Consider the following 134,304-nt stretch of genomic DNA (forward strand, 5'->3'; position numbering starts at 1 on the left):
TGGCGCATGCCTTTAATCCCAGCACTCGGGAGGCACAGGCAGGCGGATCGCTGTGAGTTCAAGGCCAGCCTGGTCTACAAAGTGAGTCCAGGACAGTCAAGGCTTCACAGAGAAACCCTGTCTCGAAAAACCAAAAACAAAAAACAAAAATAAAATAAAATAAAGGGTCACTTTAATAAGGTAATTCCACCAGAGGAAATAAGGCCCTGAGTGTAAACATGTGAGCTGTCCAACACCAAATATCAACCAATCCATTCAAAGTACTAAATATACAAGATCAGCATGGTCTTTTTAACACATTATTGTTTATAATAGTTCAAACACAATCCTTACCATGCACAACTTCAAATATAACAAATATTTTTATTGTGAAACACAGGGTATTTGCTTATGAATTACAAGATCTATATACAATGAATGACATACCTACACAATCAAGTATCTTAATATGCTTCTTAAATGCAGTGACCTTATTCAGACTTTTCTGAATTGACCACATCAGTTTTCAAAATATATTTGGAAACTATTATGATGTGGAAAGTCATTACGATATTGGATATGTTCACAAGATTTTCTTCCAGTGTGTGTTGCCTCATGACGATCATTGTGACATAAAAAGGCTTTACCACATTGCTAACATTCATAGGGTTCTCCTCCAGTGTGTGTTCCTTCATGAGTCTGAAATAACTGTACTGTGCAAAGGTTTTACCACATTGCTTACATTCACAAGGTTTCTCTGCAGGGTGTGTTCTTATGTAACTTCCAAGATAATAGTGCTGTGCAAAGGCTTTACTACATTGCTTACATTAATAGGGTTTCTCTCCAGTAGGTGTTCTTTCATGAATTTTAAAGATGAATGTGCTGTGCAAAGGCTTTACCACATTGCCTATATTAATATGATTTCTCTCCACTGTGTGTTCTTTTATGTATATGGAGGTTACTATGATATGCAAAGGCTTTACCACATTGCTTACATTCATAGGGTTTCTCTCCACTATGTGTTCTTTCGTGATTTTTAAAATAACTGTGTCGGGCAAAGGCTTTACTACATTGCTTACATTCATAGGGTTTCTCTCCAGTATGTATTCTTTCATGAATTTGAAGATAACTACGCTGTGCAAAGGCTTTATCACATTGCTTACATTCATAGAGTTTCTCTCCAGTGTGTGTTCTTTTATGTATTTGGAGATTACTGTGACATGTAAAGGCTTTACCACATTGCTTACATTCATAGGGTTTCTCTCCACTGTGTGTTCTTTTATGTATTTGGAGGTTAGGATGATATGCAAAGGCTTTACCACATTGCTTACATTCATAGGGTTTTGCTCCACTGTGTGTTCTTTTATGTATTTGGAGATTACTGTAATGTGCAAAGGCTTTACCACATTGCTTACATTCATAGGGTTTCTCTCCAGTATGTGTTCTTTCATGATTTTTAAGATGACTGTTTTGCACAAAGGCTTTACTACATTGCTTACATACATAGGGTTTCTCTCCAGTGTGTGTTCTTTCATGAGTTTGAAGATGACTGCGCTGTGCAAAGGCTTTATCACATTGCTTACATTCATAGAGTTTCTCTCCAGTATGTGTTCTTTCATGATTATTTAGATAACTGTACTGTGCAAAGGCTTTACCACACTGCTTACATTCATAGGGTTTCTCCCCACTGTGTGTTCTTTTATGTGTTTGGAGATTACTCTGCTGTGTAAAGGCTTTACCACATTGCTTACATTCATAGGGTTTCTCTCCAGTATGTGTTCTTTCGTGACTTTGAAGATGACTGTGCTGTGCAAAGGTTTTGCCACATTGCTTACATTCATAGGGTTTCTCTCCACTGTGTGTTTTTTTATGTGTTTGGAGACTACTGTGATATGCAAAGGCTTTACCACATTGCTTACATTCATAGGGTTTCTCTCCAGTGTGTGTTCTTTTATGCTTTTGGAGACTATCTTGACGTGTAAAGGATTTACCACGCTGGGTACATTCATAGAGTTTCTCTCCAGCATCAACTCTTTCAAGTCTTTCATGATTACGGTGATATGCAAAGGCTTTATCACATATAGGATATTCGATCGGTTTCCCTCTTGTTTGATTTCTCTCCTTCCTGCAAAGATAATTGGCACATGTGAAAATTTATCACTTTCAGTACACTTATGAATCATTTTATCTTTTTGAATTAATTTTACAATTTGGTCTAATGATAAAAAAGAATCAGATCTTCTCACTTTGTTTCCATTTATGGTGCTCCCCTTCTTTGGAAGTTGTTTTGAGACTCTGAAGACCTCTGTGATGTTCAGAGCATTTATTACATGGTTTGATTTGTAGCATCATTTTTCTATAGGTTTTCATGTACTTAAAGAAAACAAGAATTCAGAGCTTTACAACATTGATTCCATTCATAAAATTCCCTTTGATTACAACATTGATTCCATTCATAAAATTCCTTGGATGGTTCTAATGAAGTTGGAAAACCAGTGAACTGAAAACTTGTATCACATTCAGAAAGTCTACTCAAAAGTGGGGACTACAACATAGCTTCTGTTTGTTCTGGGACACAGAGGTATGGTGCTTCCTTTAATACCGCTTTGCTCACATGTCCTGTATCCATTGTGACATAAGATATAGCTATTAAAAGAAGAATAACAAGTGAAAGGGCTCCATATTGCAGTCACACACTTAGATGCTTGTTCCTCATAAACAGGCAGTGTAAGGATTAAAGTTTCTCCACAACAACCTTCTTGACTCTCACAAACTGTCCCCTCACTAAACTGTTTTACTATGGACTATGTGCTTATTAGAAAGTTTTGAACATATACTTATCACTTATCCCATAGGTGTACTTTCTGTGCACATTGAGATACATGCTACACATATAACATGGTATGACAGTAAGGGAGCCAGGTGTGGTGGCACACACCTTTAATCCCAGCACGTGGGAGGCAGAGGCAGGCAGAGTGCTGTGAGTTCCAGGCTAGCTTGGTCTACAAAGTGTGTCTAGGATAGTCAAGGTTACACAATGGAACCCTATCTTGAAACACCAAAAAAAAAAAAAAAAAAAAAGCCCTTCATGGACATAGTTTTGTGAGAATGTATTCATCCCCAATACACATAAAGCAGTGCTTTCTTTTAAAATATGCAAGACATGTTACATTTTCTTGGGATGCATATTCATATCAGCTTGCACATGAGAATTACCTTTCATATCTTCTTGATCTTTGACACTGTTCTTCAATAGTGTGGTCTTCCCAATTGTATCCTAAAACATAGTACCAGAAAATATATGATATATCTTTGGAAATTAGGTCAAACTTACGATACTCCCTTCAGTGAATCACACAACCATGCCTGACTTAATCACCTCATCCCTCCTCACTTTCAATTCAAATTACAAAACAGCATCAATACTAAGGAAACAGTTGCACTGTATTTTAAAAATTGAAAACAAAAAATTTTGTCACAGTCTTACCTATAGTGGTGAGATTCCAATAGGTGTCCAGCATCACATCTTTGTAGACGTTCCTCTGGGAAGGATCCAGCAAAGCCCACTCTTCCCGAGTGAAGTTCACATGCACATCATCCAAGTTCACTGCACTCTAAAATGTCCCAAACATGTGTACGACAGGAAGCATGATAGTGACAACACTGGAAGTGTATAATTCTCTGACATAGAATTCATATAATTCTGGGCTTCTTCCACTTATTTCCTGACACAGAAGTTCTAATGTACTCAGCAGGTCACGTTAGGTGACTTAGGTCACCTAGGAAAGTGAATAAGATTCTCCTCTATCATTTCTGAACTCTTTGAATAGGATATAGCCTTTCAAGAAAAATGAAAATTAACAGATAAGGAAACAGAGAGAGAGAAAAGAGAGAGAGAGAGAGAGAGAGAGAGAGAGAGAGAGAGAGAGAGAGAGAGAGAAAGGTGAGAAACATCAACAGTACTGAGCCCTCATCAGAGAAACTGTATGAACTGTTACTAAAGAATAAAAACAAAACAAAGGAAAAGAAAAAAGGACAAGCTGGTTGTACTGGCTCATCCCTTTAATAAGAGTGCTTATGAGGCAGAGCCAGGTGCACCTCATTGAGTTGGATGACAGACTGGTCTATGCCATGAGTTCAGGGACACACAGAGGTAGTTATTAAGACCTGACTCCTACAAAAATCAAGGAATGAAACAGAAAGACCCCAGAGGACTTTACTGAAGTTCCTACAAAGAATTACACACTCACTCTAGTTCTGTATTCATCTGACAGATTCCTGAAGTGCCCAGCTTAAACTGTAACACTGATAGGATTGTACTAACAGCAAATGCATGTTTCACATGAACAGATTTTTGGGAACCAGGCAAAGAAACTAATTATCAGTATTCTCATTTTTTTTTCAGACTCTACCCATAAGGTTGAGGGGCCTAGAGCATCTCCATGCTGCCCCCATTCTGTTGGAAACCCACTACTGTAAATTCCTCCTAGTTTCAAGAATAAATGTTTCTTGGCCCAAACACTTAAGATAAAAATTGCTGCGTTGTGAATACAGCCTTCAAGAGAAAGCTCACTTCCCTTCCCATGTGTTCCCTCCGTACTATACCTTCTGCCTACATCCTGACCAAGCCTGGTACTCAAGGCCAACTTCTCCATCTTGTTGGCAGGGCCAATCAGGTTCCCGTTCCCAGGTCCAGAAGCCACTCCTATCCTCATTGATGGAAACTTCTTGGCTCAACCCCTGAATCAAAATATGATTGGACAATGTTCTGGTTCCCCTTCCTCCACCTTTTTTTCCCCATCCTTTAAAAATATTGTACAGTCTCTGTTCAAGGATGCAGTTAAGATCCAAATGTGGCACCATCCCTGTGCTCAGGAAATAAAGGTTTCATTTTCAGTTGTTCTACCTATAGTGAGTTTTCTTTGCTTCCACCTCAAACACAACAAGATAAAATATTAGCAATATAAATGTTGATTTCCTTTTTGTTCCTTTTTGTTTCCCATTTTTTTTTCTGAGACAGGTATTTTCTTTGTAGCCTTCACTGTTCTGTTCTTCCTTCTTTAGACCAGGCTGGCCTCAAACACATAGCAATCCACCTGCCTCTGCATCCTTGAGGGATGGGATTAAAGGTGTGCTCCACCACACCTGGCTGCAAGGGTTGATATTAAATGAGTAACAGGGGCAGGAGAGATGTCTCTGCAGTTCAGAGATCTTGATGATCTTGCAAATAATTAGCTTCAATAGCCAGTACTTACATGGCTGCTCACAACTACCCATTATTCCAAGTTCACAAGTTCTGAGGCCACCTACTGACTACTGTGAAGTCCCGGCACATGGGGTGCACTGTAAACATGTTTTTGTTTTGATCCCAAGCGTGGAATGTGAAACTGTCTTGTGTGAGGGTGTTTGGTGTTTGTCTATTAGAAAAAGAACTGCCTCATGCGGGGAAATGTTCTTTGCCAGTTGAAGAACATCCTGCATGGACTATGGGAGAGTAAATATAGTCCAAATATGAAAGATCAATCCCTTTTCCATCACTTTATATTGTCTGGCTGCTCAGAGTTGCTCCTGCTTTGAGATGCTCTTAGAGAGACACAGTCCTGAGAACCCTTCCAGGTTTCTGCTGTTGCCATTGCACTCACGTTTGCTGAATTTTGGGTTTGCTGATGAAGGGATCAGCTGGAATCCTGATAGCTAAGAGTGGAACCTCCCTCCAAGGAACTGAGTGTAAGAAGGTGACCTCCATAGTCCCTATCAGCCCTTTTCTCTCCTAATGTGAGTTGCTGCGTTGAAAGGGTGATAAAAGCATTACTGAGCTTCAAATAAAGTAGGCTCTTTAAAAAATTATTTGTTTATTATGAATACAGTGTTCTGCCTGCATGTACACTTGCAGGACAGAGGAGGGCATTACCTCACATTACAGATGATTTTGAGCCACCATGTGGTTGCTGGAAATTGAACACGGGAAGTTTGGAAGAGCAGGTGGTGCTCTTAACCACTGAGCCATCCCTCCAGCTCTAAAGCAGGCTTTAAAAAGATCAAAGCCTGCATTGCATAATCATGCTCATAGGCAAAGACTCATATTCATCAAAAAAATTCAAGACAAACACAACATGTAGGAAGAATGCCACACACCTGCAATCTAACAACTCAGAAGGCTCAGGGTGTATTTATGTCATGAATACATGCCATCCTGAGAAAGAGAATATATAGTCTCTGCCAAATTTCAATATACAACATGTGGATGACGGTCAGCAAACAGCATCTGCTTGACAAGTACAAGAACCTACATTCCAGGCACATCAGACACTAACATAACATGAAAAGAAACCAAAAGCCAGCAAAGTTGGCCTACATCTAATCCCAGCACTCTGGAGAAGGTCAGGTGGACCTCTAAGCTGGAGGCCTGCCTGGTCTACGCGTATAGAGAAACTTTGTCTTCAAAAACAACAGCAAAACTAACATTCGAACAACTTTCCGCTAGCAAATTAGCTTAGCACTGAACAGCAATTGCATCTACTGTATTTTATGTCATTTAGGAATAGTCTACAATGCTGAGGGCTTGAGAAGGAAACTGATGAGTTTCAACTCCAACACAGTAGACAGGAAGACAGGAAGTGGGGTGAGTCCACAGACACTCAAGTCACATCCCCAATAAGGAATCTAGAGAGGGTCCGACTACAAAACCTTCCATAAGCTCCTCCCATAACCCACAAATCACAAACAAGTGTGCAAAGACATCATCCTTTCTGGGAGTGTTTGTGTTTTTATTCCATCTGACTCTTGTCACCTTGGGCTCATGGTCATCCCATGATGAAAATGCATTTAGTCAACTTCAATGATCCTAGTAGTCTGCAACAGCCTGGACACTGTTCAAATGTCCAAAGTCTCTTCTGACTCTCAAGACAATCTCTTGATGGCCACATCTTGTCAATTCAGAAAACAAGCTACAACTTTCTAATCTTCACTGGCATGGAATAGTCCTTCCCATTCCAAAGAGAGGAATGTGTGCTGAGTGAGGGAAGATAGGACCAAGGCGAGAAACCATGATAGAAGGCAAAGAACAAATTCTCTATCTCTGTCTCAGATACATGCGGCTTCAGTCTCAAGGGTTTAGATGTCCCTATCCCTGAAACTGGTCACAAATCTCTCAGATTGGTTACTTCCACTCCCTACATGCATCTCTCCATGGCTGACTTTTCATAGCTCAGTTAACTCAATATCTTGTGGTCTCCAAATACAACCCAAGTTTTTTTATCCTTCTGCCTTCAGGCAATGAACTCTCACAGTCTCCTCACTGGGGCTATGACTATGGATATAGGCTGCAGGAATAGTGCTAAACTGAAACCACAGAGGAAGAAGCTTCTTCCTTCCAGGAACAGTATAGCATGGGTGGGTGGTCCTGTCAATCTGGCTTCTATATTGGGATGGCTCATACCTTCCTAGGACCACAGTTAAAGCAGGTTTTGTAGGAAGTTCCTTCCTGGGACTAGAAATAACTTGGCCTACCCTTCCCTTAATTCAAGACTTAAGAGGATCAAGTGTCACCCTTAGGGCATCTTCTTAGGCTTCCAATCCAGAGCAAGGCCCTGCCCTGGAATGGTGACCACCTCCTTGAAAGTTCCTGCCTCGGTCTCAGCATTGGACTGCATCTGATACAACCTACTGCTGTTCTTTCCCCACAAAGCACAGACTCTGTGTTTATTTCTACACCATTTGTTACTTTTTTACAGTGTGGTCCTTAATGAGCCACTAGTAAAAATCATCCAAAGAGTCAATAGTCCATCTAGGAAATCAGCTCATTATTTAATTATCCTGCCTTACTCAATTTCTCAAGGCAGGAGAAGATTAAGAAACATTTTGGACCAAAATATCACACAAATGAGTACTAGCTGCAGAATTATGGAGTCTGTTTTCTACTGAAATCCTATGACCTGGACTTCCTTTGTCTGCATTACTCTCAAAACTCCTTATCCTCCACGTCCTACAAGAACAGCTGATTAAACTCTGTAAACACATTTCTGAGCCTTTTGCCATTTCAAGTCCTGACGTTTTCCATATTCCTCCAAAAGAGAGCATCATCAGGTCTGTCCAGCAGCAACATCACTATTTGCGTACCACTCTTTTTTTTTTTTTAATAACTTGCTACTCTGCTACTTTGACTCAATTCTCTAACCTAAAGCAACTCAGGTAACAAACAAGTTTTTGGATGGTTCTTTCGAATCACAGCCCATTTTTTCGGGAGCTTAGGATACAAACTCATGTAAAAAGAAATGTAGTAGGGCTGGAGAGATGGCTAGAGGTTAAGCACTGACTGATCTTCCTTCCAAAAGTCCAGAGTTCAATTCCCAGTTACCACATGGTGGCTCAGAGCCATTTATAAAGTAATCTGATGACCTCTTCTGGCCTGCAGGTGTACATGCAGGTAGAGCACTGCATGCATAATAAATAAATAAATAAATAAATAAATAAATAAAGTAAATACCTAAGGGCAAACATGGTGTCCTAGCTTTCTGTCTTGCCTGGCCACTGTCCCATGCTCAGCCAGCTCCCTTTTCCAGCCCACGCCCACTTGCTTAGGGACATTGCCATTCTCATCGGAAGAGCCTTGCCACATCAATTGTGTTGATGAATCAATACAATTGTTGACTGTCAGAGCAACCAGCCATTCTGGTAGGGGCACACCCTCAACTGATGACTACAGACACTGAAATGATCTGAAATGAACCTAATTAGGACACACAGCAATAATATATCAGAAAGTGTTTAAAGCCTTAAAAAATGTCCTAACCATAGCAATCAACATTGATTATTGCAAAAACTAGCAAACACAGATGTGCCACGAAAAGAGCAAATTTTGAGGCTCTAGGATCAAGAAGACAAAACTCTTTGTCTCACAGAAATTCTTCAAACCAACAAAAACTCAGGGAACTCATAACATAATATAGTAAATCTTCAGAAGACAAAGACAGGTGAAGGTGCAAAGGAACATTGATTCCCCAGATGCAATTGTGAGGCTTCCTCCCTCTGTTTGTTAACCTAGGCCAACTATGTTTCCTGAGTCTTACTGCTGAATAAGCTCACCTGAAGAGACCCCATTAAGAGCAGTCAGACTCCATTTTGTGACAAGCAGCTACACTTCCTTGTTAGCACACAGACCTTTACCCTGGTCCGGGAGAATTCTCTGTATCGGGTCAGGTTGACCACAAACTATGTTTATGTTCAGCATACTCTGAGGCCTTGTTAATCCACAGACATTCCCCAGTCCCTGCTCCCCAAGACCAACCCCAGGAACTGAATAGAGGAGAGAAGAGAGGTAGATCTGCAGCAGGGAGAACTGAGCAGGCAGTTTGCTTAAGGGAAACCAAGCGTTCTTTGAACAACTAGCTAGAGGAACTAGTTGTTGAGATGGTGAGGAATGGAGGAAAAGGAAATACTCGGGCATAAGCGGTAGAAGCTGAAGGTCTTGAAGCCGAGGAGAACTTTTCTTCTGCCTCTCTATCTGTCTCCATCTCCGTTTCCTTTGCTGTCTGTCTGACTTCTCTCACCTTCCTTGCTTACTGTCCTGCTAACTATCTCCTTTTTTGCTGTTACCCATCTACCTATCCCTCTTGCCATTCCCTATCTATCCCCCTCTCTTGCTGTTCCCCATCTCACTCTAGCTTACTCTCTCATGTCTCTTACTTGCTTGTCCTCTCCTTGGGCCAACCCCAGAATTTTATTGAAATGAAGTTCAATTATTTGTTGTTACTGATTACATCATGATTTTCCCCATCATTTACAGTCACTAGGGCAATCAAAAATCAACAGAGTAAAAGGAAATACAAAACTTCTGTAACCTACAACAAAAAAAACTTTTTTTTTTTTTGGTTTTTTGAGACAGGGTTTCTCTGTGTAGCCTTGGCCATTCTGGACTCACTTTTTGACCAGGCTGGCCTCGGACCCACAGCAAACACCTGCCTCTGCCTCCCCCAAGTGCTGGGATTAAAGGTGTGCACCACCACGCCCGGCTCAAAAAATCATTTTTAAACCAATGGGCAGCATCACCTGATCTTTATTTTTTAAACGATACATAGGAAAGTCTAATCATACATTTCCCCAGGCTACAGCCAATGTGTTTACAAGGTCATAGCATCATCATACCTTGAGCTAAATATTATTGAAAGAAACACTTGACCTACTTCCAGTCTCAGACCAACAGCTGGGCTATCCAAGCCTAGGCTAACTGCCAAGGGGTCCTCTGTCCGTAAAGTATCTGAAAACATGATGATCCAAGACCCTTCTAGGGCTCTCAAAACATTTTCTAAACAATGTTTCTACAGGAAACAGTGTCTAGCCAAGTGCTGTTATGTCAAGCAATTAAGTTTCTTTCAAGCCAGTTTCTGCTTGGGTTCTCACAGTCAGAGCAAAAAACTATCATTGTCTCAAGGTGTTGGCAAGATGCCCTTTCAACATTCTCTATGGAAAAAAGTTTTCCCTGTATGAAGTTGCTGAGGGCCGAAGAATAGAGTGAAAAAAAAAAAAAAACCAGATTTAGGAGAAATACCAGATTTCTAAAACAGCTTTACACTTGGACCATACCTGATATTTAGGGACAGTAGTGATCAGCCAGAGATCCATGGAACTTTGTCAATCAAAGCCTCCACAGTTTTTCTAGATGTCTAGAGATCATGTTGGATTGTTGGAGGCCTCTGGAATTTTGCCAAGAAAAACCTTTATGACCTGTCCTCCTGTCTGTGACACCCAGCTATATATGCAACTGTCCCTGGCCACAACCTGGCCAGGACCAATGAAAGGTCAATTAGAAGTGCTTTTCTCAAGTTAGTAAAAGCATCTGGAGTCAGAGCCTACCACCCTGTTCCCTGACAACCCCTGACTGAGCTGATTGTGGTAAATAATTGATTCCTGAGAACATGATGGCTCACTATGAAGACATTGTGCATGGGACTAGGTGGGATGCATCCAGACCTTCACCACTCTCTGGTACCTGAGACCCAGGACCCAGTCCCTTCTCAGCGTTGCCACTGGAGATGCATCTTCGCCCCCCTATCCATGCTTCCTGTCATCACCACAGACCATCCCCATCTGCCCTTCTCCTCCTACCTCATCTCTTTGCCTGAGCCACTAACTATGGGCGCACTAACCCTGCTCAACCACAAGCCCTGATGGACCACAGACCCAATTCTCACAAACTGTCCAGAATACCAGGGAAAGCTTCCTCCCCACATTCCATGTATCCTGTAGAGAATACAGACCATACCCAACTGCCACATCTCTGTGTCCAAGCCCCTATCTGGGCAGACACATTCCCGATCAACCACATTCCATGCCTGCCCAAAGCCCAGGTAGGCTGTCAACAGATCTACAACCTTATCTCCTCACCCAGACCTTGATGTTCACAATTGCCCCAAGCACTGGACTGGACTACAGAGGCAGCTTCTTTTCTATCCCATCCACACCTCCTGTGGATCCCTAAAGCCATTTCTCCCTAATGGCTTTTTTCCCAGCCTCTAAAAACAGCAAGCATTCTCCATGAACACAGCAGCACAGCAGGACAGTAAAAAGTTCAATACTCAGCCAAGACACTCTCAGAATATCCAGGGAGCAAACACAAACCCAGAAACAGTACTCCCACATCTACAAGACAAACCCAGAAATCAACACCCACACCAATAATCATGTCAATCCCACATACCTAGATACTAGCATAGGAGTGTAATCAATAACAGCCAGGAGCTGTGTCTCCAACAAGGACAAGCTATCCTATCACAGCAGGTCCTGAATATCCCAACATAGCTGAAGGCACAAGAAAAAACCTTCAGGCCGGGCGTGGTGGCGCAGGCCTTTAATCCCAGCACTCAGGAGTCAGAGGCAGATACATTATTACAAATAAGAGCGGATCCAACCTAAGTTTCCTGCCGCAAAACAACATGGGACTCTGCCATCTTATGAGGAGACCAAAACTATGACTAATTGCAAGAGAGGAAGGAAAAGAATACCACCTCAGAGGTCCAGAAACTATTTTAACAAATCCATAAAAAGAAAAATTTCCTGTGCCGGGCGTGGTGGTGCACGCCTTTAATCCCAGCACTCGGGAGGCAGAGGCAGGCGGATCGCTGTGCGTTCGAAGCCAGCCTGGTCTAAAAAGCGAGTCCAGGACATCGAAGGCTACACAGAGAGACCCTGTCTCAAAAAACCAAGAAAAAAAAAAAAGAAGATGACTCTCAAGGTACAAGAAGCATGCAAAATAACAAATGGATTGGTCCAGAATAGAAAGTCCCCTTGGCAAATAATAATAAAAACACTAGACATGAGAAAGAATATGAAAAGCTGCAACAGAAAGTAAAACACAACAACCAAGTAACACATACAGGCTGACGTATTATAATTGCACCTGTCTCTCAATGCAGACTCTAAAATCAGAAGGGCTTGGACACATGTGCTACAGCCTTTAAGAAATTACAGATGACAGCCCAGATTACTATACAAGAAAAGATTCAATGACCATAAATGGACAAAATAAGATATTCTCAGGCCACGTGGTGGTGGCGCACGCCTTTAATCCCAGCACTTGGTAGGCAGAGGCAGGCAGATCGCTGTGAGTTCGAGGCCAGCCTGGTCTACAAACTGAGTCTAGGATAGCCAAGGCTACACAGAGAGTTCCTGTCTTGAACAACCAAAATATATATATATATTCTCTGATAAAGTAAAAATTTAACAATATTTATCTACAAATATAGCTTCACATAGGGTGCTAGAAAGAAAAATCCAACTCAAGGAGATTAACTAAACCCATGAAGACACAGGACATAAATAAAATCACATTAGCAAAACCAAAAGTACGGAAGGTCTACATACATATAATACACTTGGGACATACACATACACACACACACACACCACAACCACCACCAATAACAACAACAAAACACCAGGGATTAATAATCACTGTTCATTGATATCTGTCAATATCTACGACCTCAACTTACCAAGAAAAAGACTCCACCTTCCAGAATGGAGGCTAAAACAGAATCCGTCCTTCTACTGCCTACAACAAATACAGTTCAACAGCAAGGACAGACATCGCCTCAAGGCAAAGGGTGGCAAAAAGAGATTCTGAGCAAATGGATCTAAGAGCCAAGCTGCTATGGCCAGGTTAATATCTAAAAAATACACTTCAAACAAAAAGTCATTGAGATGGGGAAGGACACTGCATATTCAACAAAGAAAAGTCTACCATGATATCTTTTACATTCTTAACATCTATGCCCCAACACCAGAGCACCCAACATTGTAAAAGAAAGTGCAGCTTAAATCACCATAGACCTTCATGCACTAATAGTGGGACACTTCACTATCTCACTCTTAACAAGAAACCAGTCCTTTAGGAAAAAACAAAACAAAACAGAGAACTACCTCAGGTAACCAAAGTTAAAAGCCAAAACAGTCCAATTGATATTTACAAAACATTCTACCGAAACACAAAAGAATATACCCCCTTCTCAGCAATTCAGACAACTTTCTCCAAAATTGATGATACCCAAACAAAGCGCAAGTCTCAACAGATACAAAGAAGTTGTAGTGACCTTGCAAAATATCAGATAACCACGGATTAAAGGGGCACACCATCACCAACAGACATAGGACAAAGCTTAGAAACTCATGGAAACTGAACAACTCTTCACAGAATGAAAAAAGGGTGAGGATAGCAGTGTGCAGGGTGTGGTGGTGCACGCCTGCAATTCCAGTACTCTGGGGGGCAGAGGCAGGAGGATCTCTGTGAGCTCCTGGCCAGCCTGGTCTACAAAGTGAGTCCAGGACAGCCAGCGCTAACCAGAGAAACTCTGTCTCAGAAACAGAAAAGAAAAAGAAAAAAGAAGAAATACAGTGTTAGTAACCAGGCAGCAATGGAGCCACCCCTAGAGGCACTGATGACCATGGGAAAACGGAAAATACAAAGCCGCCCAGGAAGCATGTCTTCTGAAACAAACCACCACCAGCAAGCAGGATGCAGGTCTATTAAAGCACGTGGGCACCTTGTGTGCATGCGTGTGCACTTTCTGCACACGAGCGAGATAGACTTGTAGAGGGAATTCCTCCCATCCCTTCCACCACACCTGTACTCCAGCACATGAGCTTGTACCTTCTGCGCTAAGAAGACTTGTAGAAGGAATTCCTCCCATTCTCCAAGCCATTTCCTTCTCTAGTCAGTCTCCAAAGACTGTCTCGGTATTCCCTTCCCATTAAAAAAAAAAAGAAAGAAAGAAAAACCAACCAATCAAACAAGCAAACAAAAAACTAGTATGGATCTGCCGCATGGCGGGATTTCTTTTTCAGCGTACAGCCCGGCTGCACACATGCTAATATAAAGACTATAGAAACCAATGACAATGACTCCTCAATCTATGCAAACTAATAGAACACAATGAGCAGTCCCCATTCAGAGGCCACAGTCTGGTCCAAAGAGTGACTAGGACCACCCCAGGGAGGACCCGCCACACCAGCTCCCGCTGCTCAGCTGCCTGCTCCTCCTGGTTGCGGGCAGTGACCCTGTGCTCACCATGTCTCAGCTTCGGAGCTAGCGGGAGCTCCCCTCACAGCACACAGCAGTTGCCTTCACCATATCACTCTAAACCATTAAAGCCTGCTCAGCTAGAGTGGAACCTGCAACACGGGACCAGGAATTACTCTCCTCCTCTTCCTGCTGACAATTCTGCTTCATGGCTCTGATTGGCTAGTGTGTCTTGAGTGACATGAGCAGAAGGGAACCAGCACAGTGCGCCCTGGCCCAGGCTTCCAGCCCAGGGCCAGTCCTTTTCCGGATCTGCAGAGCTTTTCATTTCCATAGCGCTTGTGCCTGTCCTCCTATACTCAACCCCTTTGTCTTCTCACCCTGCCCCAGGGAGGACCAGCCACTCCAGCTCCTGCTGCTCAGCTGCCTGCTCCTCCCTAGGTGTGCAGTGACCACGCCTTCAACGCCTTGGGACTTTGGAGCTTGTCTCAGCTCCCTTCAAGGCCCTCAGCAGGCACTTGCCTTCTTCCTCCTGGAAGCAAGGAAGATAACATGTATGGCCCATTACTCAGCTGCCATGGACTTAACCCTCTGTGTCCCGGCCCGCCGGGGTTCGACTCACGCTCAGGAGGAGAATTTTCCTGTATGAGGACAGAACACAAGACACGAAGAAGGAGGCAAGTCTGGATTCTGATCAACTACATTTATTGAAAAATTTCACAGAGGTTATATAGGCACAGAAGCATGGGTTTTTGCATAAGCAAGGGTTGGTATGGATACCTAACTCTGGAGTACTCCTGCAGGTATCTACCTTTACCGCTGCACTAATTGCAGGAGAGAAATTCCAGAGAGAGAAAGAAGTTGGGAAAATCCGGTTAATCAGGAAAAAGTTCCCGGAACTGTTGCTCGCAGGCAGCTGGCGTTTAATCTGATCTCACCAGAGTCTTACTGGAAAAGCTAGTTTATAGCCAGAAAGGAGTAGCTCGGGAATCTTAGAATGACCAGCCCCCACAATAAACCACGACAGGTCTAACTGCCAAACCACGACAGGGCCAGCTGGTTTCAGGTAAATGGCAGACTGCTGGAGAAATAGGAACCTAGACTCCGACAAGAAAGCTGAACATTGGCCATATAGCCCGTCCCCTAGACGTCAGCCCCACAACTGCCCAGAATGTTAACACTTAAAGAGAGAGTTTAGGAAACAAGACTTTTATTTTGTGGCTGCATGCAGGGTTCAGGTAAACTGTAGCTACTTTTCACCTGGTACACTTTGGACAATCCTGGGGGGATGTGGGAAGCAAGAAACAGATTCTGTGTGTGTATGTGTGTATGTGTGTGTGTAGATACTGTAAGGCTCTCTCTCAGCCAGCATGAGAACGTGACCCAGACAAGCTTGGAAAAATGACCCAGAGAGAATTAACGGCCAGCTTAGCTTGAGTTTCTGAGATCAAGGTGGCCAACCGAGATAAACAATTTCAACTAAGGTAAACAATTACCATCTGGAAATTCTCTGGAAACTCCTCAACACCCCTCTTTGCCAAGAACAGCTCCCGAGGCCAACGACCCCTGCAATAGCCAATAATAATTAGACAAGCACCCCTAGCGACCACCAGAGCCAATCCTAACATAGGGCACGCAGCCCCTTCTAACCTTTGCGGGTTTAGCCTTTAAAAGTAGTCTGTAACAATGACTCGGGGTGCCTGCCTCCCGAGTGAGTGCTGAGGCCCCCTGACATGCGTCAACAATAAACCTTGTGCTTTTACATCAACACTGTGGTCCTCGAGCGGTCTCTCGCAATGACCCCCTACTACCCAAGTAAACTCTAGGGTCCAACAATACGTGTATAGGTAGGCATATGTATCTCCAGCAAACACCAAAACAAAAACACAGCTGTATTATGAAGGTTCTCTGCATGAACAGAACTGATATAATGAATCTACATATGTAGAAAGTGGATTTAAGGGCTGGGCAGTGGTGGCACAAGCCTTTAATCTCAGCACTTGCAAGGCAGAAGCAGGAAGATCGATGTGAGTTCAAGGCCAGCCTGGGCAACAGAGTGAGTTCCAGGACAGCCAGAGCTGTTACACAGAGAAACTCTGTCTATAAAACAAAATAAAAAAACACACCAAAAAGTGGATTTAAGCTGTGAGAGACAGGGAGGTCCCCTGGTCAAGTTCTAGGAATCAGGGTGGGAGATGCGAGGCAGCTATAGACACAGGCTCTCATGTCACCACCCTCTCCCTCCTGCACTAATGCTCTGTTTCTCTGTCATTCATGAAGTAGGGGCTGCTAAACTGAGCTCCCCACCCCCACCCCATCTCTGTGCACTGTCTGGGTAAGATAAGAACTCTGAAACCCCCAGTCAGGAGGTGGATCAGGAGTCCAAGGGCAGCTTCACCTTTGAGACCAGGTTACAATGTGAGACTGTGTCTCAAATAAGCAAACAGACAAAAATCCAGAAAGACAGTGCTTTAAAGAAAATGATACTTTTATTTCCTGAGCCAGGTATCAAGGTTCAAATAGTGAACATTGTGGAATACTGAGTTTCCTTGTGGGAGAGACTACAGGAACTTTTAAAACAGAAGGAGGAGGGAGGAGAAGGAGGAGGAGGAGGAGGAAGAGGAGGAGGAGGAAACAACAACATCATAGTCAATCCATTTCTTAGTCCATTTGTGGCTCCAGGCTTCACACAATCATCTTATTTGCCTGGACTAAAGTGAAGGCAGAGGACAATGCCTCTTCCAGATAAAAACATTAAGACAAATACTACATCTCTGAAGAGCAGTGGAGGCCCAAGTCAATGTGTCCTGAGTGGGACTGGCCTGGCCTCCACAGTCCAGCAATTGCTGTGTCTCTTGCCTCTGTCTTTATCCCTCAGCTGGCTTTCTCTCCTCACTGGTGGCTCCTGCTTCTTCCTGCATGGGAGCTTCAGGCAGAAGCAGACCAGTGGCCAGCTCCCTCCATATTTTATAAAAGATTTATTTTCATCTTTCAATGGTTAACTGAGTACCAAAGAACACACAGGCAACCACGCAGAGACCTGATGCTCAAGGACTCTCGTTCCTGGAGTGCACAGGTTGGGAACCGGAGCTCATCTGTCCCTGGATCCCCTTACTGACACCAGCCTTTCAGCCTTGTGCTGGTGATAGGTGATGCTGATCTCAGGTTTGTAAGAATGTAACCTCAGAGCTCTAGGGCTCTGCTGGTTAAGGTTGAAATCTGGTTTTCAATGGATATCCAATTCTAAGCTGGGACTATGAGGAATGAACTCCCTTTCTCAGCTGAGGCCCCTCACTCCACCTGATCTGGTGACCTAAGAAGAATCCAGCTCTTCTCTGTAGTCCCTTAGTTTATTCCTGCCCCGGGATCCCATCCAGGATACAGGATACACTTAGTCCTCGCCCTGAGTTCCTCTCTCACAGAGCACTATTCAACAGTTGCTTCCAGGACCAGAGTTCATTAGCTGTGTAAAGCAGTTTTATACTCTGTGTACTGAGCCAGTTTGATGGTTAACACTCTATTTCTCACAACAGTACTCTGCAGGAGGTGTTATTGTCATCATTTGAATGGCAAGGGAAATGAGACAAGATCAGAGAAGGGACGTTACCCAAGGTTAAACTGCTGCACAGTGGCTGGGCTGGGAGTCTGACTCTAGCAGTCCAATTCCCGAGGCTGTGCTCTGAGGTACCAGACTCCACAAAACATACATAAACCTGGGTCGGTTTCCTTCCTGTAGACGGTCCTACCATACCTGAACATAGCTCCTGCTGAGGGCAGGATGGCAGAGACATCCAGAAGATGAATGGCCACAGAGACCATGAGAGGAATTAGTGTGTGTCAGCACACAGCACTCTCTGTACATTGCCTCATGGACAACCGAAACTCAAAGAAAATGCTGGCCTAAATATAGAATGGTGCATATTTATTTATGCAGTAGGCGTGTAAGGAGCAGAGATTGCTGTGTATAACTAAAACTCCCCAGGAACAATAAATGCAGTCTGGAAATCCATCCCATCCAGACATTTGCTCACACATTTGGAAACAGCCATGAGCACTTCAAAATCAAGTGCACCAGATGCTCAGGTAATCATGCAGTGACAAAAGGAAGGCATTTTCCCTCATCCTAGCAGATAGTATGGAAACTGTCTTTTGAAGAGACACAAAAACACAGATGTGCTCTCTCCTCCAGCCCAGCAAGATGCCCAAGGGAAAGAAAGCCAAGGGGAAGAAGGTGGCCCCGGCCCCCGCCGTGGTGAAGAAACAGGAGGCCAAGAAGGTGGTCAACCCTCTGTTTGAAAAGCGGCCCAAGAACTTCGGCATCGGGCAGGACATCCAGCCCAAAAGAGATCTCACTCGCTTCATCAAATGGCCCCGCTACATCAGACTGCAGCGGCAGAGGGCCATCCTCTACAAGCGGCTCAAGGTACCTCCCGCCATTAACCAGTTCACCCAGGCCCTGGACCGGCAGACAGCTACCCAGCTGCTTAAGCTCGCGCACAAGTACAGGCCAGACACAAAGCAGGAGAAGAACATAAGGCTGCTGGCGCGAGCGGAGAAGAAAACCGCTGGGAAAGAGGACGTCCCGACTAAGAGACCACCTGTCCTTCGAGCAGGGGTCAATACAGTCACTACCTTGGTGGAGAACAAGAAGGCTCAGCTGGTGGTGATTGCCCATGATGTAGACCCCATTGAGCTGGTGGTCTTCCTGCCTGCCCTATGTCGAAAGATGGGGGTCCCCTACTGCATCATCAAGGGAAAGGCCAGGCTGGGGCGGCTGGTCCACAGGAAGACTTGCACCACTGTTGCTTCACACAAGTTAACACGGAAGACAAGGGTGCTCTGGCTAAGCTGGTAGAAGCTATCAGGATCAATTATGACGACAGATATTTCAAGATTTCCTTGAGGTTGATAGGTGAATAATATTCCAGTGTGTAAATTTACCACAGTTTCTTTATCCATTCTTCAGTTGAGGGACATCTAGGTTGTTTCCAGATTCTGGATATTACAAATAAAACTGCTATCAACATAATTGAGCAAATGTCCTTGTTGTGTGGTTGGAGAATCATTTGGGCATATGCTCAGGAGTCGTATAGATGGGTCTTGAGGTAGCACTATTCCCAATTTTCTGAGAAAAGACAAGATTGATTATCAAAGTAGTTATACAAGTTTGTCATCCCACCAACATAGGAAGTGTGTTGCCCTTTCTTCACATCCTTGCCAGCATGTGATGTCACTTGAGTTTTTGATCTTAGCCATTGTAAGATGGAATCTCAAAGTTGCTTGATTTGCATTTCCATGATGACTAGGGACATTGAGCATTTCTTTAACTGTTTCTTGGCCATTCAATGTTCCTTTGTTGGGAACTCTCTGTTTAGTTCTGTACCCCAGTTTTAATTGTATTGTTTGACTTGGTAGTTTTTAATTTCTTAAATTCTTTATATATAATTTGGATATTAGGGGATATTAGACCTCTGTCAGAAAGAGGTCAGGTTAGTTTTTTAAAGTGATGCTGTTATAAAATGGGTCCATTCTCTATTTTTCAAATATTTTTAAAAATAATATTGGAATCTTCTTCACAGAAAAAATTTGTGCACTCAGCATTAAAAGTACAATATTTTGAAATTTTTATTTTGGTTATTGGGGCTATATGTAATTCTTGCCAAGACTGCTAAAACCCAGTGCTTGTAATAGAATTTATTAATGTGTCAGGAGAAAAAAAAACACAGCATGGAAAGTCTACGAAGAGTTTGTGCCTTCAAGAAATAGTGGATAAGCCTGCAGTGGTGGCACATGCCTTTAATCTTACCACTTGGGAGGCAGAGGCAGGTGTATCTGTGTGAGTTCAAGGCCAGCCTGGTCTACAGAGCTAGTTCCTGGACAGCCATAATTGTTACACAGAGAAATTCTGTCGAACCCCCCCAAAGGGTAGGATAAACAAAACCATTTACAGTAACAAGAAAGAGTTATAAATTGTGATATTGGAAAGTAACCACAAGCTATGAGACACATGGAGAAAGGAATACAGAGGTGAACAAATATTTTCTTCTAAATGTGGACAAAGTGTCTTGTGATATCCTCAGAAGACCAGATGACCATCTGATGGGGGTCTGAGAGGACAGCCTATCAGTCTCTTTCTGGTAAGTCACTCTTGCCTGGGTCATGGGAATCCATCACTATTACAACTGGGAAGGGTCATCTCTCAGTCAAAAGGCCTTTCTTTCTCTGTACTTTGGGAAAGAAAGATGAATAGAATCCAAACTGGCCATAATGTGGGGCCCTGGTATCATTTTCTGAATCCCAGCAAAATATCAATAGACTAACAAAATGGCAAAATATGATAGCAAAGAGCAAGCCTTTCTTTCTTTCTTTATTAAAATATTTATTTATTTATTTATTATGAACACAGTGTTCTGCCTGCATGTACTCCTGCAGGCCAGAAGAGGGCACCACATCTCATTATAGATGGTTGTGAGTCAGTATGTTGTTGCTGGGAACTGAACTCAGGACGCTTGGAAAAGCAGACACTGCTCCTTAACCTCTGAGCCATCTGCCCAACTCCACCTTCCTAGTTTTCGTACCTGGTTGTGAGAAGTCATGATATGGGGTCTTGATACTACTGCTCTATATAGCAAATACTAGGCCAGCCAGGGCCACATAGTAAGACCCTACCTCAACAACCAAAAGTTAAATAAAAATAATGGGCGCACTTGAACAAATCAAAATAAATTCAGTTTATCAGTCAGTAGTGTATGCTCAATTTTCTTAACCAATACATTTTATTAACAACTTAGTGACCAAGCATATGTCACTTATAACCCGACTAACCAAAACAATAGGAATTGAGGATTAATGGACACAATAACAAAACTGTAAGAATATCAGTTCCGAGGAACAATTCTCCTGGCACAATCTGGAAGATTTCTTCTGCTGAATCCTAGAGTAATCAGAACCTGGAACCTCAGCAGGAGCCGGAGCCCCAAAGCCTTCCCTCAAGCAGTTCTCTCTAGGAGCGTCTTGAACTGCAACGATGAACAGCCAAAACTATCCCAAGTCTCCAAAAAGCCCCGCCTCCAGTTCTGGGCTCATTTATATATCTTCTCCCAGAGTCTGGTCACAGGATCTTTTTTTTTTTTTTTTTTTTTTTTTTTGGTTTTCCGAGACAGGGGCTCTCTGTGTAGCCTGGGCTGTCCTGGACTCACTTTGTGGACCAGGCTGGCCTCGAACTCACAGCGATCCGCCCGCCTCTGCCTCCCGAGTGCTGGGATTAAAGGCGTGCGCCACCACGCCCGGCCACACAGGATCTTTTCAACTGGCAACAATTAAGCTCCCGCATGAGGTGGTTGGTCTTCTAGTGGATTAACCTCACCTATCTCTCACAAGACCCTTCCAATCCTGCACTTGGGATCCTAAAACACAGGTTTATCTCTCCTTCACAGTAGTATTTTCAAATGTCAAAACACAGCTCAAATTTCTAGGAAAAGTGGAAGTTCCCTGTGGTGCTTCCATGTCCTGCAACACTCCATATCAGAGAACATTTGGTATACCAATGAAATAATGGCTGCTGGTATTAATTAGTTATTGATATGATAAAATTAAATAAACACTGAAAGTCATAGGAATATATACTGATTATTCCCAGTGCTAGAGATGGAAACTACATTCCTGTCCCTTCTAGACAAACACTTTACCACTATCCTACAGCCTTTGCATTGTTTAAACTCATATTTTGAAATTTACAAATATATATGTGCATATATACATATGCCGCTGTGGTTATGAGTATCCATCGTTAAAATTAACAACCTTTGATAGACATTTACATTTCAAATATTACTAGCCACACCCTGCGCTCCTGGAGCACAGCGACAAGCCGACACACAAAAGGACCAAGCAGCTGCTCCCATCCTTACCTTCGACTTGGCTTTGCTTCTTGGCTACGATCTTCTCATTTTTGAATGTGCTCCGTGTGACCCTTCTCCAGCTGCTTCGAACTTGCTTTCAATGAACAATTTCTTTCTGCCAGTCCCCCTTGGAGAACTAAAGGAATCTCCTTTTGGCCTCTGCTCAGACTCCAGCCAATGCTGGGCTCCTTCCGTGCAGGCCACAGTTGCCTCCAGTCCTGCCTGCTAAATGGAAGGGATGCAGCCTTGGGCTGTCGTTCAAAGGGATGGATGGCAGTTACCTTTCGAATTCGCTCAGCAGTTTCCAAGGGCAGCGGGGGTGTTAATGCTCAGAAGCATCTGCTTCAGCACAGTGGAATTACTGTCTAAGGAGCCTACTCAGGATCCTCTGCTTCCCAGGTTTCCAGGCACCTGGGCTCTTTTGGCTCCTGCTGCCCCCTAGCGGCCACAATGATACATTCCCTAGAAACCATGCTCCTGCCCTCCAACCAGTCAGTGCTGTTTGTGCTGGGACTCTGGCAGGGAGAGAATGGCTCTTTCTGGCCTAGACTACCTAGGCCAGGTGTGGCCCCGTGGTGGGAGGAGACAGCACTCATGAGCCTAACCCTGGCCTCTGCTCTTGGGTCCTCCTGGAAAATGTCTGCCTTTTGTGGCCAAGCAGAACAGGTCCCTGTCATCCTGAGGTTGATGAAAGCATTTAACTGGGGGACTGTGTACACTGCCAGAAGATGAGGCCATGACCATCCTGAAGGTGAGCATGGAAACAGGCAGACATATGGCTGGAATAGCAGCTGGGAGCTTATATCATGAGACAAAAACAAAGAGACTGAAAGACACATTCACACACACACACACACACACACACACACACACAGACAGACAGAGACAGAGGGACAGACAGAGAAGCAGAGACAGAGGGACAGATAGAGAGGCAGAGACAGAGGGACAGAGAGGCAGAGAAAGAGAGAGATGTTAGTGACTGTTTTACAAATGTGTGTAATCGTGGGATGGCCAACGAAATGGACACCATTAATGTGAACCTGAGCCAGCTAGGCAGCAGCTGAGGAGAGGCCGGGGTCACAGGGCAGCCACAGTGGCACAGTGCATGTAACCGTGTGGGTGAACCGAGGCTGTGGGCCCTTGAAACCTGCCTGCCATCGCTCTTGGCGCTGTAGACCTTAGCAGAAACCAGCCTGCACCATACAGCAGACCTAAACAGCTCCCTGACAAGTGGCAGCAGGACCTGTTCCACAGAGGCTTCTGGGGTGGAGCCGGCATGGAGATGGGTGAGAAGCTGCTGGTGTCAAACGTCGGAGTGCCAGACGCTGATATTCAGGAACTCTTTGCTGGATTTGGAACGTTGAAGAGAGCAGCTGTGCACTAAGATCACTCTGGATGAAGTTTAGGGACAGCAGATGAACGGAAGCCCAACGCCCTGAAGGCTATGAGCAGTATAACGGTGTCCCTCTGGATGGCCATCCTATGACATCCAGCTTGTCACATCATAACGTGATACACAGAGAAGTCCGGCACGAACGCATTGACAGAGGTATCATGGCAGGAACCGTGGATTGGGGGTTTTGGTGGCGGTGGCACCAGGAGAGGAACCCGTGGAGGCAGCCAGGGAAGTCAAAGCAACATCTTTCTGCTGAGGAGCTGGATGTACAGCTGGATGCTTAGAAGGCAAGGATGGACAACAGCTAAACAGCTGAGCAAATCCGCATGCGTAACTGGACTCAGGAGCCTTGGCCATGATCTCTAGAGGGAAGGATGGCAACTGCACTATGTGGGCAATGGTGGGTTTGTTTCTCGGTTTTCCCCCCACTCTTTGAAAATAGAGTCTAAACACTCACATAAAGGCTTTCCCCTCCCCCTTTTAAAATTCTGAAACAGACCTGTTATGGACTGAGGTATTTCTGAGGTAAGTTTTACTGATTGCAGTTGGGGAGAAGGTGCCACTTTCACTTTTGCCATAATAAAATAGAAATGTGTGCAAAAAAATAAAAAATAATAAAAAATAAAATGTCGGTGTTTATTGTGCTTTCTCTATTCAACTGGCTAGCATGCAAATAATTGAGTCTGGCCTACTATATTTGTGTAGTAAGCTTGACTGCATAAGAACTGAGCAGTGTTAATCTTCTCCTGACACTCTATGCTAATCTGGCTTCTTCCCAGTGTGAATCCCCAGACACTTGCACTGTATGGATGTCTCTGCTCCAGCTGCTCATTTCTCATGGAGGCTGCTGGACCTCTGCTGTGGCTGAATCCTCTAAGTCCTCTCTCTTCCTTCTCCTTCCTGAGCTGCCAGGGAGTCCATTCCTATTCCCTGCTCGGCTTAGTGATTGGCTGTTAAGCTGTTTTAATGGTATTAGGAGAGGACAATTGGGGAACAAAGTTTAGACAGCCTGAAGACAGTACATTCTCAGTGCAAAGATTGCAACTAGCTTTGGGGGAGGGAAGCAGAGAAATAAACATTTGAATCTTTACACAGTACACATTGACATAATGTCTATGAGAGAAACAGAGGGTAGTGTCCAATTTTAAGTGAGGATATACCATGTGTGTCTCTATGGATGTGGGTTAACTCACTCAGTATGATCATTTCTAGTTCCATCAATTTGCCCACAAATTTCAGGATTTCCTTGTTTTTAATAGCTGAGTAGTATTCCATAGCGTAAATGTGCCAAGTTTCTTTATCCATTCTTCCACAGAGTGACATCCAGGTTGGCATTCCAAATAAGGCAGCTATGAACATGATTGAGCTATGGCATCCATCTTAAGGAAAAAAGACACCTAGTTAAAAGAAAACTGATTGTATCATAATGCTAATTTTTAGTTCTTATAAAAGTTATTATTTGCTCACTTTGTTTGCTCTCTATCAGATAGACGAAAATGCTGCCTTGAGTATACATGAGGTACTTAATGTTCCTTTTTTTTTTTTTTTTGGTTTTGGTTTTTCGAGACAGGGTCTTTCTGTATAGCCGTGGCTGTCCTGGACGTGCTTTATAGAGCATGCTGGCCTCGAACTCACAGTGAACCGCCTGCCTCTGCCTCCCGGGTGCTTGGATTAAAGGCGTGCGCCACCACGCCCGGCTCTACTTAATGTTTCTTATATTCTCTTCTTATAACCATTTTAATGTTAATATTGTTAAATGTGTTGACAAAACAGGACACATTGGGGGTACATCTCCTACTCCTGGTCTTGTAGTAAGGAGGATGACCCAGGAGAATCAAGAGGTCCAATGTAGCCTTGACTAATAACTGACATGCAAACCAGGCTGGATAACAAACAACATCTCAAGGGAATTGTGAAAATATGAAAACTAAAACCAGGACAACTACCCACCACCTTTTCACAGACACCACTACAGGAAAAGTATGATCACAACCTGACTTATACATAAATGAACAATGGACCACTTAGATGATGGGATCCCATTCTATACACTGCGGCAGGAGAACACCTGTCACCACGGGACAGTGCAGTGCAAACAGAAGATGAACAGAAGGCACAGGAAGCATGTAAGGATGTCCTAATAAAGTCTGTAAATGGATTTGCCACGTGATATCTAAAGTCATTCTCAAAGCATTCATACAAATAGGGTTTTCTCATATATGAGTTCTTTCCTACTGCCTGACATCAAAGTTGTTAAAATACTTCAGAGCTAGGGACATGGCTGAGCAAGTTCATTCCCAGGACCAAGGTGAGGTTTTTGATAACTTCTGTAACTCCTGCTACAAGAAGATTAAAAGGTTTAATCCTCTTGGAAACCAGCACACAGGTACACACATGCTCAGTCTCTCTCTCTCTCTCTCTCTCTCTCTCTCTCTCTCTCTCTCTCTCTCTCTCTCTCTCTCTCTCTGTCTCCTTCTCTGTCTCTCTCCCCCTCTCTCTAACACACACATACACTCACATGCACACTGACATAATTAAATTAAAACAAGTAGTAAAGCAAATATTTTTACCCATGAATATTTTTCTCATTCGTTCCTGTAACTCAGGTGTTGAGGCACCTAAAGGCTTGCTTACCTACAGAGTTTTCCTCTATCATGAATTGGTTCATGTAACAGAGAGCAAGCATGTAGGCTTGAAGCCAGAGAAATCAATCCTTCTCAGTTGGTGGTATCATTTGGGAAGACTTAGGAAATGCTGCCCTGCTGGAGGAAATACATCACTTGGCATACACAACTTTCTCAGTTTCCACTCTCTGCTTCATCCTACAGGTGGAAGGTGTGAGCTCTGAGCTTCCTGCTTGGACCCCCGATATACCACACTTGTTGTATTGCTGCTTTCATAATGATCCCATATCCCATGAACCATAAGCTGAATTAAACTTATAAATTAACCTTACAAGGCAACTTATAAGTTACCTTAGACATTATGTTTTGTCACAGCAACAGAAAAGGCACTAACACACAACATAAAGTTTTACACCTGCATGCATTATTTTAGGTAATTGAAGGGAACTGTGAAAGCTAAGTGAGTTATCTTATTGTTAAATTCACCGGGCGCTGTCCATAGGAGTTTGTAGTCCAAAGATGACAGAGAGGGGCATCATGCTGTTAGAATAGGTTGTTGATGCATGTCCCATTTTTTCTCCAAAATTAATATTCTATGTAATTCAATGGAAGTCTGTACGCTGAAGATCTTACCAAATACTTTCTAGTCATAGACTCCTGACAGTAGGAATCTTTTCAGGTCCTCCAAAAACACTGTGATATGCAAAGGCTTTAACACACTGATTACACACTAAAGGTTTTGTGTTTGTTTCTGCTTTTGGTTTTTCGACACAGGGTTTCTCTGTATAGCTTTGGCTATCGGAGACTCATTTTGTAGTCCAGAGTGGCCTCAAATTCACAATGATCTACCTGATTCTGCCTCCCAAGTGCTGGGATTAAAGGTGTGAGCACACTAAAGACTTTACTATTGTGTACAGAAACCATGATGTGCAAAATATTATCACACCGACTACAATTATGGGTTTTCTCTGCAGCACGGCCTCTTCTCAATATTGCCAAGACTACTGCTACATGCAAAGACTTTACCACATCGCTTATTCCTATGCACACATCTCCACTACATGTTCTTTCTGCATTAGTAGTAAGGGTGCTGTGAAAAGGCTTTACCATATTGATTACATTTGTAAGGTTTCTCTCCAATGTATGTTCCTTTATTTATTTGCAGACGACAGTGGTTTACAAATGTTGGCAACAAGGAGGGGAAAGCCTGTCTCAAGTATTGCTTTTTTAGCCGGGCGTGGTGGCCCACGTCTTTAATCCCAGCACTCGGGAGGCAGAGGCAGGCGGATTGCTGTGAGTTCAAGGCCAGCCTGGTCCACAAAGCGAGTCCAGGACAGCCAAGGCTACACAGAGAAACCCTGTCTCACAAAAACCAAAGAAAAAAGTATTGCTTTTTTGTTGTCAGCCTATGTCTTTCCTAGTGTTACTATTGCTGCAAAGAAACATGACCAAAAGGCAAGTTGTAAGAAAAGTTTATTCAAGTACACTTCCAGATTGTATTCTATCACTGGGCAAGCAGGCATGGAAGTCAAGCAGGGCTGGAAACTGGAGGCAGGAGCTGATGTAGAGGACATGGAGGAAAGCTGCTTAGTGTCTTGCTCTCCTTGGTTTGCTCAGTCAGCCTTCTTTGAGAAGCCAGGACCACCAGCCCAAAGGGGGCAACACCCACAATGGACCTTCCTCCATGGATCATTAACAGAGAAAATGTCTTACAGCTGGATCTCATGGAGGCATTTTCTCAGCTGAGGTTCTCCACGCCTGATGACTCTAGCTTGTGACAAGTTGAAACAGAAAACCAACCAACACAGCCTCCATTTAATCCTAGGTTGAAATGAAGCTCAAGTTCCCAGATCCTAGTAGAGCTGTGGACTTCACAATAGCTGACCAGATTCCATTAGTCATCTTTGTGCCTCAGTGCGGTACAAAGCGGCTCTGTTGAGGATAGGTCCTTGGGATTGGCAGGTCTTGAAGCATTGGTGAACAGAGATCGGCAAGTGACAAACAGAGCAACTCAAAATTGAGTGTATTATGCAGCTAAGTAGTCTTAGTTGTTAAACATACATCTCAAAAGCAGGGAGGCTTGTGGTTACCTTTTCCCACAGAGCAGATTCAAGGAAGTCAGTGAGCAATCAGGCACACACAGTTCAGGTGCAGAATGCAAAGTTGTTGTGTTGTCATCTTTTGAACTACATCTTTGAATGAAACAATACAAGGTACAGAACACACAGCAAAGACATCATCTCTTCTAAGTTACTGGCTTGGGATCAATATGTATGTGTTCCCTTTGTCCAGGGTCAACGTTCTACGCCTAACAAAACCTGCGCCTAGCACCTGTGTGCCAAGACAGTTTTTTTCTTTTCTTTAGTTCCATTATCTCACATCTGAGCATCATGATTTGGAATTTTTGAAATACACTTTCTTTGTAAGCCATAATATAACTTACTAACTAATGATTAATTTCTACTTACGCCTCTTTCAATAAGAGGAGGTGAAGCAGACCTACTCTGGACCTGGGCAGCACCTGGCTGCAATCCCGAGTCAGAGTCTGGTCGTCTCAAAGTAAAGCTCCTGATAAAATGTCCAGATTTGGGAGTGCAGTAGAGGTAATAAGAAAGAACAGATGCCAGCACAATGAGGGAAAAGAACTTCAGGTTTTCTCCTGGCAGAAACATAAGCGCCAGTCCAGGACTCTCTCACCTTTTGAGGGGTCGTGGCCTCAGGCCTGTGTAGTATTTGTAATACAGACTCCACTGGAGGGAGGAGTAATGACTCCTCCTAACCACAGCTTCTCTTACTCATCTTTTATTCCTCAAAACATAATGCCTCTTGTTAATCACACACACACACACACACACACACACACACACTAAATAAATAAAAATGAAAAAAAACCAAATGGGTATGATTGTTTAGAGTGTAAACCCTACATTTGGTTTCAGTTGACATAGATCACCTGCATAAGGAAAGGCCCTATCCCTAAATCCTGATGGGTGGCAAAATGTAGCTGTAACTTGCCTCAGATGATTATGGTTTTCAAGTTTAAAAGCTCTCTAACATTCTGGCTCTGGGGAAGAGGTCTGTGTGTTGTAGTTCAGCTCCCATGTATGTTCAGTGGCTCTGATCAATCAGTAGTGCCTTGATTACTATACACTCTTGTGTGTTTCATTGACTTGGGGGTGTGAGCTGTGTTGGATCTCAGTAGACCCCATAACACAAAGGCCTTACCTCATTCTTTCCATTCACAGAACTTCTCTCCAGTACAACTTCCTTCATGATGATGAGCACTATAGAAATGTACAGCGGCATCACCATGTAAATAGTCTCATTAGGTTGTTCTTCCTTATGAATTCTTTCATGATGGAATGTACAAAAGCTTCATCATATTCACTGCACTCATCATGTTTCTCTCCTGTATGAATTCCTTCATGGTTTTGAAGATGCCTGCGACATGCAAAGGCTTTACCACATTGCTTACATTCATAGGGTTTCTCTCCAGTGTGTGTTCTTTTATGTATTGAGAGACTACTGTGACATGCAAAGGGTTTACCGCATTGATAGGCGTTTTCTCCAGTATGTATTCTTTTCTGCCTTTGAAAATGACAGTGATATGCACACTTTCTACCACATTGGATATTTTCATTGGGTTTCTCTCTGGTATGAGTTATTTTATGTATTTGGAGACTATTTTTTTTTACTACACAGAACCTGAATTTGAAACTAAGTTAAACATATAAATGGACATTAAAGCTAATGGCAAAGCATTTTGGGAGCTTAAGGCAAGATTTCATCTAAATGAATTTAGAAAAGTGCTGAAAAGATGTAATTTCAAATATAGATTATGCAGAAATATAAAATGCATCAATAACTTAATGTAGTTTTCAAAGCCTACACTACTGGGGAAAAGAGGCTTATGATCTTAATGCCTGCATTAAGACTGGCAGAAGCCATGCAGAGTTAATGATGAACTCACTATTTACAGAAGGATGGCAAAAAACATTTACACCATGTGATCATGCTGATTGCCGGACTGAAAACTCTTGGCTAGAAGCAACAGAGAAAATGTACCAACATGTTACTTTAGAAAATAAAGGGTCATTTTAATAAAGTAATTCTGCCGGAGGAAATGAGGCCCTGAGTGTAAGCATGTGCGCTCTACAAACCCAAATCCCAACCAATCCATTCATAGTACTAAATATACAAGGTCAGCATGGTCGTTTTAACACATTAATCTTTTTTTTTTTTTTTTTGGTTTTTTGAGACAGGGTTTTTCTGTGTAGCCTTGGCTGTCCTGGACTCACTCTGTAGACCAGCACATTATTCTTTATAATAGTTCAAACACAATCCTTACCATGCACAACTTCAAATAAAACAAATATTTTTATTTTGAGACACAGGGTATTTGTTTATGAATTATAAGACCTATATACAATGAAAAACATACCTACACAATCAACTATCTTAATATGCTTCTTAAATGCAGTGACATTCTTCAGACTTTTTTGTATTGACCACATCAGTTTTCAAAATGTATTTGGAAACTGTTATGATGTCCAAAGTCTTTACGATATTGGATATGTTCAAAGGATTTCCCTCCAGTGTGTGTTCTCTCATGCCTTTGAAGATCACTGTGACATAAAAAGGCTTTAGCACATTGCTTACATACATAGGGTTTCTCTCCAGTGTGTGTTCTTCCATGACACTGAAGATCAAGGTGCTGTACAAAGGCTTTACCACATTGTTTACATCATAGGGTTTTCTTCCGGTGTGTGTTCTTTCATGATTTTGAAGATAACTGTACTGTGCAAAGGCTTTATAGCACATTGCCTACATTCATAAGGTTTCTCTTTAGGGTGTGTTCTTATGTAACTTCATTGATAACGGTGCTGTGCAAAGGCTTTACCACATTGCTTATATTAATACGGTTTCTCTCCACTGTGTGTTCTTTTATGTATTTGGAGGTTACCATGATGTGCAAAGGCTTTACCACATTGCTTACATTCATAGGGTTTCTCTCCACTGTGTGTTCTTTTATGTATTTGGAGATTACTGTAATGTGCAAAGGCTTTACCACATTGCTTACATTCATAGGGTTTCTCTCCAGTATGTGTTCTTTCATGATTTTTAAGATGACTGTTTTTCACAAAGGCTTTACTACATTGCTTACATTTATAGGGTTTCTCTCCAGTATGTGTTCTTTCATGACTTTGAAGATATCTGTCCTGTGCAAAGGCTTTACCACATTGCTTACATTCATAGGGTTTCTCTCCAGTATGTGTTCTTTCATGAATTTGAAGATGACTACGCTGTGCAAAGGCTTTACCACATTGCTTACATTCATAGAGTTTCTCTCCAGTATGTGTTCTTTCATGATTTTGAAGATAACTGTACTGTACAAAGGCTTTACCACATTGCTTACATTCATAGGGTTTCTCCCCACTGTGTGTTCTTTCATGTGTTTGGAGATTACTGTAATATGCAAAGGCTTTACCACATTGCTTACATTCATAGGGTTTCTCTCCAGTGTGTGTTCTTTCATGAGTTTGAAGACTACTGTGATGTGCAAAGGCTTTACCACATTGCTTACATTCATAGGGTTTCTCTCCAGTATGTATTCTTTTATGACTTTGAAGATATCTGTGCTGTGCAAAGGCTTTACCACACTTCTTACATTTATAGGGTTTCTCTCCAGTATGTGTTCTTTCGTGACTTTGAAGATGACTGTGCTGTGCAAAGGTTTTACCACATTGCTTACATTCATAGGGTTTCTCTCCACTGTGTGTTTTTTTATGTGTTTGAAGATTACTGTGCTGTGTAAAGGCTTTACCACATTGCTTACATTCATAGGGTTTCTCTCCAGTGTGTGTTCTTTTATGCCTTTGGAGATTATCTTGACGTGTAAAGGATTTACCACACTGGGTACATTCATAGAGTTTCTCTCCAGCATCAACTCTTTCAAGTCTTTCAGGATGACGGTGATATGCAAAGGCTTTATCACATATAGGATATTCGAAGGGTTTTTCTCTTGTTTGATTTATCTCCTTCCTGCAAAGATAATTGACACATGTGAAAATTTATCACTTTTAGTACACTTATGAATCATTTTATCTTTTTGAATTAATTTTACAATTTGGTCTAATGATAGAAAAGAATCAGATCTTCTCACTTTGTTTCCATTTATGGTGCTCCCGTTCTTTGGGGGTTGTTTTGAGACTTTGAAGACCGCTGTGATGTTCAGAGCATTTATTACATGGTTTACATTTGTAGCATCCTTTTTCTATAGGTTTTCATGTACTTAAAGAAAACAAGAACTCAGAGATTTACTACATTGATTCCATTCATAAAATTCCCTTTGATTTACAACATTGATTCCATTCATAAAATTCATTGGATGGTTCCAATGAAGTTGGAAAACCAGTGAACTGAAAACTTGTATCACATTCAGAAAGTCTACTCAAAAGTGGGGACTACAACATAGTTTCTGTTTGTTCTGGGACACAGAGGTATGGTGCTTCCTTTAATACCGCTTTGCTCACATGTCCTGTATCCATTGTGACATAAGATATAGCTATTAAAAGAAGAATAACAAGTGAAAAGGCTCCATATTGCAGTCACACACTTAGATGCTTGTTCCTCATAGACAGGTGGTGTAAGGATTAAGGTTTCTCCACAATCACGTTCTTGACTCTCACAAACTGTCCCCTCACTAAACTGCTTTACTATGGACTATGTGCTTATTAGAAAGTGTTGAACATATACTTATCACTTATCCCATAGGTATACCTTCTGTGCACATTGAGATACATGCTACACATATAACACGCTATGACACTAAGGGAGCCAGCTGTGGTGGCACACACCTTTAATCCCAGCACTTGGGAGGCAGAGGCAGGCAGAGTGCTGTGAATTCCAGGCTAGCTTGGTCTACAAAGTGAGTCTAGGATAGTCAAAGTTACACAAAGGAACCCTGTCTTGAAACACCAAAAAAAAAAAAAAAAAGACCTTCATGGACATGGTTTTGTGAGAATGTATTTGTCCCCAATACACATAAAGGAGTGCTTTCCTTTAAAATATGCAGGACATGCTACATTTTCTTGGGATGCATATTCATATCAGCTTACACATGAGAATTACCTTTCATATCTTCTTGATCTTTGACACTGTTCTTCAATAGTGTGGTCTCTCCAATTGTAACCTAAAACACAGTACCAGAAAATATATGATATATCTTTGGAAATTAGGTCAAACTTATGATACTCCCTTCAATGAATCTGACAGCCATGCCTGACTTAATCACCTCATCCCTCCTCATTTTCAATTCAAATTACAAAACAGCATCAATAGCAAAGAAACAGTTGCCCTGGATTTTAAAAATTGAAAACAAAAATTTTGTCACAGTCTTACCTACAGTGGTGAGATTCCAATAGGTCTCCAGCATCACATCTTTGTAGAGATTCTTTTGGGAAGGATCCAGCAAAGCCCACTCTTCCCGAGTGAAGTTCACATGCACATCATCCAAGTTCACTGCACCCTAAAATATCCAATACATGTGTACAACAGGAAGCATGATAGTGACCACACTGGAAGTGTATAATTCTCTGACAGAGAATTCATATAATTCGGGGCTTCTTCCACATATTTCCTGACACAGAAGTTCTAATGTACTCAGCAGGTCACGTTAGGTGACTTATGTCACCTAGGAAAGTGAGTAAGATTCTCCTCTATTATTTCTGAACTCTTTGAATAGGATATAGCCTTTCAAGAGAAATGAAAATTAACAGATAAGGAAACAGAGAGAGAGAAAAGAGAGAGAGAGAGAAAGAAAGAAAGGTAAGAAACATCAACAGTACTGAGCCCTCATCACAGAAACCGTATGAACTGTTCCTAAAGACTAAAAACAAAACAAAACAAAAGAAAAAAGGACAAGCTAGTTGTACTGGCTCATCCCTTTAATAAGAGTACTCAGGAGGCAGAGGCAGGTTCATCTCATTGAGTTGGATGACAGACTGGTCTATGCCATGAGTTCAGGGACACACAGAGGTAGTTATTAAGACCTGACTCCTACAAAAATCAAGGAATGAAACAGAAAGACCACAGAGGACTTTACTGAAGTTCCTACAAAGAATTACACACTCACTCTAGTTCTGTATTCATCTTAAAGATTCCTGAAGTGCCCAGCTTAAACTGTAGCACTGATAGGATCGTACTAACAGCAAATGCATGTTACACATGAACAGATTTTTGGGAACCAGGCAAAGAAACTAATTCTCAGTACTCTCATTTTGTTTTCAGACTCTTACCATAAGGTTGAGGGGCCTAGAGCATCTCCATGCTGCCCCCATTCTGTTGGAAACCCCCTACTATAAATTCTTCCTAGTTTCAAGAATAAATGTTTCTTGGCCCAAACACTTAAGATAAAAATTGCTGCGTTGTGAATACAGCCTTCAAGAGAAATCTCACCTCCCTTCCCATGTGTTCCCTCCCTACTATAGCTTCTGCCTACATCCTGACCAAGCCTGGTACTCAAGGCCAACTTCTCCATCTTGTTGGCAGGGCCAATCAGGTTCATGTTCCCAGGTCCAGTAGCCACTCCTATCCTCATTGATGTAAACTTCCTGGCTCAACCCCTGAATCAAAATATGATTGGACAATGTTCTGGTTCCCCTTCCTCCACATTTTCCCCCCTTCCTTTAAACATATTGTACAGTCTGTGTTCAAGGATGCAGTTCAGATCCCATTGTGGCCGCATCCCTGTGCTCAGAAAATAAAGGTTTCATTTTCAGTTGTTCTACCTATAGTGAGTTTTCTTTGCCTCCACCTCAAACCAACATGATAAAATATTAGCAATATAAATGTTGGTTTCCTTTTTGTTTCCCTTTTTTGTTCCGAGACAGGTATTTCCTGTGTAGCCTTCACTGTTCTGTTCTTCCTTCTTTAGACCAGGCTGGCCTCAAACACACAGCAATCCACCTGCCTCTGCATCCTTGAGAGTGGGATTAAAGGTGTGTTCCACCACACCTGGGTGCAAGGGTTGGTATTAAATGAGTAACAGGGGCAGGAGAGATGTCTCAGCAGTTCAGAGATCTTGATGATCTTGCAAATAATCAGATTCAATGGCCAGTACTTACATGGCTGCTCACAACTCCCCATTATTCCAAGTTCACGAGTTCTGAGGCCATCTACCGACTACTGTGAAGTCCCGGCACACATGGGGTGCACTGTAAACATGTTTTTGTTTTGATCCCAAGCGTGGAATGTGAAACTGTCTTGTGTGAGGGTGTTTGGTGTTTGTCTATTAGAAAAAGAACTGCCTCATGTGGGGAAATGTTCTTTGCCAGTTGAAGAACATCCTCCATGGACTATGGGAGAGTAAATATAGTCCAAATATGAAAGATCAATCCCTTTTGCATACCTTTATATTGCCTGGCTGCTCAGAGTTGCTCCTGCTTTGAGATGCTCGTAGACAGATACAGTCCTTAGAACCCTTCCAGGCTTCCGCTGTTGCCATTGCACTCACGTTTGCTGAATGTTGGGTTTGCTGATGAAGGGATCAGCTTGAATCCTGATAGCTAAGAGTGGAACCTCCCTCCAAGGAACTGAGTGAAAGAAGGTGACCTCCATAGTCCCTATCAGCACTTTTCTCCCTAATGTGAGTTGCTGCGTTGAAAGGGTGATAGAAGCATTAATGAGCCCCAAATAATGTAGGCTTTTAAAAAATTTTTTGTTTATTATTATGAATACAGTGTTCTGCCTTCATGTACACTTGCAGGACAGAAGAGGGCATTACCTCACATTACAGATGATTTTGAGCCACCATGTGGTTGCTGGAAATTGAACACGGGAAGTTTGGAAGAGCAGGTGGTGCTCTTAACCACTGAGCCATCCCTCCAGCCCTAAAGCAGGCTTTAAAAAGATCAAAGCCTGCATTGCATAATCATGCTCATAGGCAAAGACTCATATTCATCAAAAAATTTCAAGACAAACACAACATGTAGGAAGAATGCCACACCCCTGCAATCTAACAACTCAGAAGGCTCAGGGAGTATTAATGTCATGAACACATGCCATCCTGAGAAAGAGAATATATAGTCTCTGCCAAATTTCAATATACAACATGTGGATGAAGGTCAGCACAACAGCATATGCTTGACAATTACAAGAACCTATATTCCAGGCACATCAGCCACTAATATGACATGAAAAGAAACCAAAAGCCAGCAAAGTTAGCCTACATCTAATCCCAGCACCCTGGAGAGAGTCAGGTGGACCTCTAAGCTGGAGGCCTGCCTGGTCTACGTATATAGAAACTTTGACTTCAAAAACAACAACAACAAAACTAACATTAGAACAACTTTGGCTAGCAAATTAGCTTAGCACTGAACAGCAATTGTATCTACTGTATTTTATGTCATTTAGGAACAGTCTACAATGGTGAGGGCTTGAGAAGGAAACTGATGAGTTTCAACCACAACACAGTAGACAGGAAGACAGGAAGTGGGTTGAGTCCACAGACACTGAAGTCACATCCCCAATAAGGAACCTAGAGAGGGTCCGACTACAAAAACTTCCATAAGCTCCTCCCATAACCCACAAATCACAAACAAGTGTGCAAAGACATCATGCTTTCTGGGACTGTTTGTGATTTTATTCCATCTGACTCTTGTCACCTTGGGCTCATGGTCATCCCATGATGAAAATGCATTTAGTCAACTTCAATGATCCAAATAGTCTGCAACAGCCTGCATACTGTTCAAATGTCCAAATTCTCTTCTGACTCTCTAGACAATCTCTTGATGGCCACATCTTGTCAATTCAGAAAACAAGCTACAACTTTCTAATCTTCACTGGCATAGGATAGCCCTTCCCATTCCAAAGAGAGGAATGTGTGCTGAGTGAGGGAAGATAGGACCAAGGCGAGAAACCATGATAGAAGGCAAAGAACAAATCCTCTAGCTCTGTCTCTGATACATGTATCTTCAGTCTAAAAGGGTTTAGATGTCCCTATCCCTGAAACTTGTCATACATCTCTCTGATTGGTTACTTCCACTCCCTACATGCCTCTTTCCATGGCTGACTTCTCATAGCTCAGTTAACTCAACATCTTGTGGTCTCCAAATACAACCCAGGCTTCTTTATCCTTCTGCCTTCAGGCAATGAACTCTCTCAGTCTCCTCACTGGGGCTATGACTCTGGAAATAGACAGCGGGAATAGTGCTGAACTGAAACCACAGGGGAAGAAGCCTCTTCCTTCCAGGAACAGTATAGCATGGGTGGGTGGTCCTGTCAATTGGGCTTCTATCTTGGAATGGCTCATACCTTGCTTTGCCCACCTGAAGCAGATTTTGTAGGAAGTTCCTACCTGGGACTAGAAATAACTTGGCCTACCCTTCCCTTAATTCAATACTTAAAAGGATTAAGTGTCACCCTTAGGGCATCTTCTTAAGCTTCCAATCCAGAGAAGGGGCCTGCCCTGGAATGGTGACCACCTCCTTGAAAGTTCCTGCCTCGGTCTCAGCATTGGACTGCATCTGATACTACCTACTGCTCTGCTTTCCCTACAAACCACAGACATGTGTTTATTTCTACACTATTTCTTACTTTTTACATTGTGGTGCTTAATGAGCCACTCGTAAAAATCATCCAAAGAGTCAATAGTCCATTTCGGAGTTCTGTAACCTACAACAAAAATCAATCAATTTTCAAGCAATGAGTAGCATGACCCGATATTTATGTTTTTAAACAATACACAGGAAAGTTTAATCATACATTTCCCCAGGCTACTGCCAATGTGTTTTCAAGATGCTCATAGCATCATCATTCCTTTAGCTAAATATGATTGAAAGAAAAAGTTGACCTACTTCCAGTCTCAGACCAACAGCTATGCTATGCAAGCCTAGGCTAACTGCCAAGGGGGCCTCTGTCATAAAATATCTGTAAAACTCGATGATCCAAGCTCCCTTCTAAGGCTCTCAAAGCATATCTAACAAATGTTTCTACAAGTAACAGTACCTAGCCAGGTACTGTTGTGTCAAGGTCCTAACTTTCTCTCCTACAGTTTCTGCTTGGGTGCTCACAGTCAGAGCAAAAAACTCTATTTTCTTAAGACTTTAGCAAGATGCCATTTCAATATTCTCTGTGGGAAAAAGTTTTGCATGTATGAAATTTCTAAGGGCCGAGAAATAAAGAGAAAAAACACTTTTAGGAGAAATAGCAGATTTCTAAACAGTTTTACACTTGGACCACACATAATATTTAGGGACAGTAGTGATCAGCCAGAGATCTTTGGAACTTGGTCAATCAAAGACTCATGCTGGAGAGATGGCTCAGAGCTTAAGAGCACAGTCTGTGCTTTCAAAGGTCCTGAGTTCAATTCCCAGCAACCACATGGCTGCTCACAACCATCTACAATGACATCTTGTGCCCTCTTGTGGCAGGCAGGTGCACTTGTGAAGAGAATATGTATAAATAAATAAATAAATAAATATTTGCCGGGCGGGGTGGTGTATGCCTTTAATCCCAGCACTTGGTAGGCAGAGGCAGGCAGATTGCAGTGAGTTCGAGGCCAGCCTGGTCTACAAGGCGAGTCCAGGACAGCCAAGGCTACACAGAGAAACACTGTCTCAAAAATTAAAAATAATTAAAAAAATCAAAGCCTCCACAGTTGTTCTAGATGTCTGGATATCATGTTGGATTGTCAGAGGCCTCTGGAATTTTGCCAAGAAAAACCTTTATGACCTGTCCTCCTGTCTGTGACACCCAGCTGCATATACAGCTGCCCCTGGCCACAAGCTGGCCAGGACCAATCAAAGGTCAGTTGGAACTGCTTTGTCGCCGGGTGTGGTGGCGCACACCTTTAATCCCAGCACTCGGGAAGCAGAGGTAGGCAGATCGCTGTGAGTTCGAGGCCAGCCTGGTCTACAAAGTGAGTCCAGGATGGCCAAGGCTACACAGAGAAACCCTGTCTCAAAAACGCAAAAAAAAAAAAAAAAAAGAACTGTTTTGTCTAGTTAGTAAAAGGATCTGGAGTCAGAGCCTACCACCTTGTTCCCCTGACAACCCCTGACTGAGCTGATTGTGGTAAATAATTGATCCCTGAGATCATGATGGCTCACTATGAAGACATTGTGCATGGGACTAGGTGGGATGCCTCCAGACCTTCACCACTCTCTGGTACCTGAGACCCAGTCACTACTCAGGTTTGCTCCTGGAGATGCATCTTCCTCTCCCCCTGTCCATGCTTCCTGTCATCACCACAGACCATCCCCATCTGCCCTTCTCCTCCTACCTCATCTCTTTGCCTGAGCCACTAACTATGGGCACACACACCCTGCTCAACCACAAGCCCTGATGGACAGAAGACCAGGTAGTCTGCCCAACAACATCCCAATATCTGTTACCACACACCCAATTCTCACACACTGTACAGAATGCCAGGGAAAGCTTCCTCCCCACTTACCATGTCTCCTGTAGAGAACACAGACCATACCAAACTGCCTTCTCTCTGTGTCCAAGCCACTATCTGGGCAGACACATTCCTGATGGATCACATTCCATGACTGACCAAAGCCCAGGTAGGCTGTCAAAAGATCTACAACCTTATCTTCTCAGCCCAGACCTTGATTTTCACAATTGACCCAAGCACTGGACTGGACACCAGAGGCACCTTCCTCTAGCCCATCCCATCCACACCTGCTGTGGATCCCTAAAGGCATCTCTCCCTGTACTCCTTTTTCCCAGCCTCTAAGGACAGCAAGCATCCTCCATGAACACAGCAGCCAAGCAGGACAGTAAAAAGGCCAAAACTCAGCCAAGACACTCTCAGAATATCCAGGGAGGAAACACAAACCTGGAAATAATACTCCCACCTCTACAAGACAAACCCAGAAATCAACACCTACACCAATAATCACATCAAACCCACATACCTAGATACCAGCATAGGAGCATAATCAAAAATAGCCAGGAATTAAGTCACCAACAAGGACAAGCTATCCTATCACAGCAGGTCCTGAATATCCCAACATAGCTGAAGGCACAAGAAAAAAGCTTCACAGAGGTCCTCAAAGGAAATGAATACATTCCTTGAAGAGATCCAGGAAAACACAATCAACCCCTTAAATAAAGCCAAGATACACTAAACAACATTTGAATGAAGACATAAAACTCTTCAAAGTCTAAAAATGGAAATAGAAACAATAAAAAAAGCTGAAAATGGAGGAATCCTGAGATTGAAAGTCTTAGGACTACAACGAGGAACTACAGTGGCAGGATTCAATCACAGATTGTATATGGAGGGGAGAATCTCACACTGATGATACAATAGAAGAAATGGATCCATCATTAAAAAATAAAAAAGGATAAAACCTAGGTTTCCTGGCATAAAACATCCAGGGACTCGAGGATCTTATGAGAAGACCAAAACTGTGACTAATTGCAATAGACGAAGGGGTAGAATACCACCTCAGAGGTGCAGAAAATATTTTAATAAATCCATAAAAAGAAAAATTTCCTGACTTAAAGAAGATGTCTCTCAAGGTACAAGAAGCATGCAAAAGCCAGGTGCGGTGGTGCACGCCTTTAATCCCAGCACTCCCGAGGCAGAGGCAGGCGGATCGCTGTGAATTCTAGGCCAACCTGGTCTTCCAAGTGAATCCAGGACAGTCAAGGCTACACAGAGAAACCCTGTCTCAAAAAACAAAAAAAAAAGCATGCAAAATAACAAATAGATTGGTGCAGAGAAGAAAGTCCCCTTGCCACATAATAATAAAAACACTAGACATGAGAAAGAATATGAAAAGCTGCAACAGAAATTAAAACACAACAAACAAGTGACACATACAGGCTGAGTTATTAGAATTGCACCTGTCTCTCAATGCAGACTCTAAAAGCAGAAGGGCTTGGACACATGTGCTGCAGGCTTTGAGAAACTACAGATGACAACCCGGATTACTATACAAGAAAATTTCAATCACCATAAAGGGATAAAATAAGACATTATGAGGTAAAGTCAAATTTTAACAACATTTATCTACAAATATTGCCTTACACAAGGTGCTAGAAGAAAAATCTGACTCGAGGTTAACTACACCCATGAAGACACAGGACATAAATAACCTCACATGAGCAAAACCAAAAGAACAGAAGGTGTACACACATGCCATACACTTGGGCAATGCACATATACACACATACACCACAACCACCACCAACAACAACAAAACACCAGGGATTAATAATCACTGTTCATTGATATCTGTCAGTACAACGACCTCAACTTACCAATAAAAAGACTCTGGCTTCCAGAATGGATGCTAAAACAGAATCCGTCCTTCTACTGCCTACAACAAATACAGTTCAACAGCAAGGACAGACATCGCCTCAAGGCAAAGGGCGGCAAAAAGAGAATCTGAGCAAATGAAGCGAATCAAGCTTCTATGGCCACTTTAATATCTAAAAAATACACTTCAAACAAAAAGTCATTGAGATGGGGAGGACACTGCATCAAAGAAAAGTCTACGACGATATCTTTTAAATTCTTAACATCTATGTCCCAACACCAGAGCACCCAACATTGTAAAAGAAAGTGCAGCTTGCAGGGCGTGGTGCTGTCCACCTTTAATCCCAGCACTTGGGAGGCAGAGGCAGGTAGATCACTGTGAGTTTGAGGCCAGCCTGGTCTACAGAGTGAGTCCAGGACAGCCAAGAGAGACCCTGTCTCAAAGAAAAAAAAACCGAAATAAAAAAGAAAGTGCAGCTTAAATCACCATAGACCTTCATGTACTAATAGTAGAAGACTTCAGTATCTCTCTCTTACCAAAAATCGGGTCGTTTAGGAAAAATAAACAGAGAACTACCCCAGGTAACCAAAGTTAAAAGCCAAAACAACAAAACTGATATTTACAGACCATTCCATCCAAACACAAAATAATATACCCCCTTCCCAGTAACTCATGCAACGTTTTCCAAAACTGATGATACCCAAACACAGCACAAGTCTCAACAACTACAAAGAAGTTGTAGTGACCCTTGTAAAGTATCAGATCACCAAGGATAAATGCGGCACACCATCACCAACAGACACAAGAGAAAGCTTAGACACTCATGGAAACTGAAGAACTCTCCACAGAATGAAAAAAGGGTGGAGATAGCAGTGTGCAGGGTGTGGTGGTGCACGCCTGCAATTCCAGCATTCTGGGAGGCAGAGGCTCTGTGAGCTCCAGGCCAGCCTGGTCTACAAAGTGAGTCCAGGACAGTCAGGGCTAAACAGAGAAACTCTGTCTCAGTAAAAGAAAATAAACAAAAAGAAAAAAGAAGAAATACAGTGTTAGTAAACAGGCAGCAATGGAGCCACCCCTAGAGGCATTGGTAACCATGGGAAAACGGAAAATACAAAGCCGCCCAGGAAGCATGTCTTCTGAAACATGCCAGCACCAGCAGGCAGGATTCAGGTCTATTAAGCCACGTGCGCACCTTGTGTGCATGCGTGTGCACTTTCTGCACTAGACGAGGTAGACCAAAGCCATCTCCTAACCATCTCCAAAGACTGTCTCGGTATTCCCTTCCCATTAAAAACAAACAAACAAACAAACAAAAAAACCCTCTAGTATGGATCTGCCACGTGGCATGATCTCTTTTTCAGGGTACAGCCCGGCTGCATACATGCTAATATAAAGACTATAGAAACCAATGACAATACCTACTATGCTAACTAATGGAACACCATGATCAGTCCCCATTCAGAGGCCACAGTCTGGTCCAAAGAGTGACTAGGACCACCCCAGGGAGGACCCGCTGCACCAGCTCCTGGGGCTCAATTCTCTGCTCCTCCTGGTTGTGGGCAGTGACCCTGTGCTCACCATGTCTCGGCTTCGAAGCTAGCGGGAGCTCCCCTCACAGCACACAGCAGTTGCCCTCAGCACATCACACCGAAGCATTAAAGCCCGTTCAGCTACAGAGTGGAACCTGCAGCATGGGACCAGGAATAACTCCCCTCCTTTTCCTGCTGACAATTCTGCCTCAAGGCTCTGATTGGCTAGTGTGTCTTGAGTGACATGAGCAGAAGGGAACCAGCACAGGGGGTCCTGGCCCAGGCTTTCAGGCCAGGACCAGTCCTTTTCCTGATCTGCAGAGGTTTTCATTTCCATAGCGCTTGTGCCTGTCCTCCTATACTCAACCCCTTTGTCTTCTCACCCTGCCCCAGGGAGGACCAGCCACTCCAGCTCCTGCTGCTCAGCTGCCTGCTCCTCCCTAGGTGTGCAGTGACCACGCCTTCAACGCCTTGGGACTTTGGAGCTTGTCTCAGCTCCCTTCAAGGCCCTCAGCAGGCACTTGCCCTTCTTCCTCCTGGAAGCAAGGAAGATAATGTGTATGGCCCATTACTCAGCTGGCCATGGACTTATCCGTTAGCCCCAGAACTGCCCAGAAAATTAACACTTAAAGAGAGAGTTTAGGAAACAAGACTTTTATTTTGTGATTTCATGCAGGGTTCAGGTAGACTGTAGCTACTTTTCGCCTGGTACGCATTGGACAATACTGTGGAGTTGTGAGAAGCAAGAAACAGATTGTTTTGTTTTTGGGTTTTGTGTGTGTGTGTGTGTGTGTGTGTGTGTGTGTGTGTGTGTAAATGTGTGGATACATGAATAGGAAGGTATCTATATCTCCAGCACACACTAAAACAAAAACACAGCTGTATTAGAGAAGGTTCTCTGCATGAACAGAACTGATATAATGAATCTACATTTATAGAAAGTGGATTTAAGGGCTGGGCAGTGGTGGCACAAGCCTTTAATCCCAGCACTTGCAAGGCAGAGGCAGACAGATATATGTGAGTTCAAGGCCAGCCTGGTCTACACAATGAGTTCCAGGACAGCCAGAGCTGGTACACAGAGAAATTCTGCCTCTAAAAACAAAACGAAACCAAACAAACCAAAAAGTGGATTTAAGCCTGGCTGTGCTGCCACATGCCTTTAATCACTGCACTCAGGAGGTAGAGGCAGATAGATCCTTCAGTTCAAGACCAGCCTGGTGTACAGTGTGTCTTCAGATTAGCTAACAGCCTGCCCAAGGTTATCAAGTTCTGCAGGCTGTTCACACTTGCTAGATTTGCTGAGAGGATGGAAAGAAGTAAAGTAACTAAGGGAGGGCTTGCTTGCCCACTGGGATTAATGGTTGCTACAGGAGCATTGGGAGGGAAATAACCTCAGTGCGTGATTTCTTATCTGATCATATGACCTCATCTGATGCTCTCTGGGATGGAGGCATGGCCAATTTCCAAACTATGATTCTACAGTGAGACAGACCAGTGTGTGGACACCCACAGAAGAATGTCATGTGTAGGACACATAGTTTATCACACATGCCCTCAAGCTTGGAAAAGGGAGGGAAAGGCAAACCTGTGTGAAGCGCGTTTGTGTGCACTGAAGTACAGTTGAAGGACTGAGGCTCTGCACATTCTGGGTAAGATTAGAACTCTGAAATCCCCAATCAGGAATCTAAGGACAGCTTCACCTTTGAGACCAGCTTACAATGTGAGACTCTGTCTCAAATAAGCAAACAGACAAAAATCCAGAAAGATAGTGCTTTAACGAAAAATGATACTTTATTTCCTGAGCCAAATATGAGGAATCAAGGCTCAAATAGTGAACATTGTGGAATAGTGAGTTTCCTTGTGAGAGATGCTATGGTAACATTTTAAAACAGAAGAAGAAGAAGAAGAAGAAGAAGAAGAAGAAGAAGAAGAAGAAGAAGAAGGAATAGAAGGATGACAACAACAACATCATAGTCAATCCATTTCTTAGTCCATTTGTGGCTCTAGGCTTCACACAATCATCTTATTTGCCTGGACTAAAGTGAAGGCAGAGGACAATGCTTCTTCCAGATAAAAACCTCAAGATAAACACTACATCTCTGAAGAGCAGTGGAGGCCCAAGTCAATTTGCCCTTAGTGTGACTGGCCTGGCCTCCACAGTACAGAAATTGCTGTGACTTTTGCTTCTGTCTTCAGCCCTCAGCTGGCTTTCTCTCCTCACTGGTGGCTCCTGCTTCTTCCTGCATTGGAGCTTCAGGCAGAAGCAGACCAGTGGCCAGCTCCCTCCAATCTTTATAATAGATTTATCTTTCATCTTTCAATGGCAAACTGAGTCCCAAAGAATAGGCAGGCAACCAAGCACAGATCTGATGCTCAAGGACTCTCCATCCTGGAGTGCACAGGTTGGGAATCAGGGCTCATCTGTCCCTGTAAGCCCTTACTGACTCCAGCCTTTCAGCCTTGTCCTGGGGTTAGGTGATGCTGATCTCAGGTTAATAAGAACGTAACCTTGGAGCTGTAGGGCTCTGCAGGTTAAGGTTGAAGTCTGGTCTTCTCTGGATATCTGATTGTGAGCTGGCTCTATGAAGAATGGACTCCCTTTCTCAGTGGGGGCCCTCACTCCACCTGATCTGGTGACCTCAGAATTTTGTAAGGAGCATCACATAGGAAATACAGACCTGACCTTGCCTGATATCAAGCCCAGAAAATTCAAGGAAGTACCCTACCCTATGCTGAGTTCTGAGCCTCCAACAAATGGTCTTTAATTGTATCTAGGCACCAACCCAATCTCCTAACACTCACGATAATTAAATACTGCCTTCCTTCCTGTGATTAAGGCCCATGTTACTAAGACACAGGATAGTGCATCACTGTGTTCTGGCACACAGAGCTCTAGCGAATCAGATACATTCATCCTCACTACCCAGGGTTTATAACTTCCTAGTTCACAAGTAAAGTTGCCTTAGTCTCCTCACTTCATATGACTGTCTCAGACTCCTCATTCTGGGAAGGGCTTTAGCTGTTTGCTGACGCGCAGAGTCACGGGTTCCATTGGGGCAAGGCCAAGGCGAACAGCTGGGAAAGCACTGGAGGAGAGGCAGTCTTGTGCTGATGGCCAGTGGGTCACAGGCATTACAGGTGTCTTTTTGAATCCCCTATCATGCTGTGCAGAGTATAAACCAAAGAACTGTGACATTTGTGGAGCACCCATGTCCCCAGTCCTTGTTAAGACCAGTGGTCACATTCTAAAGGAACTGGCTCAGTTTTCACATACCCCGGCTAGGTGTCTAAGTGACCTGAGTACTTTTTTTTCCCAAGGGAGAGTTTCTCTGTGTTACCTTGGCTGTCCTGGACTTACTTTGTAGACGAGGCTGGCCTCACACTCACAGAGATCGGCCTGCCTCTGCCTCCTGAGTGCTGGGATTAAAGGCGTGTGCCAACACAACCCCAACAGCTCTTATTTTCTATGCACTTTAAACCTGATATTTTAAGCCAGGCATGGTGGAGCACACCTTCAATCCCAGCACTTGGGAGGTAGAGAAGTGAGGGTCTCTGTGAGTTCCAGGCTGGCCTGGTCTACAAAGCAAGTTCCAGGATACAGGAGAAACCATGCCTCAGGGAAAAATTAAAAAAAAAAAAAGAAGAGAAATATTTTGAGGGTCACTAATGGCATATAGATTTAAACCTAGCACTCAGGAGGCCGAGGCAATTGTAGGAGGAGTTTGTGTGTTAGAAGCCAGCCTGGTCTTAGAAGTGAGTTGGAGAAAAGCTAGCAGAGAAAGCCTGTGCCAGGAGGGAGGGAAACAAACAAACAAACAAAAAAGCTGAAAAAAATCAATAACAACAACCCATAAAACAAAACAGCACCAAAGTCAATAATGTAGTCATTTGCCCAAAATGAGTTGGGTCTTGAATCCACTGGGGCTCCAGCCAGCTCTTGAATTCCACCTCCAGCTGAGACACCATCACTTTCCCTGCTCACTCTCACTGTCCCACCCCTACCTCAGGACAATAGGCCTGTAGGGAGCCATGCTAAATTCTGTCCTGTTAGAAATCCCTTGCTTAGGCTGCATGCTGTGACCTTCTAGTTGCTGAGCTTTGCCAGAGGAGGCCTTGTGTTCTAGGCTATCCTAGGACTATTTACCTTTGAAAGAAGTAGGGAAGTCCCTACTGGGAACCACCAGAGGGTCAAGGAAGTTCTTAGAGTCAGCTACTCAGAGAAGTAGGAAGTTCTTACAGGGAGCTATTCAGGCCATTGTATTCTTGCCTGAGGGCTAGGGAGAGTGGGATTAGAATAGATCCTATTGATATATATTCTTGTGTGCATTAAAGAGGGTCTTGATCAGAAATTTCCATATTTGACACATTATGTCTCGCATCTCTGCACCCCACTTTCAATCCCCACTCTCTCTTTTATGTGAACCCTGGTTCAATTTGTCCCATGGGCTGGGACATATCATAGGCCTACTTAGCACAAGGCTTGTTGTGTCTTTCTTTCTCTAGTCCCCTGTCTCTAGTCTCTGTCTAGGTGCGGGCTGGCACCTCAGTGGATTCAAATCCTACCCTCATCTTGGGTAAGTGACTATGCCTCATTTTCCACTTTTCTACTGTGGAAATAATAAACAGTCCTTACCTCACTGTAAGCACCTATGAGAGCTCTAACATCATGCCATCACAAGGGATATGCAGTGGGGATGCCACCAGAGGTGACTATGCCTGGGTAAGGATTGGTTTTTGTAACCTGGTCACCCTTCCCTTTTAGTTTTCCTGAAAGCAGGGTCTCCAAGCCCAGCTGTCACCACAGGGCAAGCTCTGAGAGCTGTGCATGCTCATGTAAACTGAGCAGGTGGCTGGGAGCTCCATGCTTGGCACCCCTTCTGCACTGTGTCCCTAGAACCCAAAGGATCAGGAGGCATGGGTGGGCAGGCTTCCTAGAACTTGTCCCAGACCCCGGAACAGACCCTTTCCTCCCAACCCAGTATGCTCATTCTAAGTTCTGGGAAAAAAGAGGGGTTCCGGGATAGGGGGTAGGAATCTGTGCTATCTGTGTCCCATGTGTATGTGTAGACTGAGGCTCAGGCTGTTGGACCACTTCAGGCGGTGTCTCAACTGGGCAAACTTTTTGAGCTTCCCCCAATACCCTCCACCTATAAAGGCAGCTCTCCACACACTTCAAGCCATCCTGCCTCCTCCTAGCAGTCTACACTGCCTATCTCTTGCTGGTCTTCAATCACTACCTCTACCACCTACTGACTCTCCAGAGATATTCACAGAGCTTGGGTCCCTCCAAAGTGAGCAATGTTGTTCTGGACCCACCTCAGTGAAGCCACCTAGTGCAAGTGACCCCAGTTCTACCTGTTGCGCTCACTTGCTCTGCTGCAAGAAAATAGGGTGAAGTATGAACAGATACGTCATGGCATGTTCCGAGGACCACAGATTGTCTAGAAGTTCTCCAACCTTTCTGGAATAAGGTTGATTCTGCGTCCCTCACACAGGGACCTAAGTCTTCCTCTCCTCCTTAAGCATCTAAGTGAGGATTCCTCTCCCAGGAAGTGTGTGCTGAGGAGCCATTATGTAAGGAAGAGTGGTCTCGGTTGTGAACCTGTGTGTATCTAACAAGCCTTACACAAGGATCACATATCAGATATCCGGAATATCAGGTATTTGCATTATGATTTCTAACAGTATCAAAATTAGTTATGAATTAGCAATGAAAATAAATTTATGGTTGTGGATCTCTAATTTGGAAAATAACAATTAATAAAGCAACAGTTTTCCTTAACCCACAAGCTTCCAAAATAATTGGCACAGAGAAACTAAGGTTTATTTTACAAGCTTAAAGCATTGGAGCTGGGCAGATTTCAACCCTCTCAGCTAGCTAGCTTTCTCTCAGCTACACAAGTTACTTGCCAAAAACTCATCCTTTCTGGGCTGCGTCTGCTCCATCAGGCCATGTGTTCTTAGTTCATCTTCTGTTCCTTCCCTCTCCTCCTCTCCCTGCCTCATGGCCTCCCAACCCAAACCCAGGAACTTAAACTCCTCCTCTCTCTCTTCTGCCAAGTCAGCAGCTTCAGTACTTTTTATTAACCAATCAACTTTAAATTAGTTACAGTAAGTTTTATACAACAAAGTCAGGTGTTTGTGAGACTGTGCTTATCTAGGCAGGAGCAAGATCTTGGGGGGGCAGCAATTAGCACTAGAATACACGGCATCAGACAAAGTCCCAACAAAGACAAGCATTAAAGGGTCTCAGCATTAGGTAGGCTGAAAATCAGTGCTCTGGGCTCTTTCTTAAGGGCACTAATGTCACTCACAAGGGCTTGACCCTCCCTAAGCTACAAACCTCCCACAGACTACCTCCTCATGGATTTCAACATTGTAATATGTTTGGGTTTGAGAGTAGTCCAACATTCAGTTCACAACATAGATAGCTCATCTCCAGTGTAAAATCTTCTGTACTGGCTTTAAGTTCATTGTTTAAGGAAGACATCATAATATATTTTTCACCTTTTGTTAGTTATGTTTTCTTTGTTTGAAAACAATACTTCTGTGTGACCACACACCCTCTTGTGTTGGCCATTGGTTCAATGGTCAGCAGAAGGTAGACTACATGACCTCAATGTCTTATTGAAACACATGTGCCACCTGGATTTTCCTCAACATTTGTAATGGACACTTGATTGACCAGGCCTGCCGGGGTTGGATTATGTCTCCTGCATAGGGACAGAACACAAGACACAAAGAAGGAGAGCAAGTCTTTGATCAAGCTCTCACATTTTATTGTTCAGGTGGAAGGTTTTATAAGGCAGGGGGCAGGGAAGCATATTGCTATGGCAACCCAGCTGCAGGCTATCTCCAGATGCGAGGAATTCCAACAGGTCACAATGTTTTGCTGACTTTTGCTCTCTTTATCAGACCTAACCTCTAAACTACAATAGGGTGGCTCCGTCAAAATCTTATCTTTAGTCTAACTGCTGAACCACCACAGGGTCAGCTGGTTTCTGGTAAATAAAAGACTGCTGGAGAGATAGAAACCTAGGCTCTGACAAGATGGCTGAACATTGACCATATGGTTTACTTTCCCCAACACTTGATCACCTTTGCTATATGCAGCCTCTTCCCTTGATGGCCAAACAAGTTTTAAAGATGTTTAACATAACAGTGTTGAGCAAGGTTTTTTCTTTTCAGCATAGCCTTTCACAGTAGTTTTACTATGCTAGTGGAGATGTGGGTGTACAATGAGGGCATATAGCATGGGGTTAATTAAGTTTCATTGTTATGTGTGGGTGAATCACAGATACTGAGTGTCTAAAAACCTCCAGACATAATCATTGGCATAAAAAAACCCAAATATTTCTTTGTCCAAAACAGAATACTGCTTCATCCTGAGAGTCTTCAGGAACTCAGCATCACTGTGCTCTGAGAGCACATCCTCCAGCAGCTGATGGGTGGAAGTGCAGCCAAACATTAGGTGAAGCTTAGGAAATCCTCAGAGGAGGGGGAGGGAGGATTAAAGGAGACAGAGAGGTCAAGGACATTGCAAGAAAAACTACAGAACCAGCTGTCCTAAGCCCATAGGGACTCAAGAGGCTGAACCAGCAACCAAAGATCATGCATGGAATGGTACTAACTCCCATGCACATGTATAACATATGTACTTCTTGGTCTTCATGTGGGACCCCTAACCACTGGAGCAGGGGCTGTCACTGACGCTATTGCCTGCCTTTGGACCCCTTTCCTCTAAGTGGGGTGCCTTGTCTACCCTCAGTAGGAAAAGATGTGCCTACTCCTACAGTAATTTAGTATGACAGGACACATTAATATCCACGGGAGACTGTCCAGAGCCAACTCAAGGTCACTCAAGGCTAAAAGAATCTACTGGCTATGGAAAAATACTGATGGCCCATTCCAAAGCTACCTTCCTCCTTTCACCCCTTGCAGATGTTGTTCAGCAGGATAGCTCAGGACTTTCCAAGAGATAGTGTTCCGAGATAAACCACAGGATGTTCCCCTGATGGCATCGTCCGGAGGCATTCTCGGGCCCCACCCCTGCTGCTCAGCCCCTGACTCCACCCCATATAAGCTTTTGCTCTTGATTCAATAAACAGACCTTGATAGGAACTCTACTTGGTCTTGCCTCCTTTCTTTCTCATCCCATCTTTCAGGTATGGCTCCCCTCGCGACCCCGTAATTACTGGTCCTGCTGGACGGGACAGGAGACCTGTGCTTCTCAGAGGTCAGGAGGAAGGGAAGTGGGTAGAGGAGAGGATATATATAAAATTGACCACTTATTAGGAACTCTTCAACCTATACAATGACACAAGATACCAATGCATTCTTCTAATGATTCATTTTATCATCAATGTGGGAAACATTAGTACACTGGATTTATTTTTATTTATTTATTTATTTATTTATTTATTTATTTATTTATTTTTTGAGACAGGGTTTCTCTGTGTAGCCTTGGCTGTCCTGGACTCCCTTTGTAGTCCAGGCTGGCCTCAAACTCACAGCGATCCGCCTGCCTCTGCCTCCCGAGTCTGGGATTAAAGTCGTTCACCACCACGCCCGGCTAGTACACTGGATTTAATCTATAAGTTTTTAGTCTGTTTTCAGTATTTGATGTGTTTGCTCACATCACTAGCTAGTTAAGAGTGGTTGTTTTGCAGTGCTTTTGAACCTTTAACTCTAAATTACTGAATTGAACTATGGCTATCCCTCACCAGGAGGATGGACAGAAGAAATGGGGTAGATTAACACAATAGAGCATTACCCAACTGTCCAAAAAATGACATAAATGCAATGTGCAGAAAGCAGAGCATCTCCAGCCAGCTGACAGGCTACATTAAGGCAGGAACAACATCTTCATGCTCTACACAAGCTATCAACAGTTTTGTTTCTACAATCATAGCACAGTACACTTAACCTCTAAACACAGTGTTCACCATCCTACTTTGTATATGCTTATGTACTGTCAGCATGTGTGTGTGTGTGTGTGTGTGTGTGTGTGTATGTACATGTAAGTGTTCACAAAAGAGCCCACAAGTGGAGCACAAGTAGAGTTAACAAGTTTTGATTCTTTCCTTCTTAGATCTCCAGCAATTGAGCTCAGGGTATCAGGCTTAGCAGCAAGCAAGAGACCTGAGTTACTCTAAAGGGTATGGTGTTGCCCTGCAAAGGCAACGCAGAGATAGAATCTGGCCTGCCAAAAGGTGTCTGAAGCCGGGCGTGGTGGCGCACGCCTTTAATCCCATCACTGGGGAGGCAGAAGCAGGTGGATTGCTGTGCGTTCGAGGCCAGCCTGGTCTACAAAGGGAGTCCAGGACAGCCAAGACTACACAGAGAAACCGTGTCTCAAAAAAACAACAAAAAAAAAAAAAAAAGAAAGAAAGAAAGAAAAGGTGTCTGGTTGTGGGGGTTCAACTTTAATATTTACCAAACCTTCAAAAGAAAAGCAAAAGTTTAAGGTCTCCTTGCAGAATGTTTTAATAACCATGGAAGTTAAATGACTAGAGCTAAAATTCACAGGGTCGACCAAAGAAAAGGTCGAGACAGGAGAATCCTAACTCAAGGATCTATGTATGTATATGTATATATAGTCAGAGTTATAGTTATGTAGCTAATTATATACTTATGTATGTATATGTATGTATATCATGTTTGGCTCTGAAGGGATTATATCAGAGAAAAAATAAAGGAAAGGAGGAAGGAAGGAAAGATGAAACGTTGGAAAGAAAGAATAAAATGTAAGAAAAGGAGAGAATGAGGGAGAAAGGGAGGAAAATGAGGAAATGAGGCGAAAGGAAGGGAGGAAGACAAAGACAGAGAGGAAGAGGAAAAGGAAAGGAGGGAGAGGGAGGGAAGGAAAAGAGAAAGAGAGAAGAGGGCTGCACACATGGGACATTTTGGGACAGACACCACATTTCTTCAGTTTACCTGTATGTATCTAAAAGAATCCAGCTCTTCTCTGTAGTCCCTTAGTTTATTCCTGGCCCAGGAATCCATCCAGGATACAGGATACACTTAGTCCTCTTTCTGAGTTCCTCTCTCACAGAGCACTATACAACATTTGCTTCCAGGACCGGAGTTCATTAGCTGCTTTTGCCAGTCTTATGCTGTGTGTACTGAGCCAGTTTGATGGTTAACACGCTATTTCTCACAACAATACTCTGCAGTAGGTAGTATTGTCCTCATCATGTGGATGTCTGCCGTCCTGCCCTCAGCAGGAGCTGTGTTCAGATATGGTAGGACACTCCACAGGAAGAACACCTCACAGGTTTATACAGAACAGTGTGGTGTGTTCTTTTACTGACTCCTCTGCTCCAGACACTGATGCTTTCCTAGTGAGTTCCACACTGAGCTAATATGCTTGAGCTTTCCCAACTGTGAGCTTCATAAGTCTTTTTTCTATATAACATACCCAGCATTAGACATTTCCTTACAACAGCAAATAATAATACAATTGTGATATTTCTTCAAGTTAATTAAAAGTTTTTCATTTATTGTACGTTATTCACATGGCATCCCAATTGTTCTTATCTCACTGGTATCTTCCCATTTCCACCCTCCCTCCCTCTTCTGACATATTCCCTAGACCTCTAACAACTGGGGAGTTCGCCCCCACCTTCTGACCTCAGCCTATCAGGTCTCTTCAGGATAGCCTGCATAACCTTCCCCTGTGTTCCCCCAATGCTGTGCTGCCAAAAGTCAGTGATCAAATCACCAGCACCTGAGCTCTTGTCAGAGCCAGTTCCTGATATGGGGTCTTGATACTGGTCTATACAGCAAGTCACAGGCCAGCCAGGCCCACATAGTCAGACTCTGCCTCAACGACAAAAAGTTAAATAAAAATGATGTGTACACTTGAAAAACATCAAAATAAATTCAGTTGTCCAATCAATAGTATTTTCAAATGTCAGAACAGAAGCTATAGACAGAAAAATGTCTATACTAACATACTACATACTAACATGAACAACACATGAAAAATGGAAACTTACAAATCATTAAGAGGCAAAATTATGAGTAAGAACTTTAGTTATGAAAACAAATACCATATTTTTTGGACCACAGGATATACTTTTATCCAACCAAAAATCGGGGGAAATTAGGATGTGCTTTATGGTCCAATGGGTGTTTTTACTGTTTTTCTTGTTTTACTGCTCTGAAAACTGGGTGTGTCTTATGGTCTCAAAAATAGGGTACCCCGGGTTCATGTGCAAAGTTTTCTCTCAGTAGCAATCATTGGCACTCAAATTAACACAAACAGCATTTTACTAGAAGACTGCCTCTCCAAAAAATGTTTTCATGGCATGTGAAGGCAGGCACTTAAGTTACCTATCTCCTTGCAGGACTCTGGGGTATGCCTAGGTACAGGGATGGCTAGCAATGAGTGGGACTATATTTCCCAGTGTCCTTCACAGCAAGCTGTGACCATGGGACTTCTCACTGTCCTACCAGTTACATCAGTGGAACATCTATGTCCTCTGAGTGCTTGGATTTCAACAGCTTGTACCTGCTTTTCCCTTGCGTAAGCCAGAATACAAACACATTCAAGACTCAGTTTCAGACAGGAAACCATGTCACAGCTCTAGACTCTGGTAGTACTGCAAAGTGGGAGGAGCCTGAGTAAATGACTGAAGCTAAGGGATCCTAGCAGGGGGACAACACACCTCCACATTTACATGAACAAGGAAGGGACTTCTCCTGAGGAATGGTGAGAGCACAGTTCTAATCTCAGCCATTCAGGGGCCTAAGGTGGGAGACTGTTGTGAGTGCAAGACCAGCCTGAGCTACTAAGTGAGATCTAGGCTATCCTGAGCTACACTGAGACTGTCTCAAAATAACAATGATAATTAACAATCAACAATCATGATAATGGAAGCATCTATATTTTAGGCCACAGTTTAATATTATTAGTAGTACAATTTATGTTTTTGATTATATATGTAGATACATACATACAAGTACATATGTAATTATGTATGTGTATTTATGTATGTTTTTATGTCTGCATGTATATTAATTGTATGTAGCCCTGGCTGTCCTGAAACTTGCTATGTAGTGCAGGCTGGCTTCAAACTCAGAAATCTGTCTGCCTCTGTCTCCTCAATTCTGTAATTTCGTGTATGTACCACTATGTCCAACTTTTTTCTTTTATGGAAAAATATAGACAGCACCTTAACTAATGTGTTGGTCAATATTTGTTTCTTTTGCATAATCGTGTTGAATTCTCACGCTCCCCTGGTACAAGCATGAATTCCATAAGTGTATCAGACACGTGGAGCGTTGCTATGGGATGGCTACTCAGAGAAGCAAAAGTAAAAACAGCTCACATTTCTAGGAAAAGAGGAGAACCCTGTGGTGTTTTCATGCTCTGCAATACTACATATCAGAGAATATTTGGTATACTAATGAAGCAATGGCAGCTTATATTAATTAGGTATCGATATCATAAAATTAAGTACATACGGGAAGTCACAGGAATATATACTGAAGATCTCCAGTTCTAGAGATGGAAACTACATTCTTGTCCCTTCTAGACAAACACTTTACCACTAACCTACAGCTTTACCAGTTTTAAAATTTCATAATTGGAAAATTACACATATATATACATATATATATATACACGTATATATACACATATATATGGATAGATACATCTGCAGACTCACAGTTTGAGCACCCAATAATGTTAGCTCTGGTTGTGAATATCCAAAATTAAAATTAACAACCTTTGATAGATCTTTACATTTCAAATATTACCAGTTACACACTGCGCTCCTGGAGCACAGCGACAAGCCGACACACAAAAGGACCAAGCAGCTGCTCCCATCCTTACCTTTGACTTGACTTTGCTTCTTGGCTACGATCTCCTTCTCATTTTTGAATCTGCTCCGTGTGACCCTTCTCCAGCTGCTCCGGACTTGCTTTCCAAGGACAATTTCTTTCTGCCAGTCCTCCTTGGAGAAGCAAGGCACTCTCCTCTTTGGCCTCTGCGCAGACTCCAGCCAGTGCTGACATCTTGCCAAGCCTGCCACAGCTGTCTCCCATCCTGCCTGCTGAATGGAAGGGATGCAGCCCTGGGCTGTCGTCCAAAGGGATGGATGGCAGTTACCTTGCGAATTTCCTCAGCGGTTTCGAAGGGCGGCGGGGGTGCTAATGCTGAGAAGCACCTGCTTCAGCACAGTGGAGTTATTGCATCCTGTTTCCCAGGTCTCCAGGCACCTGGGCTCTTTCTAGGCAGTCATTTGGCTCCTGCTGCCCCCTAACGGCCACAAGGATACATGACCCAGGAGCCATGCTCCTGCCCTCCATCCAATCTGAGCTATTTGTGCTAGGATTTTCTGGCAGGGAGAGACTGCCTTTTTCTGACCAGGCCTTCCTAGGCCAAGTGTGGCCCTGTGGTGGGACGAGGGTGTAACCCTGGTCCCTGCTCTTAGGTGGTTCTGGAAAATGCATGCCCTTTGTTGCCAAACCGAACATGTCTCTGCTCATCCAGAGGTCGTCCTGAGCATGGGCCACCTGTGCCTTGCTCCTCTGTGGTCTGTAAGAGGCCTACATTGAAAAACCCTCTAAAATCTGGTGACACAGCTCTTTGTGCCATTCATGTGCGCTACGATGAGGCTCTTATTCAGTGGTTGAAGTTCAGACTTAACTGTCACTCAACATTCTAAGATGTGGGGCCACAGGAGGAAAACTGAACACTGTATTGTTTTGGGCCTTTGGTTTAGGCTTTGTCTTTGTTACTGTTGTATTGTTATGAAGAAACACAAGGGCTAAAGCAACTTATAAAAGAAAGCATGTAACTGCTTGTGTGCACAGTCAGAGGATGAGGCCATGGCCATCATGAAGGTCAGCATGGCAACAGGATAGCACACATGGCTGGGACAACAGCTGGGAGCTTACATCAGGAGACAACAACAAAGAACAAAGACACACACACACACTCACACACACACACACACACACATAGAGGAAGAGAGAGAGAGAGAGAGAGAGAGAGAGAGAGAGAGAGAGAGAGAGAGAGAGATCTTTAGTGGCTGTTTTAAAAGTGTGTTTGTTGTGTTTTCTCTCTCTTTTTTTTTTATTTTGAGACAGGGTTTCTCTCTGTAATAGTCTTGGCTGTCCTGGACTCCCTTTGTAGACCAGGCTGGCCTGGACTCACAGCAATCTGCCTGCCTCTGCCTCCCGAGTGCTGGGATTAAAGGCTGTGTTTTCTCTCTTAAGATGACTAGCACCCAAATAATCGAGACTGGACTATTCTATTTGTCTAATAAGCTTGTCTGCACATGAACTAAGCAGTGTTAATCTTCTCCTGACACTCTATGTTAATATGGCTTCCTCTCAGTGTGAATCCCCAGACACTTGCACTGTATGGATGTCTCTGCTCCAGCTGCTCATTTCTCATGGAGGCTGCTGGACCTCTGCTGTGGATGAATCCTCTAAGTCCTCTCTCTTCCTTCCCCTCCCCAAGCTGGCAGGAAGTCCATTCCCATTCCCTGCTCAGCTTAGTGATTGGCTGTTAAGTTGTTTTAATGGTATTAGGAGAGGACAATTGGGGAACAAAGTTTAGAAAGCCTGAAGACAGTCCATTCTCAGAACAAGGTTGCAACTAGCTTGGGGGAGGGAAGCAGAAAAATAAACACTTGAATCTTTACACAGTACACAAAGACATAATGTCTATGAGAAAGAGAGGGAAGGGGAAAGAGACAGAGAGAGAAAGGATGAGAGAGAGAGAGAGAATGAGAGAGAGAGGAGAGGAGAGGAGAGGAGAGAGCATGCATGCATGAGAAATGCTGTCATTCAAACCATGTCAGTCCAATACTTGAAGCATCTAGAGGCTCAGAAAGGATGAATGCTTCCTCCCAGGTGTTGAGGCCACTCTGGGTACCACAGTCAGCATCTGCTTGCAACCACAGCGACAGCAGCTCACCAGCATCTGCACACCCCAGTGCACACTGTCATTATTATAATCTAGGCTAGTCAGCTTGGTTCTTGTACTTATCGTTGAGAGTCTTGTGTTATACCCAGCTGCCCTCATGGGAATCCTCCTGCCTGCAACACCACTCCCAGCTTTAATCAATTTTAACAGAAAATATTTAAAAATCAGAGACAGGATCTTACCTATCTTCATCTCATTATGCTATCTGTGTTACACACTTATCTGGCTGTTGTCATAAGATATCCTGACAAAGGCAATGTGAGAGTCATAGGCTTTATTCTGACTTCCAGTTGGAGAGGAAGTCCATCCTGGGGAAGGCATGACATCAGGAGCCTGATGTATTTGGTCCAGTGTCCAGAGGTTCACCTCTTCAGCTTTTGTTTGCCTTTTGTTCAGTCCAGAACCCCAGCCTATGGGATACAGCCACACACATGGCTAAGTTGGGTTTCCTCATTCCAATGAACTTAATCTAGAAGATCCTTCACAGGCATGCTTGCCCTAGGCTTGTGTCCTAAATCCCTCTAGATCCCAGCAAGTTGACAACATCAACTATCAGTGTCCAATCAACAGTCACTATAATATGTTGACTGATCATGGCTTAACATTACTCATTTTAGTATTAGTATCTACGGTGAGCACTTTACACACATTTCCACAAGAACACAGAAGTTGGGCATTACTGCATTAATGTTGTGTTGGATCTCAGTAGACCCCATAACACAAAGGCCTTACCTCATCTTTCCATTCACCGTTCTTCTCTCCAGTACAACTTCTTTCATGATGATGAGCACTATAGAAATGTACAGCGGCATCACCATGTAAATAGTCTCATTAGGTTGTTCTTCCTTATGAATTCTTTCATGATGGAATGTACAAAAGCTTCATCATATTCATTGCACTCATCATGTTTCTCTCCTGTATGAATTCATTCATGGTTTTTTTTTTTTCGAGACAGGGTCTCTCTGTGTTAGCTTGGGCTGTCCTGGGCTCACTTTGTAGACCAGGCTGGCCTCGAACTCACAGCGATCAACCCGCCTCTGCCTCCCGAGTGCTGGGATTAAAGGCATGCGTCACCATGCCCAGCCTACTTCATGTTTTTGAAGATGCCTGGTTACATTCATAAGGTTTCTCTCCAGTGTGTGTTCTTTTATGTATTCAGAGACTACTGTGACATGCAAAGGGTTTACCACATTGATAGGCATTTTCTCCAGTATGTATTCTTTTATGCCTTTGAAAATGACAGCGATATGCACACTTTTGACCACATTGGATATTTTCACTGGGTTTCTCTCTGGTATGAGTTATTTTATATATTTGGAGACTATTTTTTTTTACTACACAGAACCTAAGTTTGAAAATAAATTAAACATATAAATGTACATTAAAGCTAATGGCAAAGCAATTTGGGAGCTTAAGGCAAGATTTAATCTAAATGAATTTAGAAAAGTGATGAAAAGATGTAATTTTAGATATAGATTATACAAAGTATGAAATGCACCAATAACTTAAAAGAGTTTTCAAAGCCTACACTACTGGGGAAAAGAGGCTTATGCTCTTAATGCCAGCATTAAGACAGACAGAAGCAGTGCAGAGCTAATGATGAACTCACTATTTACAGAAGGATGGCAACAACATTAACACCATGTGATCTTGCTGACTGCCAGACAGAAAGCCCTTGGCTAGAAGCAACAGAGAAAATGTAGCAACATGTTACTTTAAAAAATAAAGGGTCAACGGGTGTGGTGGCGCATGCCTTTAATCCCAGCACTCGGGAGGCAGAGGCAGGCGGATCGCTGTGAGTTCAAGGCCAGCCTGGTCTACAAAGTGAGTCCAGGACAGTCAAGGCTTCACAGAGAAACCCTGTCTCGAAAAACCAAAAACCAAGACCAAAAATAAAATAAAATAAAGGGTCACTTTAATAAGGTAATTCCACCAGAGGAAATAAGGCCCTGAGTGTAAACATGTGAGCTGTCCAACACCAAATATCAACCAATCCATTCAAAGTACTAAATATACAAGATAAGCATGGTCTTTTTTAACACATTATTGTTTATAATAGTTCAAACACAATCCTTACCATGCACAACTTCAAATATAACAAATATTTTTATTGTGAAACACAGGGTATTTGCTTATGAATTACAAGATCTATATACAGTGAAAGACATACCTACACAATCAAGTATCTTAATATGCTTCTTAAATGCAGTGACCTTATTCAGACTTTTCTGAATTGACCACATCAGTTTTCAAAATATATTTGGAAACTATTATGATGTGGAAAGTCATTACGATATTGGATATGTTCACAAGATTTTCTTCCAGTGTGTGTTGCCTCATGACGATCATTGTGACATAAAAAGGCTTTACCACATTGCTAACATTCATAGGGTTCTCCTCCAGTGTGTGTTCCTTCATGAGTCTGAAATAACTGTACTGTGCAAAGGTTTTACCACATTGCTTACATTCACAAGGTTTCTCTGCAGGGTGTGTTCTTATGTAACTTCCAAGATAATAGTGCTGTGCAAAGGCTTTACTACATTGCTTACATTAATAGGGTTTCTCTCCAGTAGTTGTTCTTTCATGAATTTTAAAGATGAATGTGCTGTGCAAAGGCTTTACCACATTGCTCATATTAATATGATTTCTCTCCACTGTGTGTTCTTTTATGATTTGAAGGTTAGTATGATATGCAAAGGCTTTACCACACTGCATACATTCATAGGGTTTCTCTCCACTATGTGTTCTTTTGTGATTTTTAAGATGACTGTGTTGGGCAAAGGCTTTACTACATTTCTTACATTCATAGGGTTTCTCTCCAGTATGTATTCTTTCATGAATTTGAAGATAACTACGCTGTACAAAGGCTTTATCACATTGCTTACATTCATAGGGTTTCTCTCCACTATGTGTTCTTTCGTGATTTTTAAGATGACTGTGTTGGGCAAAGGCTTTACTACATTTCTTACATTCATAGGGTTTCTCTCCAGTATGTATTCTTTCATGAATTTGAAGATAACTACGCTGTGCAAAGGCTTTATCACATTGCTTACATTCATAGAGTTTCTCTCCAGTGTGTGTTCTTTTATGTATTTGGAGATTCCTGTGACGTGAAAAGACTTTACCACATTGCTTACATTCATAGGGTTTCTCTCCAGTATGTGTTCTTTCATGAATTTGAAGATGACTACACTGTGCAAAGGCTTTACCACATTGCTTACATTCATAGGGTTTCTCTCCACTGTGTGTTCTTTTATGTGTTTGGAGATTACTGTGACGTGTAAAGGCTTTACCACATTGCTTACATTCATAGGGTTTTTCTCCAGTGTGTGTTCTTTTATGCTTTTGGAGACTATTTTGACGTGTAAAGGATTTATCACACTGGGTACATTCATAGAGTTTCTCTCCAGCATCAACTCTTTCAAGTCTTTCAGGATGACGGTGATATGCAAAGGCTTTATCACATACAGGATATTCGAAGGGTTTATCTCCCGTTTGATTTCTCTCCTTCCTGCAAAGATAATTGGCACATGTGAACATTTATCACTTTCAGTACACTTATGAATCATTTTACCTGTATGAATTAATTTTACAATTTGGTTAACGATAAAAAAGAATCAGATCTTATCACTTTGTTTACGTTTATGGTGCTCCCCTGCTTTGTGAGTTGTTTTGAGACTTTGAAGATAACTGTGATGGTAAGAGCATTTATTACATGGTTCACGCTTGTAGCATCCTTTTTCTATAGGTTTTCATGTACTTAAAGAAAACAAGAACTCAGAGCTTTAGCACATTGATTCCATTCATAAAACTCCCTAAGGTGTGAGTCATATATTTACAAGGTGAACCAGAACAAAAAGAATCTCCACATTCCAAGTACTCATAGGGATTTCCTGCATCATGAGTCTCTGGATGGTTCCAATGAAGTTGGAAAACCAGTGAACTGAAAACTTGTATCACATTCAGAATTTCTACTCAAAAGTGGGGACTACTACATAGCTTCTGTTTGTTCTGGGACACAGAGGTACGGTGCTTCTTTTAATACCGCTTTGCTCACATGGCCTATATCCATTGTGACATAAGATATAGCTATTAAAAGAAGAATAACAAGTGAAAGGGCTCCACATTGCAGTCACACACTTTGATGCTTGTTCCTCATAGACATGTGGTGTAGGGATTAAGGTTTCTCCACAACAGCCTTCTTGACTCTCACAAACTGTCCCCTCACTAAACTGCTTTACTATGGACTATGTGCTTATTAGAAGTTTTGAACATATACTTATCACTTATCCCATAGGTATACCTTCTCTGCACATTGAGATACATGCTACATGTATAACATGCTATGACACTAAGGGAGCCAGGTGTGGTGGCACACATCTTTAATCCAGGCCCTTGGGAGGCAGAGGCAGGCAGAGTGCTGTGAGTTCCAGGCTAGCTTAGTCTACAAAGTGAGTCTAGGATAGTCATGTTTACACAGAGAAACCCTGTCTGGAAACAGAAAAAAAAAAGACGTTGAGGGACATGGTTTTGTGAGAATGTATTCATCCCCAACACACATAAAGGAGTGCTTTCCTTTAAAATATGTAGGACATGTTAAATTTTCTTGGGAGGCATATTCATATCAGCTTGCACATGAGAATTACCTTTCATATCTCCTAGATCTTTGACAATGTTCTTCAATAGTGTGGTCTTGCCAATTGTATCCTAAAACATAGTACCAGAAAATATATGATATATCTTTGGAAATTAGGTCAAACTTATGATACTCCCTTCAGTGAATCTAACAACCATGCCTGACGTAATCACCTCATTCCTCCTCATTTTCAATTCAAATTACAAAACAACATCAATACCAAAGAAACAGTTGTCCTGTATTTTAAAAATTGAAAACAAAAATTTTGTCACAGTCTTACCTATAGTGGTGAGATTCCAATAGGTCTCCAGCATCACATCTTTGTAGAGATTCTTTTGGGAAGGATCCAGAAAAGCCCACTCTTCCCGAGTGAAGTTCACATGCACATCATCCAAGTTCACTGAACCCTAAAATATCCAATACATGTGTACAACACTGAAAATATATAATTCTCTGACATAGAATTCATATAACTCTGGCCTTCTTCCACTTATTTCCTGACACAGAAGTTCTAATGTACTCACCAAGTCAGGTTAGGTGACCCAGGTCACGTAGGAAATAGAATAAGATTCTTCTCTATCATTTCTGAATAGTTTGAATAGGGTATAGCCTTTCAAGAGAAATGAAAATTAACAGAGAGAGAGGGGGGGGGGGGACAAGCTGGTTGTACTGGCTCATCCCTTTAATAAGAGTGCTCTGGAGGCAGAGGCAGGTTCATCTCATTGAGTTAGATGACAGACTGGTCTATGCCATGAGTTCAGGGACACACAGAGGTAGTTATTAAGACCTGACTCCTCTACAAAAATCAAGGAATGAAACAGAAAGACCCCAGAGGACTTTACTGAAGTTCCTACAAAGAATTACACACTCACTCTAGTTCTGTATTCATCTTAAAGATTCCTGAAGTGCCCAGCTTGAACTGTAACACTGATAGGATCGTACTAACAGCAAATGCATGTTAACATGGGCAGATTTTTGGGAACCAGCCAAAGAAACTAATTCTCAGTACCCTCATTTTTGTTCCCAGACTCTAACCATAAGAATGAGGGGCCTAGAGCATCTCCATGCTGCCCCCATTCTCTTAGAAGCCCCCTACTGTAGATTCCCCATAGTTACAAGAAAAACGTTTCTTGGCTCAAACACTTAAGATAAAAATTGCTGCATTGTGAATACAGCCTTCAAGAGAAAGCTCACTTCCCTTCCCATGTGTTCCCTCCCTACTATAGCTTCTGCCTACATCCTGACCAAGCCTGGTACTCAAGGACAACTTCTCCAGCTTGTTGGCAGGGCCAATCAGGTTTATATTCCCAGGTCCAGAGGCCACTCCTATCCTGATTGATGGAATCTTCCCGGCTCAACCCTTGAGTCAAAATATGATTGGACAATGTTCTGGCTCCTCTTCCTCCAGCTTTTTGTTCCTGTCCTTTAAAAATATTGTACAGTCTCTGTTCAAGGATGCGGTTCAGATCTCAATGTGGCTGCCTCCCTGTGCTCAGGAAATAAAGTGTTCATTTTCAGTTCCTCTATCTAAAGTGATTTTTCCTGGCTTCTATCCCAAACACAACAAGATGAATATATTAGCAATATAAATGTTGACTTCATTTTTGTTCTATTTTTTCCCTTTTTTTTCAAGACAGTGTAGGCTTCACTGTCCTGTTCTTCCTATTTAGACCAGGCTGACCTTGAGCTCACAACAATCCACCTGCCTCTGCCTCCTTGAGGGCTGGGATTAAAGGTGTGCTCCACCACACCTGGCTGCAAGGGTTGGTATTAAATGAGTAACAGGGGCAGGAGAAATGTCTCAGCAGTTCAGAGCTCTTGATGATCTTGCAAACAATTAGCTTCAATGGCCACTACTTACATGGCTGCTCACAACTACCCATTATTCCAAGTTCACGAGTTCTGAGGCCACCTACTGGCTACTGTGAAGTCCAGGCACACATGGGGTGCACTGTAAACATGTTTTGGTTTTGATCACAAGTGTGGGATGAGAAACTGCCTTGTGTGAGGGTGTTTGGTGTTTGTCTATTACAAAAAGAACTGCCTCATGCGGGGAAATGTTCTTTGCCATTTGAAAAACATCCTGTATGGACTATGGGAGAGTAAATATAGTCCAAATACGAAAGATCAATCCCTTTTGCATCGCTTTATATTGCCTGGCTGCTCAGAATTGCTCCTGCCTTGAGATGCTCTTCAACAGAAACACTTCTGAGAACTCTGCCAGGTTTCCGCTGTTGTCACTGCAGTCACATTTGCTGAACTTTGGGTTTGCTATTTAATAGGTCAGCCACAATCCTGGTAGCTAAGAGTGGAACCTCCCTCCAAGGAACTGAGTGTAAGAAGGTGACCTCCATAGTCCCTATCAGCTCTTTTCTCTCCTAATGTGAGGTGCTGGGTTGAAAGGGTGAGAGAGGCATTAATGAGCCCCAAATAAAGTAGGATTTTTAAAAAATTATTTACTATTACGAATACATTGTTCTACCTGCATGTACACTTGCAAGACAGAAGAGGGCATTACAGATGGTTGTGAGCCACGATGTTGTTGCTGGAAATTGAAAACGGGATGTTTGGAGGAGCATGTGGTGCTCTTAACCACTGCACCATCATCCCTCCAGCCCTAAAGCAGGTTTTAAAAAGATCAAAGCCTACAGTGCATATTCATGCCCATAGGCAAAGACTCATATTCAGTCAAAAAAATTCAAGACAAACACAAAAGGTAGGAAAAATGCCACACACCTGCAATCTAACAATTCAGAAGGCTCAGCGAGTATTAATGTCAGGAATACATGCTATCCTGAGAAAGAGAATATATAGAATCTGTCAAATTTCAATATCCAAGATGTGGATGAAGGACAGCACAACAGCATGTGCTTGTCAAGTACAAGACCCTACGTTCCAGGCACATCAGCCACTAATATAACATGAAAAGAAACCAAAAGCCAGCAAAGGTGGCCCATATCTAATCCCAACACTCTGGAGAGAGTCAGGTGGACCTCTAAGCTGGAGGTCAGCTTGGTCTACATAATTACTTTCAGGACAGCCAGAGCTAAACAGTTTGTCTTCAAAAACAAAAACAACAAAACTAACATTAGAACTACATTCGGCTAGCAAAATAGCTTAGCACTGAAGAGCACTTGCATCTACTGTATCTCATGTCATTTAGGAAGACTCTACAATGGTGAGGGCTTGAGCAGGGTACTGAGTGATCAGTTTCAACCACAGCACAGTAAACACTAAGACAGGAAGTAGGTTGAGTCTACAGACACTCAAGTCACATCCTGAAAGCCACAAACCACAAACAAGTGTTCAAAGACATCATCCTTTGTGGGAGTGTTTGTGTTTTTATTCCATCTGACTCTTGTCACCTTGGACTCATGGTCATCCCATGATGAAAATGCATTTAGTCAACTTCAATGATCTGAATTGTCTGCAACAGCCTGGACACTGTCCAAATGTCCAAAGTCTCTTCTGACTCTGTAGACAATCTCTTGATGGCCACATCTTGTCAATTCAGAAAACAAGCTACAACTTTCTAATCTTCACTGGCATAAGATAGCCCTTCCCATTACAAAGAGAGGAATGTGTGCTGAATGAGGGAAGATAGGACCAAGGCGAGAAACCATGATAGAAGGCAAAGAACAAATCCTCTAAGTCCGTCTCAGATACACAGGGCTGAAGTCTCAAAGGGTTTAGATGTCCCTATCCCTGAAACTTGTCATATATCTCTCAGATTGGTTACTTCCACTCCCTACATGCCTCTTTCCATGGCTGACTTCTCATAGCTCAGTTAACTCAACATCTTGTGGTCTCCAAATACAACCCAGGCTTTTTTATCCTATTCCTTCAAGCAATGAACTCTCACAGTCTCCTCACTGGGGCTATGACTCTGGAAATAGAGAGCAGGAATAGTGCTAAACTGAAACCACAGAGGAAGAAGCTTCTTCTTCCAGGAACAGTATAGCATGGGTGAGTGGTCCTGTCAATTGGGCTTCTATATTGGGATGGCTCATACCTTCCTTGGACCACAGTTAAAGCAGGTTATGTAGGAAGTTCCTTCCTGGGACTAGAAATAACTTGGCCTACCCTTCCTTTAATTCAAGACTTAAGAGGATCAAGTGTCACCCTTAGGGCATCTTCTTAGGTTTCCAACCAGAGCAAGGCCCTGCCCTGGAAGGGTGACCACCTCCTTGAAAGTTCCTGCCTCGGTTTCAGCGTTGGACCGCATCTGATACTACCTACTGCTGTTCTTTTTCTACAAACCACAGACTTTGTCTTTATTTCTACACCATTTGTTACTTTTTTACATTGTAGTCCTTAATGAGCCACTAGTAAAAATCATCCAAAGAGTCAATAGTCCACTTACGAAATCAGCCCATTATTTAAAAATTCTGCCTTACTCACTTTCTCAGGGTAGGAGAAGATTAACAAAGATTTTGGACCCAAATATCACACAAATGACCACTAGCTGAAGAATTATGGAGTCTATTTTCTACTGAAATCCTATGGCCTGGACTCCCTCTGTCTGCATTGCTCTCAACACTCCTGATTGTCCATATCCTACAAGAACAGCTGATTAAACTCTGTATACACATTTCTATGACTTTTCCCATCTCCTGATGTTTTCCATATTCGTCCAAAGGAGACCATCACCAGGTTCTGTCCGGCAACAGCATCACTATTTGTGTACCACTTTTTAAAAAGTAACTTGCTACTCTGCTGCTGTGATTGAATCTTCTAACCTAAAGAAACTCAGGTAGCAAACAAGTTTTTTGGATGGTCTGTCCAATCACAGCCCATTGTTTCGGGAGCTTAGGATACAAACTCATGCAAAAAGAAATGAAGTAAATAACTATGGGCAAACATGGCATCCTAGCTTTCTCTCTTGCTTGGCCACTGTCCCATGCTCAGCCAGCTCCCTTATCCAGCCCACGCCCACTTGCTTAGGGACATTGCCATTCTCATTGGAAGAGCCTTGCCACATCAAGGCTCTTCCTAGTTGTCCTCCTAGTTATAGGGTGTGGAGCCCCACTGATGGCTGAGCCTTGTCTGCAGGTTGGTCCTGGCTGTAAAGATGTTGGCAGATGCAGTTGTTTGGGCTGCCAGTGGAACCCGCCCCAAGCTGGAGATTAGGTAGGATGTGCAGCCTGTTTGCTTGGAGATTAACACCTGGAGAAGGGGAGGCACAGAAGCTGGACTGACAAAGAAAAAACAGGACTTTGATTCTGCTTCAAAAGTCCTTCACTAGGGGGCTGGAGAGATGGATCAGAGGTTATGAGCACTGACTGCTCTTCCCGAGGTCCTGAGTTCAATTCCCAGTCACCACGTCGTGGCTCTCAACCATCTATAATGTGATCTGATGCCCTCTTCTGGCCTGTAGGTGTACATGCAGGCAGAACACTGTATATGGAATAAATAAGTAAATCTAAAAAAACAAAGTCCTTCACTGGACAAGTAGAAGTGTCACCTCATGGCTGCACATGCTTTGATTTAGCTGTCTGTAGCCTGGGCTCAGACTCTTAGTCTGTCCCTCTGCTGATGCCTCGTTCTTCAGATTCTTCTTGGAAGTTCTTTGTCTTGTTCCAAAGAAAAGTTACTCACTGTCAGGCCCTGTCAAGAGCCCAAAGTGTTTACTGTATGGCGTATTGTTTGCACATTAGGTGATCTCTCTCAAAGGCTGTGTTTACCTCTCCTTTGCCTTTCTGTGTCCCAGCTAGGCACACAACAGGGCCTTAATCAATGTTTACTCAATGAACCAAGACTGCATGATCCCTACTACTATTTTTTCATACCCTAAAAAATGGCTATTCCTGAGTCTTCAATACAATTGTTGACAGACAGAGCAACCAGCCAGTCTGGTAGGGGCACGCCATCAACTGACGACTGTAGACACTGAAATGTTGAGAAATGCAGCTAATAAGGACACAAAGCAATAATATATCAGAAAGTGTTTAAAATCTCAAAAAATTTGTTAACCATAGCAATCAATTTTACTACCAATCCAGCAAACACTGATTACTGCAAAAACTAGCAAATACAGATGTGCCACGAAAAGAGGAAAGGGGAGGTGCTGAGATCAAGAAAAGAAAACTAAAACTGTTTCTCCACAGAAATTCTTCAAACCAACAAAAACTCAAGGAACTCATAACATAATATAGTAAATCTTCAGAAAACAAAGATAGGTGAAGGTGCAAAGGAACATTGATTCCCCAGATGCAATTGTGAGGCTTCCTCCCTCTGTTTGTTAACCCAGGCCAACTATGTTTCCTGAGTCTTACTGCTGAATAAGCTCACCTGAAGACACCACATTAAGAGCAGTCAGACTCCATTTTGTGACAAGCAGCTACACTTCCTTGTTAGCACATAGACCTCTACCCTGATCCTGGGAGAATTCCCTGGACAGGGTCAGGCTCACCAAGAAGCACTGATCACAAATAATGTTCCTACTCTAGGAAAAGGGTTTGTGCCTTCAGTGCTGGGAGAATTCTCTGTATCAGGTCAGGTTGACCACAAACTATGTTTATGTTCAGCACACTCTGAGGCCTTGTTAATCCACAGACATTCCCCAGCCCCCGCTCCCCAAGACCAACCCCAGGAATTGCATAGAGAGAAGAGAGGTAGATCTGCAGCAGGGAGAACTGAGCAGGCAGTTTGCTTAAGGGAAACCAAGTGTAGGTTGAACAACTAACAAGAGGAACTAGTTGTTGAGATGGTGAGGAATGGAGGAAAAGGAAATACTCAGGCATAAGCGGTAGAAGCTGATGGTCTTGAAGGCCAGGAGAACTTTTCTTCTGCCTCTCTATCTGTCTCCGTCTCTGTCTCCTTTGCTGTCTGTCTGACTTCTCTCACCTTGCTTGCTTGCTGTCCTGCTAACTATCTTCTTTCTTGCTGTTACCCATCTACCTATCCCTCTTGCCATTCCCTATCTATCCCCCTCTCTTGCTGTTCCCCATCTCACTCTAGCTTACTCTCTCATGTCTCTTACTTGCTTGCCCTCTCCTTGGGCCAACCCCAGATTTTATTGAAATGACGTTCAATTATTATGCTGTTACAGATTACATGATGTTTTTTTCCTATCATTAAAAATCTCTAGGGCAATCAAAAATTAACAGAGTAACAAGGAAATATAAAAGTTCTGCAACCTAGAACAAAACATTTAACAAAAATTAATCAATTTTCAAGCAATGGGCAGCATGACCTCATCTTTATTTTTTAAACTATACACAGGAAAGTTTAATCATACATTTCCCCAGGCTACAGCCAATGTGTTTACAAGGTTATAGCATCATCATACCTTGAGCTAAATATTATTGAAAGAAAAACTTGACCTACTTCCAGTCTCAGACCAACAGCTGTGCTATCCAAGCCTAGGCTAATTGCCAAGGGATCCTCTTTCGTAAAATATCTGTAAAGCATGATGATCCAAACCCCCGTCTAGGGCTCTCAAAATATATTCTAACAAATATTTCTACAGGTGACAGTACCCAGCCAGGTACTGTTATGTCAAGGTCTTAACTTTCTTTCCTGCAGGTTCTGCTTGGGTGCTCAGAGTCAGAGCAAAAATCTCTGTGATTGTCTCAAGACTTTGGCAAGATGCCCATTCAGCATTCTCTGTGGGAAAGTTTTCCCTGTGTGAAATTTCTAAGGGAAAAAACAGTTTTAGGAGAAACAGCAGATTTCTAAACAGCTTTACACTTGGACCATGCATAATATTCAGGGACAGTAGTGATCAGCCAGAGATCCTTGGAACTTTGTTAATCCAAGCCTCAACAGCTGTTCTAGATGTCTACAGATCATGCTGGATTGTCAGAGGCCTCTGGAATTTTACCAAGCAAATCCTCTATGACCTATCTTCCTGTCTGCGACACCCAGCTACATATGCAGCTGTCCCTGGCCACAAGCTGGCCAGGACCAATCAAAGATCAGTTAGAAATGCTTTGTCTAGTTACTAAAAGGATCTGGAGTCAGAGCCTACCACCCTGTTCCCTGACAACCCCCTGACTGAGCTGATTGTGGTAAATAATTGATCCCTGAGAACATGATGGCTCAGTATGAAGACATTGTGCATGGGACTAGGTGGGATGCATCCAGACCTTCACCACTCTCTGGTACCTGAGACCCAGTCACTACTCAGGGTTGGCCCTAGAGACGCTTCTTCCTCTCTTCCTGTCATCACCACAGACCATCCCCATCTGCCCTTCTCCTCCTACCTCATCTCTTTGCCTGAGCCACTATGGGCACACACACCCTGCTCAACCACAAGCCCTGATGGACAGATGACCAGGTAGACTGACCAAAGAGAGCACACTATGTGTTTCTGTACACCCAATTCTCACACACTGTATAGAATACCTGAGAAAGCTTCCTCCCCACTTTCCATGTCTCCTGTGGAGAAAACAGACCGTACCAACTGCCTCATATCTGAGTCAAGCCCCTATTTGTGCAGACACATTCCTGGTCAACCACATTCCATGCCTGCCCAAAGCCCAGGTAGGCTGTCAACAGATCTACAACCTTATCTTCTAAGCCCAGACCTTGATTTTCACAATTGCCCAAGCACTAGACTGGACACTAGAGGCACCTTCCTCTAGCCCATCCCATCCACACCTCCTTTGGATCCCTAAAGCCATCTCTCCCTGAACTCCTTTTGCCCAGCCTCTAAGAACAACAAACATTCTCCATGAACACAGCAGCCAAGCAGGATAGTAAAAAATCCAATACTCAGCCAAGACACTCTCAGACTATCCAGGGAGCAAACAGAAACCCGGAAACAATACTCCCACCTCTACAAGACAAAACCAGAAATCAACACCTACACCAATAATCATGTCAAATCTAGATACCTAGATAGCAGCACAGGCGCATAATCAATAACAGCCAGGAGCTGTGTCTCCAACAAGCACAAGCTATCATGGCACAGCAGGTCCTGAATATCCCAACATAGCTGAAGGCACCAGAAAAAGACCTTCATAGAGATCTTTAAAGGAAATGAATACATCCCTTAAAGAGATCCAGGAAAACACAAACAACTGGAGAAACCCAATAAACCCCTTAAATAAAACCAAGATACACTAAACAATGCTTGAATGAAGACATAGAACAGTTCAAAAATCTAAAAATGGAAATAGAAACAATAAAGAAAGCTGAAAATGGGGGAATCCTGGAAATGAAAGTCTTAGGACTACAAGGAAGGACAGTGGCAGGATTCCCTCTCAGATTGTGTACTAAAGGGAAATCTCAGGCACTGATGATACAATAGAAGCAAATTGGATACATTAGTTTAAAAAAAAGGATACAACCTAAATTTCCTGGCACAAAACATCTGGGGACTCTGGGATCTTATGAGAAGACCAAAACTATGACTAACTGCAATAAAGGAAGGAGAAAACCACCTCAGAGGTCCAGAAAATAGTTTCAACAAATCTATAAAAAGAAAAATTTCCTAACTTAAAGAAGATGTCTATCAAGGAACAAGAAGCATGCAAGCTGGGAGGTGGTGACAAACGCCTTTAATCCCAGCACTCGGGAGGCAGAGGCAGGCGAATCGCTGTGAGTTTGAGGCCAGCCTGGTCTACAAACTGAGACCAGGACAGCCAAGGCTACACAGAGAAACACTGTCTTGAAAAACAAACAAAAAAACAAACAAAAAGAAGCATGCCAAATAACAAAATAGATTGATTTAGAAAAGAAATTCCCCTTGCCACATAATAATAAAAACACTAGAAATGAGAAACAATATGAAAAGCTACAACAAAATATAAAACACAACAACCAAGTAAAATATACAGGCTGACTTATTAGAATTGTATCTGTCTCTCAATGCAGACTCTAAAAGCAGAAGGGCTTGGACACATGTGCTGCAATCCGGATTACTATACAAGAAAAGTTTCAATCACCATAAATGGATAAAATAAGATATTCTCTGATAAAGTCAATTTTTAACAATATTTATCTACAAACATAGCCTGACACAACGTGGTAGAACGAAAAAATCCAACTCAAGAAAGTTAACAATGCCCATGAAGACACAGGACATAAATAACCTCACATTAGCAAAACCAAAAAAACAGAAGGTGTACATACATGCCATACAGTTGCGACATACACACACATATACATATACACACTAACACACCACAACCAATAACAACAACAAAACACCAGGAATTAATAGGCACTGTTCATTGATATCTGTCAATATCACGACCTCAACTTACCAATAAAAAGACTCCGGCTTCCAGAATGGATGCTAAAACAGAATCCATCCTTCTACTGCCTACAACAAATACAGTTCAACAGCAAGGACAGACATTGCCTCAAGGCAAAGGGCAGCAAAAAGAGACTCTGAGCAAATGGACCTAAGAATCAAGCTGCTATGGCCACTTTAATATCTAAAAAATACACTTCAAACAAAAAGTCATCGAGAGATGGGAAGGACACTACGTATTCAAAGAAAAGAGTACCATGATATCTTTTAAATTCTTAACATCTATGTCCCAACACCAGAGCACCCAGCACCGTTAAAGAAACAGGCTTAAATCGCCATAGACCTTCATGCACTAATAGTGGGAGACTTCAGTATCTCACTCTTAACAAGAAACCGGTCCTTTAGGGGGGGAAAAAACCCGATAACTACCCCCAGGTAGCCAAAATTAAAAGCCAAAACAACCCAAGTTGTATTACAGAACATTCTACCCAAACACAAATGAATATACCCCTGTCTCACAACTCTTGTAACACTCTCCAAACTTAATGATACTCAAACGCAGCGCAATTCTCAACAGATACAAAGACGCTGTAGTAACCTTGCAAATTATCAGACCACCAAGGATTAAAGGGGCACACCATGACCAACAGACACAAGAGAAAGCTTAGAAACTCATGGAAACTGAACAACTTTCCACAGAATGAAAAAAGGGTGAAGATAGCAGTGTGCAGGGTGTGGTGGTGCACGCCTGCAATTCCAGCACTCTGGGGGGGGCAGAGGCAGGAGGATCTCTGTGAGCTCCTGGCCAGCCTGGTCTACAAAGTGAGTCCAGGACAGCCAGCGCTAACCAGAGAAACTCTGTCTCAGAAACAGAAAAGCAAAAGAAAAAAGAAGAAATACAGTGTTAGTAAACAGGCAGCAATGGAGCCACCCCTAGAGGCACTGATGACCATGGGAAAACGGAAAATACAAAGCCGCCCAGGAAGCACGTCTTCTGAAACAAGCCACCACCAGCAGGCAGGATTCAGGTCTATTAAAGCACGTGGGCACCTTGTGTGCATGCATGTGCACTTTCTGCACACGAGTGAGAAAGAATTGTAGAGGGAATTCCTCCCATCCCTTCCACCACACCTGTACTCTAGCGCATGAGCTTGCACCTTCTGCACTAAGAAGACTTGTAGAAGGAATTCCTCCCATTCCCCAAGCCATTTCCTTCTCTAGTCAGTCTCCAAAGACTGTCTCGGTATTCCCTTCCCATTAAAAAAAAAAAAATCAAACAAAAAAACAAAAAACTAGTATGGATCTGCCGCATGGCGGGATTTCTTTTACAGCGTACAGCCCGGCTGCATACATACTAATATAAAGACTATAGAAACCAATGACAATGACTCCTCAATCTATGCAAACTAATAGAACACAATGAGCAGTCCCCATTCAGAGGCCACAGTCTGGTCCAAAGAGTGACTAGGACCACCCCAGGGAGCACCCGCCACACCAGCTCCCCCTGCTCAGCTGCCTGCTCCTCCTGGTTGTGGGCAGTGACCCTGTGCTCACCATGTCTCGCCTTCGGAGCTAGCGGGAGCTCCCCTCACAGCACACAGCAGTTGCCTTGACCACATCACTCCAAACCATTAAAGCCTGCTCAGCTAGAGTGGAACCTGCAACATGGGACCAGGAATAACTCTCCTCCTTTTCCTGCTGACAATTCTGCCTCATGGCTCTGATTGGCTAGTGTGTCTTGAGTGACATGAGCAGAAGGGAAACCAGCACAGTGAGCCCTGGCCCAGGCTTCCAGCCCAGGGCCAGTCCTTTTCCGGATCTGCAGAGCTTTTCATTTCCATAGCGCTTGTGCCTGTCCTCCTATACTCAACCCCTTTGTCTTCTCACCCTGCCCCAGGGAGGACCAGCCACTCCAGCTCCTGCTGCTCAGATGCCTGCTCCTCCCTAGGTGTGCAGTGACCACGCCTTCAACGCCTTGGGACCTTGGAGCTTGTCTCAGCTCCCTTCAAGGCCCTCAGCAGGCACTTGCCCTTCTTCCTCCTGGAAGCAAGGAAGATAACATGTATGGCCCATTACTCAGCTGCCATGGACTTAACCCTCTGTGTCCCGGCCTGCCGGGGTTGGACTCACGCTCAGGGGGAGAATTTTCCTCTATGAGGACAGAACACATGACACGAAGAAGGAGGCAAGTCTGGATTCTGATCAACCCCATTTGTTGAAAAATTTCACAGTGTTTATATAGGCACAGAGGCATGGGTTTTTGCGTAAGCAAGGGTTGCTATGGATACCTAACTCTGGAGTGCTCCTTCAGGTATCTACCTTTAGCGCTGCTCTAATTCCAGGAGAGAAATTCCAGAGAGGGAAAGAAGTTGGGAAAATCTGGTTAGTCAGGAAAACGTTCCCGGAACTGTTGCTCGCAGGCAGCTGGCCTTTAATCTGATCTCACTAGAGTCTTACTGGAAAAGCTAGTTTATATCCAGAAAGGAGTAGCTCGGGAGTCTTAGAATGACCAGCCCCCACAATAAACCACAACAGGTCTAACTGCCAAACCACGACAGGGCCAGCTGGTTTCGAGTAAATGGCAGACTGCTGGAGAAATAGGAACCTAGACTCCGACAAGATGGCTCAACATTGGCCATATAGCCTGTCCCCTACACGTCTACCCCACAACTGCCCAAAATGTTAACACTTAAAGAGAGAGTTTAGGAAACAAGATTTTTATTTTGTGGCTGCATGCAGGGTTCAGGTAAACTGTAGCTACTTTTCACCTGGTACACATTGGACAATACTGGGGGGATGTGGGAAGCAAGAAACAGATTCTGTGTGTGTATGTGTGTATGTGTGTGTGTAGATACTGTAAGGCTCTTGTAAGACCCCCGACACGGCGGTCTTAACGTGGAGACCCCCACCAAGAACCAACGAGACCAAGGCTTCGGCTGCAACAAGCAAGAGGCTTTATTATTAAGGGGACGGGTACCCGGGCGTTTCAGTCTCCGGAGAGGCTGGCGCGCCCAGCGAGTTTTTAGGGGGTCCTTTTATAGGGATTTTGGCGGGAAGCTCGGTTACAGAAGCGAAAAAGCATAGTTACAGGGCTCTGATTGGTAAATTTAAATGAGGCGAGGTTATAGCCCGGTCATCGGATGGGAACAGGGGAGTTTGCCCACTCCCTGGGCCAGATGGCCGACTATAAATATCTTGTTTGACAAGGACAAGCACGCTTTCATCTGAGCCCCAGGCCTTATCTTACCCCGGGAACCTATTATTCTAGTCTTGCCTTGCAAGATAGCGTTACTGCTGCTATGCTTGCTATGTCGGGTGTACAGGGGAGGGGGTCTTACATTCCCCCCTCTTGTTGTAAACTGAATGAAATCTTTTATTCAATGACCTCTGGTTGTGCCTGTTGGAGCTGTTGGTATTGTTGGGTTAGAACCAAGGCCTGTACAACCGATAGGTGGTCTCGGTTTCGGATGAATTGCATCAGTCTGTTAAGAACGCAGGGCCCAAAAAGTAGGAGCAGGACAATAAATAACAAAGGGCCCGTAATGGTAGATATTAAAGTGGTGAACCAAGGAGCCTTATTAAACCAGTTTTTATACCAAGTTTGTCCTGATTTAAATTGTAACTGTCGCTGTTTTAGTCTTTTTCGCAGCTTAGACATACTATCTCTGACTACTCCTGTATGGTCAGCATAAAAACAACATTTTTTCTTGAGGGCTGCACAGAGCCCACCCTCTTTCAGGAACAAGATATCTAACCCTTTACGATTTTGGAGCACTACCTCGGAAAGGGAGGTCAGGGACTGTTCTCATGGCCTGCTGTAACTGCTGAAAATGAGCAACCTGAGTGAGAGCAGTAGTCCCGGTTCCGATCCCTGCCACAAACACCCCCCCCGACTGTTAATCTTTTTAATAGCAGTGTCAGAGTGATGGATATTGGCTCTCGGGGGTAGTGATTGATCCCCTTAAAGTGGTGGTATAGGTCGGAGGGGTCATGGGGCGAATTAGGTTCGGGAAAGTCTTATCTTTAAAGGGTTGTCGGTCTGATGTGTTTTTTATGTGTTCCCGTCTGTGTCCTTGGCCGCCTTGACGTGAGCAGCATGAATCCAGGTGGCAATTTTGTCTACCTTGAGAGCCGTCGGGGTAGTCAGGAGAACGGCGTAAGGTCCTTTTTAGCGGGGTTCGAGGTTTTTGGTCCGGTGACGTTGGACCCAGACGTAGTCTTTAACCTTATTTTGCACCTCTTGGAGGGCTCTTAGGTGTGCCTGGAGGGAAGGCCTGGTAGCAAAGGAGCCGATATCTGGGTCAGGGAAGTAAACAATAGGAACATGTGAACCATAGACAATCTTAAAGGGAGTAAGCCCATGTGGGCCAGGGGTGTTCTTAACCCTGTATTAGGGCCAGGGGTAGCAGGGCCACCCAGTCCTTAGTGCCAGCTGCAAGCGTTAATTTAGTCAAAGTCTCTTTAATAGATCTATTTATGCGCTCTACCTGTCCTGAACTCTGGGGTCTATAAGAACAATGTAATTTCCAATTAATCTCCAGTAGTTTGGCCACCTGCTGGCTTACCTGGGAGACGAAGGCTGGTCCGTTGTCGGACCCAATTACCTGTGGCATCCCGTAGCGAGGGAAAATATCATCTAAAAGCTTTTTGGAAACCACCTTGGCCGTCTCATGTTTGGTGGGGAAGGCTTCAGTCCATCCTGAAAAAGTATCTACGAAGACCAGCAGGTACCGGTATCCGTATATACCTGGTTTGATCTCCGTGAAGTCAATTTTCCAATGGGTCCCTGGCCGGTGTCCTCGGACCCTAGTTCCTGACAAATTTAAGGACTTGTTGGTATTGACCAGCGTGCAGGGCCGGCAATTGTCAATGGCTCTCTGGAGGGCCTCCTTTTTTTTCAATAGGTAAAAGTCCGTTTCTTCTTTTTCAAGGAGGGTCTTCATCTTCTGGGCGCTTAAATGAGTGAGCTTGTGGAAGTAGTCAATCAAATAGTCAGTTTTTTTGAGGGGACGACTACCTTGTCCTGGTATCGCCAATGGTCAGGGCCTTCAGGAAGCGCGCCCATCTTTTGAAGTCTTTGTATGTCGTCGTCGGTGAATTTCCAATTCCGGTCCTGCTGTCTTGGCGCTCCGGTGTCTCCTTGTAAGGAGAGCGTCTCGAGAGTGTCGAGGGGTCTTGTAGCGGCTTGGCGGGCTGTCTCGTCAGCCAGCCGATTACCTCGAGCCTCCGGAGAGTCCCCTTTCTGGTGGCCCGGGCAATGGATGATGCTGAGCTGCTGGGGTAAAAAGAGGGCCTTCAGGAGGGCCAGGATTTCAGTCTTATTTTTAATTTTTTTACCTTCTGAGGTGAGGAGTCCTCGGCGCCGATAAATTTTTCCATGTACGTGGGCTGTGGCGAAGGCATACCGGCTGTCTGTATAGACTGTTAGCCTTTTTTCTTTTGCCAGTTCCAGGGCCTTGGTCAGGGCGATCAGTTCAGCACGCTGGGCGGAGGTCCCTGGGGGCAGAGGGCTGGCCCATATTACCTGGTCGGTGGTGGTGATAGCCGCTCCGGCCCGTCGTGTCCCGTTATCCAGGAAGCTGCTCCCATCCGTATACCAAACGAAGTCTGGGTGAGGGAGGGGCTGGTCAGTGAGGTCAGGGCGGGTTCCGTGGATTTCCGCCAGGACTTGCTGACAGTCATGATCCTCGGGCCCGTCTGGGAGAGGGAGCAGCGTGGCAGGGTTGAGATTGGTTATTGGCCCAAAGGTGACTCTGTCCGAGTCTAAAAGCATGGCCTGGTAATGGGTAACCCGGGCGTTGGAGAGCCATCTGTCTGGGGGCTGCCGGACCAGGGATTCCATGGCATGGGGGACTAAGATAGTAATTGGCTGTCCCATGGTGAGTTTATTAGAGTCTTTAAGGAGTAAGGCGGCTGTAGTAACCATCCGTAGGCAAGGGGGCCAGCCTGCTGTCACGGAGTCCAGTTTTTTTTTTTTTTTTTAGAGAGGTAGGCTATAGGCCTTTTTCAGGGCCCCAGTCTCTGGATTAGAATTTCCTTGGCGTAGCCTTGTTTCTCGTCAATGAACAGCTCAAAGGGCTTGGTTAAATCGGGCAGCCCCAGTGCAGGGGCTGAGATTAAGGCAGTCTTAATAGCCTCGAAGGCCTGTTGATGGGTGGGCCCCCAGGCAAACATTGTTCCTGGCTTGGTAAGGGGGTACAGGGGAGCTGCCAGTTCCGCGAACCTAGGGATCCAGAGGCGGCAAAAGCCCGCTGTTCTTAAAAATTTTCTGAGCTGACGGGGGACCGCAGTGGCGGGATTTGGAGGACAGTTTGTTTCCTAGCCGGAGTGAGCCACCTCTGTCCATCCTTGATGGAGTAACCTAGGTAGGTTACTTCAGTCTGGCAAATTTGTGCCTTCTTGAAAGAGGCTCGATACCCCAGCCGTCCTAGGACTTGTAGGAGGGCGTGGGTTTCCCGTTGGCAGCTCTCCTTAGAGGGGGCTGCCAGGAGGAGATCGTCCACATATTGGAGCAATATGAGGTCTGGGTATCGTACCCTGAAGTCGGCCAAATCACGGTGTAAGGCCCCATCGAACAGGGTGGGACTATTTTTAAATCCCTGGGGCAGCCGTGTCCATGTTAGTTGCCCCGAAATCCCCAAGTTGGGGTCCCTTTATTCGAATGCAAAGAGAGGCTGGCTGGAGGGATGTAGTCTTAGGCAGAAGAAAGCATCCTTTAAGTCCAGCACAGTGTACCAGACATGGTCTGGGGATAGCCCTGTCAATAGGTTGTAAGGGTTGGGGACAGTAGGATGTATGTCCTCAACTCGTTTGTTGACTTTTTTTAAGTCTTGGACCGGCCGATAATCTCCCGTTCCGGGCTTTTTAACAGGAAGCAAGGGGGTGTTCCAGGGAGACTGACAAGGAGTCAGTATGCCTTGGTCTAGGAGTCTCCGAATATGAGGCCGTATTTCCAGGTAGGCTGCCTGTGACATAGGGTACTGCCGGATAGAGACTGGGGTGGCAGAAGTCTTAAGGTGTACTAATATGGGGGGCTGTTGGTGAGCTAGGCCCATTTTCCCAGTTTCGGCCCATGATGATGGATACAGGGCTTGCCAGTCTGGGCTAGGGGTATCGCTCCCAGGGGGGGGTCAGTCTCATACAATCTGTATTTATCCTCTAAATTTAATACCAAAGTCTGAATAGGCCGCCCTTGTGGTCCTGTCACACGAGTGTGCCCTTCTTCGAAGTGAATTTGGGCCTTGAGTTTGGTTAATAAGTCTCTTCCCAGGAGGGGATATGGGCAGTCCGGGACGTGAAGAAAGGAATGTGAGACCTTACCGGTGGCAAGATGTACTTTTCTTTCGGTGGTCCAGCGGTAAGGCTTCCCGCCAGTCGCTCCTTGTACCCAGGCAGTCTTTGTTGTCAGGGGCCCCGGTGCGGTGGTAAGGACGGAGTGCTGAGCTCCCGTATCCACCAAGAAGGTGACGGGTTGCCCCCCCCACATTTAGAGTTAGCCGGGGTTTAGGGGGAGGCTCCTGACCCTGACTTCTTCAGTCTTCCAGGTTGAGGAGAGCCGCAGAGGGGGGGGTTCTACGGGGCCCTTTGGGACGCCTGGGACAGTCCCGTACCCAGTGACCTCTCTCTTTACAATAGGCACATTGGTCCTTATCCACAGGGGTTTTTCTCCGTTCTCCCTGGCCCTGACTATCCTGGCGTCCTGAAACTACGGTGGCCAAAAGTCTACTCATTTTTCTATGTCTCTTTTTATTTCTAGCATTTTCCCTCTCTTCCGCTTCTTTTTTCAATCTCTCTTCCCTTTCTTCAGACTCTTTCCTAAGCCTTTCTTCTCTCTCTTCCGGCGTCTCTCTCTTATTATAAACTTTTTCTGCCTCCTTTAAAAGATCCTGAACTGTACTTTTTTGAGTTTTTTTTTTTTTTTTTAATCTCTCTAATTTGCATCTGATATCTGGGGCAGATTGTCAGACAAGGACATGGCTAGGGTGGTGGCCTGGAGAGGGTCTTCAGGGTCATATGGAGTATAGACCCTATAAGCTTTTTTTAGACGCTCAAGGAAAGCTGACGGCGTCTCATCTGCTTTTTGAGTAACCATCTTAACCTGGGCCAAATTGGTGGGCCGCCTGGCGGCTTTTTGGAGACCCGCTATAAGCAGCTGACGATAAAGGCGTAGGTGGGCCCTACCTTCCTCAGTATTGAAGTCCCAGTCGGGTCGTTCCAAGGGGAAGGCACTGGCTATCTCATTTGGCAGCTGGGTAGGCCGCCCATTAGCTCCTGGGACGCTCTTGCGTGCCTCCAGAAGGACGCGCTGTTTTTTCTCAGAGGTAAGGAGCGTCTGTAGAAGCTGTTGACAATCATCCCAAGTGGGTTGATGGGTGACTAGAATGGACTCAATAAGGGAGGTTAGCCGGGAGGGGTCCTTAGAAAAAGAAGGGTTATTATTTTTCCAGTTATAAAGATCTGAGGCGGAAAACGGCCAATATTGTACCTGGCCACCCGTGCCAGCCCGAAGGGGGAAGGCCTGAGAGGTCTGGGGTGGAACCTCGCGCCGGCTGCGGAGTCGGCCGGCCATTGGTGAGGCCTCGGTCGCTGCGGCGGGAGCGTCAGGGTGGGCGCAGGTCTGGAGCAATCAGGTGGCGGCGGCGCAATATAGAGACCAGCCCCAGGGGAAGCCGCTGCAGAGCCCTTGGGTTCTGAGGCCGTGAAGGGTCCCCAGCATTGTGCTCCTCCCGGTTAGAGGAGCAAGGGAGGCGGGAGGCGAGCAGGGGGATAGTGGGACTGACGTCGGGAGGTAGCCTCCGTGGGAAGGGACACCCGGATCTCGATACAGTCTTGGCAGCGGAGTCAGGAAGGAAAAGGATAGATTTCGGACGCCCTCCTGGCCAGCTCCTCGCCGCCCCACCCCCGGGCCGGAGCAGAGAGTAATTTATACAAAAGGAGGGCTCGCCTTAGCCTCGGGGAAATCCCAGGGACCGTCGCTAAATTCTCGCACCTCCCTAAAAGCCCGGATTGGCGGTGCCCGCCCCGCCGCGGCGAGAGGAGCATGCGCCCAGGGTTGAGCTGTTCTAAGGCGGGCGTGGTAAGAGAGGTGGGGAAAAGGAGAGGGCTGAACGAGGAAAGGTCTGACCCATGGAGGAGGGTCACGAACGAGAGATTCCCAAGTCATTATGTAGGGGACCTGGTCCGGATGACCGTGTGGTCCAGGATCTATAATTTTGGACTTGATCTGTAGAATGAGAGAAAGGTTAAAAGTGCCATCTTGTGGCCACCCGGTATAAAGCGTAGGCCATTTAGCAGAACAAAGACTTTTTCATCTGCCCTTGCGGACTTTTACTGACACTTTGTGCGCAATGGCACGGACTTCTTTGAAATGCTGCAAAGTAAGGGTTAGCGGGGTGACAAGAGTCTGACCCATGGTACCAAAAACACAAAACGAAACACAACAGAGGAAATCTAGACGCAAAAGACCAAAAAACAGCTTGCGCGGGACGCTTGCGCCAAAACGGAGGTTGGAGACGCAGGGGGTCCGGACTTTTCCCTGTCTCCCAGATGAGGCGAATAGCCTCTCAGATGGGCCGGGGGCCCCAGATTCGGATGGGACGGAAAGTCCCTACGGAATCCCGATGGGACCGTCTCCCACGGGCACAAGGGAGGAGTCTGAGAGCCCGTCAGCTCCTCCTCTCCTTGCCAGATTCAGAGAGTCTGCGCAAACACCGAGACACGTAACGATGAACAAAGACGAAATGACAACAAGACAACAACGACAAAGCCGGCCGGCACAAAGACAAAGGCTTACCTCCCGAATTTGGGTCGATGGTCCCCGGGCGGGGGTCTCGATCTCGCTGGGGCCTCCAAATGTAAGACCCCCGACACGGCGGTCTTAACGTGGAGACCCCCACCAAGAACCAACGAGACCAAGGCTTCGGCTGCAACAAGCAAGAGGCTTTATTATTAAGGGGACGGGTACCCGGGCGTTTCAGTCTCCGGAGAGGCTGGCGCGCCCAGCGAGTTTTTAGGGGGTCCTTTTATAGGGATTTTGGCGGGAAGCTCGGTTACAGAAGCGAAAAAGCATAGTTACAGGGCTCTGATTGGTAAATTTAAATGAGGCGAGGTTATAGCCCGGTCATCGGATGGGAACAGGGGAGTTTGCCCACTCCCTGGGCCAGATGGCCGACTATAAATATCTTGTTTGACAAGGACAAGCACGCTTTCATCTGAGCCCCAGGCCTTATCTTACCCCGGGAACCTATTATTCTAGTCTTGCCTTGCAAGATAGCGTTACTGCTGCTATGCTTGCTATGTCGGGTGTACAGGGGAGGGGGTCTTACACTCTCTCTCTGCCAGCCTGAGTACGTGACCCAGACGAGCTTGGAAAAATGACCCAGAGAGAATTAAAGGCCAGCTTAGCTTCAGTTTCTGAGATCAAGGTGGCCGACCGAGATAAACAATTTCAACTAAGGTAAACAATTACCATCTGGAAATTGTCTGGAAACTCCTCAACACCCTTCTTTGCAAAGAACAGCTCCCGAGGCCAAGGACCCCTGCAATAGCCAATAATAATTAGACAAGCACCCCTAGCGACCACCAGAGCCAATCCTAACATAGGGCACGCAGCCCCTCCTAACCTTTGCGGTTTTAGCCTTTAAAAGTAGTCTGTAACAATGACTCGGGGTGCCTGCCTCCCGAGTGAGTGCTGAGACCCCCTGACATGCGTCAACAATAAACCTTGTGCTTTTACATCAACACTGTGGTCCTCGAGTGGTCTCTCGCGATGACCCCCTACTACCCAAGTAAACTCTAGGGTCCAACAATATGTGTATAGGTAGGCAAATGTATCTCTAGCACACACCAAAACAAAAACACAGCTGTATTATGAAGGTTGTCTGCATGAACAGAACTGATATAATGAGTCTACATATGTAGAAAGTGGATTTAAGGGCTGGGCAGTGGTGGCACAAGCCTTTAATCCCAGCACTTGCAAGGCCGAAGCAGGAAGATCTATGTGAGTTCAAGGCCAGCCTGGGCTACAGAGTGAGTTCCAGGACAGCCAGAGCTGTTACACAGAGAAACTCTGTCTATAAAACAAAACAAAACAAACACACCAAAAAGTGGATTTAAGATGTGAGACACAGGGAGGTCCCCTGGTCAAGTTCCAGGAATGAGGGTGGCAGATGAGAGGCAAGCATGACCCAGGCTCTCATGTCACCACCCTCTCCCTCCTGCACTAATGCTCTGTTTCCCTGTCATTCATGAAGTAGGGGCCGCTAAACTGAGCTCCCCACCCCCACCCCATACTCTGTGCACTGTCTGGGTAAGATAAGAACTCTGAAACCCCCAGTCAGGAGGTGCATCAGGAGTCCAAGGGCAGCTTCACCTTTGAGACCAGGTTACAATGTGAGACTGTGTCTCAAATAAGCAAACAGACAAAAACCCAGAAAGACAGTGCTTAAAGAAAATGATACTTTATTTCCAGAGCCAGGTATCAAGGTTCAAATAGTGAACATTGTGGAATACTGAGTTTCCTTGTGGGAGAGACTACAGGAACTTTTAAAACAGAAGAAGGAGGGAGGAGAAGGAGGAGGAGGAGGAGGAGGAGGAGGAGGAGGAGGAAACAACAACATCATAGTCAATCCATTTCTTAGTCCATTTGTGGCTCCAGGCTTCACACCATCATCTTATTTGCCTGGACTAAAGTGAAGGCAGAGGACAATGCCTCTTCCAGATAAAAACCTCAAGACAAATACTACATCTCTGAAGAGCAGTGGAGGCCCAAGTCAATGTGCCCTGAGTGGGACTGGCCTGGCCTCCACAGTCCAGCAATTGCTGTGTCTCTTGCCTCTGTCTTCATCCCTCAGCTGGCTTTCTCTCCTCACTTGTGGCTCATGCTTCTTCCTGCATGGGAGCTTCAGGTAGAAGCAGGCTAGTGGCCATTTTTTATAAGAGATTTATCTTTCATCTTTCAATGGTTAACTGAGTCCCAAAGAACACGCAGGCAACCAAGCAGAGACCTGATGCTCAAGGACTCTCCTTCCTGGAGTGCACAGGTTGGGATCCGGAGCTCATCTGTCCCTGGATGCCCTTACTGACTCCAGCCCTTCAGCCTTGTGCTGGGGATAGGTGATGCTGATCTCAGGTTAGTAAGAATGTAACCTCAGAGCTGTAGGGCTCTGCTGGTTAAGGTTGAAATCTGGTCTTCAATGGATATCCAAATCTAAGCTGGGACTATGAAGAATGAACTCCCTTTCTCAGCTGAGGCCCCTCACTCCACCTGATCTGGTGACCTAAGAAGAATCCAGCTCTTCTCTGTAGTCCCTTAGTTTATTCCTACCCCAGGATCCCATCCAGGATACAGGATACACTTAGTCCTCTCCCTGAGTTCCTCTCTCACAGAGCACTATACAACAGTTGCTTCCAGGACCAGATTTCATTAGCTGTGTAAACCAGTCTTATACTGTGTGTACTGAGCCAGTTTGATGGCTAACACTCTATTTCTCACAACAATACTCTGCAGGAGGTGTTATTGTCATCATTTGAATGGCAAGGGAAACGAGACAAGATCAGAGAAGGGACGTTACCCAAGGTTAAACTGCTGCACAGTGGCTGGGCTGGGAGTCTGACTCTAGCAGTCCAGTTCCCGAGGCTGTGCTCTAAGGTACCAGACTCCACGAGACATGCATAAACCTGGGTCAGATTCCTTCCTGTAGACGGTCCTACCATACCTGAACATAGCTCCTGCTGAGGGCAGGATGGCAGAGACATCCAGAAGATGAATGGCCACAGAGACCATGAAGGGAACTAGTGTGTGTCAGCACACAGCACTCTCTGTACATTCCCTCACGTACAACCGAAACTCAAAGGAAATGCTGGCCTAAATATAGAATGGTGCATAATTATTTATGCATTAGGTGTGTGAGGAGCAGAGATTGCTGTGTATAACTAAAACTCCTCAAGAACAATAAATGCAGTCTGGAAATCCATCCCATCTAGACATTTGCTCACACATTTGGAAACAGCCATGAACACTTCAAAATCAAGTGCACCAGATGCTCAGGTAATCATGCAGTGAAAACAGGAAGGCATTTTCCCTCATCCTAGCAAGACAGTATGGAGACTGTCTTTTGGAAGGACACAAAAACACAGATGTTTCTTCTCCACATCTGCAAACATAGCACTTTCTGTGTCACTTGACTAGGAAGGAGCTCCCAATCTCTGTAATGACTGAAGATTGAAAGGAAGGAACAGTCAAACCTAAGCCTGACAGCAGAGTCACCACCCATCCTTGCAAGGGAATCCCGTGAACTCCATGGATGAGGTACAAAAGGTAAGGGTGTCATAGTGTGGCTGTGTGTCTTGCAAAGAAGGCAGAATGGACAAGCTGAGTGGAGTCTTTGAGTGGGGCCTTCCTTGACTTAGTGTCTGAGAGAGGCTTGACAAAAGGGTAAATCATCATGTCTTTCTGCTTTACTGCCTGTCAGAGTAGTTGCTTGTGTTACAGACTATTCTATTCCCAGAGGTTGATGCCTTCCTAGTGAGTTCTACACGGGGTAATATGTTTGAGATTTCATAACTTTGAGAATAGTAAATCTTTTTTCTACATAAAATACCAAGCCTAGCTGGGCGTGGTGGCGCACACCTTTAATCCCAGCACTCAGGAGGCAGAGGCAGGCGGATCGCTGTGAGTTCGAGGCCAGCCTGGTCTACAAAGCGAGTCCAGGACAGCCAAGGCTAACACAGAGAGACCCTGTCTTGAAAAACAAAAAACAAAAAAATAAAACAAAAAAACCCAAAAAAAAAAAATAAAATAAAATACCAAGCCTGAGACATTTTCTTAGAACAACAAAACATAATACAATTGTGATATTTCTTCAGTTTCGTCTAGTAAGTTTAAATTTTTTAAAAATTTATTATAATTTATCCACATTCTGTCCCAATTGTTGTCCCCTTGCTCTTATCTTCCCATCCAACTCTCCCTCCCTCTTCTACCATATTCCCCTCCCCTAGGTATCAGATGACTTGGGGGACAGCCCCCACCTTCTGAGCTCAGCCTATCAGTTCTCATGAGGATAGCCTGCATACCCTTTCTCTGTGTCCCCCCAAGGCCACCTTGCCAAGGGTCAGTGATCAAATCACCAGTACCTGAGTTCTTGTCAGAGCCAGTTCCTGCTCTCCTCCCCTTGCCAATGTGGAGAATGAGCTGTCCATCTACTAGGGCTGAATAGGGCTTCTGGTTCTCTGTTTGCAATGTCCTTGGTTGGTGTATCAGTTTGTGCAGCCCACACTCACACCCTGGTCCAGATCTGTTGAGACTGATGGCCTCCATGAGGGGTGCCTGAGCTCTCTGGGTCCTTCAATCCCCATTTTCCATACCACTCTCAGAGCTCTGTTCAGAGTCCAGCAGCCAGACCCAGCATCTGTCCCAATCCCCTGCAGGGTGGAGTTTCTCAGAGGACATCTATGTTGGGCTAATATCCATTTATAAGTGAGCACATACCATTTGGGTCTTTCAGGGTCTGGGTTACCTCACTCAGGATGACTGTGTCTTGATCCATCCATTTGTCTGCAAATTTCAAGATTTCCTTGAGTTTGATAGGTAAATAATATTCCAGTGTGTAAATATACCACAGTTTCTTTATCTATTCTTCAGTTGAGGGACATCTAGGTTGTTTCCAGATTCTGGATATTACAAATAAAACTGCTATCAACATAACTGAGCAAATGTCCTTGTTGTGTGGTTGGAGAATCGTTTGGGCATATGCCCAGGAGTCGAATATGTGGGTCTTGAGGTAGCACTATTCCCAATTTTCTGAGAAAAGACAAGATTGATTATCAAAGTAGTTATACAAGTTTGTAATCCCACCAACATAGGAGGTGTGTTGCCCTTTCTTCACATCCTTGCCAGCATGTGATGTCACTTGAGTTCTGGACCTTAGCCATTCTGATAGATGTAAGATGGAATCTCAAAGTTGCTTGATTTGAATTTCCGTGATGACTAGGGACATTGAGCATTTCTTTAACTGTTTCTTGGCCATTCAATATTCCTTTGTTGGGAACTCTCTGTTTAGTTCTGTACCCCATTTTTAATTGTATTGTTTGACTTGGTAGTTTTTAATTTCTTAAATTCTTGATATATAATTTGGATACTAGGGGATATTAGCCCTCTGTCAGAAAGAGGTCATGTTAGTTTGTTAAAGTGATGCTATTGTAGAAATGGGTCCATTCTCTATTTTTAAATGGTTTTAAAAATAATATTGGAATCTTCTTCACAAAAAATCTGTACACTCAGCATTAAAAGTACAATATTTTGAAATTTTTATTTTGGTTATTGGGGCTATATGTAATTCTTGCCAAGATTGCTTGTAACAGAATTTATTAATGTGTCAGGAGAAAAAACACCCAGCATGGAAAGTATACGAAGAGTTTGTGCCTTCAAGAAATAGTGGATAAGCCTGCAGTGGTGGCACATGCCTTTAATCTCACCACTTGGGAGGCAGAGACAGGTGTATCTCTGTGAGTTCAAGGCCAGCCTGGTCTACAGAGCTAGTACCTGGACAGCCATAGTTGTTACACAGAGAAACTCTGTCTAACCCCCTCCCAAAAGGTAGGATAAACAAAACCATTTAAAGTAACAAGAAAGAGTTATAGATTGGGATATTGGAAAGTAACCACAAGCTATGAGACACATGGAAAAAGGAATACAGAGGTGAACAAATATTTTCTTCTAAATGTGGACAAAGTGTCTTGTGATATCCTCAGAAGACCAGATGACCATCTGATGGGGGTCTGAGAGGACAGCCTATCAGTCTCTTTCTGGTAAGTCAGTCTTGTCTGGGTCATGGGATTCCATCACTATTAAACCTGGGAAGAATAACCTCTCAGTCAAAAGGCCTTTCTTTCTCTGTACTTCGGGAAAGAAAGATGAACAGAATCCAAATTGGCCATAATGTGGGGCTCTGGGTATCATTTTCTGAATCCCAGCAAAATATCAATTGACTAACAAAATGGCAAAATATGATATCAAAGAGCAAGTCTATCTTTCTTTCTTTATTAAAATATTTATTTATTTATTTATTTATTTATTTATTTATTTATTATGTACACAGTGTTCTGCCTGCATGTACTCCTGCAGGCCAGAAGAGGGGACCACATCTCATTATAGATGGTTGTGAGTCAGTATGTTGTTGCTGGGAACTGAACTCAGGACGTTTGGAAAAGCAGACACTGCTCCTTAACTTCTGAGCCATCAGCCCAACTCCACCTTCCTAGTTTTCGTACCTGGTTGTGAGAAGTCATGATATGGGGTCTTGATACTACTGGTCTATATAGCAAACACCAGGCTAGCCAGGGCCACATAGTAAGACCCTACCTCAATAACCAAAAGTTAAATAAAAATAATGGGTGCACTTGAACAAATCAAAATAAATTCAGTTTATCAGACAGTAGTGTATGCTCAATTTTCTTAACCAATATATTTTATGAACAACTTAGTTACCAAGCATATGTCACTTATAACCCGACTAACCAAAACAATAGGAAATGAGGATTAATGGACACAATAACAAAACTGTAAGGATATCAGTTCAGAGGAATGATTCTCCTGCCACAATGTGCAGGATTTCTTCTGCTGAAACCTAGAGTAACCAGAACCCAGAACCTCAGCAGGAGCCGGAGCCCCAAAGCCTTCCCTCCAGCAGTTCTCTCTAGGAGCATCTTGAACTGCAACGATGAACAGCCAAAACTATCCCATGTCTCCAAAAAGCCCCGCCTCCAGTTCTGGGCTCATTTATATATCTCCTCCCAGAGTCTGGTCACAGGATCTTTTCAGCCGGCAACAATCAAGCTCCTGTATGAGGTGGTTGGTCTTCTAGTGGATTAACCTCACCTGTTCTCTCACAAGACCCTTCCAATCCTGCACTTGGGATCCTAAAACACAGGTTTATCTCTCCTTCACAGTAGTATTTTCAAATTCAAAACACAAGGTATAGACAGAGAGAATTATGTCTGTGGTGGAACAGACACCGTACTAACATCAACAATACATGAAAAATGGAAACTCACAAATCATTAAGAGGCAAAATCATGAGTAAGTACTTTAGCTATGGAAACAAATAGCCTGTGAGCATGTGCAAAGTTTTCTCTCAGTAGCATCAGAGGCACATATATTAAGAAAAAATATCATTTCACTAGAAGACTCCCTCTCCAAAAGATGTTTTCATGGCAACTGACAGGAAGGCACTTAAGTTTCCTATCTCCTTGCCATCACTGGGGTATGCTTAGGTACAGGGATGGCTAGCTATGAGGGGAACTACATTTCCCAGAGCCCTTTGCAGCAAGCTGTGACCATGGGACTCATCAGTTTCTTACCAGTTACATCAGTGGAATGTCTGGGTGCTCTGAGTGCTTGGATTTCAACAGCTTGTATCTGCTCTTCCCTTGGGCAAGCCAGAATACAAACAAATTCAAGACTCAGTTTCAGACAGGAAGTCATGTCACAGCTCTAGACTCTGGTAGTAGTGCAAAGTGGAAGTAGCCTGAATAAATGAATGAAGCAAAGGGATCCTAGCAGGGGGACAACACACCTCCACATTTACATGAGCAAGGAAGAGACTTCTCCTGAGGAATGGTGAGAGCACACTTCTAATCTCAGCCATTCAGGAGCCTAAGGTGGGAGACTGTTGTGACTCCAAGAGCAGCCTGATCTACTAAGAGAGATCTAGGCTATCCTGAGCTACACTGAGACTGTCTCAAAATGACAACGACAATGCAAATAGAAGGCTCTATATTTTATGTCACAGTTTAATATTACTGCTATTACTACTATTACTGCTATTCTCATTTATAATTAGATATGTGTAAACACAGACATACATATATGTAGGTATGTATGTATAGTCTCACTCTATGTAGCGCTGGCTGCCCTACAACTTACTATGTAGTGCAGGCTGGCTTCAAATCAGAGTTCTGTCTTCCTCTCTCCTCAGTTGTGAAATTTCATGTATGCACCACCATGTCCAGCGTTTTTCTTTTTCTTGGAACAATCTAGATGGTCCCTTAACTAACACATTGGTCGATTCTTGTGACTGTTGCATGTAGTGTGTTGTGTTCTCACGCTCCCCTGGTAGAAGCATAAAAACCCCAAGTGTAACAGACACGTGGAGCGTGGCTATGGTATGGCTACTCAGGATTGCAAAACTACAAACAGCTCACATTTCTAGGAAAAGTGGAAGTTCCCTGCGGTGCTTCCACATCCTGCAATACTACATATCAGAGAATATTTGGTATGCTAATGAAATAATGGCTGCTGGTATTAATTAATTATTGATATGATGAAATTAAGTAAACACTGAAAGTCATAGGAATATATACTGATTATTCCCAGTGCTAGAGATGGAAACTACATTCCTGTCCCTTCCAGACAAACACTTTACCATTATCCTACAACCTTTGCATTGTTAAACTTCATATTTTGAAAAATACAAATAAATATGTGCATATATACATATGCAGCTCTGGTTATGAGTATCCATCATTAAAATTAACAACCTTTGATAGACATTTACATTTCAAATATTTCTAGTTACACAATGCGCTCCTGGAGCACAGCGACAAGCCAACACACAAAAGGCCCAAGCAGCTGCTCCCGTCCTTACCTTCGACTTGACTTTGCTTCTTTGCTACGATCTTCTTCTCATTTTTGAATGTGCTCAGTGTGACCCTTCTTCAGCTGCCCAGACTTGCTTTCAATGGACAATTTCTTTCTGCCAGTCCTCCTTGCAGAACAAAAGGAATCTCCCTTTGGCCTCTGCTCAGACTCCAGCCAGTGCTGGGATCCTGCCATGCAGGCCACAGTTGCCTCCCGTCCTGCCTGCTAAAAGGAAGGGATGCAGCCCTGGGCTGTCGTCCAAAGGGATGGATGGCAGTTACCTTGCGAACTCGCTCAGCGGTTTAGAAGGGCAGCGAGGGTGTTAATGCTCAGAAGCACCTACTTCAGCACAATGGAGTTACTGTGTAAGGAGCCTACTCAGCATCCTCTGCTTCCCAGGTTTCCAGGCACCTGGGCTCTTTCTGGGCTGCCTCTTGGCTCCTGCTGCCCCCTAGCGGCTACAATGATACATTCCCTAGAAACCATGCTCCTGCCCTCCAACCAATCAGTGCTGTTTGTGTTGGGACTCTGGCAGGGAGAGAATGGCTGTTTCTGGCCTAGACTACCTAGGCCAGGTGTGAGCCCTGTGGTGGGAGGAGACAGCACTCATGAGCCTAACCCTGGCCTCTGCTCTTGGGTCGTCCTGGAAAATGTCTGCCTTTTGTGGCCAAGCTGAACAGGTCCCTGTCATCCTGAGGTTGATGAAAGCATTTAACTGGGGGACTGTGTACACTGTCAGAAGATGAGGCCATGACCATCCTGAAGGTGAGCATGGAAACAGGCAGACATATGGCTGGAATAGCAGCTGGGAGCTTATATCATGAGACAAAAACAAAGAGGCTGATAGAAACACTCACACACACACACACACACACACACACACAGAGAGAGAGAGAGAGAGAGAGAGAGAGAGAGAGAGAGAGAGAGAGAGAGAGAGAGAGACAGAGACAGAGACAGAGACAGAGACAGAGACAGAGACAGAGACAGAGACAGAGACAGAGCGACAGACAGAGAAGCAGAAACAGAGAGAGATGTTAGTGACTGTTTTAAAAATGTGTGTGTTCACAGGATGGCCGACGAAATGGACATCATTAACGTGAACCTGAGCCAGCTAGGCAGCAGCTGAGGAGGGACCGGGGTCACAAGGCAGCCACAGTGGCACAGTGCACGCAACCGCGCGGGTGAACCAAGGCTGTGGGCCCTTGAAACCTGCCTGCCATCGCTCTTGGTGCTGTAGACCTTAGCAGAAACCAGCCTGCACCATACAGCGGACCTAAACAGCTCCCGGACAATTGGCAGCAGGACCTGTTCCACAGAGGCTTCTGGGGTGGAGCCGGCATGGAGATGGGTGAGAAGCTGCTGATGTCAAACGTCGGAGTGCCAGATGCTGATATTCAGGAACTCTTTGCTGAATTTGGAACGTTGAAGAGAGCAGCTGTGCACGAAGATCACTCTGGATGAAGTTTAGGGACAGCAGATGAACGGAAGCCCAACGCCCTGAAGGCTATGAGCAGTATAACGGTGTCCCTCCGGATGGCCATCCTATGACATCCAGCTTGTCACATCATAACGTGATACACAGAGAAGTCCGGCACAAAAGCATTGACAGAGGTATCATGGCAGGAAACCGTGGAACGGGGGTTTTGGTGACGGCGGCAGAAGGAGAGGAACCCGCGGAGGCAGCCAGGGAAGAGGTAGAGGCATTTGCGGGAACTCAAAGCAACATCTTTCTGCTGAGGAGCTGGATGTACAGCTGGATGCGTAGAAGGCAAGGATGGACACCAGCTAAACAGCTGAGCAAATCTGCACACGTACCTGGCTCAGGAGCCTTGGCCATGATCTCTAGAGGGAAGGATGGCAACTGGACTGTGTGGGCAATGGTGGGTTTGTTTCTCGGTCCCCCCCCCTTTAAAATAGGATCTAAAAACTCTCGTAAAGGCTTTCCCCTCCCCCTTTTAAAATTCTGAAACAGACCTGTTATATACTGAGTTATTTTTGAGGTAAGTTTTACTGATTGCAGTTGGGGAGAAGGTGTCACTTTCACTTTTGCCATAATAAAATAGAAATGTGTGAAAAAAAATAAAAAATAATAAAAAATAAAATGTGTCTTGTTTGTTGTGCTTTTTCTATTCAACTGGCTAGCACCCAAATAATTGAGTCTGGCCTACTATATTTGTGTAGTAAGCTTGACTGCACAAGAACTGAGCAGTGTTAATCTTCTCCTGACACTCTGTGCTAATCTGGCTTCCTCCCAGTGTGAATCCCCAGACACTTGCACTGTATGGATGTCTGTGCTCCAGCTGCTCATTTCATATGGAGGCTGCTGGACCTCTGCTGTGGATGAATCCTCTAAGTCCTCTCTCTTCCTTCTCCTTCCCGAGCTGCCAGGAAGTCCATTCCTATTCCCTGCTCAGCTTAGTGATTGGCTGTTAAGCTGTTTTAATGGTATTAGGAGAGGACAATTGGGGAACAAAGTTTAGACAGCCTGAAGAAAGTACATTCTCAGACCAAAGATTGCAACCAGCATTGTGGAACGGAAGCAGAGAAATAAACATTTGAATCTTTACACAGTACACATTGACATAATGTCTATGAGAGAAACAGAGGGAGAGAGAGAGGGAGAAAGAGACAGAGACAGAGAGAGAGAGAAAATGAGACAGAGAGAGAGAGAGAGAGAGAGAGAGAGAGAGAGAGAGAGAGAGAGAAGAGAAGAGAAGAGGAGAGGAGAGGAGAGGAGAGGAGAGAGTGGGCATGCATGGGAACCGCTGTCATTCAAATTACATCAGTCCTATACTTGAAGCATCTAGAGGCTCGAAAAGGATGACTGCTTCCTCCCAGATGTTGAGACCACTTTGGGTACCACAGTCAGCATCTTTCTGCAACCACAGCAACAGCAGCTCACCAGATTCTTCATACACCATTGCACACTATCATTATTATAATCTAGGCTAGTCAGCTTGGCTCTTGTACTTATAGTTGAGAGTCTTGTGTTTACCCATCTGCCCTCATGGGAATCCTCCTGCCTGCAACACCACTCCCAGCTTTAATCACTTTTAATAGAAAATATTTAAAAATCAGAGACAGGATACCTATCTTCATCTCATCATGCTATCTGTGTTACACACTTATCTGGCTGTTATCATAAGATATCCTGACAAAGGCACTGTAAGAGTCATAGGCTTTATTCTGACTTCCAGTTGGAGAGGAAGTCCATCCTGGGGAAGGCATGACATCAGGAGCCTGATGTATTTGGTCCAGTGTCCAGAGGTTCAGAAGGTGAACACACCTCTTCAGCTTTTGTTTGCCTTTTCTTCAGTCCAGGACCCCAGCCTATGGGATACAGCCACACACATGGCTAAGGTGGGTTTCCTCATTCCAATGAACCTAATTTAGAAGATCCCTCACCGGCATGCTTGCCCTAGGCTTGTGTCCTGAATCCCTCTAGATCCCAGCAAGTTGACAACATCAACTAGCACACTGTCCAATCAGCAGTCACTATAATATGTTGACTGATCATGGCTTAACATTACTCATTTTAGTATTAGTATCTACAGTGAGCACTTTACACACATTCCCACAAGAACACAGAAGTTGGGCATTACTGCACTAATAATAACAGCGAGAATCAGAAGACAACATGCTCGGTACCTAAGGTCTAAGAAGAAGAATGTGCAAGGCTCATCTTCCTGAATACTTTGGCTTGTGCTATAGCTTCCAGGCAAACACCTCTTTCTTTTTAATTTAAATATTTTTTTATTATTATGTATTCTGTGCTCTGCCTGCATGTACAGAAGAGGGCATCAGATCACATTATTGATGGTTGTGAGCCTCTATGTGGTTCCTGGGGAATGAACTTATGACCTCTGGAAGAGCAGTCAGTGTTCTTAACCACTGAGCCATCTCTCCAGCCATAAACACCTCTTTCAATCTTGAGTTGTTGTTGCTTTTCCTTTGTTTGTTTGTTTGGTATGTTGTGTTGTTTGTTTATTTTGAGACACCGGATTTAAAAAGAAGAGTGGGGAATATCTTGCGCCACACTGAGAGAATGTTGTCTTGTGTGCACAATGGCGTATTGACTTTACATGGGGAATTCCAGGGGCTTTTAACACCTGCAAACAGGATGATGTAGGTTCTCCTATGGACTCCCAGCCATATTCAGACCCTGCCTTTACCCAGAGTCTCCCATTGTGGACTGCTGATGTATAAAGTTGAGATGACAGATTTGTGTTGTTTAAAACTGTCATACTTTCAGCAGTTTAAAAATTGCTGCTCTGGAAGTACCAGGAAGTTTTTCTTACATAGACTTAGTTCCTTGTTTCTGCTCTGTAGGACGTGCTTCTGTTCTTTGCCTATTCTCAGAATGACAGGAGGGGATATGTTCATGTTGCTGTGTACTAGTGGCTGGGCAGCTTCCTTCATTTCTTACTAATGAATTGGAGCAGAGTGAAATGTTGCTTGGATGTGAAGAATCTGGGAAAGATCAACTATAGAAACCTCAGGAAGAAGATCTAAGTCAACTAAAGCAGCAAGTGTGCAAAGACTATCAGGAACTCCGTACGAGGAGGTGAACTTTGCACATGAGATGAAAGGTCACTAGTGCCCTAGTACAAGGAAAGTGTTCAGTAACACCACAAGAAAAGTCTCTAATGTTGTTGCAACACCTTCAGACTGGTGATCAAGTGCACTCTGACCGTCACAGAGATCACACAAGCCCTGTGGACACCTAAAAAAAGATGAGATTCTATATTGCAGTTTCATAGATCAGAAACAACACAATCAAGTGAAAAGAATCTGCCTGTCCTCACACAAGAGCAGGACACTAGCCAGGAAAAAGTGAAAAGAGAAGTTCAGTGGAGAAAATTTCTTACACAGAGAAGAGTCAAAACAAGTTTTCTGGGACAAGCACAGGTACAATGTGCATACACGGCAGCAGCAACGCCATTCTCAACAACTACATCTCAAGACCAACTCCTGAGGCCAGGAAAAGGATAGTGAGGACCAAGAGATGGGTAGTGGACACCATCAGGGCCCTGATGTCACAGCAGGCATGGAAAAGAATATTAGAAGTGAAGTAGCCCCATGGACACAAGATGAGATCCTAAGTGCAGCCTCAAACCTCAAATTCCTGGAGGAGACATGCAGACACCAAAGGACACCCAGAGCTCAAACATGACATCATCAACTTTTAAATGAGCCTTCTCATGGAAAGAAATGAAAACCAGATACCCAAGAGTTCACACATTTAACATGTGATGTTCTCCTACCATTTCCGGAATGTAATTAAGATAAGGGTCATACTGAAACAAGGCTTTATGACAAAGACACAGAGAAGGACATTTTGGCTCAATGAACTGCCTGTCTTCCTGAGGAGAGTTGTCAGACCAGGACTTTTCTGATATTGAAGAAAAACAAAGGACAGACTGCCTTTGCTTAAAAATTGTTTATATAATGGTAAAAAGTCTGTACAGTATTTCCAAGGAAAGGATGGTGGTTTTATGTTAAATATAAAAAAGTAAAAGCAAAAAAAAAATTAAACAAGAGACTGAGATTTGGGCTTCCATAGAAAGATGAGGTATTTATAACAGGCTAACTAAATGATGCAGGAAAAGCTTGATAGAACAGGTTGTAGGAAATAACTTCTGACCTATTAACTCTCTGCCAAACTTAAAAAGGGCCAAACTAAACAGAGTCATCTTGTCTAGCACTTCTGTAAACTCAAGGCTTATGGCACCAATCTTTTTGTTTGTTTGATTTTTTTATTTAATTAATTTTGTTCAGATTCCATCTCAATTGGTATCCCCTCACTTGTATCTTCCTGTTCCTCACTCCCTCCTTCTTTCACCCTATTCTACTCCCCTAGGTCTGTGACAGAAGGGGACCTCCTTCCTCACCATATGGTCATAGCATATCAAGTCTCACCCTGGTATCCTGTTTATCCTTTCTCTGAGTGCCACCAGGCCTCCCCACCGAGTGAAAGTGGTCAAATATGGGGCACCAGGGCTCGTGTCAGATTCATCCCCAATCTCCACACAAATGTGGAGAATGTGCTCTTCATTGACTAGATCTGAATAGGGTGCTAGGTTTACTGTATGCATTGCCTTGGTTGGTAGAGTAGTTTGAGCAGACCCTCCTAGGTCCAGAATCTCCTAGCCTTGATGGTCTTCTTGTAGGTTTCTAGGACACTCTGGTCCTTCTATTTCCCCATTTTCCCATACTTCTGCTACCCAGAGTCCCAATAGGAAGACTCCACATCTATCCCAATCTCCTGCTAAGGGATACTTTCAACACAGTCCTTTTGGGGTAGTGTCCAATTTTAAGTGAAGATATACCATGTGTGTCTCTATGGATCTGGGTTAACTCACTCAGGATAATCATTTCTATTTCCTTGCGTTTGCCCACAAATTTCAGAATTTCCTTGTTTTTAATAGCTGAGTAGTATTCCATAGTGTAAATGTGCCACAGTTTCTTTATCCATTCTTCCACAGAGTGACATTCAGGTTGGCATTCCAAAGAAGGCAGCTATGAACATGATTGAGCTACGGCATCCATCTTAAAGAAAAAAGAAACCTAGTTAAAAGAAAACTGATTGTATCGTAATGCTAATTTTTAGTTCTTATAAAAGTTGTTGTTTGCCCACTTTGTTTTGGTTAGTTTAATATGCTTATGTAATCAAGGAAGATATTTTTTCACTGTACTATAAAATGTTTGAAATAAATGATCAAAGTAAATGAGGAAATTATTTTGTGTATAAAGACACAGGTGAAAGACACAGGTTGTCAGCCAGGCATGGTGGCACACGCCTTTAATCCCATCACTCGGGAGGCAGAGGCGGGCGGATCGCTGTGATTTCGAGGCCAGCCTGGTCTACAAAGTGAGTCCAGGATGGCCAATGCTAACACAGAGAGACCTTGTCTCGAAAAAAAAAAACAACCCCCCCCCCAAAAAATACACAGGTTGTCAGAGAAGGCAGATGTTCTTCCTCTCTGTCCATCTCTCATAGAACAATAGTAAAAGGTGTCCCTTGTCTGATTCCTCCATTGCCACTCTTGCAGCCCGGTCCTCACCCTGATTGGACTCCAGCACATACGCATAAACCAAGCTGCATTATGAGATCTACAGCTGATTGCTGATTACCCTGCTTCATTACCTCTCTACCAGATAGACGAAAATGCTGCCTTGAGTACACATGAGGTAATTCATGTTCCTTTTTTTTCCCTTGTTTTTCCAGACAATGTCACTCTGTGTAGCCTTGGCTGTCCTGGACATGCTTTGTAGAGCAGGCTGGCTGGGAACTCACAGCGATCCGCCTGCCTCTGTCTCCCGGGTGCTGGGATTAAAGGCGTGCGCCACCACTCCCGGCTTTACTTAATGTTTCTTATATTCTCTTCTAATAACCATTTTAACGTTAATATTGTTAAATGTATTGACAAAACAGGACACATTGGGAGTACATCTCCTACTCCTGGTCTTGTAGTAAGGAGGCTGACCCATGAGAATCAAGAGGTCCAATGGAGCCTTGACTAATAACTGGCATGCAAACCAGGCTGGATAACAAACAACATCTCAAGGGAATTGTGAAAATATGAAAACTAAAACCAGGACAACTACCCACCACCTTTTCATAGACATCACTACAGGAAAAGTATGATCCCAACCTGACTTATACATAAATGAACAATGGACCACTTAGGTGATGGGATCCCATTCTATACACTGCGGCAGGAAAATACCTGTCACCACGGGACAGTGCAGTTCAAACAGGAGATGAACAGAAGACACAGGAAGCATGTAAGGATGTCCTAATAAAGTCTGTAAATGGATTTGCCACGTGATATCTAAAGTCTTTCTCAAAGCATTCATACAAATAGGGTTTTTCTCATACATGAGTTATTTCCTACTGCCTGACATCAAAGGTGTTAAAATACTTCAGAGCTAGGGACATGGCTGAGCAAGTTCATTCCCAGAACCAAGGTGAGCTTTTTGATAACTTCCTGTAACTCCTGCTACAAGAAGATTAAAAGGATTAATCCTCTTGGAAACCAGAACACAGATGCTCAGTCTCTCTCTCTCTCTCTCTCTCTCTCTCTCTCTCTCTCTCTCTCTCTCTCTCTCTCTCTCCCATCTCTGTCTCTCTCTCCCCCTCTCTCTAACACACACATACACTCACATACACACTGACATTACATAATAAATTAAAACAAGTAGTTAAGCAAATATTTTTACCCATGAATGTTTTTCTTATTCGTTCCTGTAACTCAGGTGTTGAGGCACCTAAAGGCTTGCTTACCTACAGAGTTTTCCTCTATCATAAACTGGTTCATGTAACAGAGAGCAAGCATGTAGGCTTGAAGTCAGAGAAATCAATCCTTCTCAGTTGGTGGTATCATTTGGGAAGACTTAGGAAATGCTGCCCTGCTGGAGGAAATACATCACTTGGCATGCACAGCTTTCGCAGATCCCACTCTCTGCTTCATGCTGCAGGTGGAAGGTGTGAGCTCTGAGCTTCCTGCTTGGACGCCTGATGTGTCACACTTGTTGCATGCATTCACGATGATCCCATATCCCACGAACCATAAGCCAAATTAAACTTATAAATTAACCTTACAAGGCAACTTATAAGTTACCTTAGACATTATGTTTGGTCACAGCAACAGAAAAGGCACTAATACAAAACATAAAGTTTTACACCTGGATGCATTATTTTAGGTAATTGAAGGGAACTATAAAAGCTAAGTGAGTTACCTTATTGTTTAAATTCACCGGGCGCTGTCCATAGGAGTTTGTAGTCCAAAGATAACAGAGAGGGGCATCATGCTGTTTGAATAAGTTGTTGATGCATGTCCCATTCTTTTCTCCAAAATTAATATTCTATGTAACTCAATGGAAGTCTGTACGCTGAAGATCATACCAAATACTTTCTAGTCATAGACTCCTGACAGTAGGAATCTTTTCAGGTCCTCAAAAAAACTGTGATATGCTAAGGCTTTAACACACTGATTACACACTAAAGGTTTTGTGTTTGTTTCTGCTTTTGGTTTTTTGACACAGGGTTTCTCTGTGTAGCCTTGGCTATGGGAGACTCATTTTGTAGTACAGAGTGGCCTCAAATTCAGTGATCTACCTGCTTCTGCCTCCCAAGTCCTGGGATTAAAGCAGTGAGCACATTAAAGACTTTAATATTGTGTACAGAAACCATGATGTGCAAAATATTATCACACTGACTACAATTATGGGTTTTCTCTGCAGCACGGCCACTTCTCAATATTGCCAAGACTACTGCTACATGCAAAGACTTTACCACATCGCTTATTCCTATGCACACATCTCCACTACATATTCTTTCTGCATTAGTAGGTAAGGGTGCTGTGAAAAGGCTTTACCGCATTGATTCCATTTGTAAAGTTTCTCTCCAATGTATGCTCTTTTATTTATTTGAAGAGGACAGTGGTTTACAAATATTGGGAACAAGGAGGGGAAAGCCTGTCTTAAGTATTGCCTTTTTAGTCGGGAGTGGTGGCGCACGCCTTTAATCCCAGCACTCGGGAGGCAGAGGCAAGTGGATCGCTGTGAGTTCAAGGCCAGCCTGGTCTACAAAGGGAGTCCATGACAGCCAAGGCTACACAGAGAAACGATGTCTCAAAGAAAAACAAAAAAAGTATTGCTTTTTTGTTGTCAGCCTATGTCTTCCCTAGTGTTATTATTGCTGCAGAGAAACATGACCAAAAGGCAAGTTGTAAGAAAAGTTTATTCAGGGTACACTTCCAGATTATATTCTATCACTGGGGCAAGCAGGCATGGAACTCAAGCAGGGCTGGACACTGGAGGCAGGAGCTGATGCAGAGGACATGGAGGAAAGCTGATTAGTTTCTTGCTCTCCTTGGCTTGCTCAGTCAGCCTTCTTTGAGAAGCCAGGACCACCAGCCCAAAGGGGGCAACACCCACTATAGACCTTCCCCAAAGATCATTAACAGAGAAAATGTCTTATAGCTGGATCTCATGGAGGCATTTTCTCAACTGAGGTTCTTCATGTCTGATGACACTAGCTTGTGACAAGTTGAAACACAAAACCAACCAACACAGCCTCCATTTAATCATAGGTTGAAACTAAGCTCAAGTTCCCAGGTCCTAGGGGAGCTGTGGACTTCACAATAGCTGACCAGATTCCATTAGTCATCTTTGTGCCTCAGTGCAGTACAAAGCGGCTCTGTTGAGGAGAGGTCCTTGGGATTGGGAGGTCTTGAAGCATTGGTGAACAGAGATCGGCAAGTAACAAACAGAGCAACTCAAAATTGAGTGTATTTTGCAGCTAAGTAGTCTCAGTTGTTAAACATACATCTCAAAAGCAGAGGCGCTGTGGTTACATTTTCCCACAGAGCAGGTTCAAGGAAGTGAGTGAGCAATCAGGCACACACAGTTCAGGTGCAGAATGCAAAGTTGTTATGTTGTCATCTTTTGAACTACAACTTTGAATGAAACAATACAAGGTACAGACACACAGCAAAGACATCATCACCTCTACGTTACTGGCTTGGGATCAATATGTATGTGTTCCCTTTGTCCAGGGTCAACGTTCTACCCCTAACAAAACCTGCGCCTAGCACCTGTGTGCCAAGACAGTTTTTTCCTTTTCTTTAGTTCCATCATCTCACATCTGAACATCATGATTTGGAATTTTTGAAATCCACTCTTTCTTTGTAAGCCATAATATAACTTATTAACTAATGATTAATGTCTACTTACGCCTTTTTCAATAAGAGGAAGTGAAGCAGAACTACTCTGGACCTGGGCAGCACCTGGCTGCAATCCTGAGTAAGGGTCGAGTCGTCTCAAAGTAACGCTCCTGCTAAAATGTCCAGATTTGGGAGTGCAGTAGAGGTAATAAGAAAGAACAGATTCCAGCACAATGAGGGAAAAGAACTTCAGGTTTTCTCCTGGCAGAAACATAAGCGCCAGTCCAGGACTCTCTCACCTTTTGAGGGGTCGTGGCCTCAGGCCTGTGTAGTATTTGTAATACAGACTCCACTGGAGGGAGAAGTTATGACTCCTCCTAACCACAGCTTCTCTTACTCATCTTTTATTCCTCAAAATATAATGCCTCTTGTTAATCACACACACACACACACACACACACACACACACACACACACACACACACACACACAAAACCCAAACGGGTATGACTGGTTAGACTGTAAACCTACATCTGGTTTCAGTTGTCATAGATCACCTGCATAAGGAAAGTCCTATCCCTAAATCCTGATGGGTGGCAAAATGTAGCTGTAACTTGCCTCAGATGATTATGGTTTTCAAGTTTAAAAGCTCTCTAACGTTCTGGCTCAGGGGCGGAGGTCTGTGTGTTATAGTTCAGCTCCCATGTATGTTCAGTGGCCCTGATCAATCAGTAGTGCCTTGATTACTATACACTCTTGTGTGTTTCATTGACTTGGGGTGTGAGCTGTGTTGGATCTCAGTAGACCCCATAACACAAAGGCCTTGCCTCATTCTTTCCATTCACAGAACTTCTCTCCAGTACAACTTCCTTCATGATGATGAGCACTATAGAAACGTACAGTGGCATCACCATGTAAATACTTTCATTAGGTTGTTCTTCCTTATGAAATCTTTCATGATGGAATGTACAAAAGCTTCATCATATTCATTGCACGCATGTTTCTCTCCTGTATGAATTCGTTCATGTTTTTGAAGATGTCTGCGATATGCAAAGGCTTTACCACATTGGTTACATTCATAGGGTTTCTCTCCAGTGTGTGTTCTTTTATGTATGGAGAGACTACTGTGACATGCAAAGGGTTTACCGCATCGATAGGGCTTTTCTCCAATCTGTATTCTTTTATGCCTTTGAAAATGACAGTGATAGGCAAACTTTCTACCACATTGGAGATTTTCATTAGGTTTCTCTCTGCTATGAGTTAATTTATGTATTGGGAGACTATTTTTTTTTTTTACTACAAAGAACCTGAATTTGAAACTAAATTAAACATATAAATGTACATTAAAGCTAATGGCATAGCAATTTGGGAGCTTAAGGCAAGATTTAATCTAAATGAATTTAGAAAAATGATGAAGGGATGTAATTTGAAATATAGATTGTGCAAAAATATGAAATGCATCAATAACTTAAAGTAGTTTTCAAAGCCTACACTACTGGGGAAAAGAGGCTTATGATCTTAATGCCAGCATTAAGACAGACAGAAGCAGTGCACAGCTAATGAACAACTCACTATTTACAGAAGGATGGCAACAACATTCACACCATGTGATCTTGCCGACGGCCGAACTGATAGAAGCAACAGAGAAAATGTACCAACATGTTACTTTAGAAAATAAAGGGTCACTTTAATAAAGTAATTCTGCCAGAGGAAATTAAGCCCTGAGTGTAAACATGTGAGCTCTACAATACCAAATCCCAACCAATCCATTCATAGTACTAAATATACAAAGTCAGCATGGTCTTTTTAACACAGTACTGTTTATAATAGTTCAAACACAATCCTTACCATGCTCAACGACAAATATATAACAAATATTTTTCTTATAAGACACAGGTTATTTATTTATGAATTATAAGACCTATATACAATGAAAGACATACTACACAATCAAGTATTTTAATATGCTTCTTATATGCAGTGACCTTATTCACACTTTTCAGAATTGACCACGTCAATTTTCAAAATGTATTTGGAAACTATTATGATGTGCAATGTCATTACGATATTGGATACATTCACAGGATTTCCTTCCAGTGTGTGTTCTCTCATGCCTTTGAAAATCATGTGACATAAAAGACTTTAGCACATTGCTTACATTCATGGAGTTTCTCTCCAGTGTGTGCTCTTTTATGTACGTGGAGACTATGAGATATGCAAAGGATTTACAACACTGCTTATATTAATATGGCTTCTCTCCACTGTGTATTCTTTTATGTATTTGGAAATTACTGTATTGTGCAAAAGCTTTACCACATTGCTTACATTCATAGGGTTTCTCTCCTAGTATGTGTTCTTTCATGACTTTGAAGATGACTTTGTTGAGCAAAGGCTTTACCACATTGCTTACATTCATAGGGTTTCTCTCCACTATGTGTTCTTTCATGAAGTTGAAGATAACTGTGCTGTGCAAAGGCTTTACCACATTGGTTACATTCATAGGGTTTGTCTCTAGTGTGTGTTCTTTTATGTATGTGAAGACTATTGTGATGTGCAAAGACTTTACCACATTGCTTACATTCATAGGGTTTCTCTCCACTGTGTGTTCTTTCATGATTTTTTAGATGACTGTGTTGGCCAAAGGCTTTACCACATTGCTTACATTCATAGGGTTTCTCTCCAGTGTGTGTTCTTTTATGTATGTGAAGACTATTGTGATATGCAAAGGCTTTACCACATTGCTTACATTCATAGGGTTTCTCTCCACTATGTGTTCTTTCATGACTTTGAAGATAACTGTGCTGTGCAAAGGCTTTACCACATTGGTTACATTCATAGGGTTTCTCTCTAGTGTGTGTTCTTTTATGTATGTGAAGACTATTGTGATATGCAAAGACTTTACCACATTGCTTACATTCATAGGGTTTCTCTCCACTGTGTGTTCTTTCATGATTTTTTAGATGACTGTGTTGGCCAAAGGCTTTACCACATTGGTTACATTCATAGGGTTTCTCTCCAGTGTGTGTTCTTTTATGTATGTGAAGACTATTGTGATATGCAAAGGCTTTACCACATTGCTTACATTCATAGGGTTTCTCTCCACTATGTGTTCTTTCATGACTTTGAAGATAACTGTGTTGTGCAAAGGCTTTACCACACTGCTTACATTCATAGGGTTTCTCTCCAGTATGTGTTCTTTTATGAGTTTGAAGATGAATGTGCTGTGGAAAGGCTTTACCACATTGCTTACATTCATAGGGTTTCTCTCCAGTATGTGTTCTTTTATGAGTGTGAAGATTACTGTGCTGTACAAAGGCTTTACCACATTGCTTACATTCATAGGGTTTCTCTCCAATATGTGTTCTTTCATGACTTTGAAGATGAATGTGCTGTGCAAAGGCTTTACCACACTGCCTACATTCATAGGGTTTCTCTCCAGTGTGTGTTCTTTTATGCTTTTGGAGACTATTTAGATGTGTAAAGGATTCATCACACTGGGTACATTCATACAGTTTCTCTCCAGTATCAACTCTTTCAAGTCTTTTAGGATGACTGTGATATGTAAAGGCTTTATCACATACAGGATATTCGAAGGGTTTTTCTCCCGTTTGATTTCCCTCGTTCCTGCAAAGATAATGGGTACATTTGAAAATTTATCACTTTCAGTACACTTATGAATCGTTTTAAATGTATGAATTAATTTTACACTTTAGTCTAATGATAAAAAATAATCAGATATTATCACGTTGTTTACATTTATGGTGCTCCCCTTCTTTGTGAGTTGTTTTGAGACTTTGAAGATAACTGTGATGGTAAGAGCATTTATTACATGGTTCATGTTTGTAGCATCCTTTTTCTATAGGTTTTCATGTACTTAAAGAAAACAAGAAGAATTCAGAGCTTTACCACATTGATTCCATTCATAAAATTCCCTAAGGTGTGAGTCATATATTTACAAGTTGAAACAGAACAAAAAGAATGTCCACATTCCTAGTACTCATAGGGATTTGCTGCATCGTGAGTCTCTGGATGATTCTAATGAAGTTGGAAAACCAGTGAACTGAAAACTTGCATCACATTCAGAAAGTCTACTCAAAAGTGGGGACTACTACATAGCTTCTGTTTGTTCTGGGACACAGAGGTACGGTGCTTCTTTTAATACCGCTTTGCTCACATAGCCTGTATCCATTGTGACATAAGATATAGCTATTAGAAGAAGAATAACAAGAGAAAGGGCTCCACATTGCAGTCACACACTTTGATGTTTGTTCCTCATAGACATGTGGTATAAGGATTAAGGTTTCTCCACAACAACCTTCTTGACTCTCACAAACTGTCCCCTCACTAAACTGCTTTACTCTAGACTATGTGCTTATTAGAAACTTTTGAACATATACTTATCACTTCTCCCATAGGTGTACTTTCTGTGCACATTGAGATACATGCTACACGTATAACATGGTATGACACTAAGGGAGCCAGGTGTGGTGGCATATATCTTTATCCCAGCACTTGGGAGTCAGAGGCAGGCAGAGTGCTGTGAGTTCCAGGCTAGTTTGCTTGGTCTACAAGGTGAGTCTAGGACAGCCAAGGATACACAGAGAAACCCAGTCTTGAAACACACACACACACACACACACACACACACACACACACACACACACACAAAGACGTTGAAGGACATGGTTTTGTGAGAATGTATTCATCCCCAATACACATAAAGCAGTGCTTTCCTTTAAAATACGCAGGACATATTAAGTTTTCTTGGGAGGCATATTCATATCAGCTTGCACATGAGATTTACCTTTCATATCTCCTAGATCTTTGACACTGTTCTTCAATAGTGTGGTCTCTCCAATTGTATCCTAAAACATAGTACCAGAAAATATATGATATATCTTTGGAAATTAGGTCAAACTTACCATACTATCTTCAGTGACTCTTAGAACCATGCCTGACTTAATCACCTCATCCCTCTCACTTTCAATTCAAATTACAAAACAGCATCAATACCAATGAAACAGTTGCCCTGTATTTTAAAAATTGAAAACAAAAAATTTTGTCACAGTCTTACCTATAGTGGTGAGATTCCAATAGGTCTCCAGCATCACATCTTTGTAGAGATTCTTCTGGGAAGGATCCAGCAAAGCCCACTCTTCCCGAGTGAAGTTCACATGCACATCATCCAAGTTCACTGCACCCTAAAATGTCCCATATATGCGTACTACAGGAAGCATGATAGTGACCACACTGGAAATGTATAATTCTCTGACATAGAATTCATATAATTCTGGGCTTCGTTCACTTATTTTCTGACACAGAAGCTCTAATGTACTCACCAAGTCATGTTAGGTGACTGAGGTCACCTAGGAAAGTGAATAAGATTCTCCTCTATCATGTCTAAACTCTTTGAATAGGATATAGCCTTTCAAGAGAAATGAAAATTAACAGATAAGGAAACAGAGAGAGAGAAGAGAGAGAAAGAGAGAGAGAGAGAGAGAGAGAGAGAGAGAGAGAGAGAGAGAGAGAGAGAAAGGTAAGAACCATCAACAGTACTGAGCCCTCATCAGAGAAACTGTATGAACTGTTACTAAAGACTAAAAACTAAACAAAAGAAAAGAAAAAAGGACAAGCTGGTTGTACTGGCTCATCCCTTTAATAAGGGTACTCAGGAGGCAGAGGCAGGTTCATCTCATTGAGTTGGATGACAGACTGGTCTATGCCATGAGCTCAGGGACACACAGATGTAGTTATTAAGACCTGACTCCTACAAAAATCAAGGAATGAAACAGAAAAACCCCAGAGGACTTTACTGAAGTACCTACAAAGAATTGCACACTCACTCTAGTTCTGTATTCATCTTAAAGATTCCTGAAGTGCCCAGCTTAAACTGTAACACTGATAAGATCGTACTAACAGCAAATGCATGTTACACATGGACAGATTTTTGGGAACCAGGCAAAGAAACTAATTCTCACTACTCTCATTTTTGTTTTCAGACTCAAACCATAAGGAAGAGTGGCCTAGAGCATTTCCATGCTGCCCCCATTCTGTGGGAAACCCCCTACTGTAGATTCTTCCTATTTTAAGGAATAAATGTTTCTTGGCCCAAACACTTAAGATAAAAATTGCTGCATTGTGAATACAGCCTTCAAGAGAAAGCTCACTTCCCTTCCCATGTGTTCCCTCCCTACTATAGCTTCTGCCTACATCCTGACCAAGCCTGGTACTCAAGGACAACTTCTCCATCTTGTTGGCAGGGCCAATCAGGTTCATGTTCCCAGGTCCAGAAGGCCACTCCTATCCTGATTGATGGAAACTTCCTGGCTCAACCCCTGAATCAAAATATGATGGGACATTGTTCTGGTTCCCCTTCCTCCACATTTTCCCCCCATTCTTTACAAATATTGTACAGTCTCTGTTCAAGGATGCAGGTCAGATCCCAATATGGCCGCATCCCTGTGCTCAGGAAATAAAGGTTTCATTTTCACTTGTTCTAGCTATAGTGAGTTTTCTTTGCTTCCACCTCAAACACAACAAGATAAAATATTAGCAATATAAATGTTGATTTCCTTTTTGTTCCTTTTTGTTTCCCATTTTTTTTTCCGAGACAGGTATTTTCTTTGTAGCCTTCACTGTTCTGTTCTTCCTTCTTTAGACCAGCCTGGCCTCAAACACATAGCAATCCACCTGCCTCTGCCTCCTTGAGGGATGGGATTAAAGGTGTGCTCCACCACACCTGGCTGCAAGGGTTGATATTAAATGAGTAACAGGGGCAGGAGAGATGTCTCAGCAGTTCAGAGATCTTGATGATCTTGCAAATAATTAGGTTCAATGGCCAGTACTTACATGGCTGCTCACAACTACCCATTATTCCAAGTTCACGAGTTCTGGGGCCACCTACTGACTACTGTGAAGTCCAGGCACACATGGGGTGCACTGTAAACATGTTTTTGTTTTGATCCCAAGCGTGGAATGTGAAACTGTCTTGTGTGAGGGTGTTTGGTGTTTGTCTATTAGAAAAAGAACTGCCTCATGTGGAGAAATGTTCTTTGCCATTTGAAGAACATCCTGCATGGACTATGGGAGAGTAAATATAGTCCAAATACGAAAGATCAATCCCTTTTGCATACCTTTATATTGCCTGGCTGCTCAGAGTTGCTCCTGCTTTGAGATGCTCTGAGAGATACAGTCCTGGGAACCCTTGCAGGCTTCCGCTGTTGCCATTGCACTCACGTTTGCTGAATGTTGGGTTTGCTGATGAAGGGATCAGCTGGAATCCTGATAGCTAAGAGTGGAACCTCCCTCCAAGGAACTGAGTGTAAGAAGGTGACCTCCATAGTCCCTATCAGCCCTTTTCTCTCCTAATGTGAGTTGCTGCATTGAAAGGGTGATAGAGGCATTAATGAGCCCCAAATAAAGTAGGCTCTTTAAAAAATTATTTATTTATTATGAATACAGTGTTCTGCCTGCATGTACACTTGCAGGACAGAAGAGGGCATTACCTCACATTACAGATGATTTTGAGCCACCATGTGGTTGCTGGAAATTGAACACGGGAAGTTTGGAAGAGCAGGTGGTGCTCTTAACCACTGAGCCATCCCTCCAGCTCTAAAGCAGGCTTTAAAAAGATCAAAGCCTGCATTGCATCATCATGCTCATAGGCAAAGACTCATATTCATCAAAAAATTTCAAGACAAACACAACATGTAGGAAGAATGCCACACACCTGCAATCTAACAACTCAGAAGGCTCAGGGTGTATTAGTGTCATGAATACATGCCATCCTGAGAAAGAGAATATATAGTCTCTGCCAAATTTCAATATCCAACATGTGGATGAAGGTCAGGAAACAGCATATGCTTGACAAGTACAAGACCCTACATTCCAGGCACATCAGACACTAACATAACATGAAAAGAAACCAAAAGCCAGCAAAGTTGGCCTACATCTAATCCCAGCACTCTGGAGAGAGTCAGGTGGACCTCTAAGCTGGAGGCCTGTCTTTTCTACGTATAGAGAAACTTTGTCTTCAAAAACAACAACAACTAATCTAACATTAGAAGAACATTCGGCTAGCAAATTAGCTTAGCACTGAACAGCAATTGCATCTACTGTATTTTATGTCATTTAGGAATAGTCTACAATGGTGAGGGCTTGAGAAGGAAACTGATGAGTTTCAACCACAACACAGTAGACAGGAAGACAGGAAGTTGGTTGAGTCCACAGACACTCAAGTCACATCCCCAATAAGGAATCTAGAGAGGGTCCGACTACAAAAACTTCCATAAGCTCCTCCCATAACCCACAAATCAGAAACAAGTGTGCAAAGACATCATCCTCTCTGGGAGTGTTTGTGATTTTATTCCATCTGACTCTTGTCACCTTGGGCTCATGGTCATCCCATGATGAAAATGCATTTAGTCTAACTTCAATGATACGAATAGTCTGCAACAGCCTGGACACTGTTCAAATGTCCAAAGTCTCTTCTGACTCTCAAGACAATCTCTTGATGGCCATATCTTGTCAATTCAGAAAACAAGCTACAACTTTCTAATCTTTACTGGCATAGAATAGCCCTTCCCATTCCAAAGAGAGGAATGTGTGCTGAGTGAGAGAAGATAGGACCAGCGCGAGAAACCATGATAGAAGGCAAAGAATAAATTCTCTATCTCTGTCTCAGATACATGCAGCTGCTGTATCAAAGGGTTTAGATGTCCCTATCCCTGAAACCTGTCACACATCTCTCAGATTGGTTACTTCCACTCCCTACATGCATCTCTCCATGGCTGACTTCTCATAGCTCAGTTAACTCAACATCTTGTGGTCTCCAAATACAACCCAGGCTTTTTTATCCTTATGCCTTCAGGCAATGAACTCTCACAGTCTCCTCACTGGGGCTATGACTCTGGAAATAGAGAGCAAGAATAGTGCTGAACTGAAACCACAGAGGAAGAAGCTTCTTCCTTCCAGGAACAGTATAGCATGGGTGGGTGGTGCTGTCAATTGGGCTTCTATATTGGGATGGATCATACCTTCCTTGGACCACAGTTAAAGCAGGTTTTGTAGGAAGTTCCTTCCTGGGACTAGAAATAACTTGGCCTACCCTTCCCTTAATTCAAGACTTAAGAGGATCAAGTGTCACCCTTAGGGCATCATCGTAGGCTTCCAATCCAGAGCAAGGGCCTGCCCTGGAATGGTGACCACCTCCTTGAAAGTTCCTGCCTCGGTGTCAGCATTGGACTGCATCTGATACTACCTACTGCTCTTCTTTCCCTACAAACCACAGACTTTGTGTTTATTTCTACACCATTTGTTACTTTTTTACATTCTGGTCCTTATGAGCCACTAGTAAAAATCATCCAAAGAGTCAATAGTCCATCTAGGATATCAGCTCATTATTTAATTATCCTGCCTTACTCAATTTCTCAAGGCAGGAGAAGATTAAGAAACATTTTGGACCAAAATATCACACAGATGACTACTAGCTGCAGAATTATGGAGTCTATTTTCTACTGAAATCCTATGACCTGGACTTCCTTTGTCTGCATTACTCTCAAAACTCCTTCCACGTCCTACAAGAACAACTGATTAAACTCTGTAAACACATTTCTAAGCCTTTTGCATTTCAAGTCCTGACGTTTTCCATATTCCTCCAAAAGAGAGCATCATCAGGTCTGTCCAGCAGCTACATCACTATTTGTGTACCACTCTTTTTTTTTTAATAACTTGCTACTCTGCTGCTTTGACTGAATTCTCTAACCAAAACCAACTCAGGTAACAAACGAGTTTTTGGATGGTTTTTTCGAATCACAGCCCATTTTTTCGGGAGCTTAGGATACAAACTCATGTAAAAAGAAATGTAGTAGGGCTGGAGAGATGGCTAGAGTTTAAGACCACTGACTGTTCTTCCTTCCAGAAGTCCAGAGTTCAATTCCCAGCTACCACATGGTGGCTCAGAGCCATCTATAATGTGATCTGATGCCCTCTTCTGGTCTGCAGGTGTACATGCAGGTAGAGCACTGTATGCATGATTAATTAACTATGGGCAAACATGGTGTCCTAGCTTTCTCTCTTGCCTGGCCACTGTCCCATGCTCAGCCAGCTCCCTTATCCAGCCCACGTCCACTTGCTTAGAGACATTGCCATTCTCATCGGAAGAGCCTTGCCACATCAATTGTGTTGATGAATCAATACAATTGTTGACTGACAGAGCAACCAGCCAGTGTGGTAGGGGCAAGCCCTCAACTGATGACTGTAGATACTGCAATGTTCTGAAATGAACCTAATTAGGACACACAGGAATATCAGAAAGTGTTTAAAACCTTCAAAAATGTGTTAACCTTAGCAATCAACACTGATTATTGCAAAAACTAGCAAATACAGATGTGCCACGAAAAGAGCACATTTTGAGGCTCTAAGATTAAGAAGAGAAAACTCTTTGTCTCACAGAAATTCTTCAAACCAACAAAAACTCAAGGAACTCATAACATAATATAGTAAATCTTCATAAGACAAAGACAGGTGAAGGTGCAAAGGAACATTGATTCCCCAGATGCAATTGTGAGGCTTCCTCCCTCTGTTTGTTAACCTAGGCCAACTATGTTTCCTGAGTCTTACTGCTGAATAAGCTCACCTGAAGAGACCCCATTAAGACCAGTCAGACTCCATTTTGTGACAAGCAGCTACACTTCCTTGTTAGCACACAGACCTCTACCCTGGTCCTGGGAGAATTCCCTGGACAGGGTCAGGCTCACCAAGAACTACTGATTACAAATAACGTTCCTACTCTAGGAAGAGTGTTTGTGCCTTCAGTGCTGGGAGAATTCTCTGTATCGGGTCAGGTTGACCACAAACTATGTTTATGTTCAGCATACTCTGAGACCTTGTTAGTCCACAGACATTCCCCAGCCCCTCGCTCCACAAGACCAAACCCAGGAACTGCATAGAGGAGAGAAGAGAGGTAGATCTGCAGCAGGGAGAACTGAGCAGGAAGTTTGCTTAAGGGAAACCAAGTGTTGGTTGAACAACTAGCTAGAGGAACTAGTTGTTGAGATGGTGAGGAACGGAGGAAAAGGAAATACTCAGGCATAAGCGGTAGAAGCTGAAGGTCTTGAAGCCCAGGAGAACTTTTCTTCTGCCTCTCTATCTGTCTCCGCTCTGTCTCCTTTGCTGTCTGTCTGACTTCTCTCTCCTTGCTGCTTCCTTGCTTTGTGTCCTGCTAACTATCTCCTTTCTTGCTGTTCCCCATCTACCTATCCCTCTTGCCATTCCCTATCTATCCCCCTCTCTTGCTGTTCCCCATCTCACTCTAGCTTACTCTCTCATGTCTCTTACTTGCTTGCCCTCTCCTTGGGCCAACCCCAGAATTTTATTGAAATGAAGTTCAATTATTTGTTGTTACTAATTACATCATGATTTTCCCATCATTTACAGTCACTAGGGCAATCAAAAATCAACAGAGTAACAAGGAAATATAAAAGTTCTGTAACCTACAACAAAAAATCATTTTTAAGGCAATGGGCAGCATCACCTGATCTTTATTTTTTAAATGATACAGAGGAAAGTCTAATCATACATTTCCCCAGGCTACAGCCAATGTGTTTACAAGGTCATAGCATCATCATACCTTGAGCTAAATATTATTGAAAGAAACACTTGACCTACTTCCAGTCTCAGACCAACAGCTGTGCTATCCAAGCCTAGGCTAACTGCCAAGTGGTCCTCTGTCGTAAAATATCTGTAAAACATGATGATCCAAGACCCTTCTAGGGCTCTCAAAGCATTTTTTAACCAATGTTTCTACAGGAAACAGTGTCTAGTCAAGTACTGTTATGTCAAGGTATTAAGTTTCTTTCATGCCGTTTCTGCTTGGGTTCTCACAGTCAGAGCAAAAAACTATCATTGTCGCAAGGCGTTGGAAAGATGCCCTTTCAACATTCTCTATGGGAAAAAGTTTTCCCTGTATGAAGTTGCTAAGGGCTGAAGAATAGAGTGGGAAAAAAAAAAAACAGTTTTAGGAGAAATGCCTGATTTCTAAAACAGCTTTACACTTGGACCATACCAGATATTTAGGGACAGTAGTGATTAGCCAGAGATCCTTGGAACTTTGTCAATCAAAGCCTCCACAGTTGTTCTAGATGTCTAGAGATCATGTTGGATTGTTGGAGGCCTCTGGAATTTTGCCAAGAAAAACCTTTATGACCTGTCCTCCTGTCTGTGACACCCAGATATATATGGAACTGTCCCCGGCGACAACCTGGCCAGGACCAGTGAAAGGTCAATTAGAACTGCTTTGTCTAGTTAGTAAAAGCATCTGGAGTCAGAGCCTACCACCCTGTTCCCTGACAACCCCCTGACTGAGCTGATTGTGGTAAATAATTGATTCCTGAGAACATGATGGCTCACTATGAAGACATTGTGCATGGGACTAGGTGGGATGCATCCAGACCTTCACCACTCTCTGGTCCCTGAGACCCAGGACCCAGTCCCTTCTCAGCGTTGCCCCTAGAGATGCATCTCCCCCCTCCATGCTTCCGGTCATCAGCACAGACCATCCCCATCTGCCCTTCTCCTCCTACCTCATCTCTTTCCCTGAGCCACTAACTATGGGCGCACTAACCCTGCTCAACCACAAGCCCTGATGGACAGAAGACCACGTAGTCTGTCCAAAGATATCCCACTATCTGTTACAACAGACCCAATTCTTACACACTGTACAGAATACCAGGGAAAGCGTCCTCCCCACTTTCCATGTCTCCTAGAGAACACAGGCCATACCCAACTGCCTCATCTCTGTGTCCAAGCCCCTATCTGGGCAGGCACATTCCTGATCAACCACATTCCATGCCTGCCCAAAGCCCAGGTGGGCTGTCAACAGATCTACAACCTTATCTCCTCGGCCCAGACCTTGATTTACTTTTTCTTTTTTTTTTTTTCGAGACAGGGTTTCTCTATGTATCCTTGGCTGTCCTGGACTCACTTTGTAGACCAGGTTAGCCTCAAACTCACAGCGATCTGCCTGCCTCTGCCCCCCAAGTGCTGGGATTAAAGGCGTGCACCACCACCACCCGGACAGACCTTGATTTTCACAATTGCCCCAAGCACTGGACTGGACACCAGAGGCAGCTTCCTCTCCCCCATCCCATCCACACCTCCTGTGGATCCCTAAAGCCATCTCTCCCTGAACTCCTTTTGCCAGCCTCTAAGAACAGTAAGCATTCTCCATGAACACAGCAGCAAAGCAGAACAGTAAAAAGTCCAATACTCAGCCAAGACACTGTCAGACTACCCAGGGAGCAAACAGAAACCTGGAAACAATACTCCCACATCTACAAGACAAACCCAGAAATCAACACCCACACCAATAATCAGGTCAAACCCACATACCTGGATACCAGCACAGGAGCATAATCAATAATAGCCAGGAATTATGTCACCAACAAGGACAAGCTATCCTATCACAGCAGGTCCTGAATATCCCAACATAGCTGAAGGCACAAGAAAAAAGCTTCAGGCCGGGCGTGGTAGCTCAGGCCTTTAATCCCAGCACTCAGGAGTCAGAGGCAGGTGGATCGCTGTGAGTTCAAGGCCAGCCTGGTCTACAAAGGGAGTCCAGGACAGCCAAGGCTACACAGAGAAACCCTGTCTCAAAAAAAACCAAAAAAGAAAAAAAGAAAAAAAACCTTCATAGAGGTCCTTAAAAAAAATTAATACATTCCTTGAAGAGATCCAGGAAAACACAATCAAACAACTGGAGAAACACAATAAACCCCTTGAATAAAGCCAAGATACACTAAACAATGCTTGAATGAAGACATAAAACACTCAAAATCTTAAAATGGAATTAGAAACAATAAAGAAAACTGAAAAATTGGGGAATCCTGGAAATGAAAGTCTTAGGATGACAACGTGAACTACAGTGGCAGGAGACCCTCACAGATTGTATATGAAAGGGAGAATCTTGGGAATTGATGATTCAATAGAAAAAAATGGATACATCATTAAAAATAAGAGCGGATCCAACCTAAGTTTCCTGGCGCAAAACGACAAGGGACTCTGCCATCTTATCAGAAGACCAAAACTATGACTAATTGCAATAGAGGAAGGAAAAGAATACCACCTCAGAGGTCCAGAAAATATTTTAACAAATCCATAAAAAGAAATATTTCCTAACTTAAAGAAGATGTCTCTCAAGGTACAAGAAGCATGCAAAATAACAAATGGATTGGTCCAGAATAGAAAGTCCCCTTGCCACATAATAATAAAAACACTAGACATGAGAAAGAATATGAAAAGCTGCAACAGAAAGTAAAACACAACAACCAGGTAACACATACAGGCTGACGTATTATAATTGCACCTGTCTCTCAATGCAGACTCTAAAAGTAGAAGGGCTTGGACACATGTGCTGCAGGCTTTAAGAAACTACAGATGACAACCCGGATTACTATACAAGAAAAGTTTCAATCACCATAAATGGATAAAATAAGATATTCTCAGGCCAGGCAGTGGTGGCGCACGCCTTTAATCCTAGCACCTGGTAGGAAGAGGCAGGCGGATCGCTGTGAGTTCAAGGTCGGCCTGGTCTACAAAGTGAATCCAGGACAGCCAAGGCTACACAGAGAGTCCCTGTCTCGAAAAACCAAAAAAAAAAAAAAAAAGATATTCTCTCATAAAGCCAAAATTTAACAATATTTATCTACAAATATAGCTTTACACAGGGTGCTAGAAAGAAAAATCCAACTCAAGGAGGTTAACTAAACCCATGAAGACACAGGACATAACTAACCTCACATGAGCAAAACCAAAAGAATGGAAGGTGTACATACATATAATATGCTTGAGACATACACATATATACACACACTAACACATCACAACCACCACCAATAACAGCAACAAAACACCAGGAATTAATAGGCACTGTTCATTGATATCTGTCAATATCACGACCTCAACTTACCAATAAAAAGACACCGGCTACCAGAATGGATGCTAAAACAGAATCCATCCTTCTACTGCCTACAACAAATACAGTTCAACAGCAAGGACAGACATTGCCTCAAGGCAAAGGGCGGCAAAAAGAGATTCTGAGCAAATGGACCTAAGAATCAAGCTGCTATGGCCACTTTAATATCTAAAAAATAGACTTCAAACAAAAAGTCATTGAGATGGGGAAGGACACTGCATATTCAACAGAGAAAAGTCTACCATGATATCTTTTACATTCATAACATCTATGTCCCAACACCAGAGCACCCAACATTGTAAAAGAAAGTGCAGCTTAAATCACCATAGACCTTCATGCACTAATAGTGGGACACTTCACTATCTCACTCTTAACAAGAAACCGGTCCTTTAGGAAAAAAGAAAACAAAACAGAGAACTACCCCAGGTAATCGATGTTAAAAGCCAAAACAATCAAATTGATATTTACAGAACATTCCACCCAAACACAAAAGAATATACCCCCTTCTCAGCAATTCAGGCAACTTTCTCCAAAATTGATGATACCCAAACAAAGCGCAAGTCTCAACAGATACAAAGTCGTTGTAGTGACCTTGCAAACTATCAGACCACCCAGGATTAAAGGGGCACACCATCACCAACAGACACAAGAGAAAGCATAGAAACTCAGGGAAACTGAACAACTCTCCACAGAATGGAAAAAGGGTGAAGATAGCAGTGTGCAGGGTGTGGTGGTGCACGCCTGCAATTCCAGACTCTGGGGGGCAGAGGCAGGAGGATCTCTGTGAGCTCCAGGCCAGCCTGGTCTACAAAGTGAGTCCAGGACAGCCAGCGCTAACCAGAGAAACTCTGTCTCAGAAACAGAAAAGAAAAAGAAAAAAGAAGAAATACAGTGTTAGTAAACAGGCAGCAATGGAGCCACCCCTAGAGGCACTGATGCCCATGGAAAACGGAAAATACAAACCCGCCCAGGAAGCACGTCTTCTGAAACAAGCCACCACCAGCAGGCAGGATTCAGGTCTATTAAAGCACGTGGGCACCTTGTGTGCATACGTGTGCACTTTCTGCACTAGAGCAAGGTAGATTATAGAGGGAATTCCTCCCTTTCCCCAAGCCATCTCCTAACCATCTCCAAAGACTGTCTCGGTATTCCCTTCCCATTAAAAACAACAACAAACAAACAAACAAAAAAAGCAAAAAACAAAAACAAAAACAAAAAACCCAAATCAACCCTCTAGCATGGATCTGTCGCATGGCATGATTTCTTTTTCAGCGTACAGTCCGGCTGCATACATGCTAACATAAAGGCTACAGAAAACATTGAAAATGGTTACTCAGTCTATGCAAACTAATGGAATACAATGAGCAGTCCCCATTAAGAGGCCACAGTCCGGTCCAGAGAGTGACTAGGACCACCCCAGGGAGGACCCGCCACACCAGCTCCCACTGCTCAGCTGCCTGCTCCTCCTGGTTGTGGGCAGTGACCCTGTGCTCACCATGTCTCGCCTTCGGAGCTAGCGGGAGCTCCCCTCACAGGACACAGCAGATGCCCTCAGCACATCACCCCAAACCATTAAAGCCTGCTCAGCTACACAGTGGAACCTGCAGCATGGGACCAGGAATAACTCCCCTCCTTTTCCTGCTGACAATTCTGCCTCAAGGCTCTGATTGGCTAGTGTTTCTTGAGTGACATGAGCAGAAGGGAAGCAGCACAGCGGGTCCTGGCCCAGGCTTCCAGCCCAGGGCCAGTCCTTTTCCGGATCTGCAGAGCTTTTCATTTCCATAGCGCTTGTGCCTGTCCTCCTATACTCAACCCCTTTGTCTTCTCACCCTGCCCCAGGGAGGACCAGCCACTCCAGCTCCTGCTGCTCAGCTGCCTGCTCCTCCCTAGGTGTGCAGTGACCACGCCTTCAACGCCTTGGGACCTTGGAGCTTGTCTCAGCTGCCCTCAAGGCCCTCAGCAGGCACTTGCCCTTCTTCCTCCTGGAAGCAAGGAAGATACCGTGTATGGCCCATTACTCAGCTGCCATGGACTTATCCGTCGGCCCCACAACTGCCCACAGTATTAACACTTAAAGAGAGAGTTTAGGAAACAAGATTTTTATTTTGTGATTTCATGCAGGGTTCAGGTAAACTGTAGCTACTTTTCACGTGGTACACTTTGGACAATACTGTGGAGTTGTGACAAGCAAGAAACAGATTTTGTGTGTCTGTGAGTGTGTGTGTGTGTGTGTGTGTGTGTGTGTGTGTGTGTGTGTGTGTGTGTAGATACGTGTATAGGTAGGTATATATCTATATATCCAGCACACACCAAAACAAAAACACAGCTGTATTAGTGAATGTTCTCTACATGAACAGAACTAATATAGTGAATCTACATTTATAGAAAGTGGATTTAAGGGCTAGGAAGTAGTGGCACACACCTTTAATCCCAGCACTTGCAAGGCAGAGGCAGGCAGATCTATGTGAGTTCGAGGACAGCCTGGGCTACAGAGTGAGTTCCAGGACAGCCAGAGCTGGTACACAGAGAAACCCTGTCTCTAAAAGTAAAACAAACCAAACAAACCAAAAAGTGGATTCAAGCCTGGCTGTGCTGCCACATGATTTTAATCACTGCACTCAGGAGGTAGAGGCAGATAGATCCTTGAGTTCAAGGCCAGCCTGGTCTACAGTGTGTCTTCAGAGTAGCTAACAGCCTGCCCAAGGGTAACAAGTTCTGCAGGCTGTACACACTTGCTAGATTTGCTAAGAGGATGGAAAGAAGTAAAGTAACTAAGAGAGGGCTTGCTTGCCCTTGGGGATTAATGGTTGCTACAGGAGCATCAGGAGGGAAATAACCTCAGTGAGTGTCTTCTTATCTGATCATATGACCTCATCTGATGCTCTCTGGGATGGAGGCACAGCCAATTTCCAAACTATGATTCTGCAGTGAGTGAGACAGACCACAGAAGAATGTCGTGTATAGGACACATAGTTTGATCACACATGCCCTCAAGCCTGGAATATGGAGGGAAAGGCAAACCTGTGTGAACTATGTTTGTGTGCACTGAAGTGCAGCTGAAGGACCGAGGCTCTGCACATTCTGGGTAAGATTAGAACTCTGAAACCCCCAATCAGGAGGTGGATCAGGAGTCCAAGGACAGCTTCACCTTTGAGACCAGCTTACAATGTGAGACTCTGTCTCAAATAAGCAAACAGACAAAAATCCAGAAAGACAGTGCTTTAAAGAAAGTGATACTTTATTTACTGAGCCAAATATGAGGAATCAAGGCTCAAATAGTGAACACTGTGGAATAGTGAGTTTCCTTGTGAGAGATGCTATGGGAACTTTTTAAAACGGAAGAAGAAAAAAAAGAAGAAGAAGAAGAAGAAGAAGAAGAAGAAGAAGAAGGAATAGAAGGATGACGACAACAACAACATCATAGTCAATCCATTTCATAGTCCATTTGTGGCTCCAGGCTTCACACCATCATCTTATTTGCCTGGACTAAAGTGAAGGCAGAGGACAATGCTTCTTCCAGATAAAAACCTCAAGACAAACACTACATCTCTGAAGAGCAGTGGAGGCCCAAGTCAATCTGCCCTGAGTGGGACTGGCCTGGCCTTCACAGTCCAGCACTGGCTGTGTCTCTTGCCTCTGTCTTCAGCCCTCAGCTGGCTTTCTCTCCTCACTGGTGGCTCCTGCTTCTTCCTGCATGGGAGCTTCAGGCAGAAGTAGACCAGTGGCCAGCTCCCTCCAATCTTTATAATGGATTTATCTTTCATCTTTCAATGGCAAACTGAGTCCCAAAGAATAGGCAGGCAACCAAGCAGAGACCTGATGCTCAAGGACTCTCCTTCCTGGTGTGCACAGATTGGGAATCGGGGCTCATCTGTCCCTGTATGCCCTTACTGACTCCAGCCTTTCAGCCTTGTCAGCCAGGTGATGCTGATCTCAGGTTAGTAAGAATGTAACCTCAGAGCTGTAAGGCTTTGCATGTTAAGGTTGAAATCTGCTCTTCTCTGGATATCTGATTGCAAGCTGGCTCCATGAAGAATGGACTCCGTTTCTCAGCGGGGGACCCCTTACTCCACCTGATCTGGTGACCTCAGAATTTTGCAAGGAGCATCACATAGGAAATACAGGCCTGACTTGCCTGATATCAAGCCCAGGGAATTCAAGGAAGTACCCTACCCTGTGCTGAGCTCTGAGCCTCCAACAAATTGTCTTTAATTGTATCTAGGCACCATCCCCTGACACATACAATAATTAAATACTGCCTTCCTTCCTGTGATAAAGGCCCATGTTACTAAGACACAGGATAGTGCATCACTGTATTCTGGCACAGAGAGCTCTAGTGAATCAGATACATTCACCCTCACTGCCCAGGGTTTATAACTTCCTAGTTCACAAGTAAAGTTGCCTTAGTCTCCTCACTTCACATGACTGTTGCAGACTCCTCATTCTGGGAAGGGCTTTTAGCTGCTTGCTGATGCTCAGAGTTGGCCCAAGGCCAACAACTTGGAAAGCACTGGAGGAGACGATGCCTTGTCCTGACAGCCAGTGAGTCACAGGCATTACAGGTGTCCTTCTGAATCGCCTATTGTTGGACCCTGGTCCAAAATGTTGGACCTTGGGAGTCCAATTCTGGAAGGGGATCGCCACGAGAGTCCACTCAAGTCACACCAGCTGAGAGATATAGGTAAAATTTATTACTGACACACCAGAAGTCCCAATTGTTGATGTGTCAGGGTCCCTCAGCACTGGGGAGGTGAAGGACCTCGAGTAGCTGTTACAGGCTAGTTTTAAAGGCAAAAACCATAAAGCAGGTGGGGTTGCTTATCACTGGAAACCATATGGACATTAGGACATCTGGCCTGGGGGAACCTCTTGTGCGGACATCTGATATCTGCAAATTTGCATGTAACTATTCTGGGAATTAGGGTGGAACTCTTGAGGTTAGCACCACTGGGAGAGCACTGGAGGAGAGGCTGTCTTGTCCTGACAGCCAGTGGGTCACAGACATTACAGGTGTCCTTCTGAATCCCTTATCATGCCGGCCACAAAATGAACCAAAGAGCTGTGACATTTGTGGAGCACCCGTGTTCCCAGTCCCTCTTAAGACCAGTGGTCACATTCCAAAAGAGCTAGCTCAGTTTTCACATACCCCAGCTAGCTGTCTAAGTGACCTGAGTACTTTTTTTTTCCAAGGGAGTTTCTCTGTGTGGCCTTGGCTGTCCTGGACTTACTTTGTAGACGAGGCTGGCCTCGAACTCACAGAGATCTGCCTGCCTCTGCCTCCTGAGTGCTGGGATTAAAGGCATGCGCCACCACCACCCCAACAGTTCTTATTTCTATGCACTTTAAACCTGATGTTTTAAGCCAGGCATGGTGGAGCACACCTCCAACCCCAGCACTTGGGAGGTAGAGGAGTGAGGGTTTCTGTGAGCTCCAGGCTGGCCTGGGCTACAAAGCAAGTTCCAGGATACTGGAGAAACCATGCCTCGGGCGAAATTTTTTTTTTAAAAAGAAGAAGATAAGAAATATTTTGAGGGTCACTGATGGCATATAGCTTTAAACCCAGCATTCAGGAGGCCGAGGCAATTGTAGGAGGATCTCTGTGAGTTTGAAGCCAGCCTAGTCTTAGAAGTGAGTTGGAGAAAAGCTAGCAGAGAAAGCCTGTGCCAGGAGAGAGGGAAACAAACAAACAAACAAAAACCTGAAAAAAATCAATAACAACAACCCATAAAAAAAACAAAACAGCACCAAAGTCAATAATATAGTCACTTGCCCAAAATGAGTTGGGTCTTGAATCCACTGGGGCTCCAGCCAGCTCTTGAATTCCACCTCCAGCTGAGACACCATCACTTTCCCTGCTCACTCTCACTGTCCCACCCCTACCTCAGGACAATAGGCCTGTAGGGAGCCATGCTAAATTCTGTCCTGTTAGAAATCCCTTGCTTAGGCTGCATGCTGTGACCTTCCAGTTGCTGAGCTTTGCCAGAGGAGGCCTTGTGTTCTAGGCTATCCTAGGACTATTTACCTTTGAAAGAAGTAGGGAAGTCCCTACTGGGAACCACCAGAGGGTCAAGGAAGTTCTTAGAGTCAGCTACTCAGGAAGTAGGAAGTTTCACATGTTGTTAGTTATTTTTTCTTTGTTTGAAAACAATACTTCTGTGTGACCACAAACCCTCTTGTGTTGGCCTTTGGTTCAATGTTCAGCAGAAGGTAGACTACATAACCTCATTGTCTTATTGAAACACATGTGCCACCTGGATTTTCCTCATCATTTGTAATGGACACTTGATTGACCAGGCCTGCCGGGGTTTAATTAACGCTCGGGAGGAGAATTCTCCTGTATAGGGACAGAACACAAGACACGAAGAAGGAGAGCAAGTCTTTGATCAAGCTCTCAAATTTTATTGTTCAGGTGGAAGGTTTTATAAGGCAGGGGGGCCGGGTGTGGTGGCGCACGCCTTTAATCCCAGCACTTGGGAGGCAGAGGCAGGCGGATCGCTGTGAGTTCGAGGCCAGCCTGGTCTACAAAGTGAGTCCAGGACAGCAAGGCTACACAGAGAGACTCTGTCTCGAAAAACAAAAACAAAACAAAAACAAAAAAATAAGGCAGGGGGCAGGGAAGCATATTGCTATGGCAACCCAGCTGTAGGCTATTGCCAGATTCGAGGAATTCCAAGCAGGTCACAAAGTTCTGCCACACTGAATATTTTGCTATCTTTATCAAATCTCACAACTAAACTACAACAGGGTGGCTCCGTCTCAATTTTATCTTTTGTCTAACTGCTGAACCATGACAGGGTCAGCTGGTTTCTGGTAAATGACAGACTGCTGGAGAGATAGAAACCTAGGCTCTGACAAGATGGCTGAACATTGGCCATATGGCCTACTGTCCCCAACACTTAATCACCTTTGCTATATGTAGCCTCTTCCCTTGATGGCCAAACAAGTTTTTTGTTTGTTTGTTTGTTTGTTTGTTTTTGAGACAGGGTTCCTCTGTGTAGCCTTGGTTGTTCTGGACTCGCTTTGTAGACCAGGCTGGCCTCGAACTCACAGCGATCTGCCTGCCTCTGCCTCCCGAGTGCTGGGATTAAAGGCATGTGCCACCATGCCCGGTGTACAAACAAGTTTTAAAGATGTTTAACATAACAGTGTTGAACAAGATTTTTTTTTCAGCATAGGCCTTTCACAGTGGTTTTACTCTGCTAGTGGAGATGTGGGTGTACAATGAGGGCATATAGCATGGGTTTGATTAATTGTCATTGTTATGTGTTGGTGAATCATCCTTTGCAGCAAGCTGTGACCATGGACTTCTCACTTTCCTACCAGTTGCATCAGTGGAATTTCTATGTCTTCTGAGTGCTTGATTTTCAACAGCTTGTACCTGCTTTTCCCTTGCATAAGCGGTTTCGAAAGGCAGCGGGGTGTTTTGTTTTTTGTTTTTTGGCAGCGGGGGTGTTAATGCTGAGAAGCATCTGCTTCAGCACAGTGGAGTTAGTGTCTGAGGAGTCTACTTTGCATCCTGTTTCCCAGGTCTCCAGGCACCTGGGCTCTTTCTAGGCAGCCATTTGGCTCCTGCTGCCCCCTAGCGGTCACAAGGAAACATGACCCAGGAGCCATGCTCCTGCCCTCCATCCAATCTGGGCTATTTATGCTAGGACTTTCTGGCAAAGAGAGAATGGCTGTTAGTGGCCAGGCCTATCTAGGCCAGGTGTGGCCCTGTGGTGGGAGGAGAGTCTAACCCTGATTCTTGGTCTTCGGTGGTTTTGGAAAATGTATGCCCTTTGTGGCCAACCCGAACAGGTGTCTGCTCATCCAGAGATCATCCTGAGCATGGGCCACCTGTGCCTTGCTCCTCTGTGGTCTGTAAGGGGGGCTACACTGAAAAACCCTCTAAAATCTGGTGACACAGCTCTTTGTGCCATTCATGTGTACTACGATGAGGCTCTTATTCAGTGGTTAAAGTTCAGACTTAACTGTCACTCATAACATTCTAAGATGTGGGACCACAGGAGGAAAACTGAACACTGTATTGTGATGGGCCTCTGGTTTAGACTTTGTCTTTGTTACTGTTGTATTGCTATGAAGAGACACAAGGGCTAAAGCAACTTATAAAAGAAAGCATGTAACTGCTTGTGTGCACAGTCAGAGGATGAGGCCATGGCCATCATGAAGGTTAGCATGGCAACAGGATAACACACATGGCTGGGACAAGAGCTGGGAGCTTACATCACTAGACAACAAGACACACACACACACACACAGAGGTGTTAGTGGCTGTTTTAAAAGTGTGTTTGTTGTGTTTTCTCTCTTAAGCTGGCTAGCACCCAAATAATTGAGACTGGACTATTCTACTTGTTAATAAGCTTGACTGCACAAGAACTGAGCAGTGTTAATCTTCTCCTGACACTCTATGCTAATCTGGCTTCCTCCCAGTGTGAATCCCCAGACACTTGCACTGTATGGATGTCTCTGCTCCAGCTGCTCATTTCTCATGGAGGCTGCTGGACCTCTGCTGTGGATGAATCCTCTAAGTCCTCTCTTTTCCTTCCCCTCACCAAGCTGGCAGGAAGTCCATTCCTATTCCCTGCTTGGCTTAGTGATTGGCTGTTAAGCTGTTTTATTGGTATTATGAGAGGACAATTGGGGGGGAAAGTTTAGACAGCCTGAAGACAGTACATTCTCAGAACAAAGATTGAAACCAGCCTGGCAGGGAGAGCACAGAAATAAACATTATAATCTTTACACAGTACACATTGACATAATGTCTATGAGAGAAAGAGAGGGAGAGAGGGAGGGAGGAAAAGACAGAGAGAGAGACATAGAGAGAGAGAGAGAGAATGAGAGAGAGAGAGAGAGAAGAGGAAGGGAGAGGAGAGGAGAGGAGAGGAGAGGAGAGGAGAGGAGAGGAGAGGACAGGAGAGGACAGGAGAGGAGGGGAGAGGAGAGGAGAGGAGAGGAGAGGAGAGGACAGGAGAGGAGAGGAGAGGAGAGGACAGGAGAGGACAGGAGAGGAGAGGAGAGGAGAGGAGAGGAGAGGAGAGGAGAGGAGAGGACAGGAGAGGAGAGGAGAGGAGAGGAGAGGACAGGAGAGGAGAGGAGAGGAGAGGACAGGAGAGGACAGGAGAGGAGAGGAGAGGAGAGGAGAGGAGAGGAGAGGAGAGGAGAGGAGAGGAGGGGAGAGGAGAGGAGAGGAGAGGAGGGGAGAGGAGAGGAGAGGAGAGGAGAGGACAGGAGAGGAGAGGAGAGGAGAGGAGAGGACAGGAGAGGAGAGGAGAGGAGAGGACAGGAGAGGACAGGAGAGGAGAGGAGAGGAGAGGAGAGGACAGGAGAGGACAGGAGAGGAGAGGAGAGGAGAGGAGGGGAGAGGAGAGGAGAGGAGAGGAGGGGAGAGGAGAGGAGAGGAGAGGAGAGGACAGGAGAGGAGAGGAGAGGACAGGAGAGGACAGGAGAGGAGAGGAGAGGACAGGAGAGGAGAGGAGAGGAGAGGAGAGGACAGGAGAGGAGAGGAGAGGAGAGGAGAGGAGAGGAGAGGAGAGGACAGGAGAGGAGAGGAGAGGAGAGGAGAGGAGAGGAGAGGAGAGGACAGGAGAGGACAGGAGAGGAGAGGAGAGGAGAGGAGAGGAGAGGAGGGGAGAGGAGAGGAGAGGAGAGGAGAGGACAGGAGAGGAGAGGAGAGGAGAGGAGAGGAGAGGACAGGAGAGGAGAGGAGAGGAGAGGACAGGAGAGGACAGGAGAGGAGAGGAGAGGACAGGAGAGGACAGGAGAGGAGAGGAGAGGAGAGGAGAGGAGAGGAGGGGAGAGGAGAGGAGAGGAGAGGAGAGGACAGGAGAGGAGAGGAGAGGAGGGGAGAGGAGAGGAGAGGAGAGGAGGGGAGAGGAGAGGAGAGGAGAGGAGAGGACAGGAGAGGACAGGAGAGGACAGGAGAGGAGAGGAGAGGAGAGGAGAGGAGAGGAGGGGAGAGGAGAGGAGAGGAGAGGAGGGGAGAGAAGAGCAGAGGAGAGGAGAGGAGAGGAGAGGAGAGAGCGGGCACCCATGGGAACCGCTGTCATTCAAACCATGTCAGTCCTATACTTGAAGCATCTACAGGCTAGGAAAGGATGACTGCTTCCTCCCAGGTGCTGAGACCACTCTGGGTACCACAGTCAGCATCTGCCTGCAACTACAGCATCAGCAGCTCACCAGGATCTGCACACCCCAGTGCACCCTATGATTATTATAATCTAGGCTACTCAGCTTGGTTCCTGTACTTATTGTTGAGAGTCTTGTTGTATACCCAGCTGCCCTCATGGGAATCCTCCTGCCTACAACACCACTCCCAGCTTTAATCAATTTTAATAGAAAATATTTAAAAATCAGAGACAGGATCTTATCTATCTTTCTATCTTTCTCTCTCTCTCTTTCTCTCTCTCTCTCTCTCTCTCTCTCTCTCTCTCTCTCTCTCTCTCTCTTTTTTTCGGTTTTTCGAGACAGGGTCTCTCTGTGCCTTGGCTGTCCTGGACTCACTTTGTCTACCAGGCTGGTCTCGAACTCACAGCGATCCGCCTGCCTCTGCCTCCCAAGTGCTGGGATTAAAGGCGTGCACCACCATGCCCGGCTAGCATCTTACCTATCTTTCATCTCATCATGCCATCTGTGTTACACACTTATCTGGCTGTTCTCATAAGATATCCTGACAAAGGCCATGTGAGAGTCATAGGGTTTATTCTGATGTCCAGTTGGAGAGGAAGTCCATCCTGGGGAAGGCATGACATCAGGAGCCTGATGCATTTGGTCCAGTGTCCAGAGGGTCAGAAAGGTGAACATACCTCTTCAGCTTTTGTTTGCTTTTTGTTCGGTCCAGGACCCCAGCATATGGGATACAGCCACACACATAGCTAAGGTGGGTTTCCTCATTCCAATGAACTTAATCTAGAAGATCCTTCACAGGCATGCTTGCCCTAGGCTTGTGTCCTGAATCCCTCTAGATCACAGCAAGTTGACAACATCAACTAGCACAGTATCCAATCAGCAGTCACTATAATATGTTGACTGATCATGGTTTAACATTACTCAGTTTAGTATTAGTATCTACAGTGAGCACTTTACACACATTCCCACAAGAACACAGAAGTTGGGCATTAGTGCACTAATAATACCAGTGAGAATCAGAAGACAACATGCTCGGTACCTAAGGTCTAACAAGAAGAATGTGCAAGGCTCATCTTCCTGAATACTTTGGCTTGTGCTATAGCTTCCAGGCAAATACATCTTTGAATCGTGGGGGGTTTTTGTTTTGTTTTGTTTTCTTTGGTGTTTTGTATTTTTATTTGTTTGTTTTGGGACACTGGATTTAAAAAGAAGAGTGGAGACTAGCTTGCCCACACTGAGAGAATGCTGTTTTGTGTGGACAAGGGAGTATTGACTTTACATGGGGAATTCCAGGGGCTTTTAACACCTGCAAACAGGATGCTGTAGGTTCTCCTATGGACTCCCAGCCACATTCAGAACCTGCCTTTACCCAGAGTCTCCCACTGTGGACTGCTGCTGTCTAAAGTTGAGATGACAGGTTTGTGTTTTTTAAAACTGTCATCCTTTCAGCAGTTTAAAAACTGCTGCTCTGGAAGTACCAGGAAGTTTTCCTTACATAGACTTAGTTCCTTGTTTCTGCTCTGTAGGACGTGCTTCTGTTCTTTGCCTATTCTCAGAATGACAGGAGGGGATATGTTCCTGTTGCTGTGGACTAGTGGCTGGGCAGCTTCCTTCATTCCTTACTAATGGTAGTATCACCCTGTTCTCTGTCTCCTGAGTGCGACTGTATTATTGCCAGTTTTGCTATTTCAAAGGGATGCAGCTCGGTTCCCTTTATTGTGTCCTTCTGTACACGGGGAAGTGTTTCTAACAGGAGGGTAAATTAATAACTCGCTGGTATGCAGTCAGGGACCCTCTTGAAGGGAGCAACATTGTAGATTGTAGGGAGCATAGCTCATTTCTATCCTTGCCTGTGTGGAATTGCTCATGGCAGTGGATCTGCAACTTCATACTACAGCAACACAGTCAACACAAATTTCTGTCAATAAATATTGTACTTCAATTTTGACTATTTGTGAATTTAAAAATGGCAACTTCTTTAATTTTAACATGTGTTTCCCTATGGGTCCCCAAGAATGCATGTATGTTGATGACAGTTTATTTGTTCTTTTCCTTACACAGCCAGGATGATGTGGAACAGTGTGGGAGAGACAGGCCTGATTGCTCAGCACAATGCCTCATGGGAAAGCATCACTGGAGCCTTATAGCATTTGCCTATTAAATATGATTATTAAACTGAATCAACTTGAAATGCTGTTCACATAGGGATCTACTCAATGAGCCCTTGTGAAGGAGGTACAGATTATTCTTACATAATTTAAATGTTACTTAAGGCTACAGAAGTGCTCAGTCTTGGATGTGACTTTGACAAAGGTCTCCTGCATCTCGCTGTTGTTCATGTGGTAATTATATGTTGATGTCACAGATGCACTTTTCAGTAAGCAGCAAACACAGTTTTAACCAGCTCCCCTAAGGGGAAAGGAAAGCTAACAAGGAGGATGCCACCACGACCTCCTTTACAAGTACTAAATCCTCAGAAACAAGAATATTGATAGACAATCACTTGTCAGTGGTGGATCCGGCATTCACTCCCAGGGTGCTCAGCTTGAAGAGTGTGAGATGACGCCTCACGGGTTAAAGGGTCTGTGTAGGCCGGGCATGGTGGCGCATGCGTTTAATCCCAGCACTTGGGAGGCAGAGGCAGGCGGATCGCTGTGAGTTCGAGGCCAGCCTGGTCTACAAAGTGAGTCCAGGACAGTCAAGGCTACACAGAGAAACCCTGTCTCGAAAAACCAAAATAAATAAATAAATAAATAAATAAATAAATAAATAAATAAATGACCTGTGTAGAGGCATTTGTGCTCCTCCTGTAGTTCTGGGCTCTGAGATGCTCCTCTGGGCCAGAGAGCAAGGCAGAAAAGAGCTGATATACAGCTGTGGTACCTCTGCATCCCTCTAGTGGACTTATCCTGAATTGGATGGGGGAGAAGCACAGCTTCTCAGAACTGCATACATAAAATGCTAAAAGAAGTCGCTTTCTTCAGTTCATCTTATAAAGCGTATTGCAGTCCATGCGTTTATTCATATCATGTGGGTGGGACAACTGCTTGCTTTCCCAGAACACTCATGGAGGTCAGAGGACATCTCGGGTGACTTGATTCTGTCCTTTTGTCCTGTGGGGCTCAGGGATTTCACTGAGGTTTTGGATTTTCCAGTGACCAGCTCACCAGGATGAGCCATGTCATGTGTCCCCTATTTTATTTAAAATTATCAAGTTATATTCACCAAATAAATGTGCAGCATTGATAAACCACATATGGTATGGATTTTCTGTAGACGCGGTATTGAATACAGATTGTTGGTAACTGAAAAAAGCAATTAAAAGCACATTTAAATACCGGGAGTTACAGCTTTGTTCTCTCTGTCTTGCAGAGTTTACAGAAAGAGCCGTTCCTCTATTTTTAAAGTTTTTCTCAAATAACATCTAATTAATTTGGTGTTCCACAATTAAATAATGAGTGTTATTTAGTTCTCTGAAACAGTGTAATTTTTAAAGAAAAACTTTTGACTCAATACAAACCCTTTTTACTTTTCAAAGTGCTTTCAGACTACTGGTACAAAAGATCACAGTGGTTTCCACAATTTGACTGTCTACAGAGGTTTGTTGTGCTCTGGAACCATACATCTAACCACAAAGAAAAGTACCTGAACCCATGGGTTTTTATTTCAGTAGGACCAAAGAACTGTAACCTTAAGAAAAAAGCTCAATGGACCCATATACCATACATAAAGAACTCATTGATTCTGTAAGCCCCATCTGCCTTCATGTTTTGACTGACCTCAAAGCCAAAAGTAAACGCTACTGATAAAAGGGAACCTGAGCTTTTCCTCCAGTGGTTTACGGCCTTAGATCAGTGTGAATCTGATCTGATCTGACAGTAGACTAAGGGATCCTTCAGCCACCAGGAGGACAACAACACAAGAGTACCAACAGAGAGTCAGATGTCAGGTAATTTCACTTTGCTATCAGAAGGCTGGACCAGACGTATCAGCAGGCACCTGAGCAGAGGTAACCTAAGGCCTCACTCTGCATGGCAACGTCAACAGCAGCATGGAGCCATTAGCCCCAAGAATCCAGAGGTGAAATGGAAAGATAAAGAGGGAGCCTGTGCTCTCTCTGAAGAGCCAGCAGAGCTTTGGAAGAGGTTGAAACTGGAGCAGAGTGAAATGCAGCTTGGATGTGAAGATTCTGGGAAAGATCAACTATGACAGTGGTTTACAAATGTTGGGAACAAGGAGGGGAAAGCCTGTCTTAAGTATTGCCTTTTTAGTCGGGCATGGTGGCGCACACCTTTAATCCCAGCACTCGGGAGGCAGAGGCAAGTGGATCGCTGTGAGTTCAAGGCCAGCCTGGTCTACAAAGGGAGTCCATGACAGCCAAGGCTACACAGAGAAACCATGTCTCAAAGAAAAACAAAAAAAGTATTGCTTTTTTGTTGTCAGCCTATGTCTTCCCTAGTGTTATTATTGCTGCAGAGAAACATGACCAAAAGGCAAGTTGTAAGAAAAGTTTATTCCGGGTACACTTCCAGATTATATTCTATCACTGGGGCAAGCAGGCATGGAACTCAAGCAGGGCTGGACACTGGAGGCAGGAGCTGATGCAGAGGACATGGAGGAAAGCTGATTAGTTTCTTGCTCTCCTTGGCTTGCTCAGTCAGCCTTCTTTGAGAAGCCAGGACCACCAGCCCAAAGGGGGCAACACCCACTATAGACCTTCCCCAAAGATCATTAACAGAGAAAATGTCTTATAGCTGGATCTCGTGGAGGCATTTTCTCAACTGAGGTTCTTCATGTCTGATGACACTAGCTTGTGACAAGTTGAAACACAAAACCAACCAACACAGCCTCCATTTAATCATAGGTTGAAACTAAGCTCAAGTTCCTAGGTCCTAGGGGAGCTGTGGACTTCACAATAGCTGACCAGATTCCATTAGTCATCTTTGTGCCTCAGTGCAGTACAAAGCGGCTCTGTTGAGGAGAGGTCCTTGGGATTGGGAGGTCTTGAAGCATTGGTGAACAGAGATAAGCAAGTGACAAACAGAGCAACTCAAAATTGAGTGTATTTTGCAGCTAAGTAGTCTCAGTTGTTAAACATACATCTCAAAAGCAGAGGCGCTGTGGTTACATTTTCCCACAGAGCGGGTTCAAGGAAGTCAGTGAGCAATCAGGCACACACAGTTCAGGTGCAGAATGCAAAGTTGTTATGTTGTCATCTTTTGAACTACAACTTTGAGTGAAACAATACAAGGTACAGATACACAGCAAAGACATCATCACTTCTACGTTACTGGCTTGGGATCAATATGTATGTGTTCCCTTTGTCCAGGGTCAATGTTCTACCCCTAACAAAACCTGCGCCTAGCACCTGTGTGCCAAGACAGTTTTTCCTTTTCTTTAGTTCCATCATCTCACATCTGAACATCATGATTTGGAATTTTTGAAATCCACTCTTTCTTTGTAAGCCATAATATAACTTATTAACTAATGATTAATGTCTACTTACGCCTCTTTCAATAAGAGGAAGTGAAGCAGAACTACTCTGGACCTGGGCAGCACCTGGCTGCAATCCCGAGTCAGGGTCGAGTCGTCTCAAAGTAATGCTCCTGCTAAAATGTCCAGATTTGGGAGTGCAGTAGAGGTAATAAGAAAGAACAGATTCCAGCACAATGAGGGAAAAGAACTTCAGGTTTTCTCCTGGCAGAAACATAAGCGCCAGTCCAGGACTCTCTCACCTTTTGAGGGGTCGTGGCCTCAGGCCTGTGTAGTATTTGTAATACAGACTCCACTGGAGGGAGAAGTAATGACTCCTCCTAACCACAGCTTCTCTTACTCATCTTTTATTCCTCAAAACATAATGTCCCTTGTTAATCACACACACACACACACACACACACACACACACACACACACACACACACAAAAAAAAACCCAAACGGGTATGACTGGTTAGACTGTAAACCTACATCTGGTTTCAGTTGACATAGATCACCTGCATAAGGAAAGTACTATCCCTAAATCCTGATGGGTGGGAACTGTAGCTGTAACTTGCCTCAGATGATTATGGTTTTCAAGTTTAAAAGCTCTCTAACATTCTGGCTCTGGGGCAGAGGTCTGTGTGTTGTAGTTCAAGTCCCATGTATGTTCAGCGGCCCTGATCAATCAGTAGTGCCTTGATTACTATACACTCTTGTGTGTTTCATTGACTTGGGGTGTGAGTTGTGTTGGATCTCAGTAGACCCCATAACACAAAGCCCTTACCTCATTCTTTCCATTCACAGAACTTCTCTCCAGTACAACTTCCTTCATGATGATGAGCACTATAGAAATGTACAGTGGCATCACCATGTAAATACTTTCATTAGGTTGTTCTTCCTTATGAAATCTTTCATGATGGAATGTACAAAAGCTTCATCATATTCATTGCACTCATGTTTCTCTCCTGTATGAATTCCTTCATGTTTTTGAAGATGTCTGCGATATGCAAAGGCTTTACCACATTGGTTACATTCATAGGGTTTCTCTCCAGTGTGTATTCTTTTATGTATTGAGAGACTACTGTGACATGCAAAGGGTTTACCACATCGATAGGGCTTTTCTCCAATCTGTATTCTTTTATGCCTTTGAAAATGACAGTGATAGGCAAACTTTCTACTACATTGGAGATTTTCATTAGGTTTCTCTCTGCTATGAGTTAATTTATGTATTGGGAGACTATTTTTTTTTTACTACAAAGAACCTGAATTTGAAACTAAATTAAACATATAAATGTACATTAAAGCTAATGGCATGGCAATTTGGGAGCTTAAGGCAAGATTTAATCTAAATGAATTTAGAAAAATGATGAAGGGATGTAATTTGAAATATAGATTGTGCAAAAATATGAAATGCATCAATA

General features: G+C 43.8%; 6 protein-coding genes and 1 pseudogene across 7 annotated transcripts; 2 read left to right on the forward strand and 5 right to left on the reverse strand.

The window, feature by feature from the left end:
• Positions 1 to 343: 343 nt before the first annotated feature.
• Positions 344 to 14,630, reverse strand: LOC311583837 (uncharacterized protein). The gene is made up of 4 exons (XM_084757755.1): positions 14,540 to 14,630; positions 3,467 to 3,593; positions 3,196 to 3,256; positions 344 to 2,104 (listed from the first exon to the last, which is right to left on the reverse strand). The coding sequence occupies exons 1-4, from the start codon at positions 14,540 to 14,542 to the stop codon at positions 892 to 894; spliced, it is 1,404 nt and encodes a 467-aa protein (XP_084613881.1). The 5' UTR covers positions 14,543 to 14,630; the 3' UTR covers positions 344 to 891.
• Positions 14,631 to 18,657: 4,027 nt separating this feature from the next.
• LOC311583858 (large ribosomal subunit protein eL8-like) lies at positions 18,658 to 19,361 on the forward strand. The gene has a single exon (XM_084757778.1). The coding sequence runs from the start codon at positions 18,663 to 18,665 to the stop codon at positions 19,344 to 19,346; it is 684 nt and encodes a 227-aa protein (XP_084613904.1). The 5' UTR covers positions 18,658 to 18,662; the 3' UTR covers positions 19,347 to 19,361.
• Positions 19,362 to 23,399: 4,038 nt separating this feature from the next.
• Positions 23,400 to 93,429, forward strand: LOC311583108 (THO complex subunit 4-like; annotated as a pseudogene). Its single transcript has 3 exons — positions 23,400 to 23,445; positions 23,568 to 23,991; positions 93,300 to 93,429. The product of its transcript is annotated as a THO complex subunit 4-like (transcript).
• LOC311583841 (uncharacterized protein) lies at positions 30,489 to 74,707 on the reverse strand. Its single transcript, XM_084757759.1, has 4 exons — positions 74,558 to 74,707; positions 63,080 to 63,206; positions 33,544 to 33,604; positions 30,489 to 32,454 (listed from the first exon to the last, which is right to left on the reverse strand). Exons 1-4 carry the CDS (start codon positions 74,558 to 74,560, stop codon positions 31,326 to 31,328), a joined length of 1,320 nt encoding a protein of 439 aa, XP_084613885.1. The 5' UTR covers positions 74,561 to 74,707; the 3' UTR covers positions 30,489 to 31,325.
• LOC311583846 (uncharacterized protein) lies at positions 60,250 to 61,765 on the reverse strand. The gene has a single exon (XM_084757765.1). The coding sequence runs from the start codon at positions 61,701 to 61,703 to the stop codon at positions 60,714 to 60,716; it is 990 nt and encodes a 329-aa protein (XP_084613891.1). The 5' UTR covers positions 61,704 to 61,765; the 3' UTR covers positions 60,250 to 60,713.
• LOC311583860 (uncharacterized protein) lies at positions 75,935 to 78,845 on the reverse strand (the record flags this gene model as incomplete). Its single annotated transcript, XM_084757780.1, has 3 exons — positions 75,935 to 77,299; positions 77,608 to 78,278; positions 78,528 to 78,845. The coding sequence occupies 2 exons, from the start codon at positions 78,843 to 78,845 to the stop codon at positions 77,988 to 77,990; spliced, it is 609 nt and encodes a 202-aa protein (XP_084613906.1). The 3' UTR covers positions 75,935 to 77,299; positions 77,608 to 77,987.
• A 10,543-nt stretch (positions 93,430 to 103,972) lies between the features above and the next one.
• LOC311583835 (uncharacterized protein) lies at positions 103,973 to 118,794 on the reverse strand. Its single transcript, XM_084757753.1, has 4 exons — positions 118,777 to 118,794; positions 107,385 to 107,511; positions 107,115 to 107,175; positions 103,973 to 105,934 (listed from the first exon to the last, which is right to left on the reverse strand). Exons 1-4 carry the CDS (start codon positions 118,777 to 118,779, stop codon positions 104,638 to 104,640), a joined length of 1,488 nt encoding a protein of 495 aa, XP_084613879.1. The 5' UTR covers positions 118,780 to 118,794; the 3' UTR covers positions 103,973 to 104,637.
• Positions 118,795 to 134,304: the final 15,510 nt, after the last annotated feature.

This window comes from Acomys minous (assembly GCF_964271855.1).
Source record: "Acomys minous genome assembly, chromosome: 14".
NCBI classification, from domain to species: Eukaryota; Metazoa; Chordata; class Mammalia; order Rodentia; family Muridae; genus Acomys; species Acomys minous.

Coding starts and splice junctions, on each gene's coding strand:
- LOC311583846 (XM_084757765.1), bottom strand. CDS start 61,703: ATGTTCACATGTGCCAATTATCTTTGCAGGAAGGAGAGAAATCAAACG.
- LOC311583837 (XM_084757755.1), bottom strand. Junction 3,257..3,466: donor TTGGAATCTCACCACTATAG/GTAAGACTGTGA, acceptor ACTATGTTTTAG/GATACAATTGGGAAGACCAC. Junction 2,105..3,195: donor AGATCAAGAAGATATGAAAG/GTAATTCTCATG, acceptor TTATCTTTGCAG/GAAGGAGAGAAATCAAACAA.
- LOC311583858 (XM_084757778.1), top strand. CDS start 18,663: ATGTGCTCTCTCCTCCAGCCCAGCAAGATGCCCAAGGGAAAGAAAGCC.
- LOC311583841 (XM_084757759.1), bottom strand. Junction 33,605..63,079: donor TTGGAATCTCACCACTATAG/GTAAGACTGTGA, acceptor ACTGTGTTTTAG/GTTACAATTGGAGAGACCAC. Junction 32,455..33,543: donor AGATCAAGAAGATATGAAAG/GTAATTCTCATG, acceptor TTATCTTTGCAG/GAAGGAGATAAATCAAACAA.
- LOC311583835 (XM_084757753.1), bottom strand. Junction 107,176..107,384: donor TTGGAATCTCACCACTATAG/GTAAGACTGTGA, acceptor ACTATGTTTTAG/GATACAATTGGAGAGACCAC. Junction 105,935..107,114: donor AGATCTAGGAGATATGAAAG/GTAAATCTCATG, acceptor TTATCTTTGCAG/GAACGAGGGAAATCAAACGG.